This window comes from Panthera tigris, chromosome B4 (genome assembly GCF_018350195.1).
Source record: "Panthera tigris isolate Pti1 chromosome B4, P.tigris_Pti1_mat1.1, whole genome shotgun sequence".
Taxonomy (NCBI): Eukaryota; Metazoa; Chordata; class Mammalia; order Carnivora; family Felidae; genus Panthera; species Panthera tigris.
The window spans coordinates 15,090,971-15,235,149 of record NC_056666.1 but is presented as its reverse complement, the minus strand read 5'-3'; the positions used below and the strand labels follow the sequence as shown (position 1 = coordinate 15,235,149).

General features: G+C 42.0%; 2 protein-coding genes across 2 annotated transcripts; one reads left to right on the top strand and one right to left on the bottom strand.

Annotated features, from left to right (window-relative positions):
* The first annotated feature begins 25,258 nt into the window (after nucleotides 1-25,258).
* C1QL3 (complement C1q like 3) lies at nucleotides 25,259-33,050 on the top strand. Its single transcript, XM_007081332.3, has 2 exons — nucleotides 25,259-25,985; nucleotides 31,791-33,050. Exons 1-2 carry the CDS (start codon nucleotides 25,398-25,400, stop codon nucleotides 31,968-31,970), a joined length of 768 nt encoding a protein of 255 aa, XP_007081394.2. The 5' UTR covers nucleotides 25,259-25,397; the 3' UTR covers nucleotides 31,971-33,050.
* A 1,520-nt stretch (nucleotides 33,051-34,570) lies between these two features.
* Nucleotides 34,571-68,723, bottom strand: PTER (phosphotriesterase related). The gene is made up of 4 exons (XM_007081259.3): nucleotides 68,227-68,723; nucleotides 66,618-66,883; nucleotides 41,172-41,312; nucleotides 34,571-35,475 (listed from the first exon to the last, which is right to left on the bottom strand). Exons 1-4 carry the CDS (start codon nucleotides 68,716-68,718, stop codon nucleotides 35,265-35,267), a joined length of 1,110 nt encoding a protein of 369 aa, XP_007081321.2. The 5' UTR covers nucleotides 68,719-68,723; the 3' UTR covers nucleotides 34,571-35,264.
* Nucleotides 68,724-144,179: the final 75,456 nt, after the last annotated feature.

The following is a 144,179-nucleotide window of genomic DNA, read 5'->3' as shown; positions in this document are numbered from 1 at the left end:
GGAGCCACAAAGTGAGGGGGAGGGAAGGTGGGCAGAAAATTTCTTATTTGGGACTACAACAGCTGAGTTCATGCCTTCTGGGCCTGGCAGATGTTGAACACTTACTACCTTGTGGGTGCTTCTGGGGTTCTTTGGAGGCGTCTTCAGGGCTGTCCCACCCATACTCCCTTAGTGAGGGAGAATGAATCTTTCTTCACCCTGATCTCTGAGGCTCTTTTCTCACCCTCTGTGAATCTGGATTCACCTCAACCCTCTTTCCCCTCAAGTCCCTTCTCCTGCTATGTGGCCATCTTAGACTGGATTAAGACTATCAGCTGTCAGCTCTCTCCTACACAACCCATTTCCAGCCTTCTTCTTCTAGGAGACACTGGTGGATCTTCCTGACAGACTCAGAGGCATGGTGATTACCAGCTCAGCCCCTTCTTTCAGCAAAACAGCCTGTTTCCCATTTTTAGGAGTAGGAGCCAGATGCCAGTAAACTGGGCCCCATTGTATATCATTCTAGTGGTGATGAAGCCCCACTAGTCTTGAAGTGCAGGACACAACCCCTCCACCCTGCTCCCCTGGGTGGGTGTGGTGAACTGAGGCTTAAAGTACCCTAATAGGGCTCTTTTATACCCTTTTATTCCTTAGATTTTGGGTAAGGGCTTAAAAATCATGTAATACTTTGCGGGGTTTTTTTCTTTTGGAAAAACTTGCCTCTTGGCCTGGCCCCTGACTTAGGAATGTCATCTAATTAACTCAGTGCTTCAGTTGAAACTTTATTTCTTCCAGATGGGGAATCTTAAAATCAAGGGAATCCCCTGACTGCGTAGAGAGGACATACCCACATTTCAAGGGAAACCGATCTATCTCCCAGCCCCCACTTTTTCTCCCACAGAGAGTCTCAGCTGCTGGGAGAAGCTGTCCCAGATATACTCCCAGGAAGATCATTTGATTTTGGAGACTAGAATCCAACACCATGCTCAACAGTTTTCAGACCTATGCAGTAATTCTAATAAACTTAATAAGTTGGACAAGTGTCTGTGAACATTATAAATCATGTTTCATCAGCAAGCTGTCATAAGCAACTTTAGCTGACTTCCAGCTCAAGAAAAAGGATGGAATCAACTTTCTTTCCCTTGCAGCATTCTTGTTATGCCGTTGGTGTCTCAAAGATTTCTCATGTCTCGACACTGAAACATCCATCTTGACTAATGGCAAAATTATACCCATAAGGTTTGACAAAAGACAAAAATGCGTCCTCGTCTTCTATGTGAGTGTCTCCTAGAATGTTTCAGTCCTGCGTCTCTGGGACACCATGTTTCTTGGACCATGTGTTTAATCTTTGTGTAGCTGGGAGACCCTCTATGATTTTTCTTCCTCCTCTTTTGCTGATAAAATTGCACATGAAGACATTGTCCATGCTGCAAGTGAAAAGGAAAATATCCAGGTGGTATCAGGGAAAGGGAAACAAGTTGTTCACACAGTAAAACAAAAAAGCAGCCCACAAAAACTGTAAAATAAACCACACCTGGAAACCTGTTATTTGACAATAAACTGTTGGTTAACATAGGCTCAAATCCCGCTCTCCAAACTTGTTCTCTGTCGTTGTCTCATACGCCCCTTACCACTTACAATTTCCTGTCTTTCCCAGTTATCCATTTTCTTTAAAACCTCACAGTGTTTAACTGTGAATTATTTTTTTTTAGTGTTTATTTATTTATTTTGAGAGAGAGAGACAGAGAGGAAGAGAGAAAGGGAAAGACGGAGAGAGAGATGGTCCTGAGCAGATCCAAACTGTCAGTGCAGAGCCCGACGGAAGGCTTGATCTCATAAACTGTGAGATCATGACCTGAGCTGAAACCAAGAGTCAGACGCTTAACTGACTGAGCCACCCAGGTGCTCCCAAACTATCCATTTTCTATCCAATGTCCCCCATTCTCCAACATGTGTCTCTCTGTTGGGTGTGCCTTTCTCCTTTATTGCCTGACAGCCAAGACTTGATTCAAATGTCTCCCCGTCACCTGTAGGCAGCATTGGTACTTGATTCCTCAGAATCCCCTCACACAGAGCACAGAAGTTGGCAAACTACACTCTTGTGGGTCAAATCCAGCCTGTCCCTCTTTTGTTGTTGTTTTTGTTTTATGTTTTTTTTACTGTTGTTCATTTATTTTGAGAGAGCGAGTGAGTGTGAGCAGGGGAAGGGCACAGAGAGAGGAGAGAGAGAATCTCAAGCAGATTCCACTCCACGGAGAGCCCGACAGGGGACTCTGACTGACGAACCCGTGCGACCATGACCTGAGCCGAAATCAAGAGTCTGATGCTTAACCGACTGAGCCACGGAGGTGCCCCAGCCCGTCACTGTTTTCGTAAAGTTTTATCGGAACACGGCCACCTCATTCGTTTGCATATTGTCTACCGCTGCTTTCTTGCCGCTACGGTAGACTTGAGTTGTTGCAACAGGGACAGTATGGGTTGCAAAGCCTACATGTTCATTATCTAACCCGTGACAGGAAGTTTGCTGACCCTGCCCTAAAAACACTTGCATATGTAGAGTAGGGCTCTTGACATCTTGGGTGAAAATGGTCCTGCTCATTTACCAGTTTGCCCACTCATACCACTATGATGTGAGTCATTCAAGGTGTAGATCACGAAGAACAGGGGCTCTGCAGGTGGACAGCCTGGTTTCAAGCTGTAGCTCTGCCACTTTATGAGCTGTGTGACTTTGAGAAAACCGCTTCATCTCTCTGGGCCTTGGATTTTGCTCTGGCAAAACAGGGATGATAAGCATAACCTCACGGGGTTGCAACAAGGATTAAACAAGATATTGATAAAAGGTTCACATGACACATGGAACACAAAATCTTAGCTGCAGGTAACCCTTGTATCCCACAGGCTCATAACGTGGCCCGCACCGGTAGACTCCTGAAATCTAGTATATTCTCCATAAAGGTTTCTTGCATTTGCAAGGAATGAATGAATAATAATAAAAAAAAAATTAAAAAAAAAAAAGACACAGGTACTCCTGGAAGAAAAAAAAAATAACGGAAAATTCCTGAAGTTGTCGGCTAATTCCACGCACAAAGCAGAAGTTTGACTCAGCTTCCTTACAGAGGGGCAATAAAGCAAAGACATAAAAGTCTTTGTGGAAGAAATGGAAAAGAGGAAGCTGGAAGCTTTTACGAAATAATAGAAATTCTCCTGGAGTTACGTGGTGAGTTAAATAACAGGTGAAAAACACAGACGCGCTGTAGGAAATCTTGCCGTCCACTGCCCTCCCCTCTTGCGCTGAGTTTGAGGGAGGACGGCAGCCCCAGCGTAACCCTCTCTTTCAGTATTTTGCAAAGGCAGGAGTCTCTCCAAATCCTCACGTGCCACGACTGTGAAATTAACCACATACGTGCCTGCAGGAAGTACCAACCACCTGGCCCCACATGGCACGAGATCATTCTCTAGCTTGTGTATGTATATCCAGGGTCTCACCTGCCCATCTCTTTCCTGAGCCACTGGTTCCTATGCTCCGGTCAACCCCGCAGCCTCCGAGCAGAAACCAAACCGTGGCCCTCTAGCTCTTTCACTGCGAGGCGGAGCTGTGCTGAGTTGCCATGATTAGAAGACCTTTGAAGGTCTTTGCCAGTTTTCATCAAGGCATAAAAAGCAATCATTACAATTAATGCGATTTACCATGTGTTACTCTTCCGGAAAAGCTATTGCAGGGTGGCTCTGCCATCTGTCCCTTTCAGAGTTAAAAGCTAATCATTTAACTCGGTCCACCATCCCAGGTTTTCCATAGAGGACCTCGGAGAGAATCGTCAGAGGAACGTGCTCCGGCATTTTCCTGTTGCTCTCTCCAAGGCCCCTCATTCACTGACGGTCTTCACCTCCATTGTGAGAAAGGCTTTCATAGCCGGGCCAGAGGAAGGGTCCAGGCTCTTAATGGATATTCAGACATCTATTTCTGCAGAGGCAGCCCACAGCCGGCAGAGGGAGCTTACTATTTGCCATCAGCACCCCTTTCCCTTAGCAGCACATGGACGTTGGAAAACGCAGTGGACCAGCAGCGTGGCTTTGGACAACCAGGAAGCATGGAGGAAACACTGTGGCTGGCACATGTTGTCACTCAAGCCAGGGAAAATAGAAGAATGCTTACCAGGGTGAACAGGAAAGAAAGGAAAGAATGGAAAGAAAAGGAAGCACAGAAGGAAGGAAGGAAGGAAGGAAGGAAGGAAGGAAGGAAGGAAGGAAGGTGGGAAGGAGGGAAGGAAGGGGAGGGAAGGAAGGAAGAAAGAGGCAAAAACATGACTCCCGAGTCTATATGAACTATGTGCTAGAAAATTAAAACATGTCTAAGATCAAAGTTCAACCATCAAAGATCAAGTTAAAATGTAAAACAGCTACTTGGGATTGGTACCCTTTTGCGGGGGGAAAAGCCACGCTTGATTTCTGTCTTTGTCGCCGTTTCTTTTTAACTAGATGATTTGGGGTTCCGGGGAAATATGAAGTGATCTAACCCATTTTTTAAAAGCAGGGTGCCAACCAAATGGCTGGAAAACGCATACTTTGCTTCTCACCAGTCTCCCTCAATCGTCTGAAAGAAATCTGGCTGCAGTGCTGCTCAGTGTGTAGTGAAAGAAGAAACAGGACAGCCTTTTCCCAGTGAAAACAGGATCCACAAAGGCTGTGAGAAACACATCCGCTTTTCTCCCCGTTCACGCATTTGGGGGAAGCTGCCATTTTCAGGTTTGGCGCTTCTTTCCTTTCCAATAACCAAGAAGATTTCATGGAAGATATTTATGTATCTATAAAGTACTATCTAATGTTTTTTAATGACTAAGTGACTAAATGTCTTTATAATTTTACAAAGCTTTGGCTTGTACAGTAACTTTCTTTTTCACTGAGATCCATGTAGCCCCCCAGGGTTTACGAGAGGTTGCTGGAAAATAAATTAGGTTCTTTGAGATGGTGTTTGGAGGCTTTAGAATTTGATTTTCAGGAGACACTCTTTCATCCCTTACCTACCTTCAAATAAAGCCAAGGGACTGGGACGGGGCATTTGTCTGAGGTATAACGACAGCGTGTCCTTTTTCAGTCACAAGGGCCGTGGAGGGGCAGAGTTATGCTCACTGTTGCTGGAAACTGTGTCATGTCCTCGCTTATGTGGCAAGAGAAACAGACACGTCAGTTTTCATCGTCAGCTTCTTAAAACATTATTTACCTGGCAGTGTTTTAACCATGTATTCCCTGTCACATTTTATATTTGCTACCAAGCTTCTGTTTACAAGTTAAGATACATATTGAAAAATGACTCTCAAGATGTTACATCCATGTTAAGATGCGTTTGAAGTTTTTAAACAAGATTGGGTTTTGCATATACTAGCTATGCGCAAATGAAATACAATTTGCAAAGTAAATTAAAGTTCATAGATACGAAAGCAACCAGCGAAGAGACTATCATTGTGGTCTTAAGCTTCTATCCAACGCTTATAAACCATTTCAGATGGCGAGCCTTGAAATAGAGCTTCGGTGGCAACCAGGATTCAAGTGAATGGGTTACGAAAGTGAGGCATTGTGGACAAGTCCATCATGGTCACGGACATTCCAAGTGTAGCTCCTTCTGAAAAAGCAGACTCTGGCCCATGGGCAGCCCCAGAATCGCTGTTCATAACCTCCTGAGCCCTGAGAGATGGTCTTGGGCAGCCTGTCCATGAGTCCGTTTAATGACTTGAGGTGGTGTCCTACAAGGGACTCTGCCCAAAGTGACTGTAGTCAAGCAAAAAGACTCGGTCCCTCCAGAATCTGAGAACACATAATCTGGAAGGATCATCTAGGACACAGAGGAGAATGGAGCCCACTCACAGAAAAACATCAGGAAAACAAGAGTGGATGCTTAAGAGAGAACATAGACACTAGAAAATAAGCCAGTCTTTGAGGAGATCTTACTTTTCAGTGGTTTGTATATGTCTTTATGGTACACACCCTTTTACTTCAGCTGCTGAAATGAGCCTCTGTTCCTTCTTTCACAGTAATCCTAGGGGTGCCTGGGTGGCTCAGTTAGGTAAATATCCGACTTTGGCCCAAGTCATGATCTCACAGTTTCATGAGCTCAAGCCCCACCTTGGGCTCTGTGCTGACAGTGCAGAGTCTGCTTGAGATTCTCTCTCTCTCTCTCTCTCTCTCTCTCTCTCTCAAAAATAAACATTAAAAAAATAATAATCCTAGTACCACAGGACCGCTATAGTTGCGACTACCATAGACTACTATAAATAACCTCATTTAATCCCCAGAACAGCTATGGTTGTTATGCTTCAATATTTCATAGATCTACATCTTAAACAAAGATGACCAGCTTTAATTTTCATTTGATACTATGTAGACTTGATTTCTAGGAATAGAGTATTTCTGCTGGACCAGCATTCTGCAGACCTCCAGAGAATACAGTTAAGCTGGTTTGGGTTTTGGACACCTAGAAACCAGGTGTCCCTAGAGACTTCTCTGGTCAGAATGGTGAAGAAAAACTCCTGTTTGCTTATGGCTGTTCTTTTACTTAGAGGGGTGTGTGTGTGTGTGTGTGTGTGTGTGTGTGTGTGTGTGTATCGTGTGTGTTTAATGCTGTTTAGCATTAGAGAAAAAATCAAGATGATAAAGTTTTCGATGAAAAGGAAGCATCAGGGAGTGTGTGGCATTCTTCAGTCCTTTGGAAGATACAGGCACTAATATGGGACTGGGTTGATACGGTGTTCCCTGTAGGAACTTCAGAGGAAAGCTCTGAAGTCATGCTCAGCTTTAACCTGAGGGCACGTGCTGTCAAGCTTTGTCAAGAGTAGAACCTGGACAAGCGATATACACACATGGAACAGCAGAAAGTCACACGCTGCGTGCGTTTATTCCACAAGCATGTGCTGAATTCCAGACACGATTTCAGGCGCTGGGGACCCAGCAGGGTTGAGAACAAAGTCCTCTCCCTCGCGAAGTTTATATTCTGGTTCAGTGCGCCCCAAAGTGTGACCTCCAAAATGCCAGTGTGTGGAGCGTCAGTGGCCAGTGCTCTGGTTTAAAACGTTGGAAAATACGTGGTTGGATGAAACCCAGTAGGTTTTTCCACTGGGTGTCTTCGCAGCCATATTAGTTTGCTGGGGCTGCCTTAAGAAAGTGCCGCAGATCTGGGGGGCTTGCGCGGCGGAAGTTTACTGTCTCCCGGTTCTGGAGGCCGGAAGTCCAAGCACAAGGTGTGGACAGGGTTGTTTCTTTGGAGGCCTCTCTCGGCTTGCGGATGGCCGTCTTCTCCCCGTGTCCTCTCGTGGTCGTCCCCCTGTGTGTGCCCATGTCCTAAGCTCCTCTTCTTACAAGGACACTACGGTAGTTATATTGCATTAGCACCCAGCCCAGTGACCTCACTTTACTTTAATTGCCTCTTTCTTTTATTGTTTTTAATTTTTTTTTTAAAGCATTAGCAGGGGAGGGGCAGAGAAAAAGAGAGAGAGAGAGGGGCAGAGGATCCGAAGCATGCTTCCCTATGTCAGGCTGACAGCAGAGAGCCCGACGCGGGGCTCGAACTCACAAACCACGAGATCATGACCTGAGCTGAGGTCGGATGCTCAACCGACTGGTGGCCTACTTTAGTTGCCTCTTTAAAGACCCTTTCTCCCAATACAGTCACATTCTGAGGCACGAGGAGTGAGGACTTCATAGGAATTTGGGGCCAAGAAGAAATTCCACCAAAGCTGTGAGCCTGACTCTTCCAGAGTTGTGAATTCGACTCCACCCCCTGCCTAGGTTAAGACCCCTTGAATGAAAGACTGAACCCTAATGTAAACTGGGGACTTTAGTTAATAGTCAGCATTGGTTCATTGGTTGCAGCAAATGTTAATAATAGGAGAAACTGTATGTGGCAGGGAGGGGGCTACTTAGGAACTCTCTGTTTTATGTTTCGGTAAACCTAAAACTGCTCTTAAAATTTAAAAAAAAAAACACCTGGTGGTTTTTTAAGGACACATCCTACATAAACATTTTTAAAAAGACCCCTCAAGGGGCTCCTGGGTGGCTCCGTCAGATGAGCGTCCGACTTCGGCCTCCGGTCGTGCTCTCACGGTTCGTGAGTTCGACCCCCACGTCAGGCTCTGTGCTGACAGCTCGGAGCCTGGAGCCTGCTGCGGATTCTGTGTCTCCCTCTCTCTCTGCCCCTCCCCTGCTCACGCTGTCTCTGTCTCTCAAAAATAAACAAAAACATTTTAAAAATAAAAATAAATAAATAACAAACATAAAATAAAATAAAATAAAAATAAATAAATAAAACTTAAAAAGACCCCTCAACTGGCTGCACATTACCAGAGACCCCGAAGGCCTGCCCCCTTTCTGTGTCTCTGAACATCTCTGCCCCTAGCTTCACTGTCTTCCAGCCACACCGACCTTCCTTGTGGTTCTGGAGCCTGTCAGTCTTGTTCATAATTGAGGGTCTTTTGCTTATTGTTTCCTCAGTCTGGGTTCTTCTTTTTCCTTACCTGGTTTTGCAGCTCTCAGTTTACAGATCACCTCCTCAGGGAGGTCCTTCCTGACTACTCACCCAAGGTAACCCACAGGGCACTGTCCCATCCCCCTGCTTTTTATTTTCTTCACAGAATGTATCCTTGCGTGTTATGTTTTATTTCTCTGTGATCTGTTTGTTTCTTTTCTGCGCCCCCCCCCCCCAGGGTTCTTGTTCTCAGTGAGCCCTCACTGACCACTTACCACCATTTTCCTCTGAGGCCACCTGGTCCAAGCCACCTTCTGACCTGATCAACCGCAGCCGCCTCCTAGCTGGTTATCGATAAGATACAAACGAAGATGAGTGGGGGTCCTTGAAGATGATTCCAACAATTGGGTCCTTTCGGCCCCATGTGGATTTAATTTTCATACACAAGCGTTTACCCGCTCCCCCCCCACCCCACCCCCGCTAAGATTTTCTCTTGAACGGTGTGGCTGTAAACACAAGGACATGTAAACACAAGGACAAGAAAAAAGAACGCCTTCTTCCCGTGAAGAGCTTTGTTTAGCATTTAAGTTTTAACATCTTGGAACTGTTAGGGTGACCACCTGAGTTGATCTCAGCTGGCGTAGTGGAGAAAGGTGATCCTGAGAACAGTGCGGATTTATGAGGCAATTTAGAAAAAGATAGATTTAAAAACATTTGAGTGTTCCTGGTAGATTTTGGAGCACAGGTGTACTTTCTTCCATTTGGAAAGAATTGCAAAGAATGCTGTCCAACGCTGTACATTAGCTGATGCATGGCAAGGGCTCTTCTCTTTCCCCAAAGGAAATGGGTTTTAATGGGAGATTTGAGAGGTAGGGGAGGGGGCCAGGGAATTTTATGTCTCTTTTCCTGTAGGGAATGACGCCCTCCTTTTTTATTTTCCAAAAATCATCACAGGGGTGAATGAGTTAATGGGTTGGGGGTTTTATTTGTTTTGTTTTGTTTTCTCTTTGTTTTGTTTTGCAAACAAGAGAAACAAACTCAAACTATCTTAGGCAAACAAGAGGGAATTGATGTTGGGACGCAGGGGTGCCATGGAAGTGAAGGGCAGAAGTGGAAGGTGGCTTTAGGACGCTCCTGGAAAGCTCTCAGGGCTCCCTGTCACTGTTCCTCTCTGCCTGACTGCAGACTCCCATCGCTTCCTCCGTGAACTGCCTTTCCTCTTCTGTGCCACAAAGTGAACACCCATCAGCTTCCTTCCGTCACCCAAGTACACAAAACGCTTAAGTGTTACAGTCAGTAGAGGCTGTCATGAGTCTCCGTCTCAATCCGCATTCCTGGCTGAAGTCATTTTAGCGGCACAGTATCTGTGTCTGGTCCAGTATCTGTGGCCAAGGGGAAGAGGAGAGAGGCTCACAGTGCACACTCACAACTTTCATCTCTGTGTTCTGTCCGTCGTGGGAGCGAGATGAAGGGTGGGGAAGTGAGAAAAACCTCAGGGAAGGGGAGTCGTTGGGAGCCGCACTGATGTTCCCCCAGGGCTCCACAGAATGTGCATAACGGTCATCCGTTCACCATGACTTATGGACACTAAAGCAGAGGGACAGACTTGCAGGCACCACCGAAGACAACCTCTGCCCTCTAGAAGCTCGGAACGAAAATATGCATGGATGGCAACTGTCGGGCAACATGCAGATAGGGCATCTTTGGGTGAAATAGTTTGTCCAGTACCTGCCATTTGCAAGATACTTCAGGTCCTCAGGGAGTGAGGCTACAAGTAGCTAGCTCCCCCTCCTTGTCCAAGTTTGAAACCCACTGAGAAACAACAGAAAGCCTGCAGAGTGCTGCCTTTACTACCCGTGAAGGCTGGATGGAGGAATGTAGATGTTATCTGCAGTTAAATGGGTTTCCTTTGCTAAGCCACAAAATTAGGCAGAGATGGGGGAGCCATGCTTACAGACTGGTATTCCAGACTCCACGTATTGAACACCTACTATGCACCAGGCACTGCTCTACATATGGGGAGATAGCCATGAACAAAATTAAGTTTCTGCCCTTACAGACTTGACTTCCTAGTGGGGGAGAAATAGACAACAAAAACAAAAATGTTGTGATATACACACCTTTATTAGTCTGCTAGGCCTACTATTACAAAGTACCACACGCTGAGTGGCTTCAAAAACAGAAATGAATTTTCTGACAGTTCTGGAGGCTGGCAATCTGAGATCAAGGTGTTGGTAGAGTTGGTTTCATTTGAGAGTCATGAGGGGAGGACCGATCCCAGCCCTCTCCTCTTGTCTTGCAGATGGCCGACTTCTCCCTGTTTTTACTGCATCTTCCCTCTGTCTTAATCTCCTCTTACAAGGATATCAGTCACATTGGAGTAGAGCCCACCCCATCCTATGCTAAATACAGTAATGACCTGCCGTCTTGGGGGGGTTAAGACTTCAACGTATAAACTTGGGGCGGGAAGACACACAGTTCAGCCCCTAACAGCACCATAAGGAAAATCAAAGCAGGGTTGCAGACTTTTGGTGGATGGAGGGAACACTATTTTAGGCAGGGAAGACATTTCTGAAGAAGTAAAATTTGAATCAAAGTTCTAATTTAATGAATAGTAAGGCCTTTGAAGACATTCCAAATAAGGTAACAGAGGGCTTGGGCATGGAGTGTATATTAGCTATATCAGCGGGAAGTGAGGAAATCAAGGGGGACTCAGAGGAGTTTTGTTGTTGTCGTTGTTTTGTTTTTGTTTTTTTTCTCGGTAGCAGTAGAAATTAGAGTCATCTGTAAGGTTTAGTGAGGTAATAAATTACACTTAGCTTGAGGTTAGGAATTCGGGATTTTGCTTAAGACCACTAGGCTGAGAGTCCTTGGAAGATTCCAGGAAATGAGAAGAACAATGAACATGGTCTCTTGGGAAGAAGACTCTAAACTTAGTTAAGTAGAATGAATGAGGACTGGGACAGGCTGGATTGAGGCCAGGGGATCATGCAGAAAGCTATTTAGGAGGGTCCTGGCGTGTGGTCCTAAAGAGTTGGTCAGATAGCACTTGGAGGAAGAAAAACTCAAAATTAGAGATAATTGTAGAGGAAGAATCCAGTGACTCAAAATCAGCGTTCAAATCTCTTAGTTATGTGAAATAAGTCATACTCTGTAAACTCCCTGGAAATGGTTACCTGGAGTAGAGCTGTGCCCATATCTGTAGTTCATCTCGTGCTGCAACTAAAATGCAGAAAAGGCAGTCAAACTTGGACTGGAAATACTGAGCAGGCCTCCAGGCTCAAGGGATGGCTAGTTCTTGGCCATGCCAGAGGTTGGGATGTCCATCATGCCTTTGTCTCTCAGGTATGTCCACCCCTAGACCATTAGTTATGGGCAGGATTGTGTCCCCCCAAAACTCATACACTGAAGTCCTAACTCCCAACTACCTCAGAATATGCTGGTATTTGAAGACAGGGTGTTTAAAGAGGTAATTAAGGTAAAATGAGGTCATTGGGGTGGATCCTAAACCAATATGACTGGTGTCCTTATGAGGAAGAGATGAGGAAGCAGACACGTGTGGGAGGGAAGACCATGTGTGGACACAGCAAGAAGATGGCCATCCATAAGCCAAAAAGAGAGGCCTCAGAAGAAACAATCCTATAGACACTTTGATCTTGGAACTCAGCCTCCAGAACAGTAAGACAAAAAAGTTTCTGTTGTTTAAGACCCCCAGGCTGTGGTACTTTGTTACAGCAGCCTAGCACCCTAATGCCCCATTCCATTCTGCTGGCGGCTTCTGAGCATGCCAGAGAGTTCCAAAAACTCATCTTTTTCTCACGGTTTGCTCACAGCCAATGCTTAGCCTTCTTGCTTCAGCTGAAGTCCATTCCTCTTGTTCTCTCCGTAAACGAAGAAAAAGGATTCCAATCACCCTCATCGTGCTGCCCCATCCAACACCTAGCCACGCATCACCTGTGCTTATTTAAACTTAACTCAATTAAAATTAAATAAAATTAAAAAATTCAGTTTCTCTAGCACTAGCCACAGTTCAAGTGCTCAATAGCCACATGTGACGAGTGACCACCTAGTACCACATAGAACATCTCCATTATCACAGAACATCGTAGTGGACAGTGCTGGTATAGAAGAACGCTTAACCCTTCCTTAAAGGCCAACCTGTTGTGTTTAGTAAGGTTCTCTCCAGCATAAGCAACAGAAATCCACTGTTGGTAGAATAAGTTTTAAAAAAATGGGATGGGTTGGGGCGCCTGGGTGGCTTGGTCGGTTAAGCGTCCGACTTCGGCTCAGGTCATGATCTCACGGTCCATGAGTTTGAGCCCCACGTCGGGCTCTGTGCTGACAGCTCAGAGCCTGGAGCCTGTTTCAGATTCTGTGTCTCCCTCTCTCTCTGCTCCTCCCCTGTTCATGCTCTGTCTCTCTCTGTCTCAAAAATGAATAAATGTTAAAAAAAAAAAATTAAAAAAAAAATGGGATGGGAAGGTGGTGGTGGGTCTTCCTGGGAAATAGCAAATATCCTACAGGATCAGAAGGACAGTTGGAAGAACCAAAGGCCACTTCAAAGACTGGGGCAGTGACGCTTTTGCGGGCCTTTCCTCTACGGAGCTGTCAGTTTCCACCTCTTTCTACTCAAAAATCAGGAAAGAGAAACTGAGTGGCCCATTTTCAGACAAGAATCTACTCAGATAAGGCGCCTGGGTGGCTCGGTCGGTGAAGCATCCAGCTCTTGGTTTTGGCTCAGGTCATGATCTCAACGGTTTTGTGAATTTGAGCCCCGCGTCGGGCTCTGTGCTGACACTGCGGAGCCTGTTTGGGATTCTCTCTCTCCCTCTCTCCCTGCCCCTCCCCCACTTGTTCTGTCTCTGTCTTTCTCAAAATAAATAAGTAAATTAAAAAAAAAAAGTCCACTCAGCCAAATGAGGCTGACAAAGAGACAGCAACAGGGTGCTGAAGGACAAAAGAATGGACATGTGATGTCCACCCCAGTGTCTTTCCCACGACACCAAAGAGCAAGGAGTCGCTGTGAGTGGAGCTGCCCTCTCAATCAGGGCACCGTTAACTAAGATAAATATGGTAGCTCTTTAGTGGTTGATCTAGAACCTTCCATTGCGTAGTAAGTGTTGTGTATGCTCTGATCTTTATTTTTTGTACGGTGCACGCAGCAAACATGTTCGTTCTCTTTACCTATTTTGACAAACATTTATTGAGGGCTTCCTTGGTGCACAGGTGCTGGTATAGAGACTATGGGACATATAAAAGGGGATAAGATACATTCGGTTAAAAATATACCTAGTCCCCTAATAGAAACTCGTTTTATACAAAACTGAGTAATTTGGGAACTGAGAGTTTCGCTGGATTCTTTGCCGCATAGTTGCCCAACCTTTATAAATATTTTTATTCTTTTGCTGCTTCATCACTATGAAAAATTACACACAGTAAACAAGAAACTCTCAAACCCAAGGCCCTCCCTTCCAAAGCAACTACCTCGTTTACTTTAACCAGGTATGGTCACCAGGATCAGCTATAATGACATCTTGGTGAAACCAACAGTTTTGTTAGTGAGGGAAACCCTGTAATTTTCCACTTTCGTGAATAGTTCACCCTGAAAGAGTTTTCCAACTTGAATCTTGTACATTTTATGTAAGTCGGTGTACGTATGCACTAACCATCCCATAACACTGAGCTCTATGACTGCAGTTAAATTCCACGCAAAGACTTCAAATCCTTTTAAAATATGCTATCTTCCATAAAGAGGCCACTTCATTTCAGAGAACTCAGTTTAGATTAAACTCTCTCCTGCTTCCAATTAAAAAATGTTACTCAAATGAATCATTAAAATGATTGCATTTGTGGTTAAAAAATTAAATCACTAATGATTCCAAAATTAATGATCAGAAAACAAAAGGAGGCGTGTATTGAGGGGATGACAGCAAAAATGAATCTCCAGGCCAACAAAACAGTGAAGATTTTAATTTGGAGTTGCTCTGCTCCCAGCTCTCCATCCATAGTGCACATCCATCAAGTCCTGATGACTATGAAGGACCACGGTTTACCATGCCATCAGAGCACCGAGTAAGGATGTCAGTCGATTTTGAGTTGGTCAGAGGGAATGGCAGACACCTATATGGTGAATCTTCACTGTTCCTCTCCTTCCTCCCTATTGCTTATTTCCAATTGCACCGATAAATAGTGTAATTGTCATTTCAAAGGGATTCCAATTCTTTGGATACACTCACGGTGCTTCAAAATCTGTCCTTGACTGCGACGAAACGTAAACGCTGAACTAAAACGTGCTGCCATGTTTGAAACTTGAGTTATTCAGAGAAAGCTTGGATGTAACATCCTCAAAGAAAGAAAAGCAGCACGTCCTTTTTCTCTCTCATTCAGATTCTCCTTTACTAGTTTAAACCACCTATATTTATTCTTGCATTTTTATCTCCCTGGCTCCGTTCCCTTTTGTGTCATGAAAGAGTATTTATTTTTCCCCTTTGTATTATGTACTGTTTATCGCTTTGTAAGAGCAGTTTGCCTTTTATCTTTTGCTGATGGGAAACTGTTACCTGTTGAGTGGTTTCTGGTCCTGAGTATGAATGTGCCCATCATGGGGATGGCATTACCATCCACTGAACCCATTTCAAGTTCATTTGCATTTCACAATACATATTTCTATATTTGCATGTAGATCTAAGAGGAGCTGAAAACCATTAAAATTCCTACTATTCTGCATGCTCTACAATCTTCAGAAAATTCATCAGCTGCCTCAGGAGTATTGGGATGTTTTCACCTTATGTACACTCGTCTGTGACTAAATATCCAATGACTTAGTATAGACTTAATTAAGGTGTTACTAGGGTTGAAATAAAGAGTCTTAATTGTAAGTAACCAGTTGAATGTGAAGAGAGAAAAGTGATTTTTGTACCTGCTGTAAGTAGCTTGCTGTTACATCACAGGGGCACATGGGGTCAGTAATCTCTTATATGAATAATTCCTGGTGTTTATGAATATTGTCATCAGGCAGGATATGCATTCATTTTGGTTTCAAAACTGGAGAATTAGGTGTGATTTATTTCACTTCCTATCTGCCCAACATTGTGTTTTTATAATGTGAGTAGTAACGCTTTTCTATCTGTAGTAATGCACGGGTGCAAATATTGTAGGCATGACTTGGGAACAAATCTGCCAAATGGTTTAACTTTTCTTTTTTCTGTAGCTAGTCACATTTGACTGATCTTTTCAAATTACATACTAAAAAGAAACAGAAATGTGGAATTTATTTGCATTTGTTTCCGCCGAGCTTCGTCACTCCGATGATAGCATTTACCACACTTCTGATTTTTATTTGAAAATGAGCCGTGGCCCATTCGGATTTAAACCGCACCCTCTGCCCTTGATCCCATATCATTCTGTTCTTGCTAATTGTGTGTTTTCGGGGAGTCTTGTTTGCCTCTTGTTGAGCTTGTCAGCTTTCTTTGAATGAATCTCCAGATGTACTAGGGTTGGTAAGCTGCATTAGATCTGGGCTTCTTTAGTTTGCCACTGGGGAACATTTCTTCATTTTCTGTGAAGCTGCTTTTGACTGTTATTCATGATAGAGTTCCATACTTCTCGCTCACTAAATTCTTAGAATTTTATAATAAGAATAATCTCTTTCTCCTGAATGTTGGAATGTTTTTTTTCATAAATCACAAGATGAAGATAATCCGCAACGTTTTCCTTTTTGCCTTGGCTACTGGGGAACCCAGAAGTATTTTCTATACAGCAGCCACCACCCTTGATGTAACACTTCTGTGGCAAATCTTTCTCCCTTGTCCCCAGCCTTTCTTTCAGTCACCTAGCTATAGTTCTCTTATTTTGATTTTTGGGAGCTGTTTTACATGTCTTTGTGTTTTTCTCTTTAGAAACTTCAATACTTCTTTGGAACTAGGTGAAGTTTAGAAGAATTAATATGGTCATTCTGTATGTTACTTTATTTTATTTTTTTTTAAGTTTACTTTTTATTTATTTTGAGAGAGAGAGAGAGCAGGTCAGGGAAGGGCAGGGAGAGGAAAGCAGAATCCCAAGCAGGCTCTGCACTGTCAGCGCAGAGCCCAATGCAGGGCTCAAACTCGTGAACTGGGAGATCACGACCTGAACCAAAGTCAAGAGTCAGACGCTTAACCAACTGAGCCACCCAGGTGCCCCTATCATTCTGTATTTTAGAAGAAATATCTTGCCTCCAGTTCTTGACAGCAGATAGACTATAGGCAGAATACCTTGGCATGAATCTTAAAGAAATGGGCGGAGAAACCCATAGGAGACCCAGTGGGGCATGTAGTTTAGGTGCTTCGTATGGCCATCCTCTTGGGCCAAAATCCCTGAGAAATTCATATTCTCTTTCAGTAATCACAGTTGAATTTTTGCTCCCCACCATGCACACACTATGAGGCATTTGGAAAATACAGTCGTTAAACAAATGTAATCATCGTTTTCCACTATCGTAGCCAACCCTGCACACATCTCTCCTTGCGAGGTAAACACATACTAGGTCTGACATCTAAGGCCCTCATACATCTCTACCTCTGATCTTGTACAGGATATTTCTCAGCTCCTAATTTTGCTGATTTTATAAAGATCTGATACTAATCTGCTTCTTTAACACTTTTGGCAGGTGAAGGGTTTCCAGTTTTTTAGGGAAGTCTAGTCCTTGGAAATATCTAATTTCCAGTCCAGGCATGTTCACTACATCCAGATTTCTTTTTTTTTTTTTTTTTATGTTTATTTATTTTTGAGAGAGAGAGATAGAGTACAAGCGGGAGGGGGCAGAGAGAGAGAGAGAGAGAGGTACACAGAATTGGAAGCAGGATCCAGACTCTGAGCTGCCAGCACAGAGCTGGACGCGGGGCACAGGCCTCGAACCCATGAAACGTGAGATCATCACCTAAGCCGAAGTCAGATGCTTAACCGTCTGAGCCACCCAGGGGCCCGACCACATCCAGATTTCTTAAACCTTACCAATTTCTTTTGAAAACTATACTGTGCAGTCGTGATTTAACAATTGCAATCAACAAACAACGCATTTGGCCCCTAATCAACATGTCTTTGGTGCTTGGGGGTGGCGTAGGGCTGGAAGATGAAAACTGCTAGTATTTCTGACAGTAACAGAAGGGGGACAGAGGGCACAACCCCCCCCCCCTTCCGGCACCACCACCAACAAAGCAGTGGGAGGGAAGTGCTGTGAACCAGGACAAGCCACAGGCTCTGGAAGAACCAAGGAGGCAGGGAGTGGCAAGGGGGTGCAGGGAGGGAGCCAGTAGGAGAAGGGATGAAGGAGGTGGTTTTAGCAGATGGGTGGGGTGGGGCTGAAAGAGGGATAATAGCAGAAGGAGGAAAGAGAAGAGGGAGGAGATTGGTTGCCAGAGTAGAGGAGAAGGCAATGACAAGACCACTTCTGGCGTGATTAACTGAAAACCAGAAAATGGATAAAGAGGGAGCTGGGTATGAAAATCAAGGCTGGCCAGGTAAAGAGGCCTTGGGGCAATTTCTGAAGAGCCCAGCATTCCAAGCTTAAGCACCTGGACTTTCTGGCCATGCGGACACTAAGGGTGTTGCTATTTCTGGGCAGAATGGTGAACCACCCTGAGCAGGTGCTGGAGGCAGGTCTTTGCAAATGGGAGCGTGAGAGGGGTCCGGTCATGGGAGAGGCTTCAGGAGGAGCAGATGTGTAGCAAAGCCCAGTTCTTTTCTTGCAGGTTTTAACTCAGTTCAGTTGAATTAAATGGAACACGTTAATGAGAAGATAATAGAAGTGACTTATCTAACAAATTCATTCTAACTAGTAGAGTCAAAACTGGATAAAACATTAGATTAGGGCCTTCTGTGCTTGTTCTGAATTTCTGAAGGAAAAGTTAATTATGTAGTTTAGACCTGATGCGTGATTATATCTGAGAACCACACGTCTAAAATTCCTTTTAATTAAATCCTAATTTTTTTTTTCTTTTTTCTACTCAAGGCCTTTTGTAAAAAGGACCATGTCACCCTTAGCCCTCAGGGAAATGGGCAAAGAGGGCCAACCAGTGGTCTGTGTAATGCTAGAACAAATGTTCGTACTTTCCGGGGTGCCGAAATCACGTTATGGGGCTTTAACTAAGAGAAGCCATCATGGGTAGACCACATCTGGCTCTCATTATCCAACTAGTAAGGTTTAACAAACCCTTAAGAGTAAATGTATATGTATAAATGTATATGTATAAATATGTATATGTATAAATCATATGTATAAAACTATACATATGATTGCAAATACACACACACATATAAATGCATGATGGCAACTATTGGATAATAGACATGCTCGAGTAATCCTCAATTTAGCAAATAGTTTTGAACTTTCTTTTATGAAAGCAGCCATTGGTAATAAAATGAATCATTTTGCTTCTGTTTCCTGCCCCGGTGAATTTGCTAGCTTGCTAGAATGGTCCAAACAAGGCAGCAGCAGACAATAAAAGGCTAAAATACCCAGAATGATTACCATCTGTGGAGCAGCTCACACTCGGAATATTTTTATGTGCTGATGAGTCTTAGAAGGCCTGAGCGAAACCATAGACCTTTGTGGATATTGATGAGTGGAAAGATTACCTCTTGTATCTTGGACTGTCCAGGCAAAAGAAAAACATCAAACCCTCATCTAAGTAGCACCACCTTTTACTACATTTTCCACTTTCCAGAGCCAAATATAAAGTAATTAAATTATGAATTGTTGCAACTACTTTCAATGGGAAACACTGAAATATACAACTACTTATATTGAACATACAACTCCCTACGATAGTTAATTTTTTCCCCTCCAGCTTATTACAGATCTAAATTACAATTTATTCTTAGGATTATGGTTTTAAACTGTATCTATTTTTATATAGTTCAAGACTATTCCCAAGAGGTTGCCCGAATTAGGGAAAAGCTGATATGTCTATTCATCTACAAATACCCAAGGAATGCAGTATTTTTTTTCCACAGGACAGATTGTTCACATTTGAAAGTGAGTTTCTCTGGGGGTACTCTCATATAGCAGTGGGGCTGAATGTACCTTCATCTGATGTTTCTGTCGACCCCAGCCCAATTTCTCTTAGAGTCAGATTCTAGAATAGCAGCTGCTCTTGGCAGGGTCTGGCTCTATTGGTGGTTCTCTGTAACCTCTGCCAGGATTCATGATGCTTTTGATTTTTAAAACAGTAAGACTACCACAGTTCTTATCGCTACCTGCCTGATTAACCAATCTGACCTGACCAATTGACCTTGTCTGCTAGAAGGCTTCACAGCTGTGTTTCTAAGATATATCTTCTGCTTGAAATTCCCTATAGTCTAATGGCAGTAGTTTCTGGAACTCGCCCATCTTCCTCGTATGGCTGAGTTATCATGACCATCACTTGGGAGGACTTGCTGACCCCTGAGATTTCATTGTTGGTAACTTTCCCTTCAGTTCTACATCAAATAGGGTCTTAGGGCCTGAACATTCCACCCGTGGAAAGCAAGTATAAAATAGCATATCCATACTAGAGATTTCATCCTTGCATTGATTGATATGACAAGAATTTGAGACCAACTTGAAGCCATGCATTATACCAAGTCTTATGTAATGTGCTATTCAATAATTTTCCAGCTGGCTATTCAATAGTTTTCTGGCAGTAGACCTGTCAAGCCAGCTTTCCAACTCACTGTCCTCCATGGAGAGTTTTTTGTTGAAAATTCCCTACTGCATGTGGTTATGACTTATTTCCTTCAGAGTGATTACTCTTCTGGCTAACTATACAAAGCAGCCCTCTTTGATATATGTTAACTTTTTCAAGAATCGTCATCCACGGGAACAGTTCCTGAGTAACTATCTCAATGATTTTTATATACATTTGCAACCTGTTGATTTGGGGAACTTTCCAGGAACGGGGTGGGGGGCCACGTTTTAACGCTTCCTAGTAGGTTTTAAATCCAACATCTTGGTCTGTGAAACTGCAATGAATTCAAATTATCTTGCTATGAAAGTTTTTTTTTTTCTTATTTTGGAGAAAGGTGAAGGTGAGTGTTGTTTTGAGTTTCGTCTTACTTCATTTCATATTATATAACATGACACACAGGCACCTCTCCTGGAAAACTTGTGTGTTCTATCTAGTTTTGTCCAAGTCTGTGATACTTAGTATCCATTTGATGGCATTTGTCTTAAGTCTGACCCTTTAGCTTCCTTTACGAAACCTGTGCCCTACCGTCCAGCCCGTATGCACATGTTCTACTCAGCAGTCCTACAACAGATAAACATGAAAACTGACATTTACTGGGCCCTGGTCATGAGTTGGGTAGCACTGTAATTGATGCAGTAACTTGCGTCTTCACCACAACCCTACAATTTAGGTGTTAGTGTTATTCCCATTTTAGAGAAAAGGGAATTAAGCCTCAGGGAGATTAAGTAACTTTCATAGCTAGTAAATGAAGAAACTGGATCCAAATTAAGACTCATCTGATTCCAAAGCCATAAGGATATACTACTACTTCCTTCCATTACTCCAAGCAGACCCTTTCTAGAAATCTCGAATTCCTCAGCCAAAGGAGTATATGTCCTGAAATACAATTTGGAGCCCCAGAAATCAAAGGTAAATAGCTGATCCCAGTCTGATTTTTTTTCAGACTTTTAAAATCTCTATTTCTGTAGATAGTCCTTGGGTTTGCTAACTCCTTTTATTTTCTCCTTATAAATGCTATTTCTGTTTAAGTGTGGCTGCATTTGGAAATCATTCTCATGACTAAAGATTTGTTTGCCTTGTAAGAGCCCAGTGTAGGGCTGTGCTGCCAGTGGGCGCTCAATAAAGATTAATGATGTCCCTGCACATCTGTGTGGGAGTCGCGTGCTCAGGATCTGCTGGGTTCTCCGAAAGAGACAGAGATGATGTGGGGAAGATGAAAATCACAGCAGAAGATCCAGGTTGGATCTTGGGTTTCTGCATTTAACTTTCTAATCCGAACGGTCACAAAGTCCCAGGTGTAGAAGGAACGGGAATATGGAGCCTTGTGTTTCCTTGAGAAATGACTGGGAAAATTAGATTCCCAGGGCTCATCTCCAAGATTAACATCAACTCTGAGCGATAACTTGCTTCTCTGATGATGACTGAAGAGAACCAAATATTTTTTTTTAATTGACACATTTTCTATTATTATATACATATAGAGATGATGAGTAATATGCCATATCAGATGGCTTATTCAAACTGTCAGAATAAGGGCTGAAGCGTGAGTAACTTTCCAGAGAACCTTCTCAGAAATTCAAGTGGTGGAAAGTGGCTGCAAGCTGCCATTAGTTCACCTACTACCCAGTCATCCCTGAACAACAACAACTCTCATATAGCAGTGGGGCTGAATGTACCTCCCAAATGAAGCTCCTCCCAAAGCACATGGTGGGACGCTTCTAGAGAAAAGGAAGGAGACCAATAATTTAAACTTACTTCGCTGAAAAGCCAAATGTCCGTGGGCCACCCGGGTTTGTGCACTCAACAGGAAAGTGGCTCAGCCATGTGGCCTGGCCAACGTTGCCTTCTTCGTGAAGGAAGACTACAGAGCACCTTTCCAAACCTCAGCGGAACTTTAAGATGCCAGTGCCCTTGCTCACGAAGCCAAGCTGCGCTTTGGCATTAAAGGAAGGAGAAGGAGAAGAGCCTCCATGAACAGAACGGTACCACAGGTCCGTCAGTGCAATGTAGAGGAAAGGGTACCAGCACGCACACTGGACGGCCCCGATTCTGCTCCCAGCTGTGTCCCGCCCTTACAACATCTGCAAGAGTGAGCTGGTGTGGACTCGCTTGCCCGCATTCATTCCAACCCTACCATTTCATGGCATCCTCACTGGGTTCCTCTGTAAGGTGGGCAGTCTCCAGCGGAAAATGCCATGTATCTTGAGATTTTCAATGAGAATTTATTTATTCAACTCTACCTTTTAAAAACTCCCCCCTCTGTCCCCCACCTGGACTCTCTTTAGCAATAAAGAAGTCTTCTGAATGTTGATAACTTGGTGCATTGGAAAAGAGTTTGATTAATGCATTAACCTTCATCGCTGTTACCACCCTTTACTATCTCGTCCCCTAAAAGAAAGGTGACTTTTGAGAAGCAACCCAGATCGTGTGTTAGGAAAATAGGCATTGTGGTCAGTGGAGAATTTGCTGTGTGTCCGCTGCTCAAATGTATGAAAATAAGGTTCCTCGTGTGAATAAAAGTATTCTGGGGGCGCCTGGGTGGCTCAGTAGGTTAAGCGTCCGACTTCAGCTCAGGTCATGATCTCACGGTCCGTGAGTTCGAGCCCCGCGTTGGGCTCTGTGCTGACAGCTCAGAGCCTGGAGCCCGTTTCAGATTCTGTGCCTCCCTCTCTCTGACCCTCCCCCATTCATGCTCTGTCTGTCTCTCTCTGTCTCAAAAATAAATAAACGTTAAAAAAAATTAAAAAAAAAAAAAAAAAAAAAAAAAAAGTATTCTGAAATACATGTATAATTATGCCCCAGACATAGACACACGTTTCTAAAACCACTACCTGAAAATAAAAGTTAAAGGTTTGAGGAGTGGGAAGGACTCTTGTCCAGTAGCAAGAGCAAGCGGCCCCCTCAGCAGCCAGAGGGAGAGAAAACCTGGAGACCTAGGCTGGGCTGGGCCCGGCGGGCCTGTGCCTCGCTGTTGATTCTCCCAGGAAAGGCCTGAAGGAGCTCCTGACATTTCTCTTAAAAGAATCAATGAATCGGTGTTGTCTTCCGCCCGCTCATTTGACCTTACTTTGTTTTGAAACCGAGAAGAAGGAAAGAAAGAACTAAACCGGGGTGCTGTGGAAGGTAGGCGGAAGGAACAGAAAAGGAGACGCTCGGGGCTATGGTAGCCGCAGACACGATCCCAGGCCGCCGGGAGGTTACTGTTCGCTTGCTGTGGTGTTGTTTGTTCTTGCTCATTTCAGATTCTCACCCTGATGTAATAAGTCACCATCTTCCCAGCCATCATCCCCGTATTGACAAGCAAATGCCATCCACGTTTGATTGACATCCATGGGTCCTGAATGCAAAAGTATGATTTACAAATCAATTCTGCTTGTTTATTTAAGGCCGTTCTCGTGTGCCTTCTGTATTTGTTAGTGGGATAACTTGCCTAATACCTACTCTGGGGGTTTTACATTAATATTACAAATCCAGGCTTTTCCTTCTGCTCTCCCATGTTACCTCTTTTCCCCATGCCTCAGTGTACATGCAGGAACTGTGCCTGGAGCTTACAGGACACTTTCCATATCTCAGCAAAAGATCTCGCCCAGCACTTTTGTAAAGGCTGCTTGCTGTAAGACCTTTAAAGACATCCGACAAGTCATCATCTCTCGTGCATGTAGTGCAAGTACATGCAACTTCAGATCCAATGGCAGGATCTCCTGAAAGGTAGCTAGAACTGCAATCCTGTAAGCAGAGGACACGGGATCCGCGCATTTGTTAAAAGAACCCACCCCCACCCCCACCCCATTGTGTGGTGGGCCTATTCATTCATCATCATTCAAAACAGCCCTTGGGCTTTTCAACACACCTTCCTGTTCTCTGGGTGGCATCTTGTTTCATTTTAGAAGACTGGCGAGGGAAACCATAAGGTTACAAAAGAAAACCATCTGGAAAATTCTAAAGGGCCCTTCTTATGTTAAAAGTGGCATTTTGAAAAACACCTGAAGCGCCGGCTGATTGTGGGTGAGCCGGCAGAGAAATATTGTCAACGGAGCCATCCTCTTTTCAACCCTCACCTCCACCCTCCAAGTGGCGCAGCTCCCCGCGGGGACACAGGGGGCTTAGGTGTGACCTTCGAGTCCCCGAGGCCATTGCACATCTGTCTCCCTCCCCCTCCCCCCGCCAGGTGTGTCCAACGAGAGAGCTGCCATCACCTGGGCTCGGCAAGGGAGTGTTCACGATCTCACTGTTCATCCATGTGCAGAGGGGGAAAAGAGAGAGAGAGAGAGAGAGAGAGAGAGGCTGAGAAAAAAAAAATCCCACATTGTCAGAGTAATGCCAAACTCTCTCTGAGTGGGATGCGCGGAGCAGATGCTGCAGTGAGATGCCAGAGCGGCTCCCCTTCCTCTGTGCCTTGGGTGCCTATAAATTGCTCCGGCGCGCGTTTGTCAGCCTCCTCTTCTCCTGGCAGGTGGTACCCGGGCAGGATTCTGCGTTCAGTCTCTCTCGCGCTCCGCTCCCGGCCGCCAGGCGCTCGCCGCTGCTCACTGGCTCCTCCGCTCCAGCCCCGAGCCTCGCCGCGCTGACCGTGCCCGCCGCCGCCGCCGTCGCCGCTCCGCGCACCCGGGGGGCGGCCGGCCCGAGCTCGCGGGGGGCGGGGGGGGTGCGCCTCTCTTAGGGCTGCCGTGGCGGTGGCGAAGGAGGGGGAGACAGGCAGCGGAAGGGCGAACCGAGCCAGCGAGAGAAGCCGAGGAGGAGGCAGAAAAAGGCAACTTCAGACGGAAAGTTGGTGCGAACTGGCGCAGTCGGCAAAAACGGAAAAGTCGATCGCAGGCAGCGGCCGCATAAAAGTGTGAGCGGCCCCGGGCGGCGCGAGAGGCGGCGGCTGGCTCTGCCCTCCGGGTGGCCGCGCCGGCGCCCGAGGCGCAGCCACAGGTGCCAAGGGGCTCGCGGGAGGCGAGAGGGCGCCCTGCGCGCCCCTCCCCCAGCCCCCACCCCCCAGCCCGGGACTTCAGCTCAAGTCGCCTGGCGTCCGAGCTCCCTCCCCAGCCGCAGCCTCAGCAGGGGGAGCGGGAGCAGGAGCAGGAGCAGGCGGGGAGCGGCCGGCGCGCGCCCGCCCAGGGGAGTTGGGGTTCGCAGGGGGTTGTTTTCGGCTCTGAGGAGGTCCCCGCCCAACCTTCAAAATTTTGTCCAAAAGCAGACAAGAGGATCGCCCCGCGCTGAGCCGGCTGGTGGGCAGCAGGAGGCGCCTGATCGCCGCCGGGGCGCTGGGGGTGGTGATGGTGCTGCTGCTGGTTATCCTCATCCCGGTGCTGGTGAGCTCGGCCGGCACGTCGGCGCACTACGAGATGCTGGGCACCTGCCGCATGGTCTGCGACCCCTACGGGGGCACCAAGGCGCCCAGCACGGCCGCCACGCCCGACCGCGGCCTCATGCAGTCCCTGCCCACCTTCATCCAGGGCCCCAAAGGCGAGGCCGGCAGGCCGGGGAAGGCGGGCCCGCGCGGGCCCCCCGGTGAGCCCGGGCCGCCGGGTCCCGTGGGCCCTCCGGGCGAGAAGGGCGAGCCCGGCCGCCAAGGCCTGCCGGGCCCGCCCGGGGCGCCCGGCCTGAACGCGGCCGGGGCCATCAGCGCCGCCACCTACAGCACGGTGCCCAAGATCGCCTTCTACGCCGGCCTCAAGCGGCAGCACGAAGGCTACGAGGTGCTCAAGTTCGACGACGTGGTCACCAACCTCGGTAACCACTACGATCCCACCACGGGCAAGTTCACCTGCTCTATCCCGGGCATCTACTTCTTCACCTACCACGTCCTGATGCGCGGAGGGGACGGCACCAGCATGTGGGCTGATCTCTGCAAGAACAACCAGGTGAGTGCCGGCAGGCAGCGGGGTGGGCGGGGAGGGAGCGCGGGAAGGTGCAGGCAAGAGGGAGGAGACCCCGGAAATGGGGGTGGGAGCCCGCGGAGGAAGGGCGCGGCAGCCGGGCTCCCGGGAGTGGAGCCGAGGGGACGCTGTTACTCCCTGGAGAGGCGGGGGTCGCGGGCCTAAGAGGGCGCCCGGAGGCCTGGAGAGGGCGGTTCCCAAGCTAGGACCCGCGCTCTCTGTGCGCGCGAGTGCGAGAGCGACCCTCGAGGGCAGGGGAGCTGGGAGCTCGGTCCCCTGGGCAGCCTGTGCCCCGGGAGGCCGGGAGCGGGACGCTACCCTCGGCCGGGGGATCTTCTGCAGCTTAGGGTCGCTCTCGGGCTTTGCCTGGAATAGGACGGCTAGCGGGGAGCCCCGAAGTGGGCGTGCCAGGGTGGCAAACTCGGGGGAGAAAGGGGCCCGCTGGAGAAAGAAGGGACCCGAAAGAGCGAGTCCAAGTGTGGGGCGTCCCGAGCCGAAGAGGGACCGGGGACTTGCGGTCGCCAGGGCCCTCGCGGCGTCCCAGACCTCGGAAACAAGCATATAGTCAAATGCAAGACGCAAACTCCTGTTTAGATTGCAGCCCCAGCAGAAGAAGGGGGAGAAGTAAAGAGTGTTGATGACAAAAGAAAAAAGTTGAGACTCGTGAGTGTACTCCGTAAAACGCGCACCCAAACGCAGAGTCCTTAACTCCACCGGCTGGGGTAGGAGGCCGCACAGGCAGGGGGCAAGGAGGGCAGGAGGCCGAGCCGGCCCTGGGGCGATGGGCCTCACCGCCAGGGAGCCCCGGGCCGCCGGCTGGGTAGTCTTTCCAACCCCGCCTTCTCTCGAGAGGCAGTGGCCTTGGCCTTGACTGTGAACCAGCCTCAGAGCAGCGCGCGGGCCCCTGGGACTTAGTCTCCTGAGCTGGTCGGCTCTGCCACAAGGGCCACGGGTGGCACTTTTATGCCGGGGCCACTTTACCGTTTGCTTGAGAAATTCGCGGTCAGTGCAAAAACAAAGTGTGTCTAATTTCTCAGTCAGAAGAGGACAATAGTATTTGTAACTGCCTAAAAGTGTAATCAGACCTGAGGCTCGCGCGCTGAATCAGCAGCCGCACTCGGGCAAGGCCTTGAAACCTGCAGCCTGAAGTCTGGGCTGGGTTCTCTGGCTTTAATTTTGCTTATTGGGTGGCCCAGGGAACCCCGCTGTGGCCAACTTAGATTTAACAAGGGCTCATTGGGCTTCAGGTCACCCGCCCCCTCGAAATCAGACCTTTTCCGTTCTAACCCAGGTCTCTATTAAGCAGCATTAAGGCAGGATTTATTCCAAAGGCCTAATTCAGTATCAGAGTTTTTTCAAAAGTGGAAGACAAATACTCTAAATGTATAAGGAAGGGCACAAAATCCTGCCCTCCCCCTTCCTCCCACCCGTCACTTCTAAAGGAATTAAAAAAGCTCAAGGAACCCACAGGACAGGTAAAACAAAACAAAACAAAACAAAACAAACAAACAAACAAACAACAAAAGAAAAGGGAAAATGGCCACCAGGCGGCACTGACAGGGTTGTTTATTATAGTTATTATGCACAAAAATAATATTAAGATAAATAAAAATCATTTATAGAGCAGTGAGCCAGGTATAGGTAAATGGCTAAAAAGGGCATGACTCACTGTACCCAAATAGAGGTATTCTGTCGCCTTTACGAAATGGTTGATGACCAGCCCCTTGGCAGACAGTGATGAGGCACCCATTTCTTTTCAAATTGGCTCTCTTCTGACTCAAAGGTTAGGTCTGGAAATTACTGTCGGGCTGAAGGATTGTTTTTAGAGGTATTAATTAAAATGGAACAATACCAAGTTTTATCAGCCACTGAATAAAAACACTCACATCTTTAAGTATCCAGCAATGGCAATTGCATGACTAATCAGGGAACGATACATATTAATTAGTTTAAGTGTTCTTATCTCAACTGCTGAGCTCAGGTATATTGTACTGATTCCAAGAAAACCATTTCTTATACATGCGCTACCTGCATTTTGTTTTTAAAATTATTTCATTGTTTGGAGAGTCGAATGCTCCTTTGTATCGTCCTAGCAGGCACATTCTGTGAGGATCAGGAAAAAAAAAAAATAAGGCAAACCAGCTGACCTTATCATGTAGCAAGCTCTTCATTGGCATTATTAAGCTGTGACTTCTTCAAAAGGTGTGCAACAAGTAATTAAAAAATATATGTATATGTAGCACCACACAATGTATTTTCGACTTCGACATGGACTCTTTTGGAAAATGGCTATTAAAATATTACCATTAAGGAATTTTATCCCTAGAACAGGACTATTTTGTAAAGTCTGATTTGCAGAGAGTTGCAAATGAGAACTATTTTATGAAATTTATTTTATTACTATGAAACAAATAGTTTAGCCTTGGTTTTCAGTTACGTTCTTGTCCGATCACTTCTTAGCATGGCAGTCTCCCCCCTGAGCAGACCTAATTTGTTTTCATAAAACAGAAACTCAGAGATCTATGTCAGTGTAATGTGCCATGGATTAAGTGGATTTGAGAAGCACAAAAATTAAACTAAAAATGCAGTTCACTCTAGGATAGAGGAGTGCCTCTGGACCGTAACTATATGGGAAGCATTTTATTTATGCTTTGTGTTGAATGCAGGATCACAGATGGAAACATCAAAGGCCGGTAAATTAACCTGATGCACCACTTAACCTTTTGTTTATGATCCCACAGAAGTACAATGAAAATGAAATTATGGGAGCATCAGTAGCAATTAATTAAATTAGCAAATGTTACCATAAATATCGTCTCCGATGATAAACCCTCACTAATAAGATAATGCTAAAGCCACACAGGCTGCTACATTCTCACAAATATGCCACTAAAGGGATTACAGTTCTCATATTCCCCGTTGAAACCATCAACCTAAAATCTAATCATACCATTTGTTGACATGAAAGGTAAAAGTTGGACTCAAATGGCTTTATAAAGAGACAGGAAACATAATTGTAATGTGTTTGTACACTTTTAGCAGCCAAACCTGAATTTAAAAATTGCTGTGTGAGCACAGTCACTGTAATGTCCCTGTAACAAGCCACTGTATTAACCACTGAAGCTGGCCCCAGATTAGAACCATAAAATAACTCAGGACCAATTTTTATTCTAAGAATGTGTGAATTACAGCATCGAGGAACATGAGATATATTGGAAACAACAGTCTGTGAGTTGATATTCATTTATTAGCAAGATTAATGAAATGCCAAATTAATACCATCATTTTAAAAAGCTGTGAAACCCGCACTACAGATGAAGCGGAATCTAAATAGTTAACTTGTGATATGAAAAGATTTTAGAGGACCTTTAGGCAGAAATGGGTACATAGGGCTGAGGAAAGGATGCATCATATTCCCGGAGAAAATGCTGAAATCGGTGTACATTTGGGAACCTGAAAATAGCCTCCAAGGTGGATGCATTACCTTGCTCAGTAGTTTGATGGCTTAAAGGAAGAATTGTTCGAAGTCGCCGAGCTGGTTACTAGAGCTTGAAATTTCAAGTGCCATTGTACCTTCCGAGCGTGATCAGGTGAGCAGACATTCTGAAATTGTCCAAAGCGTGCTGGAGTATGGCAGTTATTTAATTGGGAAAGTCTTGCGGTCTACAGTATAGCTTAATACCTTAAGAGAATCACTTTTATTAAAAAGCAGTCACATGACAAAGGAAGTGAAAAACCATAAGGGTAACCTTCTAGTCTGTGGGATCACACTAATGCATTTGCAGGTCTCCGTGGTTGTACCTACAGAATAAAAATGGTCACATTTATATGGTTCTGTGCTTATACCCTATTGAATAAAAACTACATTTAAGACTATTGTCTCTAAATCAAGGGATTTTAATGAGTCCTGGTTCCCAGATGCCTTTCTATAGAGAACAGTGTTAAAGCACAACACCCATAGAGCATATATTAAATACCTAAAGCACTAAATATGTCTGGTTATCAATAATAGCTGAATAGTATATTTATGGATTGTGAATTCATTAATATATTACTGATATGGCCAATTACTAATTTGTCTTTTAATTTCTCTAACCCATTAAAAATTCACACGTTAAGAAAAACATCAGGTCATAACAGCACTATCCTCCTCCTAGATTCCCCCCCCCCCAGGGAATTTATAACTAGGTGAAATTAATGAATCAAAACATTCAACTCCTACAAACCTACAATTAATTCCTAGGAAATATTGTGACGTTACATTGTATTATTACTTAATGGTCAACACAGATCGTCTCGCTGAATCGGTGTATACATTTGAGTCAGTGTTTCTGAGCATAATTGTGTGGTACATCGCTTTCACTGTATTAGTGTCAGTTAGCCCAGGGTTAAGCAGTTCTAAATCCTTTAAGCCCCTTTCTCCTTTTGCTATACGATATCCAGAGAAAGAAATTTTTAAAATATTACTCAAATTACTTCACAAGTTCAGCAGTGTCAAAGAGCCTTCTCCTTTTTTAACATTTCAGCATTAATGTGAGAACATAGCCCATGAAAATTTAATTTGAAAACCTATCACTTAAATTTTGAAAGAAACACCTGGAAGTTCTTGACGTGTGCCTCGTTTCCCTCATTTTGCCAGCACACGGTACCCCAAGTCAGGTAGTATTACATAGCACAGGTTTACAAAACCACTAAATCGTTTGCTCTGTTATTAAGGGAAGCACCATTATAATGGAATAGAAACAAGGCACAGAGTAGAAGATGTCTTACTGAAATAAGTCAAATATAAGTCTGCCTATGGAAAATTTTTTTTCCAAGGCAGAATCAAAATATGGCTAAATGAATATGAAGCCTAATCGGAGTTGAGAATGTGATAGGATGTCTATGTCACAGGCTGAACATGAGAGGATTATAGGCAGCTTCTATCCTCAAAGCAAACCACACATTTTAGAATCACCTAAATATAAAAGGGTATTCAATCAGATCATTAAAAAGTTTTAGAAATTTTAGAGGCCTCAAATCTTATTTCCTTCTACAACTTTTAGATATGTGGCAATTAAATAATTTATTGAAGTGCACACAGCACAATGAAGTAATAAAAAGCCACAAATAGAAAAATGAACTCTGCAAACCTGGGTGACGTTTAAGTGAGTTAGATTTCTGGCAAAAAAAAAAAAGGCTTTACTTGAATTAGATTTCGAAAACCTCACATGAAAAGGCTTTCTTCATTTTTTTCCCCTATGTAGTAGAGCTGGAGTTGTTTTATTTCTCTGAATCTCAACTGCCTGTGGATCTTGATTTTCTGAAAATCCTGGGGACCCGCTGAAGTTTGGATTAAACCTCTGTACTCATAAACAGCTGGTTTAGATTATTGCTAATTGGTCTGAATTGAAATGCAAAAAAATTACCCTTATTTCCATTCCAAGAAGTGATTGGGCGTAGAGGTTCAAGGAATTAGAAAAAGTGCTGATTTAGGAAGAGAATAGGTTGGTGTGCATTGTTTACCATGTAAGGTAGGAAAAGACGGCTGCCGTGACCCTCAGGAAAGCACCATTTTCTTCTTTCTGTTCCTCCTTTCCAGTGATAGAGCTCGAACTGTTGCAAAGATCTCCTCAAAGAGCTCCAAGGCCCAGGTGGACTCTCTCATGCTAAATTCAGTGCTATGGCAGCAAGTCTGCTTACAGTACTGTGAATGGATGAAAAAAGAGAGAGACAGAGAGAGAGACAGAGAGAGAGAGAATACTGGAGAATTTTCTTCCACGCATTCTAATTCTTGTTTGTTTCACATAGGTGCGTGCCAGTGCCATTGCCCAAGACGCCGATCAGAATTATGATTATGCCAGTAACAGTGTGGTTCTCCATTTGGAGCCAGGAGATGAAGTCTACATCAAACTAGATGGCGGGAAAGCACACGGAGGAAATAACAACAAATACAGCACATTTTCTGGATTTATTATTTATGCGGACTGATAACGCAGAAACTAAGCTTATTATTCTGAGTTTGGACACTGGATTCGTATGGCTGACGTCACTGAATCAAGGATCCCAGGGGATGCCAGTTGTGGGGCACCTCAGTTGTGTATATGTGGGGAATTCAAATGCTACCTGACTCACATCTGTATACTCAGAAACATTCTGTAAAAAAAAAAAAAAAAAAAAAAAAATTAAAAGCAAGATAAGCAGATGTGTTATCCATTACCGCCAAAGCAAATTCTCCTCCTTATTGTTAGTGTCCATGTGAATGAAGTCCTATATAGATCACAAATTTTTATAGAAAAATCTAAGACACTGAATTATCTCTCCAATATCTATGATACTTTGGTGTTCTGTGACCCTGCTGCTTTGATCCATATATCAGCTTTGGTTCTTGTGAGTTTACCTGCTTCTGATGATACTTGGAGTCCATTCATAGTGTGGGGAGAATGATCTTACCCTGCAGGAGAAGGTCTAATTGAAATAATGCTGCTTGTCCCCAAAGAAATTGTTTGCCTTGTACTTTTGTTAACTTTAGAGCTAGTCCTGGGAATGATTCAACTTCAAGCCTTAACCTGGAATTTTCTGGATTTGAGGGAATTCCCAAGCCTATGATCATTTTCACATTTCCTTTTTCTTGTGAATTTTCTTTTCTCTCCTTTCTGGTGATTATCTTTTAAAAATGGAGATCGAAATTGTATCATAGGATTACCCTCTAAGTGTGCAAACGTGTAATTATGTGTGGTATTTAGAAAATCCCCTGTGTGTCCATTTTGTCAATAGAATGCATTTAGATTTACTTAGAAAGTCAGAGAAATTTATTCTTTGGTGTTAAATCAGACTGAGGCTTTTGCTTTCTTTGGAACAAAAGATTATTCATAAACCCAATGCACAAAGGTTTAATTTGAGCTACTGCATGGGTCACCAAGGGGACACTAAGTAAGGCCTTCAAATAGTTACTACAAGTCCTGGCCTGAGGTTATTTCAAAATGAATAATTTCACGTATAACCAATATGACAACAAAGTGTATATATTTTATACCAGTATCTGCTACAAATACATGTATTTGTGTGTACACGCACACACACACATATGTTAGAGGAAATATATATATGGCTTCAGACCATAGGCACAGTGGCTGTATAGCCTCAAAAACTTAATTAAAAAAAGTATGTGTATATATACACACAAACACGCAAAAATTATTTGACTTATTTTGGATCGAAATATATTTTGGATTACAAAAGTGTATGGAATAGCAAAACAATTGAAATGGCTTCTCTTTTACGAGCTACCCAGAAACGTAAAGTTTATTAGGTTAAAATGCCCTCTACGTCACATGTCTGTAAATTAAGCCTACGGCTTCTTTATTACCATATGCCAATCAATATTCCCACCGCATTCTGTGTCAGACTGTTAATATTAGGACTGCAGAAACGGGTGGCTCTTTTTTGCAATGTCTATGAATTATATGCATTTGAATGATCACTTTTTCTTTTTTCTCAGGTGGATTAAAGCTGACAGTAAAGTAGATTCTGAGAGTAGTGCAAATCATTTCTCTCTGGTTAAAATACACTGCCAAAAGCCATCTCTTTAATCTAAGAAAAAGATTAAAAATGCATGTTGATATATCCTCCCTATCGGACAACTTCCACTGTTACAATGAAAAATCTGTCCCCACCCCTCCCTCCCCCCCCCCCCACCTCCTCGGTTGCCTTTGAAGACTGACAAGTAGATTTCAAAAACAGGGATTTAAAAATCTGCTTGTTTTACTGGTGAAGGACATTTGCATTTTTTCATTTAAAGGAATTAGTTTGTTCCCCTGGCTCGTTCCTCTTGGGTACTTTATGTTCTAATACACAGAAAGCGTGATCGTCTTTGAGCCACAGAAATATCTTGTGTTTCGTAAACCTCAACTTTCCAAAAGAGTTATGCATGATGTTCCCATCTGAAGGTGCTGTTTGCTTCGTTTAAATGCCTTGGTTGGAGTCACTGTCATGATGTCTATGATCAAAAATGCTTAGCCCATTCATCAGGAATAATGACTAATTCTATTTGGCCTTTCTAATATGTTAGATAACCGATAATGGGGTTTCAACGAATTTACTTCTATTGAACGATATATATTTATCAAAGAGGAATTGGTAGCTGGGGTTTGGAGTTTTTGGGGTTTTTTTGTTTTTGTTTTTGTTTGTAACAAATAGCATAATGAGGAATCAACCAAAAGATTAATGTATAAACAGCAGTGCACATCAACTAAGAGTTTTAAAAAGGCTTTATTTACACAAAACACAAACCCCCGATGTAGGCTCGAGTCAGAATGCCATTTCTAATAGATCTGACCTTTTCTTCAGATAACTAAGCATCATTTTCTCTGTTTAGGCCCAAGGAAAAACAAATAAAAGGTAAGGGAAATAAAGGGAATATATATATATGGCAAACATTTCTCTTTTTTTGCATATATATTATCAATTAAACTGTGGCCTTTGTTATTATAAATGTAATGATTCATTAAACTATATTATGTAATATATTTTGACTTTACCATTGAATTTTTATAATTCAGTATTATGTTACGTGTTCATGCCCCCTTATACAAATGTTTAAACTAACAAAGCTTTACAGAAAAAATGGATACCAGGAAGCCACAGGCAACAAAACTGATTTATTACCAGTCAATATAGATAGGTAGACAACTTCTACAATATATAATGAATATAATCAAGCTTCGACAATATTTTTATCATTGTGAATTGGTGATTGTATTACAGTGTCCTTTGGGGGGGAAAAAGCCTCAAACTTTAACTTCCCTTGCTGCAGAAGCTATTTTCAAGTGCCATATTATTCATTAAGCATTAATTAAAGAACAGCAGGGTAATTAGTAGGATCATCAATATTACAAGAAACATTAGATTGCTCCAGAAGGGGGTAATTTAACTAGAAACACTTTAAATTTCCTCAAGTAGTGCAGCTGATAGATTAAGAAAACAAAACAAACCAAAACTTTGCTAGAGGGGATACAGAATGTAAATCACTGTTTGGAAATAGGTGCTTCTGTATTTATTTTGTTAAAGGCAGAACAAGAGGGCTCCGTTAGGTCAGTAACTTCCTAAAGGTACCGATGTACCAGCTGGTTTCTGAGAAGGCAAAATTTCTAATTCTCATAAATAGGAAATGATCCATCATTCATCCTACATAGCCCTGATTAATATCTCACTGTGGGTTTGAAATCACTGAAAAATGTTCTCTGCAAGCTTTCTACTCAAGGTGTGAGTCTGTAAACAACCATCCTACTTGAAAGTTAGCCATTGCTTAGGGTTCTCTATTAGTATCTTATCAAGTGCATTCTCAGTGATCCCTCTAAGCAACATTTTAGGAACAATGTTGGTAAGTATATGAGAGTAGCCGTGACCTCCATACTTCATCAGCCGATGCTTCGTATGTATGTCGTGTGCCATCAGAATTCGATCTTCGTAGCCTTCATCCACCAGAAGACGCACTCTGTGAAAAATGTCAACTCATTATATGGCATTTGTCTCACATTTAAAATGATCAGGGTGCTTTCAACTTTTTACTCATAAATCTATTGTGCTTGCTGTAGAGATACTGCCTTCTTCTATGGCATGTGTACTGGGAGACCCTTAATAAAGATTGCGTGGTGATGATAAAGGTAATATTGCATCGTAGTAGGAACATGATCCTTATTCCATGCACACAGAAACTTCCAGCCTGTGATATTTATGACAGTGCCTACAATACGGCATTAAAAATAGTTCTAATAGGATGTGCCAGTCTGAGTGAATGGCTGCTTGGGCATTTCACGAAATAACTTCGTTCTAGGTTTGTATCCAGCTCTCCACTCTACAATACCTCCCTCGGTGGTCGCGTTTTCCAGACCTCACTCTCCTCCCACCCCGTGTCTCTCTCTCTCTCTCTCTCTCTCTCTCTCTCTCTTATTTTCTAGCAAATAAAATCAATGGCAATTTCTGATTAAAACAGAGAAGCAAAAGGAACCTTCGCAAAGGTAAAACATTCTGAGAGTCAGATCAGTTGATTTGAAAGGAAGGGGCATATGATAAGCGAAATGGTCATTTTCAAAAGATCAGGAAGGGTACTTCTGTATTTTGAGCATCTGTTCCTTTGAAGTCTACGAGAATTCTGACTTAGTAGTAGTAGTCTTGGAGCACTGTATTAAATCAACCAGTACAAATTTACTCTGTCTTCCTTCTATCTCAACAAGATTGCTGTAAATACCAAGCCGTTCCTTTAAATTTATAGCCAGTTGACTGGAGAAGGGCTTTCCAACTACTGTCTAAACATCTAATCCTCTTTGCTTTGTTAAATGCTGTAATCTATAGTGTGAGTCACCTCCTGACAGCCACCATCTGTGTGTGTCTGGACTCTGGGCAGTGTCTGTCATGACTTCCACGGGATTCTACTGGCAGAAGGTGCAAAGTGGAGACAATGGCTCTTCCCTGGCATTCTCTTCATGGTCATGTCAGTCTCTGGATTCCCAAATGAATCTAGATGGCCAGACAGCACCTTCCTCCAAGGGCTAATTATTCAAAAGATATCCTTTTTGTGTCTGTGACATTTCTTGGCATTCTGGCGCGTGAGTCATATTTAGTAACTACTAAAAGTAAGCAAAATTGGGCCACTGCACAGAAACCTCAGACACAGAGCTCTGCCCTCTGAGAACATACATTTTAAAATAAAATAATAATTGAAGGTGAGACATTGTGTTCCTAGGTCGTGCCTAACAAGAGCCACGTCGAGCATTTTTGTCTAGAAATCTGTATTCGTGTCATTCATATGCATGTCCTGTAAGTACTTGGATGCTGTTTGAGCCACCATGGATATTTACCTCGTAAATCTGTACAATGTCCAAAAGCTCTGACCTGGAGTTACTTTTGGAACTCTCTTTGAGGCAATTCCCTAGAAAGTTTTAGGGTCATTTATGAGAAGAGAGAAAGACTTGACAGAATGCATGCCCACGCTGAAACTGAGTGCGGCAACCCTTAATCCACAACTGAGAAGGAGTGTCACGTTATGGGAAATTTTAGGGTATGCCTTCCTCCTTATCGTCTCTGAGCATTTCCCAGAAGTTTTTGTCTCTTTCCCTTGTCTGAGGAAAAAAAAGCGATATCGTATTACGTCAGAGGCATATCGTATGGAACAGCGGATTCTTGTTATTGTTCCTGCAACACTGCTACTCAATTGTGAAGGAGTAAGGAAAGAGTATAATGGCTAAGACACTCGCTTAAAACTGAGAATCCTTAGAACTGATTTAAGTCAAGAACGTAGAGACTAGTTACCTCACGACAAAGACGCTGCTATGACTCTACAAAACAGTTCTCTCCTGACTATCAAATCAAGATATGACTTGGCCAGTCTTAAAATAAAAGCTCCTCTCTCATGCTGTGCCATTGTGTGGAAGAACAGTAGTTCCGAGACGCTGCCAGAAGGAAGGAACCACTGTAGATGAGAAGACAAAAATGACAGTAATTATAGAAATACAAATGAGTTAGTGTTTTGCAAACAAATATTAGAGAGAGACTACAAAGTGTGAAAAGGCAGAGATATAATAAGATTTGAGAAATGGAGCGTAAGATTGAAAACAGGTGTCAGACACAGAATTTCTGGTGCTGAAAACCAGAGGTAGGCAGAAGCGTGCTTCTATGTTCTTGCAGTTCAGAGATGTAAGATGACTAAGGCTCAGAAAGGGACTGCCAATGGATGATGAAAATCAAGTGCCCAAGAGATGGCAGACCAGGGGGGTGCTGGAACACACCCCCTGCCTAAAGGTCATTCGGTAATTACCGTGAATTGTGCTTGAGCCAAGTGACCTTATGCATGATTTTAATTTAGGGAAGATAAAGCTTGCATACATATACATGAACACGCATATATCGCATATATATTTTGATGTATTTCCAGACATCTAGAATGTTTACATTTGGCTCAATGAAAGCTGGCCAAAATTAAATTCTTGTTCTTGAATTAATAGCCAGAAGTTATCAAGGAGGAATGTGAGGAGAGGTGCTGGTCATCCTCCCCCCATATATCCTTCAGACCCCCTCTGCCGATCCCCTCTCTCTTAGTCAAGGTCTGGGAGCCGCATGGGTGGCGTAGGGTTGCTTCAGAAGATATAAAAGATGCAGCTCACTGCCACAAAGGGGCTTAGGAAAAGGAAGTGGGTCTTAGAAGCAAACTTCCCATTTCCAAGATGAATCGTAAAACGCATGTTGAGGGCATTCATCCGGAAACAGGGTTTGGAGATCATGAAAGATGAGAAAGCCCTACCCTACTTCCCCACTTTAAATTCCAAAGAATATTCATCTCGCAGCCTGGCCCAGGCTCGTAGGGCCCTGGGGTAACTTGTCTGCCTGTACTGAATGGTGCTCCTAAGAAAGTTAGGTAAAATCCTGATGCAAAATTAACAACAACAAAAACAGAACAATAAATTGGTGTATTAAAGAACTGATTTCAGTGGTTTAAAAAAAATTTGTTTTAAGTCCTAGCTTCATTGGTCAGGTCAGTCTGCTCCTGTACAGCTGAGCATCTCCATATTTACATAGCAAGCGTTACATGGATCAGCTAGCTCTCCCTGATGATATTGAACTTGAAGCCTATTTTACTGTTAATGAGGTCATGCAGGAGGAGTACCCATATGCAGGGACGGGCAGAAGGCACACAGGTGTAAAGGTTGGCCACCCACGCTAAGAGCTGAGGGCTGTCCCCGACCGTGGCCACAGATCTTCCCCTCAATTCCAGTGTAGGGGTATGTCCTACCATTGCTGCTTTAGCCTCCGTTTCTGGACATCACTTCTGTAGGTCTGGTGTCTTTACTCGTAGCCCACACAGTTTTCTACACCCTTAACCACATTCTGGCCCGTCTCCGTCCCAGAAGACTACTTCCTCTCTGAAATCCCAATCTTCACTCTCCCACCCCGACCACGAGTCACATTTCTCTTTTTCCCTCACCGTCTTCTGGGTACATTCCCCCCTCACTCAAGCTTCTGATTGGTTGCCGCTGCTATGTTATTTCCACCTCTTCTTACTTTTCTGTATACCTTCTTCTGTTCGTCTTGGACCTCAGGACCCTCACTCAACCCCACCCCAGATCCCCTGTCGACCACATTTTTCAGACAGAATCCCAACCCTCAGTCTCTCTAACTGTTCACGTTTTCTGCTTCTCCTCAAAGCTTCTTTGGTCTTATTATCAAAATACAAAACTTTGGGGGGGGGGGGCGGAATAATCACCAAGTCATGTGCACTGGTGCCCATGTTCGGTCGTGCAGACATGATCTTGAGCCTCACCGGGGTCTCACACACACCGTGTCCTATCAGTATCTGTCTCATTCACTCAGTGTCCATTCCCAGCCTTCCTCCTCTTCTACAAGGTCCTGCCCTGAATCTGTTCCCTCCTTCGCAGAAGATAAGCATGTTGACTTCACAGGGACCCTACAGAACACAGGTGGTCATATGTCCTCGGTTTCCCATTCTCACCGCATCTATCTGCATTCACCCCATTACTCGCCTTACACCTTTCAACCAACTTTCTGTTTGCTTCCCAGCTGCCATCTGTTTGTCTCCTTGGAAAGCTTGCTCTATATCTCCTCTCTCCAGATTGTTTTAAGTTAGTGTCGATCGACTATTTTCATAGTCTGCACCAGACATTCAGGAAAAAACTCTTCATACTTTATTTCATATAAATTCCATAACCCTATAGAAGAGGTACTTCTTCCTGCGATTTGTTCTCTTTGTGTCTCTGCTTTTGCTCTCAGCCACATAAACATTGCTTAACCCTTCGTTAGTTTGAGAGAGAGAGAGAAAGAGTGAATGGGGAAAAAGGGCAGAGGGACAGAGAGAAAGTCTCTTAAGCAGGCTCCACACTCAGAGTAGAGCCCAGCCATGATCCTGGGATCATGACCTGAGCCGAAATCAAGAGTCGGATGTTCAACTGACTGAGCCACCCAGGTGCCCCAAACATTGCTGGACCCTTGACAAAACCTTCCCTTGATCCTATCTTGTCTTCTCACTTTGACCCTATGCCCCTGCTTCCCCTGACCACCAAGCTTCTTGAAAGAGTAACCCCACCTTCTCTCTCCTCTTCCTTACCCCCTACTCATTCTTCAAGGCTTTTCTACGGAGACTTCCCTGACTGCACAGTGAGAATCTCCAGCCTTTACCTCACTGATGCCTGCCACCTGTCAGTTGCCCAAGCCCTTCTGCTCCAAACAGTCTCCTGCACCTACTTGCACAACAGCATATTTCCCTGATACTCTTCTCACTTTGAAAACTTTTCGATCTGTCCTTGAGTGACTCTTCCTGAGTCCATTCCTTAAATATCAGTGTTCCCCAGAGTTCTGTCCTCATTCTCTCCTCTGAGTGATCTCATTCATTCCCACGCTGCCAACCATGACATACAAACCAAAGATGCCTAGATTTATGTCTGAGTCCAGATCTCTGCCCTGAGCCTCACAGCCTTATCCACAGCCCCGCTGGATAGCTACTCTTAGATTATTCCCAAACCAAAGTCATCCTTGTCAATCCCAAATCTGTTTCTCCTCCCAGATTCCCTAACTTGGTGCATCCAATGTTCACATCATCGTGTAACCAGGACAAACCAGGTAACCATCCATCCTTGACTCCAGAAACTTTCCACTTGGTTACAGAGAATGACTCGGACAGTTTGTTGCTTCGACAATTTTGAGGGGTCAAATTCTATATGATGTTTGGTCTTTAGACATTCTACTTACAGCATTTAAGTTTCAGTCATCTCCATAGTGAATATTTTTGATAAAGCATTTCACACACACTTTGTAGGAGGTTAGGACTTCAGTGTGGTCAACATGGGAAAGAAACCACTTACTTCATTAGGGATAGAAAGACGAAAGCATCTTTGTTCTCTTTTTGTCATGGCAGGGGTTAAGTATTATCTGTTTCTTGTCAGCTGCCCATCTGCACTGAACTCCTAAGGCTCTGCTAAGCTTTTGCCTACTTAGGATGACTCATTTGCTTCTTGAAATAATATATAGAGATTTCTCTCCCCAAAACAGCATTGATACATTTTTTTCTGCAAGTCTCTGGTTCTGCCTGCTCACTGTTTTCCGAATCTTTGCTAATACCTACCCAGATATGAATCAAAAAGGACTGGTAAAAGGGAACACTATCAGGGATTTCATCATATTTACCTCCTAATTCTTTTATTATCATTGGGCATGTCGATATCCGGGTTGAATTGGTAATGAAGGAGTTCAGTCCCAAAGAGATCATACTCCAAGTAACAGCCAAGTTGAGCAAACTCCAGGAGTTCCTTTTTATCAAGTATAGTCCTAGAGACAATAAGACGGACACAGTGTAATTATCAAGAGCATATTTTCCACATATACAGATTAACAGTTTTAAGTACACCATGTACTGGAACATAATTAAAATAACAGAAGTTTGAGTCCGCTCTTAGGATGTGACTGTAAAATAGTAAGTTCAACTTGTTACCAGACATAAGGGAATTTACCGTATCTGAAAGGGAGTTTCCCTTCTAAAGTGCTTGGGAACTATAGACATTTTAATTATGTTGCCATTACTCAAAAACAATCTTGCAATTCTCCTTCAGAACTGTCTTCAGGATATGTTCCGTATTCTTTTGGAAATCCTTCATAGCAGCGGAACAGCTGTGAGCTCTGGAAACAATCGAAGGGAACTTGGCATCAGCCTGGTGAACTAGGTGAGTAATACTAATCTGCGTAAAACATGAAGCTAAGGTAAGGAGATTTTCTTATGAAGATCATAAGGTGGTTCCAAAATTAATTCCAAGGCCTTTGTGAATTTCATTGCTTCTTTTTAAAAAGGGGGGCAAAATTCCTACAGATATTTGTGTTCTGGTGTACCTATTTTTAAATAGAATTTATTATTTTCTGATAATCTTTATGGATATCTTCTCATTTCTTTAGCGATCATAGTAAGAATAACACTATCTTATGATGTAAGACTGTGTAAATGAATGGGAAAGGAGAGGTATGTGAGATAAACACAGGCTACAGACAGGGGAGCAGAGTCCAGAGCAAGAGTAGATTATCTCGAGAAATTTAGATTATAATAAGTAAAAAGGGACGCATTAGGTCAACCCCCAAAATACCATGGTAGAGATTCAAACACATGGAAAAATAGGAAGGAAGGAAGGAAGGAAGGAAGGAAGGAAGGAAGGAAGGAAGGAAGGAAGGAAAGAAAGAAAGAAGGGAGGGAGGGAGGGAGGGAGGGAGGGAGGGAGGGAGGGAGGGAGGAGGGAAGGGAGGGAAGGGAGGAAGGATTGATTCTTCAGGAGACAATATAGAAAAAATGTGAGGGGAAAAGTGCACCCCATTAGACATTGTGTGAAGGGTGGTAAGGGTGTAGATTATGGAAGTGATTGAGATCCCAAATTGGCCTGGTGCAGAGTGGGATTTATCAGATGATCATTGTCTTACTAGGCTTTTCTCCACTGATATTCTATTACCTTGGCTATTCCAGGATGCAAGGATTAAAGCACTATCATATGTCTATAAATCTGCTTCTAAGAGGTCACAAGTATTTTTAAGGCCTTTCTTCCAAACCATGGGAGGACCAATTAAGCCTCTGTGTGTCATGAGTGCAAGAGTTTTCTGCTGTCTTGGGATGCTCCCTAGGAGCTGACTACTGACTTTCACTTTGAGCAGTCATATTGTAGCTGCTTCCTTTTTATTCTATTCAACAATTCAGCATAACTTAGAGTTCACGATGTTGTTTTAGGCAGGGAGGCTAAAATATCTTTCTTTTATACTATAAGATGTGCATTAGTTCTGTGCTGTCTTCTAATACTATTCCTTTTCCATCTTCTTACCCCGGGGACCATCTTTTGCTTCCAAAATTACTTGCCTAAAAGAATATGTGTTTTTCTATAGTAGACACATTCTGTTTTCCCCCAAAGAACCATGCTTAAAAACAAAATATGCACAATTAAAATAACATAAGAAGGAAAAGATAAGTTTAGTGTGTTTCTTTTGAGTCAGTTCCTTCAGTGTGTTAATTACTGGGTAGGTGGGCGGTGGGGGGAGACAAACCAGGGATATAGGGGCCAGTAACACGTTGGATCAGACTCTTTTCTGCTTCTAATGTCTTTATTCTTTCTGTGGCCTAATGTCTTTAGACTAAGTTTTCTAGACTTTGAATGACATACCAAGATAGATATTCAATGAGAAGCCTGTAGTAAATGAAAAGCCGTAGGAAACTTTTTCATCTTAGTTCCAACTGAAAATGAAAAAATAAAATTGCTTATCATCATAATAGCTAAAAATTATAAGAACTTACCATGTGTCTGGCATCGTGCTAAAGCACTTTGTATTTGTTACCCCATTTCATATTCTCCGTAATCCCACTGGTCTCAATTTTACAGATGAGGAAACTGGGATGTGAGAGATTAGAGGCTTATTCAAGGTGATGTGTTGAAATATAAATTCATTTCAGTGCTAGAATCACCTATCTTCATCCTCAATCTATATGACTTCTACTGCTAAACATTTTGTGCTCAAAGGACGTTTTCCAGAATTACACTGACTGTAGCACACAAAGGGTTTTTTAAATCTTTATTTTGAAATTTAATTCCCTCCCACAAAATGCACTCGAAAAATGGGGAATATGGGGCACCTGGGTGGCTCAGTCGGTTAAGCATGTGACTCTCAATTTCTGGCTCAGGTCATGAGCTCATGGTTTGTGATATGGGGCCCCATGTTGGGCTTGTGCTAACAGCACAGAACCTGCTTGGGATTCTCTGTCTCCCTCTCTCTCTCTGCCCCTCCCCTACTCTCACACACTCTCTCTGCCTCTCAAAAATAAATAAATAAACTTTAAAAAAAAAAGAAAAGAAAAAAATGTAGAATTTCCGTCAAAGGGTAGTGTGGGGGCTGGGCCATGATAAACCTGAAAAGTAAGAAAGGATTACTTTGAAGAGTTCTTTGTTTGCTAGCTCAAAGGGTAGATATATACAGTAGGCAGTATTTGACCATTATAGTTCTATTAGACAATTTCATTGACATGGTCAAAGAAGGAGAAGGAACTATATTAATTATGACCATTGCTTACTTTCTTACCAGGAGCCTGACATTGCCCTGAGCCTCTTACAAATATTAAGGGGCACATATTAAGAGTCTCCTATCCCAGGCTGGACTCCTGAAGTCCAGAACTGCATGTCTAATGGCCCATTTGCCATCCTCACTGAGATGTCTAATAGATAGCAGACTAAACCCCTCCTCGACCACCATAAACCAGCTGTCCCAACACCCTTCCCTCTCTCTTCTGACAGCAACTCTATCCATTCGTTTGCTCAGGCCAAGAACCTTGCTATCGTCCTTGACAGGCTTCATCTCACACTACACATCTAGCCTGCCGGGACAGCTTTTTGGTTCAACTTTCAAAATGTGCCCGGAATCTGGACATGTCACCAACTCTCCCTCTACCCTCCTGGTCCAAATCACCACCATCTCTTTTGCAGCTGCTCTCTTTGCTTTTCTGCCTTTGGTCTAGTACTTTCTATTCACATGTAGCAACCAAAGTGCTATCACCACAACTAAGTCAGACCAGGTCTCTCAAGTGCTCACAACTCACCAGTGGCTTCCCATGTCCCTCAGAGACAAAGCCAAGGCCTCGCAGTGGCCCATGAGGCCATGATTGATCTCTTTGATGTGGTCTTGTAACCGCCTCATCTAAGAGAGGAATGGGGAAGGTAGGAATCCGTTTCTCCAGATGTCAATTACATATAGGTGCTACCTACATTATAAATGTTATCTGAAGAACGTTGCTTTGGGTGAAGATATCTTTCCAGAGGAAGGCTAACAGGTTTAGTAAGATTCATCTACACATGTAAGTTTCAGAAGTAAATCCGTGGGAATTATTCTGTAGGACAGCACATAGAAAGGAGTATGATTAAGGGGCAAATGGTCCTCCTATAAGATACTCTTAAAAATCTCATAGTCACATGGAGAGAAGATTTCTTCAGAAGAGGAACAAAAGCTGATATTTTGGACATTAGGAAAATGCAGTTAAAAACGAAGCTGAAAAATGTGCTCTCATGAAAATGTCAGGAGATAGATAGATGAAATCATACATCATATATCACATATTATGTATTACATATTATTATTTTTACAGACATTTGGTAATATAACACCCTCTGGATAACTGAACATTAGGGTGAAGGTGACTAAGAAATGAATTCACCTTAATTCTCCTTACTGTTGCCCAAAATCTACGGGGAGAAAATAGTGTCAGTGATCATGCACAATGTTCAAGGAAAATCCTGAAAAAAATCCCAGAATTTGGTATAAGCTATTAATGGGGGATAGTAGGTAAAGCAAGACAGTCAACACATAATAATCATCAGGTATTTAAAACAGCCCTATCTCATTTAATCCTTACAAAAACTGTATGAAGAAGGTCTGATCATCCCCATTTCATAGACAGGGAAACTTGAGACTCAGAAAAGTTAAGGAACTCAACTTTCAGACTGAGGGACTGAGAATAAACCTAGACTGTGTTTGTCTCCAAATCCATGTTCTTAGGCCATGTAGCCCCTTCTGTGTTGGGAGAAGCACCCACATCCATCCACTCGCCGGCGCTGAGACTCAACTATGGCGAAGTGCACCCCATCACAAACTAGTAACCCTGCACCATGAATGTCTAACAAGGTGACTTAGCCACATTCAACTGACATTCCGTTGGATGACTTCCAGGGACTGTCAAGGTGCTACTGAAGTCACATTTATGCAAGTGACTTTTTTTTTTTTTTCACTTGGAGAAAGGATTGACCCCAAATGTCAGAATGGTACCTTGGGAAAATGTACTCTGCTTGACGTCTTTCAGATGAGGATTAAAGAGGTCCTGGTCCTCCCGGTCGTCAGGGATCTCGTAGGGCTTCTCATACAAGGTGTCAACTCTAATTCTGCTCATTCCATATTCTAGATCCATGAAAATGATATTCTTTCTTATTCCAATCTTCCCCAGCCTTTAAGGTAATTATTTTTCACCTCTTGCCCTAAGCAGTCAGTGGGGTGATTTTGAGATACAGAAGGGCTCCCGCATTTCACACTGGAGAAAGTTCCTTGTTCAAGGTGGATGAAGTGGTTACAATGTCGTTGTAAAATATCCTGGGATTTCCCAGGAAGAAGCTGAAATTTTTGTATCAAGTATTTGTTCCTGTCATTCATATTATATATACTCTGAATATATATATATTCTCCTGTTGCATGTTTTATGTTTATGCTCCCTAACTAATAAACAAATTCTCTCTATATCAGGAACAGGCACAAATTTACGACAGACATATTGCCATCAGCCACAAAGTGGTACCTGAAGCGATTTGGCTATCTTCAGTTTCAGAATATGGTTATCATTCACTAGTGTTTTAAGGCTGGTACTAAATCGGATGACAGTTGATTCTGTTTGTCAAACTTCTTTATACTCTAGATCTTATCCGAGTGCTGAGGGGTTTAGTTTAATGTCAAAATGCATTCTGAGTGGGAGCAAGGAAGTCTGTGTGAAGTGATAGTTTAGACAAGGGTCGAAAGAACCAAGCAGCAAAGAATATGATTCGTGGGTGTGATCAAGATGATAACAGTATCTAACATTTGTCTTGGGCTTTCCAGTTTCAAAGAACTCTCAAATGCCTTCTTTCATTTCATACATTCAAGCACACCTTCATGAATTAATTCAGCAAGCATCTACTATCTTGTACCATCACCTACCTTGTGCTAGCCTCTGCTGGGAATACAGATATGAGGGAGATATTTAAGCTGCTGTCTTAATGAATGTAAAGCCAAAGGGAAGGAGATAGGAATTTAGACTAATAATTACAATTAAATGTGTTGAAAGGTTTTTTTTAGTACAAATGAATACAAAGTGTTGTGAAAGAAAAATGAAAAGAATAACTCATTTGGGTGGAGTCTATTGAATAGAAGATGATTCAGATAAAGGTTGGTGGGGTTCAGGTGTTGCCTGATGGATGATAATGAAGTACACCTGTTGAGAGGCACGAGAAGAAAAAAGAAAAAGAATCTTGCTGTTCCTGATGATAAAGCTGTAATTATCAGAGCCAAAGTGCATGACGGGAGGGCTTGGGTGGTGCAGTTGGTTAAGAATCCAGCTCTTGATTTCAGCTCAGGTCATGAGCTCATAGTTCCTTAGTTTAAGCCCCACATAGGGCTCTGCACTGACAGCACGGAGCCTGCTTGGGATTCCCTCGCTCTCCTCCTGTCTCTGCTCCTCCCCTGCTCACACATGTGCTCTCGCTCTCTTTCTCTCGCTCTTTCTCTCGCTCTCAAAAATAAATAAATAAACTTAAAAAAAAATAATAAAGTCCATGAGGGAAGAGGCAACCATCCACCTATCCATGCAGCCACCCATCCATCCACCAATAAGAAATTATTACTTTTGGGGCATCTGGGTGGCTCAGTCGGTTAGGTGTCCGACTTTGGCTCAGGTCATGATCTCATGGTTCGTGGGTTCAAGCCCTGCATCAGGCTTTGTGCTGATGACTCAGAGCCTGGAGCCAGCTTCAGATACTGTCTCCCTCTTTCTCTGTCCTTCCCCCTCTCACACACACACACACACACACACACACACACACTCTTGCTCGCTCTCTCTCTCTCAAAAATAAATATTAAAAAAAAAAGAAATTATTACTTAAAAAATTTTAAGTTTATTTATTTATTTTGAGAGAGAGAGCCCAAGTGGGGGAGATGAGAGAGAAGGACAGACAGAATCCCAAGCAGGCTCTGCGCTGCCAGGGCAGAGCTCCACATGGGGCTCGGACTTAACAGACCTTGAGATCATGACCTGAGCCAAGGTCAACTCAGGCGCTTAACTGACTGCCCCACCCAGGCACCCCAAGAAACTACTGATCATCAACTTACAGGATGAGATATTAGTTGGCTAAACAAAGACAGCACACTGTCCCATCCTTCAAGAAGTTCAGTGTCTATTAGGAAAAAAGAGACATGCAAACGATTGTTTTCCAGACCTACCAAGTCATAATAAAAGTACTGCTAGGAACGGGGCTGGCACAGAGAAGGAGTTAACAAACCCTTCTTGGCTCCTTCAGGAAAAGCTTTCTTAAGAAGAAAACTTCTGTTGAACTTACTGTGTTTGCAAACAGACTCTGCCGAGTAGATAAGGGAGAATGGAGTGTTCATAGCAAAGGGACTAGCTTGTGTGAGAAGCATGTAAGAATGATCAGCACGGGGCACTCAGGGTCACAGTCGGGGTGGCCTTGGTCCAAATTTGGTGTGTGTACTGGAGTTCATGGGAGATGAAGTGAAAGGATGGGTAGAGGCCAGATGACCAAGATATCTGGATTTTGTACTGAAGGCGAAGGGGTCACTAAAGAGCTGTGACTCAGGGTGGAATGTAATCCAGTTTGCACTGGAAAGAACAAAATTGGTGGCCACGTGGGTGAGGCGAAGGGAATGATTCCTGTTTGAAGATGATTACAGTAGTTCAGAGGGCAGATGAGGGCCTGAATTAAGTCAACAAGGAAGGAATGCATAGGAGGGGTTGTATTCGGAGATCTTCGTAAAGTAGACAGGTTTCATCATGTGGGGGTGCAGGGAAGGGAGGAATTTAACACCTGGGTGAATAATGCTGTGTTCGACCAGAATAGGGCACACAGCAGGAAGAGGAAGCCACGAGTCACTGTCCCCATAGTGACAGCGGTGGAGAAGGAGAATCGAGGGCCTGTCTTGGGCAGTCGATTAGATATTGGTGTCGTTAAATGACACCAAGAGCATGGGAGGAGCAGGTTCTGAAACTCACAATCAACTGGTGAAATCATTTTACTACATATTATCATTATTATATAGAAGAGGAAACTAAAGCTTGGATCTTTTGAGTGATCAAGTATTCCTACTCCAATTGCAGTTCACTTTCCATTACACTGCATTGTTGACCGTGTTGTAATCCACCAGCCAGTCCCATCTGTGAATTCCTGGGCCTAGAGACTTAGTACCATGAGGGCAGAGCTAATTTGAGATCAGACCAGCTCACGGCCTGATTCCAAGAGAAACACAGAATACATTCAATGCTAAAACGAATGAACTTGACCAAGTAATTTTTTAGAATTGGCACAGAAATACAATAATAAGTGGGTGTGTATACACAACTTATTTATGAAAAACAATGTTGGGGTGCCTAGGTGGCTCAGTCAGTTGAGTGTCCGACTTGGGCTCAGGTCGTGATCTCATGGTTCTTGAGTTCAAGCCCCGCGTCAGGCTCTGTGCTGACAGCTCGGAGCCTGGAGCCTGCTTCCGATTCTGTGTCTTCCTCTCTCTCTGCCCCTCCTCATTTGAACTGTGTGTGTCTCTCTCTCTCAAAAATAAATAAAAAATGTTTTAAAAGTTTTAAAAAACAATGTTGAATTTTAGTGACTGATTATTATAAAAATTAGTTATAACCAAAGTAATTCCCAAAATAACCTTTTAATCTCTGTCCCCACTGAATTCCTCAATTTAAAAACCAGTGGATATTTGTACAGATAATGTTACATGGGATTCTTTATTATTTTATAAGAGTTTTTCAACAACTCCTTAAGAGAATTACTAAGCTCACTGAGAGCTATCCATGTAATAACTTATGTATGTTTAAATATAATGTAATGTGTTGAAGAAATTAATATATAAATTACTATAATCTAATAAGTTCAATATTAATACAATTCTAAGACACTATTCATATATGTTCATATATTGCTAATGGCACTTGCACCTAATAAATCTGAGAAATTCTTAATTGATAATTTTCGTTTCTTTTTAATGCCAAAATAGAAACTAAATAGAATAAGTTGGGGTTTTTTTTTAGTTCCAGTGTAGTTAACATACAGTGTTATACATACAATATACTATGTGCAATATAGTGTTTCAACAGTTCCATATGCTACTTAGTGCTCATCATGGTAAGTGTACTCTTAACCCCCTTCACCTGTTTCAACCCCTGCCCCTGGCAGCCATGTTTGTTACCTAGTTAAGAGTCTGGTTTTTTGGTTTGTTTGCTATTCTTTTTTCCCCCAATGTTTGTCTTGTGTCTTAAATCCCACATATGAATGAAATCATATGGTATTTGTCTTTTTCTGACTGGCTTATTTCACTTGGCATTTTACTCTCTAGATCCATCCATGTTGTTGCAAATGGGCAAGATTTCATCAATGGAAATTTATACACACACACACACACACACACACACACACACACACACACACACCACTTCTTCTTTACCCATTGGACACTTGGGTGGCTTCCGTAGCTTGGCTATTGTCCATACATAATGCTGCAATCAACATAGGGATGTCCCTATGAATTAGTGAATTAGTCCCTATGAATTGCTATCCCTTTGAATTAGTGTTTTCGTATTCTTCGGGTAAATGCCCAGTAGGGTGGTTCTATTTTTAATTTGTTGAGGAACCTCCATACTGTCTTTCACAGTGGCTGGACCAGTTTGCATTGCCACCAACAATGCATGAGAGTTCCTTTTTCTCCACATCCTTGCCAACACTTGTTTCTGACTTTGTGTATTTTAGCCGTTCTGACAGTTGTGAGGTAATACCTCATTGTGGTTTTGATTTGCATTTCCCTGATGATGAGTGATGTTGAGCATCTTTTCACGTGCCTGATAGCCATCTGGATGACTTCTTTGGAGAAATATCTTTTCAGATATTTCTGCCCATTTTTTAATTGCAGTGTTTTGTGTGTGTGTTAAGTTGTATAGGTTCTTTATATATTTTGCATGTGAACTCTTTTTTACTGGATATTTCATTTGCAAATATCTTTTCCCATTCAGTAGGTTGTCTTTTAGTTTTGCTGGTTGTTACCTTTGCTGTGTAGGAGCTTTTTATTTTTATGTAGTCTCAATGCTTTATTTTTGCTTTTGTTTCCCTTGCCTCAGGAGACATATCTAGAAAGATGTTGTTATGACCAGTGTCAGAGAAATCACTGTTGCTTGTGCCCTCTTCTGGGATTTTTATGGGTTTCACATCTCACATTTAAGTCCTTGACCCACTTTGAGATTTTTATGTGTGCTGTAATGAACCAGTTTCATTCTTTTTCATGTAGCTGTCCAGTTTTCCCAGCATCATTCGTTTTTTTCCCCCATGGCATACTCTTTTATCCTTTGTCAAAGATTAATTGACCACAAAATTTTAAGTTTATTTCTGGGCTTTCTGTTCTATTCCATTGATCTATGTGTGTATTTTTGTTCCAGTACCATGCTGTTTTGATTACTACAGCTTCGTAATATAACTTGAAGTCTGGAATTATGCTAGCTCCAGTTTTGTTTTTCTTTTTCAAGATTGCTTTGGCTATTTAGGGTTTTTTTGGTTTCATACAAATTTTAGAATTGTTTTTTCTAATTCTGTGTAAAATGCTGTTGTTATTTTTATAGGGGTTGCACTAAATCTGTAGATTGCTTTAGGTAGTATGAACATTTCAACAATATTTGTTCTTCTAGTCCGTGAGCATGGAATCTTCCATTTGTGTTGTCTCCAACTTCTTCTATCAGTTTTATAATTTTCAGAGTATAGGTCTTTCACCTCTTTGGTTGAGTTTATTCCTAGGTTTTTTATTATTTTTGGTACAACTATAAATGGAATTGTTTTCTTAGTTTGTCTTTCTGCTGCTTCATTATTAGTGTATAGAAATGCTATGGATTTCTGTGTATTATTTTGTAACCTGCAACCTTATTGAATTAATTTATCAGTAGTTTTACCAGCCTTGTGGTGGAGTCTTTAGGGGTTTCTAGAAATAGTATTTTGTCATTTGCAAACAATGATAGTTTTACTTCTTCCTTACTTATTTGGATGCCTTTTATTTTTTTGTTGTTGTCTGATTGCTGTGGCTAGGACTTCTAGTACCATGCAGAATAGAAGTGGGGAGAGTGGACATTTTTGTCTTGTTTCTTACCTTAAGGGAAAAGCTCTCAGTTTTTCCCCAGTGAGTATGATGTTAGTATGATGTGGGGTTTTCGTATAAGACCTTTACTATGTTGAGGTATGTTCTCTCTCACCCTACTTTGTTGAGGGTTTTTTATCATAAATGGAGGTTGTGCTTTGTCAAATGCTTTTTTCTGCATCTGTTGAAATGATCATATGGTTTTTAACCTTTTTCTTCTTGATGTGATATATCAAACTGATTCATTTGGAAATATTGAAATACCCTTGCCTCCCGAGAATAAATCCCACGCTGATCATGGTGAATGATTTTTTTAAAATATATTGCTGGACTTGGTTTTCTAATATTTTTCTGAGTATTTTTGCATCTATGTCATCAGAGATACTGACCTGTGGTTCTCTTTTTTTGTGGTATCTTTATTTGCCTTACGGTTAATGTAGGCCTCATAGAGTAGAATTTGGGAGTGTTCCTTCCTCTTCTATTTTTTTGGAATAGTTTGAGAAGAATAGGTTCTAACTTTGAATGTTTGGTTGAATTCACCTGTGAGGCCATCCAATCCTGAACTTTTGTTTGTTGGGAGTTTTTTGATTAATGATTCAGTTTCATTGCTGGTAATTGGTTGAAGTTTTCTGTTTCTTCCTGCTTGAGTTTTAGTAGGTTATATGTTTCTAGGAATTTACCCATTTCTTACAGGTTATCCAAAGTTTGGCATATGATTTTTCATAACATTCTCTTATAATCATTTATATTCTGTGGTGTTGGTTGTTATTTCTCTTCTGTCATTTCTGATTTTGCTTATTTGAGTTCTCTCTCTCTCTCTCTCTCTCTCTCTCTCTCTGATGAGTCTGGCTAGAGGTTAATCAATTTTGTTGACCTTTTCAAAGAACCAGCTCCTGGTTTCATTGATCTGTTCTATGGTTTTGTTTTGTTTTTTTAGTTTCTATCCCATTCATCTCTGCTCTTATCTGTATTATCCTTCCTTCTGCTGGTTTCAGGTTTTGTTTGTTCTTTTTCTAGATCCTTTAGCTTTAAGGTTAGGTTGTGTATTTGAGATTTTTCTTGCTTTTGGGGGTAGGTAGTAGTGCTATAAATGTCCCACTTAGAACAGCTTTTTCTGCATTTCAAAGATTTTGGCCCATTATGTCTTCATTTTCATTTTCCTTTTGTTTCCATGTGATTTTTTATTCCTTTGATTTCTTGGTTGACCCGTCCATTGTTTAGTAGCATGGAATTTAACATGCATATATTTGTGCGCTTTCCAGGTATTTTCTTGTGGTTGATCTAGTTTCACAGCATTGCAGTCCGAAAAGATGCATGGTATAACTTCAGTATTTTTTAATTTATTGAGACTTGTTTTGTGGCCCAATATGTGATCTCTTCTGGAGAATGTTCCATGTACACTTGAAAAGAATGTGCATTCTGCTGTTTTAGAATGGAATGCTATGTCCATATCTATTAGGCCCATCTGGTCCAGTGTGTCATTCAAAACCACTGTTTTCTTATTGATTTTCTGTTTGGATGATCTGTCCATTGATGTAAGTGGGAGGTTAACATCCCCTACTATTATTGTATTCCTATTGATTATTTCCTTTATTTTTGTCAATAGCGGCTAAATATATTTGGGTGCTCCCATGTGTAGTGCATGAGTACTTACATTTGATATATCTTCTTGTCGGGAAGGACAAAGATTGTCCTCTTTGCTATTACTCGGTGTTCTTCTTTGTCTCTTGTTGGAGTCTTTGTTTTAAAGTCCATTTTGTCCAATATAAGTATTGCTACCCCAAGTTTCTTTTGACATGCATTTGCAAGATGTTTCTCCATTCCCTCACTTTCAATCTGCAGATTTCCTTAGGTCTAAAATGAGTCTCTTGCAGGCAGCATATAGATGGGTCTTGTTTTTTTGTTGTTGTTGTTTCTGTTTTATTTAATCCCTTCTGCCACCCTATGTCTTTTGATTAGAGCATTTAGTTCATTAAATACAAAGTAATTATTGATACATATTTTTTATTGCCATTTTGTTACTTGTTTTGTGGTTGTTTCTGTAGATTTTCTCTGATCCTTTCTTCTCTTGCTCTCTCTCACGGTTTGCTGGCTTTCCTTAGTGATATACTTGGATTCCTTTATCTTTATCTTTGCGTATCTATTACTGGTTTTTGATTTGTGGTTACTCTTAGGTTTGTTTATAACATCTTCAGCATATAGCAGTCTACATTACGTTGATGGTTGCTTAAGTTTTAACCCATTTTTTTGTTCCTTTCCCTCTATCTCATGTTTTAGGGATATAGTATCATATTTTACATCCTTTTATTTTGTGAATCCCTTGACTGATTTTTACAGATGTACTTATTTTTACTGATTTTATGTTTCCCACTTTTCCTACTTTTGCTTATGGTCTTTCTTTTCTACTCAAAGAGTCCCCTTTAACATTTCTTGTAGGGCTGGATTAGTGGTCATAAACTCCTTACCTTTTGTTTGTCTGAGAAACTCTTTATCTCTCCTTCTATTCTGAATAATAGCTTTGCTAGATAGAGTATTCTTAGCTGCAGATTTTTCTCCTGTCAGCACTTTGAATATATCATGCCACTCCTTTCTGGATTGCAAAGTTTCTATTGAAAAAACTGCTGATAGCCTTATGAGGTTTCCCTTATATGTAACTGTCTTTTTTGTTGTTGCTTTTAAGATTTTTTTTATCAGTACTTTTTACCATTTCAATTACTATGTGTCTCAGTGTGGACCTCCTCGTGTTGATTTTGTGAGGCATTTTCTGTGCCTCCTAGACCAGGATATCTGTTTCCTTCCCTAGGTTGGGGAAGTTTTCAGCTATTATTTCTTCAAATACATGTTCTGCCTCCTTTCCTCTCTCCTTCTTTTGGGACCCCTATTATGTAAATATTATTACGCTTGATGGAGTCACTGGGTTCCCTAAGTCTATTCTCATTTTGCAAAATTTTTTTCTCTTATCTGTTCATCTTGATTACTTTCCATTACTCTGTCTTCTAGGTCACTAATTCATTCCTCTGATTCCTATAGCCCGCTGTTTATTCCAACTAGTATATATTTTTAAATTTTATTTATTGTGTTCTTCATCTCTGATTCATTCTCTTTTATCTCTTTGTTAAGGATCTCGCTGAGGTCCGCCACTCTTTTCTAAGTCCAGCGAGTATCTTTATGATCATTACTTTAAATTCTCTATCAGGTATATTATTTATCTCCGTTTTGCTCAGATCTCTTGCTGTAGTGTTGTCCTGTCTTTTTCATTTGGAACATATTCCTCCGTCTCTTCCTTTTGTTTCACTCTCTGTATCTGTTTCTGTGTCTTGGGAAAGTCAACTATATCCCCTGTCCTTGAAAGTAACGGCCTTTTGAAAGGGCTTGTAGTGTCCCGTGTTGCCCGGAGCCCGGCGTTTCAGGAGGTGTCTCCTATATGCGTTGCATGTGCCCTGCTGTTGTGCCCTGGCTGCTCTCTCTCTCAGGTCAGCTGTCTGCAGAGGCTCTCTTTGCCTCTTGTGGGCAGTGTTTGGCCCCTGGCTGGCGTGAGGCATGCAGTTTTAACAAGGTGCACACCGGGAACTGTGGCTGCATGGACAGGGCACACGGTTTTAACAAAGTATGGCTCGGGCTTCTGCAGGGCCTCCCTTCAGGCCGCTGCCCCTGCTGCCGCTGATGCCAGGACCAAGGCCCCACAACATGTGCCCGTCAGGAGACATGGTGTTGGCAAGGCTTGCAATGCTCTTCTGGGGGAGGAGACCCCAGCACTGGGACTAAAGCAAGCAGGACTGGGAAGAGCAGATCCACTGAAGCACAGGTGGGCATGGCTTGGTGTAAGCGAGTGAGGTGGCCAATGGCAGTGTCACGCTTGTTCCCACAGGTGGTTGTGTGTTTATTCTGGGCGGTGGGGTGGGAAATGGAACCTGACAGCCCCTTTGTTCCTGAAGGGGTCTTCCTGGTGATCCCTGCCCCTCTGACGTGCTCTGAGATGGGTAAATAGCGCTCCCTTCCCATTTGCTCCAGGCATTTTTCAAACTGCCACTTCCAGGCTCTATCTCCGTGGGCTGCTTGTTGTGCTGTCTCTTTAAGGACAAGGAGTCAGCTTCCTATCTCCCTTTGGTTGTCCCAGAACTGAGTCCTCTGATTTTTAAAATTCCAGGCTTTAATTCATGGTTGTAAGAACTTACAAAAGTTGGCCCCTCTTGATTTCAAAGTCAAGTGTTGCAGAGATTTTTGTCTTCCCTGTACAGGCTCTCCCCACCATCCCCGACATCGTCGTAGTCTGTTTCTCTCCCCTCTCCACGCTGATGCCTCCCCCATCCCCTCAGGACAGCGAGTCCCTTTTGTTCCACACCATGCCTCCATCCTTCATACCCTCTCTGATGTGGTCTCTTCTCTACCTTTAAGGGTAGAGTTCGTTCTGGTAGTCTTTGGGTCATTTTCTGGGTTATTTATGCTGCTGTATTATCGAGTTGTATTTGTGGGACCAGGCAAGCCTCCTACTGACTAAGGCAGATTCTTAATGTGTAATCTAAACATTGCCTGTGGTTAGCAAGTATAATTTGTTATTTCAATTAAATATTTCCCAGAAACTTTGGTTTCACACAAACTCAAAACCGTCAATTATTAGGGTACATTCACATGAACACACTTGTTTATTCCGTATATGAATTTTAAAGATCACTTATCTTTTTGTGTTTTAAGGCATTACTTTTATAGCACAGTCTTTTCAATGTTAGAAAACCACTGGGAATGGAAAGCAATAGAAAAACAGTTCAGATTGTTATGTATTAATTGTATTCCCCATCACCTACATCTGAACGAGCATCTTCCTCCTGCCTGGTTCCACACCATGCAGAGATATTAAATGACATCATAGAAGGAATGACGTCACACTTTCAATATTATGACTTAAGGGTAGGCTTACGCAAAAGGAACAGATGGCTGCAAGAGAGAAAAACCCTTGTTTAAATTAGACTAACACCAGAAGTTGGCTCCGAATTGCGAAATGTAATTAAAACTTTATTTTAAAATACATTTCACAGTTTATATACCCTAGGAAGAGCTTTTTACCATATGAACTTTCCAGCTGCCACCTAGCACAAAAGAGGTTGCATTTTTCATGTAAGGCGGTCCACAGTTCAGGGAATGATGGTATTGAGAAAAGTAAAGATAAATCTCATAGACATGGCAATCCTATTTGTTAAAATGTCACATTTCATGGGAATGGTGTCAGAGTCATGAGAAATTACTTTAGAAAAAAAAATTACTGGTAGAAGCTTTGGGTGGCTATAATGTACTGGAGAGAATATCTGACCAATGCCTTCTTTGGCCCTGACGTGGGCTGATCTGCCCAAATGTCTGTAAAGAGTACAATTTGGGATACTCCACAAATACCAATTACCAGCATTACTTAATTGCATTTTATTTGGCATTACTCGTGTATATTAAGAAGTTCTACCATGGGGGAGGGGAAGGCAAAAAGAAAAAGTTAGAGAGGGAGAGAGCCAAACCATAAGAGACTCTCAGAAACTGAGAATAAACTGAGGGTTGACAGGGGGTGGGAGGGCGGGGAGGGTGGGTGATGGGCACTGAGGAGGGCACCTGTTGGGATGAGCCCTGGGTGTTGTATGGGGACTGATTTGACAATAAATTCCGTATTAAAAAAAAAAAAGAAGTTCTGCTACATTTCAATCTGTCAAACATTTGTCTGCACTTTGTTTTTTTCTTATTGAATAAGTCCTGCAATGAAAAGAAATCCATGGTAAACAATAACAGGGGGGGAATGCACATAATGCATTAAGGGTTAGAAGTAGTTTTTCTTAACCCCCTTTGACAGATGAGAAGGACTTGAAGGCTTCAGTGACTTTCTCAAGACCAAGCAAATAAGTGCTGTTGTCAGAACTAGAAATTAAGCCACATGACGCCCGTACCCCATTTCTCCATTGTCCCATGCATAGAATCTAGAAGAAAATAGATACACACACACTGATGATGTAGTTACTTGCCGATATCCTCACACAATGGTAACCTGATATGTGTTCGGTGTTTGTGTTTCTGTGTCAGTGAGTGCTCCCTACAAACCAGTGTAGACTTTTATATAAAATTCAGCCCCAACCATACAAGTTATGTACATGTGGCCATAATGACATGCTTTCAAAGCATCTATTTTTTTTTCTTTTTTCTAGCTTTTCTTTCCTGTCATCTGCCACAGAGATAGCAGAAGAAATATCAGAGGACATTAGCAAATTTTAAAAAGGGGTGTGTTATTAGTAAATATTTCCTTTTTAAAAAAACTGTCACTTGCTTGTCAGGCCTCTACTTTGTGGCCTGAACTGTTTCCTTTGATTTTTCACTCCATGGTAGGATCTGAGCCAATATGACTAAATAAGTTCTCTTTACTATAAATAATGTGCACAATGTATATACTATCCAATGTGTGTACTCATTCCTCTCAGGCATGCTCTACTTATGCACATAATGCATGCATATGCATAATGCTAATAATAAACTGTTAAGAAATACAGCATTGTACACGCAGGATTCTAAATGTTATAAACCATTTCATGTGCATAGCATTCCAATTGTTCTTTCTTTAAAATGCCGTACTATTTAAGTATATAAGGATGTTTTGCTCAATTTAAGTTTGCAAAACATTTGCCTGGAATTGTTTTTGAATGGTTTCACGTTAATTCACTAGGATTCCTAGGAATTAAAAGTGTACAGTTCCAAGAATCCCAGATAATTTTTTTGTGGCTTTTCAAAGGCAACCTTAAGGTTAAAAGTCACCATAATTATAATTCAGTAATCATTTTTTTTAATGTTTATTTGTTATTATTGAGAGACAGAGACAGACAGAGCATGACCATGGGAGGGGCAGAGAGAGAGGGAGACACAGAATCCGAAGCAGGCTCCAGGCTCTGAGCTGTCAGCACAGAGCCCAATGTGGGGCTCGAACTCACAAACCACGAGATCGTGACCTGAGCCGAAGTCGGACGCTTAACCGACTGAGCCACCCAGGTGCCCCATAATTCAGTAATCGTTTTGAAGGCAGAGAATATGTTGTTCCCTGCTACTTTCCACTGTCTGGTACATGGTAATGAGGCGCTCAATAAGTATTTGTTGAACGAGTGAATAAATGAATGAATGCAGTAATATTCTACCCTCTTCATCTAATTAAGTGCATGAAAAAATATATCAAAATTGTAACCTATAAAGAGGTGAATCTGGCATGAATAATCAGAGGTACGAAGAATAAAATGTGTTATTAGCCCATTCCCTGAGCTCTCCCTTTTCTTTCAGAACCCTGGGGTCAAATTCTTCTACCTTCCACAGGGAGCAATTTTCAAAGAGAGAGGTGGGCTATTTTCCTACACTTGATTATTATTGTGCCCCTAATCAAACTCTGGGCCCTGGATTTCCATCAAAGTTCTGTGGTTTGTTAGATAGATAACCAAGTAGAAAAATGATGGAGGCATAGCACCTGTCTTTTGCCCTCCCTGGGACTCAAACTTTAATCAGTAAATAGTTAGTACCCAAATGCCTTCCAGCCATATTGCTTTACCCAACTTTCACTGGTAATGAAAGAATGGTGTTGTCACAAAAATACCTACAGCTACTCTATAGTACATTAAGGATAAAATTTCCTTGGAGATGAATTGCAAAGACACTATCCATGGGGTATCCTCTTTAATCACATACACCAAATATTAGACCAGGGGCAGACACAGGGCTGTGATTACATGCCAACTGGAAATGTAGATAGAGTTTCAACAGGGAGTAAAATTATACTAAATGATTAAAAGGCATAAAGCCTTTGTGGATTAACAACCCAAACAGGAACACTTAGGTGCTGGTGTTATTTTCCAATAACTGTTGACTTTGGGTGACTATAACTGTCAAGGACAGCCCCCTGCAGTGTTCCCTAGGGCTAAATTCACAGCAGTCCATAGGCGCATCCACAGACCCATATTTCTTAAAGAGAACAGATGGTTAGGGGAGGGCCTAGACACCGAAGCAGATTTATCTTGTCAGGTTGTTATCTCCAGGTAAATGACCGTAAGCAGGTCACAAATGGTCACATGACAACAATGTGGTTCAGAGGTGTCCTGAGGTGTCTGCCATTCATTAACTCTTCCCTCTCAGGGTCCCAACTGTTCCTTTTGGATAGGTAGATAACAGTTTTGCTATTGTTGTTGTGTTGTGTTGTATTGTGTGTGTGTGTGTGTGTGTGTGTGTGTGTGTGTAAACATACATTTTAAGATAAAATGCCTTATGCATGAATGCTAGTGAAGATTTATATCCCTTCCAAATATTTCACTGCTTTAACGTGATTGTGTCCATGCTGGAATATTTTATTTTGTATTCTGAAATGATAGAAGTCTTACCTCTAAGGGGATAAATGCACCAATTTTACGCGTGGTCAAGGCTGAGCGCCAGTCCTGGGGGAGACCCCCGTGTTCTAAAAGCAGCCACAGGGCAGAGCTAGCGCCTTTACTGGTTACCTGGCAATCAGAACAGCCGGTGGGTTCAGAACCGTCTCTTTTATGCCTAAAACGGCATGGTGGGAGAAAGGAATGATTCTGTGTTTTGTTCCGTTTTGTTTTCCTGGGAGGCCTTGTTTTCAGAATGCTCTTCTTTTTTTGTATGTTGTCCGTGCATTTTGTTGCAGGAAATACATGCTCTTTTGTGATTTGTCCCCATTATGAAAGCTGCCCTTTCAGTACAGATCAGATTGCGTGCACAGCCCAGCAGACCTCAGAGAGTCTGTGAAAGGCTGACCTAGTCAAACGTCAGCCTGGCAACTGTCTTGCTGTGAACACCCACATCAGAAAGCTAAAGTTGCCGGCATCTGCCTCCCTGATTATTTTTTTTTCTGTTACTTTATTCCGTTTGTTTTTCTAAATGCACTACTTTTTCTGAAGCCATTTTGCCCAGTTGACTCTCACTGAAATGTTCCTACTTGTATGTATTTCAGGCACTGGAACCCTGCATAGTCCCTAATATAGGTACAGAATGGGTGGCTGTTTGAGAAATGGTCTCAGGATTTTCTAGGATGCTCTGAATCTGTCTGATGCCAGGCCAACCTCTCAGTTCCATCCTGAGCTATTCTAGAGGGAGGCACTGGGATGGCAACCCCTGAAAATCAGATAATGTACCTTTGTTAGTTAAAAAAATACATATATATGTACATATACATATATATACATATATACATATACATATATGTACATATATATGTTGTTTGATTTTATGAGCAAAATTATCCTACTGTCCTAGGAGTTAAGATTTATTTCACAATTTCCAACAAAAGCTAACTTTCTACTAGGGCCAAGCGTAATTTTCTAACTTACCTACATATCTAACTATAGAGAGAATTAGAAAGATTCTTCTTTACGAATCACCATGAGGCGGTTCAAATAGTATGGCGGACTAAAGGTTCAGAGAAAGCCTCTCCAGCATAGTGCATGTAAAATACTGAATATAATGAAAGGGAAAAAATAATCATATTTTTAAATGCTTGATTAGGCTGGTGGGGAAGTAAAGGACTTTCTCATGGTGCAGAAACAACAAGGGAGCAAAGAAACTGAGAGGTAAGGGGAGACCTAGAGTGTTCATTTGCCTGGCAGGTGGGGGAGAGGGGTAGGTTAATGGACCAAAGGGAGACAGAGCCCAGCCTGGATAAGGCAGGAAGTAAATTGGAGAACACAGTTCCCATCAGTACATAAAGGGAGGGCTCCCTCACCCCAGACACTACCCATGTGGGCAGAATAGGTAAAAACCTGGTTCACAGAGGGAGTCTTTGGTGATATGCCTTTCTCAGTATTGTCTTCTGGTGAAAGGGAAGCAGAGTGAGAAAAAATGTCTCCAGTGAGAATCCATAACCACAAGCCCACACTCACTGAGTTTAGGGGACAGAATTCATAGAACCTGTGTGGTTCGAAACTCTTCAAGTCAAAAGTTTAAACAGTCACACACATACAAAAAATACTGTATGACTTGAATGAGGTACCTGGAGTCATCAGATTCATAGAATGGTAGGTGCCATGGCCAGTGGGGAGGAGAAGTGGGGAGTTGTTGTTCAGTGGGTACAGAGTTTCAGTTTTGCAAGATGAAAAGAGTTCTGGAGATTGGTTGCACAACACCGTTGAACTTTATACCTCAAAATGGGTACAATGGTAGATTTTATACTATGAGCATGTTGCCATAAATAAACATTTTTTTTATTTACAAAAATTGAGTCTAAAGTAGAACCAGATTGGCAATGCCCCCTAACTGCCTGTAAGAAATAAACAAAACAAACAAACAAATGGGAAAAAAATCTTCTAACCTAGGATTCATGATAATTTCCAAGGAATCCAAGATCACAATAACATTTTTTTAATATGAGAAAATAACCTCACATGAATAAAAGCCAGAAGAACCAACAAACTATAAAATCAGGCCTTAGAAATTAGATTTATTGATTACAAGGTAAATATGGTATGTTTAATATTTTTTAAATTTTTTTAATGTTTATTTTTATTTTTGAGAGAGACAGAGAAAGAATGTGAGTGGGTTAGGGGCAGAGAGAGAGGGAGACACAGAATCCGAAGCAGGCTCCAGTCTCTGAACTGTCAGCACAGAGCCCGACGCGGAGCTCGAACTCACGAGCTGTGAGATCATGACCTGAGCTGAAGTCGGACAGTCAACTGACTGAGCCACCCAGGCGCCCCTATATGTTTAATATTTTTTAAAGATTTAATTGTAAACATATTGAAGGAAAAAGAAATTATCAGAATTAACCAAGCAGATGTAAAAAGTAAACAAACAGAACTTACAGAATTTTTTTTTTGAAAAGACTGCGGTTTTAAGTTTTATGTTCTTATTTTTTTTCAGTTTATTTATTTATTTTGAGAGAGAGAGAGAGAGAACAAGCTGGGAAGGGGCAGAGAGAGGGAGAGACAGAATCCCAAGCGGGCTCTGCACTGTCAGTGCAGAGCCTGATGTGGGGCTCGAACTCATGAATCGTGAGATCATGATCCGAGCCAAGATCAAGGGTGAGACCCTTAACCGAGTGAGCCACCCAGGTACCCCTATTCTTAATACTGTAAACCAAATTGATAGGCTAGGCAACAGATTGATTTTGCTGGAGAGGGAAGTAGTAAATAGGAAGATAGAACTTTAAGAAAAATAGTTCAAATATGCAAATGGATGGAAATATGAAGGAGATGTTAAGAGACCTGCAGAACAGGTAATAAGATCCTACATATATCAAATTGGAGTTTATGATGCAAATAACCAAGAAGATACAGATAGAGTGATATTCAAAGAGACAATGGCTAAAGTTTTCCAGAAACAATGAAAACTACATTTTCATATCCAGGAATCCCAAGGATACGCCATAAAAAGAATTTCACACTGAGATAGATCATAGTGCAAATACAGACTACCAGAGACAGGTTAAAAACAGAAAGAAAAAGGCACGTTACTTCAAAGGAAGCATAATTAGATTCAGCCGACTTATGAACGGCAGTACCATATTTCAGTTGAAAATGGAATATCTTTAAAGGGCTTAGAAAAACTAACTTTTAATTAGAATTGTATATTTTAATTAATTATGATAAATTGCCTTTTCTATTTGATTACCTCTTATGAATGAAGGAATGAAGGCATTCTCAGATACCTATATGCTAAGTTTTTATTACCAAAACAGATACACATCAAAGGATCTTCAAATGATTTACCTTAGGAAATTCAAGGATAAAGACCTGAGATGTAAGAGCAAATGGTGAGCAAAGAAAATTGCCAGCAGAAAGGCAAATCTAAATATACAGTGACCATCAATATGTCTTATGATAGTAAAATCATGTCTAATCACTGGGATTAGAAAAAGAAAATAGACACACATTCTGGAAAAAAAAAAAAAGGTATAAAACTTAGATGGTAGATGATTGAAACTGAAGGGTTCTAGGGTCTTTGTCTTACCAGGAAGGTTGGTAAGAAATTTATTATATTTAAAATTTGATATGTTACATTTGATACATGTTACATTTTCTATCATAACCACTAATAGGATAGAAATAGTATATATACCTTCCAAAGTGTTAAAGGGGAAAGATAAAATAAGGAGGTGAAAAAAATCAGTAAAAGAAATCAAGAAAGAATGACATTAACTATGACAAAAAGAAAAGGTGGGGTAAACATTTTAGTAAACATGGTCAATGTATGTAAACTGAATTTTTCATATAAAAGAAGAGACTGGGTAAATCCCAAACCCAGCCACATGCCCCTTATGTAAAACACATCTAAATTATAAAACTAATACAGAAAGATCAGTATAGTCGCACTAGCATCAGATAAAACAGCCTTTCAAACAAAAAGCGTTACTCAAATTACTAGAGATAAAGCAATTCAATATACATTGAAATAAATTTCAATTCACCAGGAAGGTAAAAAAACTTGTGACAGCATAGCTTCAAAATACACACACATACACGCGCGCACACACACACACACACATACACACACACACACGTGCGCGCGCAGACACGCAATCAGAAGCTAAAAATCCACTGTAATAGATTTTAACATACTGCTTTTTGTAATCAATCAGTTGGGCGGTCACAAAATCAGTAGGAATATACAATATTTGAACATAGTTAATTTAATAACTGTAGTCTAATGGACCTATAGAGAGCATAATCGTAGCATGATACAAATGTTTTCAAGAACCTAAGAAATATTTATGAAATTTAAAATATATCTTGCTCATTTGCATGACATACTTCACATTGTTTAATGAGTATTAAAGAATCATCTTTCTTGATTAGAGACACTACATATGTTCTGTATCATCCAAGGTAACATGATCAAATACATTATTTTAAATTCGCATGAACCTACCCTAGATCTCATGGCACATGGTAGAGTGAAGATTCAAAAGCAGGTGTCTCTGGGTCCAAAGAGTCTCTTCTTCATACTATGGTGCACTATGTCTACGACGGGGATCTAGAAGCATCCCTGTATTTTATCAGTATGACCAGAAGAGTTTGAAAATAGCCACGTATAGGGGTGCCTGGGTGGCTCAGTCGGTTAAGCGTCCGACTTCAGCTCAGGTCACGATCTCGCGGTCCCTAAGTTCGAGCCCCGCGTTGGGCTCTGGGCTGACGGCTCAGAGCCTGGAGCCTGCTTCCGATTCTGTGTCTCCCTCTCTCTCTGCCCCTCCCCCGTTCATGCTCTGTCTCTGTCTCAAAAATAAATAAACGTTAAAAAAATTTTTTTTTAAATTAAAAAAAAGAGAAAATAGCCATGTATGTACTGTTCTTGATACTAACCCAGTTGCCAGGAAAATTGCCTTTACCTTGACGTTCTCAGTCATTAATATTGGCTTCTCTATTCGGCCACAGCTATAACTTACTTTTCTCAGCACAGGCTTTTATAATATTTCTATTAAGTAGAAGCATTGTTTCAGTACATTCTGTAGGACTGCGAGTTTATTAAATAGCTGAATGCCAGGTGTGATTATGAGAATTTACCAGTCTGTTGATATGGCTTTATTCCACTATACAAGATAGAAGTAATTGTAATGTATTATTAGTCTCATTTGTACTGTGTTACTTCCTTAATCAATTTAATTCGTTAATCAAAGGCTAATGTCTAGCCTTTGCAACACTGTCAGGCCTTTTCATAAAACAAACTGTAGTCAACACCTGTTCAGATAGTCATTTATTCTGCTTGCTCCTACACATCTAATATAATGTGTTGGGAGTTGAGGGGTGGACTCCAAAAAGATCTGTCCATGTTTTAACCCCTGCACCTCTGAAAATGATCCTCTTTGGGAAAAGAGTCTTTGCCGTTGTGATGAAGCAAAGGGTCTCGGGATGAGATCATTCCGGATTATCTGGGTAGACACTAAATCTAACGATGTGTCCTTCTAAGAAATGAAGAGAAGACACAGACAGATAGGAGGAAGCCATGTGAAGAAAGAGGCAGAAACTGAAGTTATACGGCCGCAAGCCAAGAATGTCTGGAACAACCCGACAATGGAAGGAAGAAGGAAGGTAGATTTTTCCCCTGGAGGCTTTGAACAAGTACAGTCCCACCAGCACCTTCATCTCAGAGTCTGGCCCCCAGAACTGTGAGAAAGAAATTTCTGTATTTTAAGTCACCCAGTGTCTTCTAATTTGTGATAGCAGCTGTAGGAAACTAAGAATACTGCCAGACAAATCATTATACCTATTACTATCATGTTTTCTAATTGCATTTGCAAAATTCAGAGGATTCAAACCACCAGTCACAACAGCAAACTTGAATGTTTACATTTATGGTTTTCTTCTCAGGGTGAAACCATTCACTTTCCCTTCCTTCTATATTTGCAGAGAAATTTATCCCCCAACTGACAAATACTGAGCGTGTACAATTGGCACCTACTGTAATATCAGAGACAACGTGCATAGAGACAGTTATTATGAAGAGTTGGGGAGGACTCAGTAAATTAAAAGGAATTATTTACACAAAATACCTAGGACACTAACACACCCAGAGTCGGGACACAAAAATGGCAGCAACGACTTTTATTGGTGTCTGTTGTAAAACATTATAAATACTATCATCCAGGTAGTTAGTGGTTTTCTCTAGGTGATTAGTATTTCATTAATCTGACGATACTATTTATTTGATCATCCATAATCATCTGGTGCCTTGGGACTTATTTGGAGATAGTCTGCTTACCTATCAATGTGGGACATAACCGTTTTGGAGACGTCTACACCTGCTTCTTGCAACACTCGGATAATCTGAAATGGTGCGCTTGGATTCCTTCCAGGATGAATAATAACAGGACAGCCGAGCTGAGCCTGAGCATGAGCTGTTGCCTGAAGAACCTTCTTCTCACTCTCTGCCAGAGGCCAGGAGCAACCAATTTCTCCAATGACCCCACACTTGATGCTAGTTCCATCAGCTCCATGGAGAATTTCATTAATGAGGACATCAGTAAGCTAAGGAAGAGTGGGAAAGAAGATACTTTACAGATTGTGGAATTTATCAGCCCATAGTCACCACAGCGTGGGAATGAAATTTAATCATTTCGTCATTCGTGCTTTAAAAAATCTGCTTGACATCCATTCAGCGAATACTGGCCAATGAGAAAGGCCAAGTCTCAAATTCCACAAGTTATTCTAAATCAAAGACTCAATAATATCTTACTGTGATTATTTCACAAGAAATTTGGGGCTTTAGAAAGCTATAGGGAAAAAGATGTGACTTCATGCAAGTACATTCAGATGAGAAAAAAACAAACAAACTGTGATTTAACCTGAGGAACATCTAGAGCGTAAAAAGACTGCCCTTGAACATACGTCCACTGTATTAACTGATTCTTTAGTCCTCCCTTATTTATGCAGCCCTTGGTCCCATACAGCATAGGAAATTCACAGCACATGATATTAATATCATATTTTTTGGTTCATATGTATATTTACTACTAAGAGTGGTTGGAAGAATGTATGATAGCTGACTTCAGGATAGTCTTCAAATAATAGACATATAAAAAGGTAAAGGGCTGATTGGAAAATAATGCAAATAAAGCTTTGAAATATGAAGATTTTAATAATTGACTGATTCTTTGCAAACACTATGGGTGACATTTCTTGCCTATCAAGCAGATAATGGAAGACACGTACAAATGAATACAGTATGTATAAACACATTAAGTTACTATCACAGAAAGAGAGCACATGTGTATGCAAAAAAGACTTGTGGTTAATTCTTTCTTTTTATCTCTGAAAGATTTACTTCCTTCTGCCCATTCTTGCCTCAGATCATATGATAACAAAAACAGGAATGGATTTTCTTCCACCACCCCTCCTGTTTTGTAAAAGAAGGAAACATATTCGCAAATGCGCCAAGTCTTTGCCTGCCAAGTTTCACCCTGCAGTGAATTTTTATTGCTGGTTATTATAAAATCCAACAAGAAAATCGAGGTTACATAACTGAAGTTTATGATGGAAAAATGAGGTTTACAAACAGACTGTGGCACCACCACTGAGCACAGACACAATACATACAAATCTAAGCATTCACACTTTGGGTTTTCCAGTGACCAGTGGGTTAAGAGCTCCTTCCTTCACACTTTTTTTCTTCACGAAATGAAATGTTCCTAATTTGGGTCCCAACTGGCAGATGCCTTTGCTAGCTAGCAACCTTCTGTAGCATGCCCAGCTACCTCTGAGTCAGTGACATTCTCCAAATGTAGGTGACACACAGGGGTAATCCGACGTCTGGAGTTCTGGCTTTTCTGAGTTTACGTGCAAACATTGCTGAACAACTTGGGGCTTCTTACCTGTTCCACTGACATGGCTCTGGTGTCTGGAGAGTGAGTTGCGTCCACATAAAATCCAGCTCCAGATATGATATGGACGCCGGTCTCTTCGGCAAGCCACTTCAAAGTCTTCACGTCTCGGCTGATGCCAACAGTAGTGTTCTCGACCAAAGCCCCTCCACCATTGGCTTTAAAATACAACAGTTCTTCCCTGATGGCTTCCGTCTCCTGATTCAGCTGAAGATTCTCCTTATGGGAATAAGGGTTCTTTTGAATCCAAAATAAATTTTTCATCATAATAGGTTCTTCGGAGGTAGCTTTGTAACGTGGAGGAGGTGGGTAGTAACAGCAGTCAAAGGTCATTGTCAAATGTTCGTGGGTCAGAGTGCGGCCCAGTTTGCCTGGCTCTACCAGGCCCAAAACAGTTTGGACTTGCCCACTTAAGGAGGACATTTCTGATGATACCAGGAGATGCTCTGAAAAGAGTGTTTTCTGGAAAAAAAAGAAAACCATAATCAGAAAATTTAACACACACATAAATTCTGTCCATAGGGGATGGGAGGCTGTGAATGTATACCCGTGTAAGAAAAAGAATCAATGAGACTAGAGATATGGTCCCATTTATCACCCTGCCAAAGCCAGAGTCAGTCTCTAGTAAATTGTGTAAGTTCACTGCAGCCTTAAGTGACATGCATGGTGTTAAATGTCCCCCGGCCACTTCCACTGGGACTCCTCTGCCTGATTTAATCCCATCCTCATCTATTGAAAATATTTCTTGGTGTTCAGCTCACATATTCCTTTTGCTTAATTTCATCTCATTAGTCACAGGTACACACTCTTGGTCAATTCAACAGTAATCTCCATCTAAAAAAACTCATAACCAGTAAGTTTTATCCAAACCAGCCTTGTCTCCGAACTTTTTGTCATTTTTTTCAGATAAATTAAATATATACTGAGGCTACTGATCATCACTAGCCATTACTACTCATTCACTATCCACATGAATCTACTATCAGACTCCTGTTGGAGTCCATCATGTGCCAGAAATTGGATATACAAATATGCATAAGACAAAACTCTCTGACCTTGATGATTTCACAGACTCCCCCCCACCACCGCCGCCAAAAAAAAAAAACCAAAAAACAAAAACTGGGGGGAAAACACCTAGGTTCAATAATAAAAAAAAAAACAAGAATAAAAACCTCTTCACTCTAGAAGTTTTATTGTGTCTAGGGCACATAGAAACATTTCAAAAATCATTAAAAGCAAAAATCCTTTGTTATAATGAAAGCAACTATAATTTATTGAAGCTGAAATTTGCCATCCCCCAAAAGAGTAAATACCTCTCCACTTATCCTATTTACTTTCATTTGTAACACATACTAAGGATTCACCAAGTTTCCATCACTGACAGCAAAAACCACAGTTCCGTATGTTCCCTAAATGAAGGGATTCTCTTGGAAAGAAGAAGGCACGACTGAAAGTGTGAAGACAAACACCTCCATGGCCAAGAGCGAAACCCCTGCCAGAAACAGTGGTCTACACAGACCGCCAGCCACACACATTTGGAGGATGGTGACAAATGGACTGGGAACCAGGTAAAAGAAAATGCCTTTGAAGCTCTCAAGCTGTTTCTTTAAAAGACATTCTGAAATCATTTCCCCCCACCCTCCACATCCCTGCCCCTTTATCACTTTTCTTATCTATAAATTAGAATTATCTATAAATTTATCACTTTTCTTATCTATAAATTAGGAAATCAATGCACATTTCCTAGGCTATCCTAAGGATTCGATGAAATGAGATACCACAGGTTAAAAAAGACCTGTAGACATGGTTGGCACAGCACGTGGCCAACAAGCAGTGGCTTTGCGATGCTGGTTCTAGGAACTATTAGGTAGTCCCTAGGTTCTTTTTTTCCAAGTCTTTGGTTAGAGAGGAGATCATTTGGGGGAACAATGGGTAGAGGACAATTCGCAGTGGGTGTAGTACGTTCAAGAGACACGGTGAAAAGAGACCAGCGTGGGAGAAGAGGGAGCAGTGAGCTAAAGGCAGCTTTATATCAAGCCATTGGAGCTGAGGGGTTTGATATATATTGGCCTATAATGTGTAAATAATTGATTTCGAGTGTTTGGCAGAGAACTATAGGATGTGTGGCTAGCATGGCCATTCGTTTTCGTTAGGTAGCACTCTTCTGCAAGCCAAACTTCTAACCTCTAAATAATTCACACGGTGACAGAAGCTAGCTGCCAGTCACTGCACAGGGCAATCATTTTCATCGATGATGTCTAGGACCCCACTGTTCAATGCCTTATTCCCTGTTACTGAATGCAAGGAATACATAGCTAGTTCTTTCTGTTGACAAAATCACAGTTCCACTAATGATCGATTTCATTTTCCATAAGGCTTAATTTGTTCTTTCCTTTCTTCTGACGGTCGGAGGCCAGAAACTTGGATAAACTGATAAAACACCATCACTGTCTTTGTGTGTCAACTATACTTCGGTTTTTTTAAAAACATGGGGAGGGGGAGAAACCACTATCACTTCTACTAGAAAAGTACCACACAGCATGGTTAATTGATAACGGATTTGAAAGAGCAATGTTAGTAAGTTTCAAGCTCGCAACCTGTGAATCTGTGAAAAAAAAAAATCACTTAAGAAATGTCATCTCTCGTGGGAAATTCCTTAGGCAGAACTAGTTGGTGCTTCCTATGATCACAATGTAACCCATGCTTAAAGGATAAGAAATGACTAAAGAACAAACCAGAGCTGCCACTGCTCTAGGCTGGAATGTGTCTTTTAGTGGGATAAAATACGTATGTGGCAGTCATGATTCCCATGAGGCTAGAAAGCCCTCTCCTACGAACATTCAGCCTGAAAGTCGTTCTCTTCTCAAGGTAGAGACAAGGGGCTACCACTGGCCTTCCGCCATAGAGAGGAGTTCACAGTTTAAGGAGGAAGGTTCTGGGCAATGAGAACTGCCAGCTCCCAACTGTACAGACCGGAGGGACCCCCACCAAAAAAAAGCAGGCTTCAGGCATTTTGCAGGGCATCCATGGGAAGCTTCGGCATTGCACACACCTGCAACAGACGGTGGTGGGAAAAGAGACAGAGGAGCTGTAACATTTGCCAAAAGCTTTGTTGTGCTTCGGAAGTGAAATCTGAGCAGAGACACTGACGCGACTCCTCTGCAAATCCTGTCACAGCCGGGTCAAAGGAAATGAGCCTTCTCATTCCAACGGGTACAGAATCGGATAAGAACGCAAGCTTTAAAGGAAAAAAAGAGAAAGAAAAAGACAAGAGCAGGGGATCCGTGCTATAGTGCTGAACTGGAAATCAGAGACAGTGTGTAGGATGTGTCATTTTTGAAAACATATACATGAATTAACTTTTATAAAATACAGAGCAGATTTGCCAAATTGTTGGAGATTTGGTGGTGGGTGGGTAGTTTGAGGGCGATTTTAGTTTGTTTTCCCCAAGATTTTGCTACACCTATTTCACCCTGATCGTTATACTTCATTTTGATTTTTCTGTCTCCTGGAGTTGAATGCTCATTTCAGTTACATTCCACATTTCAGAGGGTAGGGCTTCCTGAGAATTTCACATATGAATGAGCTTCCTGTAGATCTCAGAGACTCATGCCCTTTCGGGGCCCCTGTCCCTGCTGTCACTGGTCCTAGACCCAGCTGAAGGTTCCTGCCCTGCAAGTTTAGACACATTGGTTAAATTGGCAAGTGACGTTTGCTGCACTGATTCTCAGCTCACTTCCCCAACAACTGTGCAACTTCCGATCTCTATAATAAATCTTTGTTCCCTGATCAAACCCCCCCTGATTAAAAAAAAAAAAAAATGGGAAAGCATTTCCGAGCTTTATGCAGGAGAAGATATGAACTGAATACAGGCAGCCCTGTGGAGAATGGACGAAGGGGAGCCAGTGTGCCTGCCGAGACCCACGGGACGTTGCTAGAACCTGGAAAAAAAAAAATCAGGTAGTGGCTGTCTGAGAGGACAGCAGTGGAGATGGTGGGAAAGCAGAAGCAGCAGGAGGTGCTGGAAATTTCTAACCGGACTTGCTGATGCTGTAAGAGTATCCTCCAAATAATGGGCTCCTCAGAAAAAAGTGCCGTCTGGTGCAAATATGCAGGTGCTTCTATTTTTTTATGGTTTGTGTCGCACAGACCCGCAGCACCCTACAAACATTGCACTTAGGGCTGACATTTGATTTGTCATCGAAATATGTATGTTTTAAACCACATAATATTTCTTAAAGCTCGTTTGAATACTTCATCAAGTGCAGTTTCAAGCCTGTGACCTGTCTTCTCGCAAACAATATCGGTCTGGTGGCTGAGCTGTGGTGACACAGGATTTCCTCCCCATGCACAGTACCTGTCTGCTTGCCCACATATATATGACTGTGTGGCCCTATTGCATGGAGGCTTATAACTTTTCATATTAAGCATTGTCAAAACATCAATAACTCTACCTGTGTAAAGGGAAAGAAATCCAACCACTTCAGTACACAGAGGAAAAATGGGACCCAGCGAGTTCTTCAGACTGTGACATAAATAAAACAGAACCACTCACAGATACAAATGAACAGCCTTGAATTTTGCATTCAGAGGAAAATGGTGGGTTTCATTCCCAAGCTTTTTTTTTTCTTTTCCTTTTTTGCCCTATTTAAGGAAGTTGGGGAGATGATCTGAGGATATCTCCAAATCCCAAATCCCACATATGAAGATGGTGATGGAGATATACCCAAGAGGTGACACTCCTGGAAAAAGCCACTCACAGATGGGTGTGCCTGGGAAAGATTCCCTCCCCTGGATCAGCACAGGCCTTCCTGGGCCTGAGCAACAGTTCATCTAAAATGAGACGTCAGTTCAGGGGCACCTGGGTGGCTCAGCTGATTAAATGTCTGACTCTTAGATTCGGCTCAGGTCATGATCTCACAGTTCGTGAGATCGAGCCCCTTGTCTGGCTCTGCACTGACAGTGCAGAGCCTGCTTGGGATTCTCTCTCTCCCTCTCACTCTGCCCCTCTCTCCCCTGCTGTCTTTCAAAAATAAATAAATGAAACATTAAAAAAATGATAGTTCAGTCCAGTAATTATTAAAGCCAGAAATCACTTTGGGCTGCTCAACTGACAGGATGCGGCCTGTGGCTTAATTGACTCCCTTTTTAAAAATTTTTATTAAAGAACTTTTTTTAAACTGTATTTATTTTTGAGAGAGAGCATGAGTGGGGAGGGGCAGAGAAAGAGGGAGACACAGAATCGGAAGCAGGCTCCAGGCTCTGAGCTGTCAGCACAGAGCCCGATGGGGGCTCGAACCCATGAACTGTGAGATAGATCATGACGTGAGCCAAAGTCTGACACTTCACCAACTGAGCCGCCCAGGTGCCCCTAAAATTTTTATTTTTAACTGAATTATAGTTGACCTACAATATTATATTAGTTTTAGGTGTGCAATCTAGTGATTCAACAATTATATACATTATGAAATGCTTGCCATAAGTATAGTTACCTTCTGTTACCATACAGTTATTACAATATCACTATGTCCCTTATGCTGTATTTTTCATCCCTGTGACTTATAACTGGAAGCTTGTACCTCTTAATCTCTTTCATCCATTTTACTCATCCCCACCCCCCCCCCCCACCACCTTGCCTCTGGCAACCACCAATTTGTTCTCTGTATTATGAGTCTGTTTCTGGTTTTGTTGGTTTGTTTTTTAGATTCTGGATAGAAGTGAAATATGGTATTTGTCTTTGTCCAACTTATTTACTTAGCATAATGCCCTCTGGGTCCATCTATTTGCAAATGGAAAGATCTCACTCTTTTTCATGGCCCAGTAATATTCCAATGGATACCACATCTTCTTTATCCATTCATCTATCAATGGACACTTAGGGCAGCTTCTCTAACTTGGCTGTTGTAAATAATGCTGTGGTAAACATAGGGGTGCATGTGTCTTTTTGAATTAGTGTTTTTGTTTTCTTCAGCAAACACCCAGAAGTGTAATAGCTGGATCATATGCTATATCTATTTTCCATTGTCTGAGGAACCTCCAGAACTTTTTCACAGTAGCTGCATCAACTTATATTCCCACCCACAGTGAACAAGGGTTCCCTTTGTCCCACATCCTCACCCGCACTTGTCATTTCTTGCCATTTTCATACTAGCCATTGTGGCTGGTATAAGGGGATCTCATTATAGTTTCAGTTTGTTCTTTCTTGATGATTAGTGACACTGATCATCTCTTCATGTGTCTTTTGGTCACCTGTATGTCTTCTTTGGAAACATTTCTATTCAGGTCCTCTGCCCATTTTTTTTCCAAAGTTTATTTATTTATTTTGAGAGAGAGATGGAGAAAGCATGAGCAGGAAAGGGGCACAGAGAGAGAGGGAGAGAGAGAGAATCCCAAGCAGGCTCTGCACTGTCAGCACAGAGCCAGAGGAGGGGCTCAATCTCATGAACTGTGAGATCATGACCTGAGCTGAAATCAAGAGTCAGAGGCTTGACCACTGGAGCCACCCAGGCTCCCTTCTCTGCCCATTTTTTAACGGGCTCTTTACTCAAACAGGTGCCAGCTGGTCACATACACTATGACTTTGGCAAATTACTATTGGCTTCTTGACTTTACCTGTTTAGTCAACAAATTGAAAACATTTCCTCCTTGATAAAAAGAGGGGATGTGGAAGAAGGAAAGGAGGACGGCAGAAAGCCTTGTATTCAGGTCAAAATGCAACATTACTCACTACTTGTCATAGTAACATCAGAGCTGGGACAAGTGTGATATTGTCAGAATGCTATCTACAGAACTGACCTTTATGTTTTCCTTCATTTGGAAAAAAAATGAGATTTAGCTCATCTCAACCCCTCATTCTCAGAGAAAGTTTCTACACTCACTTCTGTGAGAATGTTTGATGTAAATTCCTTGATTTTGCTACGAGCATAATCCTAGGAGTAAAACACGTAACAAGTTACTGGATACAACGATGATAACTTCTTTTTCTTCATAAAGAACTCAACCCTGAAGTTAGTTCTCAGCTTTTCCCAGAGCAAATTTCCTCTTCCATGGGTTCTTAGCACTAGGTTTTCTCGCAGAAACAATATTTTCAGCAAATTGCACAGCTGGTCCCTAACTGTATTTAGTCACTTAAAGAGTTTACAATTTGCATTACTTTTATTTATTTATTTAATTATTTTTTAAAAATCTTTATTTATTTTTGAGAGAGAGACAGCGTGTGAGCAGGCGAGGAACAGAGAGAGAGGGAGACACAGAATTGGAAGCAGGCTCCAGGCTCCGAGCTGTCAGCACAGAGCCCGACCCGGGGCTCAAACTCACGAACTGTGAGATCATGACCTGAGCCGAAGCCAGACGCTCGACTGACTGAGCCACCCAGGCGCCCCCAATTTGCATTACTTTTAATTCCAGGAGAATCACATGTTAATGTTTTATTTTTTTATTTTTTTATGTTTATTTATTTTTGAGAGAGAGAGACACAGAGCACAAGCAGCGGAGGGGCAAGGAGAGAGGGAGTCATAGAATCTGAGGCAGGCTCCAGGCTCCAAGCTGTCAGCACAGAGCCCCACGCGGGGCTGAAACTCAAGAACCACAAGATCACGACCTGAGCCGAAGCTGTCTTCAGTGGCTTGATTTAGTTGGAAGAACAATAGGTTCAGAGTCAACAGGTCTTGGCTCTTTCACTAAATAGTTGTGTGATTTGGGGCAACTAACTGAACCACTCGGAGCCTGTTGTCCCATCTATGAAATAAATGGGTTGGACCAGATGACTTTGAGATGACATTCATGCTTCTGTAATATCCTTTAGCTTGAAATGGATATTAATGACCTTCCATAGATCATTCAGTGAAGAATCTTCATCTATTAATGAAGGTGTATTTTAAGAATGGTTTTTAAAATGTATATTTTATATACATGTGCACATATATATATATATATATACATCTCTATATATGTAATGAGAATGAATTTCATTCATTACCTTTCAATTTTATTCATTCCCTATCAGTAAGGCTGTACTTACTGATTTTTAAAATGTCCAGTTTATAAACATGTGTGCGTGTGTGTGTGCATGTGTGTACACACACATATATGTATATAATAACAGAATGGGCGAATTGCATTCACTACCTATCAATTTCATTCATTAACTATCAATGGAGGATGTGCCTATTGAGTGTTTTTAATGTATAATTTATATATGTGTGAATACATACACACATGTACATGGAGAGAGAAAGAATCGGTTTTAGTTTGAGATCCTTCTAAGTTTAAAAGAACCCTAGGAGGGATGGCTGGTTTGAAAGAATCCTAAACTTGGAGTTCTGGCTCCAATGTTTCCTATCTGTGTAACTGTGAAATACTGAACAGCTTACCATGAGTTAGTTTCCTCCCTTGAAAACTGGAATACCTGCCTTATTGCAAGATTTGAAATGAAAAGCAAATAAGGTAACACCTAAAAGCACTACCTAATTTATGAGGCACACACAAATGCTCCAAATTCTTATTATATACATCAAACTGTGAATTATTTTCCAAACATTTGCTGAGTATCCTTAGGCAAATAAACCCAAACCTGTTCTTTCAAAAAACGAACAGTAAGGGTCTGAAGTTTACGAATCAATCAGAGGCTGTAATCTGTTTATTAGCTCCTTCACTTGAGGCCTGTGATTCTTAAAAGCAGATTGTCTGTTGCGATTGACATCACAGCTCATGAGGCTTTTGGAAATGACCCACCAAAGCGATTACAGCTATAGGAGGTCCTCATTATCCATGGGTAGCTAGTACTGGAAATGCCTTTTTAAATGAATGCGCTTAATACAGTGTGTGAGCTGGTGTCCACAGATGGCTTCCGGTGAACCAGGCCTTCTCGTATTCACATCTGTGTGCAGCTCCCTTCCACGTGGAACCTGAGCTTCCCTGTGACTCGCTTTAACCAATAGCATGTGGCAGGAATGATGCGATGTGTTTGGGACCCAAATCTTCGGAAGTAGTTTCTGCTTTTGTGCTTTGGGGAAACCTGCACTGCCATTAAGTCTAGCTACCCCTAATGTGGAGAAGGAGAGGTCCTCAGACTACATGGGGAGGCAGGCACCCCAGAATCCAGGCTGTCCCTGAGAAGGCACCAGATGAATGAATGAGTCATCTTGAACATTTTAACCCAGCCATGATTCCGCATGACTGCGAGCCCAGCTATGGCCAATCGAGAAGAATATAGCCGACCCACAGAATTATGAGAGATAATAAAATGGTCGTTGAAACCTGTGGTTTGGGGTTGTCACACAGCAGTAGGTAACCAGAAAATACAGAGACCAACACTGAATAATAAGTTATATTAAGACTTGATCGGGGCGCCTGGGTGGCTCAGTCGGTTAAGCGTCCGACTTCGGCTCAGGTCATGATCTCGCGGTCCGTGAGTTCGAGCCCCGCGTCGGGATCTGTGCTGACTGCTCAGAGTCTGGAGCCTGTTTCACATTCTGTGTCTCCCTCTCTCTGACCCTCCCCCGTTCATGCTCTGTCTCTCTCTGCCTCAAAAATAAATAAACGTTAAAAAAATTTTTTTTAATTAAAAAAAAGACTTGATCAATATTTCAAATGGGAAAATAAAATAAATATGATAAAAATAAGTCATAATTATAAACATGTCCTAATTATAGAACAAGGAAGTAATTGAATGTTAGATTTGGGGGTGACAAAATGATGTGAAATGACATCATTACTTGACTTTTGCACCCAGTGACGAAAAAGGCTATCTTTGCTGAAGTATCTCTGAAGGCTTTATTTTTTACCAAGGCCCTCTATTTTTTTTTAAGTTTACTTATTTATTGCAAGAGAGAGAGAGAGAGAGAGAGAGAGAAGGCTAGGAAGGGGCAGAGAGAGAGAAAGAGAGGGAGAGAGGGAATCCCAAGCAGGCTCTGAACTGCTAACACAGAGCCTGACTTGGGGCTCAAACCCACGAAATGTGAGATCATGACCTGAGCCTGAGTCAGACCCTTACCCAACTGAGCCACCCAGGAGCCCCTACCAAGGTCTTTTATTATGCAGTTGTGATGCAACTTATTCCACATTGGGCTTTGTATGTAATACAGTTCTCTTCCAATATCACTGTCATTGACCTCACCACAACTGCATCTTCTTTTCTTTAAGGCTTTCAGTTTAGGTTTGCAATCTACTTGCATCATATTTCTTGAAATTTATCAATATTTACAACAATCGGCCAGAGATGAAAAAAAAAAAAAGATGCTGGGGTGCTAGGCAGGCACAGAAATCTACACAGGGGAAAATAGGAATGCTTGAACGGAACCTGGTTGTTGAATGGTCAGTTGGGTAGACCATAGAATTGGCTTATCTGAGCAACCTGTTAACTGGGGGAAGGGGCACTTGTAAGTGAGTACATCATATAAGGGGACCAACAGTGTGCTCCAGCACGTGTCACATTGTACTGAATCGATCTGGTAAGGGATTTGTCTCTGACGATGTGCTCTGTGTGTCTTTACGTACGTGTGTGTCCCTTGTCTTTACATAGTATCTAGCATTTGGTTTGCATCTGTGAACCTGAACTGAACAGAATAGACAGAAAGTAATGAGCTTATGCCTTATGTAAGAACGAGGTTGAAAGAGTCAAAAATTTCATTCTAAAATGAATAAAGTAGCGGCGCCTGGGTGACTCAGTCAGGTAAGTGTCCCACTCTTGATCTCAGCTCAGGGCTTGATCTCGGGGTCGTGAGATCAAGCCCCACACTGGGCTCCACGCTGGGTGTGAAGCTTACTTAAAAATAAATAAATAAATAAATACATAAATAAATAAATAAATAAAGTAAATTTGCTATAGCTCTAAAATGCGAATAAGAATTAAAAAAAAATTTTTTTGGTTGAAGTTTGCAAGTGGAAAGGGCATGTCAAATGTAGAACCCGAAATCCCACTGGATTAGAATACCCTACGATAGTTACATCTTCTTTTATATACAAACAAATGTGACAATCTAGTTTAAAATAGGCATTTTTAGGGACAAATGAAGAAAGCAGTGGCTACATACATAAAATTCTCATGCCTACAAACTAAAACTAAATAAAGCATGATGTATTTTTCAAAAATAATTTCCAGAGGATTCAGCATAATGGAAAACCGCCCAAATTTCAAATAGCTGTCCAAATGTCCAAATCTCAACTAACTAGGATATTTATTTGGAATTACTGCTGCTAGATAAGCCCCTAACCATGACAAGGGGAAGAGGGATGCTTGCTTGATTTTAGTTTTGGGTGAACGGTGCTAAATGACAAAAACATTTAAAATGGATGCCCCATTTAAGGAACTTAACTTGCCACACTGGAAACATTAAATAACCATTTGAAATTTTTCATGAATAGAAATCTAGCTTCACACTTCAGGAAAAAAGCTTTCCCCTTTAAATGGCAAGCTAGTCCTAAAAGTGTACAGAAATCGCATTATGGGGTTAGGACAGAAAGCACCATTGGGAGGCAGTTAAAACAAATCTGACCCACAGGTTCACTGTGTGGTTTGTGAAAGATAAGACAGATCACAGTGAGTGGTGATACGGTGGCCCTCCCACACACACAGCCTTGGCCACAGTGCAAATTTGCCCAACTTTTCTGAAAAGCAGTTTAGCAACATGTATCTAGAGTCTCAAAATGTTACTCTGCTGCTGGGGAATCTGTCTTCAGGAAATATTTAGAGACACGTAAAAAATATTTACGCACAAAGATTTCATTATGGCATTATTTAGAATAGCGACCAAAATATCTCACAGTATGGGAATGTTTACACGTATGATAGAACATTATGCAAACGTTCAAGTTATACTTTCAAAGACTATTTAATGACACAGGAAAATGCTCTTATTATAACTTGTGAAAAAGCAAAATACAAAACTGTATTTTAAGTGCTATAAATTTATGGAGAGTATATGTATCTACATACATGTAGAGCTTAATTAGAAACACAAAAATGTCATGTGTATGTTTGGGTGGCATTTTGTTCTTCATTACAGTTTAATGTATTTCCCAGGTTAATGTATTTCCAAGTTTCTGTTTTTTATTTTTTATATTTATCTATTTCATTTATAACCAGGAAAAGGGAGTAAAATGGGAAAAGACCAATGATACCAGTATAAACCTACCCGATGCTTATACCAGTGCCACATGTAAAATAACCGAATATATGTTTTGAATTCCCCAACGAAAACACACAGACAGGCAAAGATTCGTGAGCTCAAGAGCTATCTCAAATTCTTCTTTATTATCACAGAGTCGCTAATTGCCAGCCATGCCTGAGACTTGGTATGTTTGTGTGCAAATATTTCTGATCAAATTACATGTCTCTGCAGTGAGTATGGTTCACTGTGATTAAATTCAAGCTGTTTTACCAAGTCCTTAATGGACTGATCTTGGCTCTAGTGGAAATCCTGGAGCCCAGTAAGAATTTTAGGAAAGGTTTAGCACTCTAAGTAATTATCACAGTCAAGTCACATAAGAACCAAGATCCCACTATCAAACACCGTCCTGTGAGAGGGCAGGAATGCAGATGGCTGGGGGGGGGGGGGGGGGGGGGGGCGGGGGGGGGCGGTCAGGGGGTTGGTGACTGGGTGGCTCAGCCAAAGTGTCCAACTTCGGCTCAGGTCATGATCTCGCAGTTTGTGGGTTTGAGCCCCGCGTCGGGTTCTGTGCTGACAGCTCAGAGCCTGGAGCCTGCTTCGGATTCTGTGTCCCCTTCTCTCTGCCCCTCCCCCATTCACGTGTGCACTCTGGCTCGGCCCGCCCGTGGCCTCTCTCTGTCTCTGTCTCTCTCTCTCAAAAATAAATAAACATTGAAAAATTTTTAATAAAAAAAAAAGGAGTTCAGATGGGGGATTGTCAAGGAGACATTTTATAGGAGAACGTCAGAAATTATGAAATGTGGGTCATCATTTAGAAGGAAAAAAGAGGGCCCAAATGAAATAAAGTTTAAGTAAAGATAAACCATGCGAAGACAAAACCATAAAAAGAATCTTTTTAAAAGAGGGTTAACCACCTTTGGCAGAAAGACAAGAAAAGATGAAGTAGCAGTTATTCTAGTTTCAATAAATATTTACTGGCCAGCATTAAATGTAAGGCCCTGTGCTGGGTAGGCAGGGCCTGTGAGAGTTACAAAGATCCATGAGAGAGAATGCCCCCCAGCCCCTGGAGGCTGAGAACCAACAATGACGCCTTCCATTCGTGTATGAAGCTGTCATTTACTGAGCTTCCATTATGCATACGGTGCCACACAAAGGACTTTATATCTCTTATCTCAAGTTCTTACTGAAACGTTGGTTGCCTGGTTGATATTATAAGAGGAAACAGGCCAAGAAAATGGAAGAAGCTTAAGAGTCTCGAAAGTTGCCATCTGATCCAGAGTCTGCTCAGAGAACGCACATGTCGATCATGAGCAGCACTTTCTAGAGAGTTCCGTTAGAACTAACCAGATGAGGTTAGCCTACGGTTACAACGATAGCAACCTTATTGGATGATTACTACCTGCCAAGCACATTTAGTCCTCAGACAGAATTTAGAGATGTGCATTGTCTGAATTCTCTCCGACGCTCCATTCAATCAGCCGCCTAGGTTAAAAAAAAAAAATAACCCAGTGTCACCCCAGACTCCCACCTCACCCACAGGGAGTTTCTAAATGCCACAAACACCACCATTTTAATCTCTCCTTCACTCTTTCCCTCTGTATTGTCACAGCCACGGCTACAGTGCAGCCACCATCCCCCTCTCTCAGGTGGATTACTGCCAGGAGCTTCTAACCCGGTTTCCCTGCCATTGTGGTCCGCTTTCAGCGAGCCTACAGAGTGCTCTCCCTAAAACACAGACTCAGATAGGTCTCCCCCGGGTGTCGTCCTGCTAACCTTAAGAGACAAATCTATACCTAGAGCCTGGTGGTGCCCCCTGAACCCACTCTGCTCCTGCCACTCTGTTCAACTGCCTGCCCTTCTCTGGGTTCAGACTGTTCACGCTTCTCTGCCTCTTTCTTCCTCAGCTTACACAAACCCAGCCCCCTCCACCCTTTTTCTCTACTAGCTCACTTCTGCTAGGCATCGAGGACAGGGCTTTTGGCATCATCAGAAGCTTTTCCTGATGTTCCGCCTTGTGGCTCAGGCAGTCCGGGAAACATGCGGATTCTAAGTTCTCTCCTAGCCCTTGGACCTTTACCTTGAAACTCACTTCTTAAGTTAATGGTTAATGTCTCTCCCTCCAGACTCTGACCTCCTTGAGGGCAGAGTCCAAGTCTCGGTCAGTCGCGAGTCGTCAGCCACCCGCAGTGCCTGAGCTGTCAGCAGAGAGCCCAGTGCAGGGCTCAAACCCACAAACCGTGAGATCGTGACCTGAGCTGAAATTGGTTACTTAACCAACTGAGCCACCCAGGTGCCCCAGATTTTTTTTTTAATTTTTAAGTAATCTGTGCATGCAATATGGGACTCAAATTTACAACCCTGAGATCGAGTCATACACTTCCCTGACTGAGCCAGCCAAGCACCCCAGGGCAAGATTCTTGAGCACAGAAATAACCAACAGCAAGTGACTTCATCTTCAAGCACATTTTCTATCTAAATTAGTGCAGGTGGTTCATGACAGTAGCTCATCCTTTACAAGGAGTAAAACTGGATAACGACTCGTAAGGCTAATTTTTAAAATGTATAGACCATCCACATTAATTTCTTTTTAAGGTAGTTTAATTTTAAAGCACTCTTCCTCGAATTACAGAGAGCCCTTCAGTTGCATGAACAAATGTGTATCTAAAAGCTATTTCCCTGGGGCGCCTGGGTGTCTCAGTCGGTTAAGCGTCCGACTTTGGCTCAGGTCATGATCTCGCGGTCCACGAGTTCGAGCCCCGTGTCGGGCTCTGTGCTGACAGCTCAGAGCCTGGAGCCTGTTTCAGATTCTGTGTCTCCCTCTCTCTGACCCTCCCCCGTTCATGCTCTCTCTCTGTCTCAAAAATAAATAAATATTTAAAAAAAAAATCTATTTCCTACAAAATCATCTCAGGTCCTTTATTCTGAAGACCATACAGTAGATTTTCTTAGAAAAGTCTTGACTTCCGCTACCCTGCTTAGCTAATTCCAAGTTACGAAGAATCAGTCCATGAATGGGCTTTCACATTGTCAGGCTTCTCCTGTTTGGTGTTAAAAAGGATAGTCATGCAGAAAAAAAGGTCTGAGAGCCACTGCAAGGAGAGCGAGAAGCTCTCCCAGCCTGGTTCTGGCCCATCTTGTCTTGTTCTAGTGGCTTCCAAAACATGGTCTGCTGTATGAGAAATGCCATGCCATGCCTGATGCAAAGGAGAGTCATCTCTAGAACTAGCTTCTGTTCTGATAATCTCTCTAGTTCCATCCCCACACATGGAGAAGGAGGTACCAGCCCTGGGCTACAAGAGCCACTGGCAAGAAGTAAATGCTCAGCGGGTGTCTGTTCAACCAATGAACACTTTTCGTTCTATCCACCTTCAATTTCACACTGATGGGAGGCAAGGTTAGCCAAAAGCAATTGGATATTTTCATGAACATCACAGCCTCTTCGCAGGCTTGGGACCAGCTATTGTTACTCTCCTTGAAATAGTAAGAGAAGTTGCTTTGGTTTACAGAGTTGAGGGATAGCTTGGACTTTAAATTCACAGAACACAGGAAGGTAACATAAAGACGTTTGCTTTCTGGGCACCTGAAAATTTCACCCGGGTACATTTCAATTCAATGTGGCAAATGTTTGCTAAGGATCTAGTGCGTCCAAAGGAGGATACTAAGAGAGACAAAGATGAAAAAGGAATAATCTTACTGTAAGAGGCTCAAGAGCCCCCAGCATGGTACCTGGCACATGGTGAGCATTCAATGGGGGATTGATATTTTTTATATATTAGCGGGACACCTGCGATGGTCAAGTGAATGCAGTTAACGTTGGAAAAGAGGTCCCAAGCAGATGTTCTGGGAAGATGTGTCTGGCTAAGATTCATCAGTGCTGGAGGGTTTGGGAGGGCTCTCTGGAGGAGGGTGGCATTTAGGCAAGGCTGCACAAAGAGTTTTTACAAGGAGGCATCCTGGGGGCATGAGCAACGAAAGGCATGTTTTGGGATTTGTAAGCAGCCCGCTGAGGCTCATACACATGATGCATGGCAGGTCCACAGTCAAGACACTGACACAGGCACCGGATCCAGAGGAAGCGACCTGTGTTAGGATGGTAATTAAATGGGCAGCGTGCGTATAGACTGAATGCTGGAGACAGGGGATGAGTTAGGAAACTAAAGCAATTTTCATTGTTCCTGGGGGATTTTAAGAGCAGGAGAACTAGAGGCGCCTGGGTGGCTCAGTCGGTTAAGCGTCCGACTTCAGCTCAGGTCACGATCTCACGGTCCGTGAGTTCGAGCCCCCCGTCGGGCTCTGGGCTGATGGCCCAGAGCCTGGAGCCTGCTTCCTATTCTGTGTCTCCCTCTCTTTCTGCCCCTCCCCCGTTCATGCTCTGTCTCTCTCTGTCTCAAAAAATAAATAAACGTTAAAAAAAATTAAAAAAAAAAAAAAGAGCAGGAGAACTACATGTCAGGGCAGAAGAAGCCCCGAAGAGCACTCTCTTTTTCACCCTTCTCTAACTTACAAAATATCATGCTGGGAGTAGTGTAAAGTACTCCTTTTAATCATACTTCAAACCAAGAAGTAAAAAAAGTAAAAAAAAAAAAAATTTGTAAAGCCTTAAAAGTGGGCCAGGAACATCATGACTTGAATACTTATTGACCTCTCAAATGTGTTAGTTATTGATGGGAAAACATTAAATCAAAATATTTACAATTAAAAAGTTCACAGTCATTGAAGTCTGCATTCTCAAAGCCACACGATGGCCACTATTTTTTTTTTTAATTTTTTTAACGTTTATTTATTTTTGAGACAGAGAGAGACACAGCATGAACAGGGGAGGGGCAGAGAGAGAGGGAGACACAGAATCAGAAGCAAGCTCCAGGCTCTGAGCCATCAGCCCAGAGCCCGACGCGGGGCTCGAACTCGCGGACCGCGAGATCGTGACCAGAGCTGAAGTCGGACGCTTAACCGACTGAGCCACCCAGGTGCCCCACGATGGCCACTATTAACATGACGTCGTAGGAAGTTCTTCATAAAACTGCATTGAAGCCCCCACTTTCTGTATTGTTGGTTTCATTACCTTCACGAGATTATGGAATTTCAAAAGTATTATCTACAATAATAATGCTGTGTGTTTCTTTGAAGAGCTTAAGGCACTGTACACACTTTAATTAAATCTCCTAATGTCCTTGCAAAGTTGGCAAGGGATCAGCAGAAGGTGAGTCATCAGAAAGTATCCAGCTAGAAGACTGGACCATAGGACATACTTTTAGATGAAACCCACTTTTGATTATTATTGTTCCCATTTCACCAATGAGGAAATGGGGTTATTATTCAGAGGAGGATGATGAGCTATCTTCTATTTTCACTGAAGGCAAAATACAATGCCATAGGCTCTGTAAGCATTTCCTGGGAGACCTTTAAAAATTGTACAAACACCATGACCCCTGAGGTTACTCCTTTGAGAGCCGACCAACATTTATGAATAAACACCTAAAATGTGCACCAAGAGAATATACATTATCCGTCTTTTGCAAAAACAAAAACAAAAACAAAACAAAACAAAAAAACCACGGGACAAGAATCCCAATTTATCATGATGTACAGTGTTTTAGCCTTGATCGACTGGTTGGCCAGAAGTTCGGCTAGTTCTTTCCATAGACTCTTATCTCCAAGCTTCCCCCCCACAACACCAGAGAGAAGAGCGGGCACCGGTCTGTTGGAGATCAGGGAATAGAACTGGTTAGGTTGAAGACAGTACAAATTGCAGGGCTAGAAAAAATGTTGAGGAGTAGAAAACTGGATAAGTCTTGACTCACGGTTCTACCCTTCGGATAGCGGTACAGATTCCAAAGTCAGATGGTGAAAAACAAACATGCATGCAGTAATCTTAGAGGCTCCTGTTTATAAAACAACTCCACTTCTAATAAAGGAAATGAAAGGGCCCAAACCACTTTGCCAGACCTCGACGCCACTGTGTCAATCTAACCACCTCCTGATGTCCCAGAAAATGCAGTCATGTCGCCCAGGAAAACATCCGAGTTTGGAAAAAAAATCGTGAAAAAAGATAAATGTTATTGTTTTAGGCAATAATTTCATATCACCGAAGTGTTAAAAACAAACAAAGATATGAATAATGAAATCCTATGGCACTATTTGGTTGAAAGATGGTTATGTTGATCCAGACTATGCTTAAAATTGTTTGGTTTATCATAAAAATGAGAATGTAAATTCAAAAATTTTGATGACAACTTGTGGAGCCTCAAGTTTGAGGAAAATTGTCTCCAAAAGACAGTCTTTATTAGTGGAACTAGGGAAGAAGGCAAGATGACAAATTTTGCCTAGTTCTAAAACAGTGTGGCACCTGACACAGAAACCTCTTTTTTGGGAAAGACTAGTATTTGATGCACTAAAAATAACAAACAGCTTATCTCTACTCCTGAAAGCCGATTTACTACAATGGGATCAAGGGCAAATCTAATAGCTTCATGGGTCATACAGCAATAATTTCTCTTTTCCAATCTTTGAGATGGCAGGGGAAAAAATGCTCTAATGGAATTCTCTAGATAAAAAAGATTCACTAAATTAGGAAAATTTTCTATAGGCAAACAACAAATTTTTAAATAACCAATCCTTAGTCACATATATGTATTGAAATATAAAGGGAATGTAATTGCTTATGTATTTTTCCCCATAAAAATAAGGTACCCTAAAAGATTTAGGAAGGTTTGTCTAGCCAATAATGTATTTTATTTTTATTTTACTTTATTTTTTAATGTTTATTTATTTTTGAGAGAGAGAGAGAGAGAGAGAGGGAGTGGGAGAGGGGCAGAAAGAGAAGGAGACAGAGAATCTGAAGCAGGCCCTAGGCTCTAAGCTGTCAGCACAGAGCCTGATGTGGGGCTTGAACCCACAAACTGTGAGTTCATGACCTGAGCCGAGGTCAGACGCTCAAGTGACTGAGCCACCCAGGCGCCCCAGCACTATATTTTAATTTGGAATCTTACTCATCACTATTACCTGCTTCCTAAGAATTCCCACAAAGCATTTATATATTTATATACTTATACATTTCATTTCACTGTAGTTCTGACATATTTTACCAATATTGCCAGTGTACCAAAGGACTATAATTTTAATCTTCTCCTTGGATAGACTTACATCTGTAGCTTTACTAATTATAATAAATTCCCTAAATAAAAAAGGCAGTTTTAAATCAAATTATAGATCTGCTAAAACACATTGAATTATGAAATGCATCTAAATAAGGTATGGTTTTGAATTTAGGTTAATAGTTTTAAAATAAGTAAAATCAATATTTTATTAAATATTATTTTAAAATAATATTTAAAAATAATTAACATATATAAATTTCAGTGACTGTTCAATGCTATTTGATCTCAGAATTTTTGAGCAGAAAGGGACCATGCAGATCATTTAATTCAATGACTTCATTTTTAGGTGCAGACACTGACTGCTCCATCTCCTGAAGGCCAGACAGCCCCAGATAGAACCCAGTTCCCCAATTTGACAGGCAAGTGTTTCTTTCCTTTAACCATGGAGATATTTGCTATAAACATCACATTAAGTTATCCTGGTATCCATTACAGTGGGAGTACTATTCAGAGGTGACATCACTCAATGGCCCAAGGAAGAAGCTACAATTATCTGGGACCAGAAAATCCTATCCCAACCCCACTGCTGACTGGATGCCATCAAGCGGGCCATTTAATTGCACTGCACTTTCCTCTTCCTAATTATAAAAATAAGGACTCGAGTAATTTAGACTTCCCTGCTTAAATTGGCTGTTGCAATAAGTAGTAATAAAAATAACTCTAAAGCATACAGCATATCTAAGTGCAAAAGAAATGCTTATTAACAAAAAATCATCTTCACTATATTTAAACCAAGGAGTAATAACCACTTTTAGTCATAATTAGGAGGGAGTATATATTAGCTGTTGTGCGTCCTTATAACATCTGAACACGCTAATGCAGGTGTATATCTAACAAGTGCAGTAGCTCTTACTTTTTATAATCTATCTTTATGTTGACCTAAGCCAGATAGTGATTATCAGTGGAGAATAAACGAGAAATGTTTGGCTTCTGAAATGCACCAGTCTTCCCTAACAGAGAGAAGTGTTAACAGACTACCTAGTGTTTCTAACAGAATCAGAAAATTTTACTACCGAATCACCCTGTACCTGATAGATGGCATGGCATAAACCCCACCAAATACTATTCCCTAATAGTCAAATATAAGTTTCCTGACATGTAAAATCATCCATCTTGAGCTGACCTTTAAAAGACAGACAAAAATTTGGCAACTGGATTCTCCTGGACTCTGAGAGGGATAGGAAGAATTAAGAAGTAGGTTTTAAAAGCCTTGCATAATACAGTTTTTTTTCTAGAAGAAAATGTATATACTTTGCATAGAGAATAACCTGAAAGAAATTACCCAGAGAGGCTAAGTCCTCTTAGGGTAATGATTAGGGGCTTCTAATCATTTTCGGTTTCGGGTAATGGGAGCCAGCACAGACAGAAGAAGTCTGGGGAGGCCACTTTGTTGTGAGTTTCCATACCACTAAGTAAAGGGCAGAATTGGGAAGGGTTTCTCACCATCGTCAGCTCGTGCCTGGCGTGCGTCCTTTACCCACAGTTTCCTTTTCTGGATTGGAGGTCTCCGTCTTAAATTTAAACAAGCATGGCTTTCGGTGTTTAATTACAATTTAATGGAAATACTACTCGCATTCAAATTAGCTTTTAGTTTTCACATCACGAGTGTGCATCCGAGTTATTGTGTCATTATAATCTCATGTTATAATGGCTTCATAATGCAAGTCCCTGCAGGGTTGAATTAGTAGTTTCCTATGGTAATCGCCCATCGCTATAATATCATAATCACATAAGCACGGTCCCCACGTGCCTTCCACTGCAATCATTTTGACATGGTAAGAGCATTTTAATAGTATTAGCATAGATTCTCCGGAGAAATCATCTCATTGTCACTGCATTACCATATAAGATTAATTGTGGTAGGAAAGCTTAAAAAAAAAAAAAAAAGGCAATGCTCAGCAATAAAGTGCGTGCATTTTGCACTGAGGTTTGCAACACAACCCTGAATTGAACAGACGCCCTCGCACACCATGGACGGGTTTTGTTTGGGTTTTCTTTGTGTTTGTTTGTTCAGGACTCAAACAGTGGTAATCAGTTGGGTCAGTCCCTCTCTGTGATACAGAAAGAAACAGCCCTAGTCCCTGTCTTCAAGGAGTTTACTGTTTAATCAGGTTCGCAACAAGTTCTATAGAGCATAGAGCTCAATGCAATTCATAGGCTCCAAATAAACAAAGTACTCTGGTAACCGGCATTTAAGTAGACGGTGAGAACAAACCACACAAGGTGTTCCTCAAGGGAAACGGTTGATAATTATAAAGGGTTAAACAGACTGAACATGAGGGCTGCGTGACAGAAATGGAGTGCACGTTATCAGGGCTCCTAAGAGTCAGGCTGGCATCTTCATTCTGCATTCACTAAGCCTGCGGAGAAAGCAGGCCACTGAAGACACCAGTAGCGGCCATGGCCAGAGCCACGGCTTCCTGGCCAGAGGAAGCGGGAACAGGTTTCGGACAGGAAGCGTCTCCTCTGCACACATCTCCCCCACTGGGTGGACAGAATGGAAGCTGGACCTTGTTCTTTACTGCTAAGAGAATAAGCAGAGACGGTCTCCGAAGCATCAGACCAAGGGCCAGCAAAAGGAAACTCCTACTCGGAAAAGCACTGCCCAGCCCCTACTACTCTCCTTGGGTTGAAGCCACAGGGCTAAATGACTAGGTTGTGTCAGTGACGAATGGCACACGCTGCAAGACTGGCAGCCTATTGTGTTCACTTGAGGGGCTTCTAATCATCTGGTACTGTCTGGGGACACCACAGGAGAATTGCAAACAGATGATCGTAAGTCTCAAGGAATCCTCTCCGCTCGGTGTGTGAGTGAGAACAACGTCACAGCCAGCATTCGGCACCCTGACTGGCCCAGAGCAGGCATCCGATAAGCGCTGAGGATGGACGGATGCGTAAATTAACACGGCTGGAAGGAACACACTGTGCTGTGGGTCTGAGCACATGGGCAGCAGATTGGGAATACGTGCGCTCCCATGGCATTAACAGCGGAGGAATTAACAACTGGCAACGTCTCTTGTATTATTAAAGACCTGCTTTGCCTTCTTGTTCTGGTAGATCACAGCATTCTGAGGGGGAAGGGTTGCTAATTTCCCTTTTCTTAAATTGTGTGGGCCTGGGAGATCTTGGAGCTACTCACTGGCTCAGTATCCGAAAAGAAGTAATACTGCTTTTTTAATTGGAAGACGACGAGGGGAAAGATTGCTCTCTGAGTGCTCAAAACTACTTTTACCAACAAGCTGTAGAGCAATATAAACATATTACATAAACAAAATTAGCTGTCCTTCCTTCAGAAGTTATTTTTAATTTTCATAGGTAAAGTCTACGGGCACCTGCTACCCGATTCTTCCTTGGGCTCTTGGTTAGGCATCCTACGTAATTAAACTCTTCTGGCTCATTCTTCCCAGGAACATCTGCCATTATGAATTCATATCAGAATTTACTTTTATTACCCGATTACCAGTTTTTCTTATTATTTGCTTGGTTATTAGACATACAGAGTAAAAATCAAGAATCAAGAATGGGATGTTTGAATCCGAAGGTACTCCCCTTAAGAACACAAATCTTACTTATTTTGTAAAAGATATCTTGACACTGTTTAGGAAAATGTCATTTTCCTTTCTCACTCAAATGTATTAAAGGCAACAGAAAACATTCCTGATAATGTTCAATAGAGTTCATCTTTTATTTGACACAAGCAATAGTCAGTAGCTATTAAATATCTAGAGTACCACCAAATATTAATGCTCCGCTGCTATATTTCAGAAATGTAAGAATGCAACAGAATGCTCTTATGAACGTATCACTATCTCCTCAATAGGAAGAAATGCTAGAGCTTGACGAAGCACACAGATGTTTCAAAAAGTTGATAGGATCAACGTGTGTCTTTGGGCGAATGTAGCACGTGAGCCTCAGTTTTCTTCCAGATAAAACAAAGGAGTTAAACAAGATGATCTCCAAAGTTCCTTCCAGACACAAATTCCACGATTCTAGGCAAAAAGGCAGTAAATGACCTGTAAAGAACTTGTGCAGTGGCTCCCCATGACTTCACCTTGTTTAGACATTAGATAAATGGGGATATTTATATAGTCGAAAATCAGGCAGAACATTTCTATACGACAAATGAGGAACCTATTGATATCTTTCTAATTCTTTTTCTGAACCACCCTCTAACCACATTACAGCATTTACTTTACTATAAACTTCAGATTATTATGGACAGAAGAATGAAATAAACATACCTCACAAGTCAGATTATTACTTTTTAAATTATCACTCTTTATAATGCTTATGACTAACAGTACAATAGAGATGCCAGGATCAAATAATGCTGGCTCTGTTAGCCTCAAATAAATGATGCTCAGTATCTAAGCACTTGAAAACTCTTGGCTATTTCCCAAATAACAGCTAAAATGATCCATTATCTACCTATGTACATGTGTATATATGTGCATTTATATATATATATACACACACACACACACACACACACACACACACACACATATATACACACATACATATACAGTGTGCACATTTTCTAATTATCACAATACAAGTACGGAGACTATTCTGAAAATTGTTTTGTGCCAACTTCACAGCCAATGATTATTTTATTTCCTCATGGACAGCGAGATAAGTAAAAAAGTCAATAATCTGCTTGGTTTTGTCAATGTTTTCAGAAGGTGTGATATATATCCCACTGGTGGTTCAAACCAATTTTAGGTGATATATGGGCATTTAAGGTCTTTTAAACACATATTTGTTTATTTTTTTTAATTTTTTTTTTAACGTTTATTTATTTTTGAGACAGAGAGAGACAGAGCATGAATGGGGGAGGGTCAGAGAGAGGGAGACACAGAATCCGAAACAGGCTCCAGGCTCTGAGCTGTCAGCACAGAGCCCAACGCGGGGCTCGAACCCACTGATCGCGAGATCATGACCTGAGCCGAAGTCGGCCACTTAACCGACTGAGCCACCCAGGCGCCCCCATATTTGTTTATTTTGATGTGTTTTAGAAGGGTGCCTGGTGGCTCAGTTGGTTAAGTGTCTGACTTCGGCTCAGGTCTTGATCTCATGGTTCATGGGTTTGAGCCCCGCATCGGGCTCTGTGCTGACAGCTCGGAGCCTGGATCCTGCTTTAGATTCTGTACCTCCCTGTCTTTCTGGCCATCCCCTGCTTGCACTCTGTCTCTCTTTCTCAAAAATAAATAAGACATTAAAAAAAATTAAAACAATGTTTTAAACACATATTTGTTTATTTTAATGTGTTTTAGAAAAAAGAATTAATGTTGCAAGCCTCTGACTTTATGGAGATTATTGTTTCGGATAAGGGTAAAGCAAAAAAGTGGGTTACTTTAAAAAAATATATTAAGTAATTAGAAAACGTAGTACCTGGGCATAGCAAACATGCTTTAAAAATGATAGGAGAATGAATCAAATTTGACAAACTTGATAAATATTAATGAATGATGAATTCATTCATTCTGATGAATATTATGCTGAGTTTGTGAAAATTAAAAGGCATATATCTCTACAGTGTCTTGTAACACATTTCTTTTCTTGGGCCTATCAAAGAACTAACTTCTGGGGGTAACATCCTCCTAATTCATCAGAAATATCATCGTGACTTTTTTCTCTGTTCATTTATTTAATTTTGAGAGAAAGAGTGAGAGAGAACATGCACAGGTGAGCTGGGGAGGGGCAGAGAGAGAGAGAGGGTGACAAACAATCCCAAGCAGGCTCTGATCTGTCAGTGCAGAGCCTGATGTGGGGCTTGATCCCATGAATCATGAGATCATGACCTGAACTGAAATCGAGAGTGAGAAGCCCAACCCACTGAGCTATTCTGGTGCCCCAATCATGACTTCTAATTAGGCAGGGAAAGCTATCATCCACTTTCACTCTTAGACCTTTTTCTTGGTCCTATAATTGTTGACATTATTTTAAATGAGGTTGATTTAAAAATATAAATATGATACATGGTGTCAAGAATATAAATTGGGGCATTATGGCTCAGACATGGTGTAGCTACTGAGTAAGCTTTCCAATTTTAGTAGAGAAAACTCTGAAATTTAATACATTGTTCTTTATATAGAAACAACATATAAAGAAACGTTCCTTTCTGCTAATGGTATAAAATCATTACATTAAATAAGAATAGTTAATGAATATTTATTTTAGCCAAGGTATTACTAATGCAGAGATAAACATAAAGAAGTGAAGACAGGTTCACAAGAAACTAAACCATCCCTACATAATGCATTGTGAAAATTCTATATAAAAAAACCTTTTACAATTCTGATTTGGTCTATCAAAAAGCAACGGAATTTAGAAACTAATCCTTTTGACTTTACTGTGGCAGGAATAAGGAGTAGCAAAGGTCCATGAAGTATCTCTAATGCTAGAAGCTGTATATGTTCTTTTATATATTTTAAATCTAACAATTAAATGAAATTCAATAGACAATATAGAGAACTATGTAAAATCTTCACAGGGATCATTTTCAACGTGGCTCTCTTAGCTTGAAATATTTTGAGCTTTCTACTGAAATCCACTCATAAACAGAAAGCAAAAGTAACAATAATAATAATAATAAGGCCTGGGAGGAATGAATTATGTCCAAAGGGAGCACTGGTTTGCAGGACCCCTCCTCTCCCCGCACACCCACCAGATCAAATATGTCTGTAAGGTCAAAGGCTCAGTAATGCAAGTGCTCAAAACAGCAGGTTCTTTACTTCTTATACACTAAGCTGCTTCAAAATATTTACACAAGACAAAGAGGAACACCTTGAAGATGAACTTCTCTGAATGAGAATGGGGCAAATTCAAAGCAATGTTGGGCCTTCGAGTTATGCAGGAATGTGAGACTCACAAGAGAGGTCCGGGACAGTCCCTAATCCTCCCTGTGGAAGCTGGGGGGACTTGGATGGGCAGTGGCAGCAACTGGCTGGAGACGGGGCTTTGGAGTAACTTTCCTCAAAGTACATTCAGCAGAGATCTTTTCTTGCCTAGCGGCAATCTGTGAACACCCATCTTGCAGGAGTAGAGGACATTTTTATAGAAAGTATTGGGCAAAAGGTATTCGCCAGGCATGGGACATTGGAAGCTAGCACTCTCTTCTTGAATTCCCATGTTAAATGGATTTGTATAGCTACAGGTGGAAAGTGTCTGAAGCTAAAAGACTCAACTGGGAGAAAATGCGGCCGGGGCAGCTCCATGACTGGTAGAAAGGCATTGACTCATGAAATGACAGATATGCCATACTCCAGGGAGTGATAAATAAAAACATGTGTCAAATAATCTAGGTCACAACTAAGAAAGACACTCTCACAGCCTTTCCTAGATAAGGGTCTCAACAATACTTTTCTATGGAAAGATCGGTAGTAAAAAAAACCCCTTCTACTCACACATGTAGTGCCTTACATATGCACTCATACTTCATTATTCAAATGTAATTTGTCCCTGAGCCCATGATGGGTGCATTGCAGGAGGCTATATATTTCATTCATGTCTTTTTTTAAGAAAAAAATCATTTCAGTTCAACTTTTTAATACGAGCATTTTCAAAAGCTTGCAAATGTGGAGAGAACAGTATAATGGACCTCTAGGTATCCATCACCCAGCTTCAACAATAAATTCTAATGAAAACAGTTTTTAAGGGGAAAATTAATGTTCCGCAGCTCATTCAAAACTACCAACCAATTATCCCAAATATTACTAACATACTCTTAGAGCTCTATATAACAATCCTCTAAGGATTTCTGGCTATTAATTAACTACAAAAGACATTTTTTGGGATTACAAAAACACTATTATTCTATTCTGAAGGAACATTGTAAAGCTTTCCAGAAACAACTATAGTACCCATACTAGAGGCAGGCAGGTAACAGATTGAGGTATTTGATACTTTCATGTTCCCAATATTTTTTTTCAAATGTAAGAGCTTTTCTAGCTTCTTAGGCTCATCATCTCTCCTTAGAAACTCTCCTGCTTTCTTAGATGTTTTCAGCCGATAACATGAAGGCAAAAATGCTCGACACGTTTAACAACATGAGGGCAAGATGTTCCCCTCTAGGGGGGAGATCTGAGCTGGGACCACCGTGTTCTCTACATCCTGTTGCCCTTTTTGATGATACAAGAATGTGGACTAATCATAGCCAAGTTTTTGGTTCAGAGAGGAAATTCTGGGTAAAAATATTGGCGAGTTGTTATAACAAATATTTGGCCGGTGGTAGTTCAGATGGCAAGGTATACTTAATTATGTACACTTTAAGGTTAGCATCTTAATAAAGTATACAGAACTCACTTAATGTTGCTACAATGTTTATCAAATTACTTCATTGTTTTAGTCACAAGCATAAAGCCCTCCTCCAAGTAACGTGAAGAAGCTCCTATACCGAGTAGACCTCCAAACGCTTGTAGTCGTCAGCTGTCTGCTCAGATTTGATAAGCAACAAAAATAACTCCAAAACTGGTAGTTTCCACAGATCATTATTATAGTTCAGGAGTATGGGCTGAATAGTGCCGCCCCGCCCCCCCCCCCCTCTGCCCACCTTTATATGTTGGAGTCTTAACCTCAGAATGTAACTGGATTTGGACATAGGGCCTTTATGGAGGTAATTACATTAAAATGGGGTTTTGGGGGTGGGTCCTAATTCAACATGACCATTTTATATACTTACGAGCAGAAATTAGGACACAGACAACATAGACAAAGAGAAGACCAAGGGAGGACATAGGGACAGGTGGCCATCTAGAAGCCAAGAGATGCCTCATAAGAGACCAAATCTACCAACACCTTGATCTTGGGCTTGTAGCTTCCGGAATTGCCGGCAAGTAAATATCTGTTGTCTAGGTCACCCAGCTGGTGCTACTTAGCTATCGCAACCCTAGCAAAGTAATACCGTCAGTATTGAGGTTGCCTAATCCAAGCTACAGAGTGGCCTTTAGCTACACCCGGGGAATCTGGGGCTAGAGTGAGCAGAAAATTTGTTCAAAGGGCTGGCCGGGCACGTGTGATTCAATCTAACCCTTTTCGACAAAGTTTAATGACAATCAGGTGATAGCTCAGTATATGGACTCAGCGTTATTTACCTCAGTTATTTGTCAGGGTATAATAGGTCAGCTTGCTGAAAAGTTAATCAGATACTACACACAGATTATGTAGAAGATAGCACGTGACATACCTCTGCACTGGGGGTTGGGCTTTCTATTTCCTCCAAACTTTAGACAGCACGACTCATAACATTTCACTTTTCAGATGTGTAATGAATATAGTAGATGACACACGTAGAAATGGGACAGTGTAAACATGATAACTTTAGGAATTTATGACAATATTTAAAATTTTTCAAAAATCAGTAGATATATAATGTTGAAAACAGTAAGCAGTACTAAGAAATCCTTGTTGGTACATAGTAATACCGAGGACTTTTCGGGTGCAGTGGACTTTCACCCGAATTTACAAGGAAACATTAATTTACAAGGAAACATTAAATTAACAACAGTATTTACCAATATTCTCCTCAAAGTGCTTTTCAAACACTAAATAATGACCCAATTAAGCCACTGCAAGATAAGCTGTTATTACTCTAGATTTAGTGAAAAGGACTAATAATTACTATTTTAACAGTTTCTGTGAACAAAGACTCGATGTTTACTGAACACAACTCTGAGAACGCCCCATCGGTTTAGCGAGTAGAGAACAGAAAAACAAAAGGTTGGTTAGTTAAGTGAATTCAGGGAAAGACAGAGTTGATTAAGAACGAAGAACCATGACCTGTGAAAACAGCAAATTTAATATGCAAAGCGGTGACCAAAATTGGCAGGAGGCTATTTATGAATACTGCCAATATTCAATGTGGCATACTGACAATGGAGAATCTGTGGTCATGCCCTCAACAACATAATTCATCACACTAGTGCTTGGGGCAGTCATGTCCAAGCAATTTATCATCATCATATCACTCGTCTGAGTAAGAGAGGGGGAGAACTTTGATTGTTAACCTCTAGGGAGAATGGATTTATAGCCAACATCCCTGGGAGCACCGCATGGCTCTGCCCAAAGCAAAACGCTCCCTGATTCACTTCTGCTTAACTCAGAGTAAAAGTGCGAACACACTGCCTCCAGGACAGTGAGAGCAAAACCCAGGTCTGATGCTTTTAGCGCAAAAGTAAGATACCCAGGAAACCATACTTAAATATTCATCGAAGCTGCCTTAAAAAACGCTTATGGATGAGGCATTTCCAATGTCCTGTGGTGACAAAATCATTTTTGAAATGCATCCGCGGATACCGACACTTGGGAAGAATTATCTCTTAACATTGAACCCATGAACATTTCTCTGTGTTGGAAAACTTGGAAGTGAGCTGACAATTAAAAAAAATAATATGTATATGTGTGTGTGTGTGTGTGTGTGTGTGTAGTGTTTTTCAAAATAAAAATGAGAGCCTTAATTCCTCTGGACATTGAGCCTTTATGTACTTTATACTTTAACAATAGCTGCCCTTACAGGGTATGATTGAACACCTAAATGCCATTTTGCCCCCTTTGATTAAAATCTCGAAGCTGAGTTGAGCGTTATGGAAACAAGCGTTTCCACATGGAAACAAGCTGAGTTGAGCGTTATGGTAAACTGCTGTTTACCAACAGTAAGGGGAACATGAGTCACAACAGCAAGGCTTCCAGGGTGCCTTCTCTCTTAGGCTCCCACTGTATCTGGTAAACTGGAAATCAGTAATTCCTGGAGGCACATGGATCAGACCTTACCCGAGGACATTAGTCAGGATAGGCAAGGTTACGCTGTGGTAACAAACACACCTCCAAATCTTGAGGCCTAAACACAACAAAAGCTTATTTCTAGCTCTCTCTATGGCTAACAGAGGTTGACGGGGGGCTCTGCTCACTGCCCTCATTTCATGAGCCAAGCTGACAGAACAGCCACTATCTAGAAAATTGGTGGTCACTCCGGCAGAGGGAAAGAAAGGGTGACAGACTTCTCGCTGGCTCTTAAAGCATCTACCTGGAAGTGACATTTCCCTCCACTCACATTGCATTGGCCAAAGCAAGTCACATGGCCATACCTCACTGGAAGGGGACAGAGAAATGGATAACACTCAACGACTGCCATGAGGCAGAGGCATCTGTATTCAGGCAGATACTGCCTTCGTGAACAGACAGAACCACAGAGCCAGCTTATGCCAGGTGGCCAGGTGGGAGCAGGTATTTTATTTTTCTCCATCTTCTTTATTTTATTTATTTATTTATTTATTTGTTTGTTTGTTTATTATTTTGAAGTGAGAGAGGATGTCTATGAATGAGAGGCTTTTTTTTTTTAATGAAAGTGTTTTTAGAAAAACATGGATTACTGAAAATACACCCTAAAGAGCAGCTAAAGAAAAGAGAAGCACGAGGCCACATTTGGTGTGTGAAAAACATGTACAACAACCATCTTCGGTCCTTCTATTAACAGTGAAGTTCGTAGGGCTATGAGCAGGACACCACTGAATCAGGAATTAATTTTCCCATTGTCACTGTATGGCTCACTGGGGTATTTAAGACATTTGAGGAGAAAGACTCCTGATACAGTAATGCTATAGAACATATGGAAGTAAGGGTAGGCCTTTTCCAAGGCCAGTAGCTCCACCTATGTTACAGCCCTCATTCTTTTCTCTTCAACCTCTAAAATCTTTACACAGGGGCTCTCTACCAACTATAATCCCAGCCAGGGCACTGAGGATGCAACCATAGATTTCTCAAAACTCTAAATATTCCATCCCAGGGCGCTTGGGTGGTTTGATCGGTTAAACAGCCGACTTGATTTCAGCACAGGTCACGATCTCACGGTTCATGGGTTCAAGCCCCTCGTCAAGCTCTGTGCTGAGTGCAGAGTCTGCTTGAGATTCTCTCTCGGTGTGCCCCTCACCCACAAAGTTACATAAATAAACTTGAAAATAAACAAATGTTCTTTTCTCTGTTTCTATCTGGGTCAACGTTTAACTACTCACATTTCAACTGTATTAAGTTGCACTGTTTCAGAAATTCTTTTCATTTCCGCCATATTCAAACTATTTTCTGCCCTTCACAGGGAAGGGGAAACTTGTCCAGTGAAACCTATCTTTCCCTTAAGTCACCCCCAGAATACACGCTGTGCTGGCCATTCTCCTTTGCTGGCTGCTACTCCACTAACCATTAAGCATTGGGCTCTTCGATACTGGGTCTAAGATCCTCTTCCCTTCTCTACCTTTATTCTCTCCCTGGATCCTGTGACACATTTCCAATGATTCCCCAATAATTATCTGTGGCCCAGATCTCCCCTGTGAGCTACAGCATAATATACCCACAGCCTATATGACATTTCCCCTTAGACAGCTGATAGACCCTGTAGGAGGCAGATACTACAATGACACCCAACAACCCCACCCCTCTTAGTATTCGCACCCCTGTGTTGTCCCCGCCACCCCCACCCCTGACACTGCACCAGAGTTGATCTGTGTGATCAACAGCACACAGCAGAAGTGATGGTATGCTACTTCTGAGATCAGGTTCTAAAAGAAGACTGGCTTCCATCTTGGGTTCTCTTTCCCTCTTGGAACGTTTGCCCTGGGGGAAGCCACATCATGAGTAGCCCTATGGAGAGGTCCATGTGGCAAGGAACTGAACTCTCTGGCCAACAGCCAACTGAAATCTGTCAACAGCCATGGAAGAAGCTAAGAAGCATATCTCACAGCTCCAGTCAAACCTTGACATGACCACAGCCCTGGCTGAAAGATTGACTGGAACGTTATGAAAGACCCTGAGCCGGAACCTCCCCAACTATGCTGTGTGCAAATTTCCGACCCACAGAACCTGAGGCAATGAATGTCTGTTGTTTTGCTCTGCTAAATTTTAGGGTAATTTTTTAGATGTAGTAATAGGTAACTAATCCACACACCACAGATTTAATATGTACCAAATGGAACTTTCCATCTCCCCTCCCCCAATTCCCAATTTGTTCTTTCTCTAGCCTTCTCCTTATTAATTAACATCCACGTCTGCCCGGTTTCTGAGCCAGCATCTTGAGACTCATCCTTCGTTTCTCCTTATCTTTCGCTATCATATTCCATTCATCAGCAAGCTCTACAGAATCAAAATCCAAAGCATTTATCACATCCATTCTTACAACAAATGGATCAAGGGCCCACTTTGCACAAGGCACAGCATCAGGTGCTAGAGAAACAGCCATAAATAAAACATGCACACCCTGCCCTCAAGTGGTTGACATTCTTATAGGAAGGAGTAAATAATTTATAAACAAAATGTGTAATATGTCATATGGGAATAAGTTGTATGCGGGAAAACTAAAGGGAACAGGAGGATGGGAATGCCAGGGTGTCCGAGGGGTGTTAGCATGTGATTTTAAATATGCTTGTCAGGGGGCAGCTGGGTGGCTCAGTTGGTTAAGCGTCCAACTCTTGATTTCGGTTCAGGTCATGATCTCGAAATTCATGAGATCAAGCCCCGTGTGGGGCTCTGCACTGACAGCATGAAGACTGCTTGGGATTCTCTCTCTCCCTCTGTTTCTTCTCCTCCTCCTCCTCCTCCTCCTCCTCCTCCTCCCTCTCTCTCTCAAAATCAATAAATACTCTTACTGCCACCCCAGCCTGAGCTACCTCTGCCTTTCACTTGGGCTGCATCATAGCCACCTTCACATCACTCCCCTGCCCACAACCCTTCAGTGGCTTCCCGTTGCTGTGAGATGAACATCTAGAGACCTTACCAGGCTGCACAAAGCCCTGCATGACCTGGTCCCACCCTGTCTCTCCGACTTCATCTTGAACCAATCACCATCACAAAGACGTTCTGGTCATTTCCAGAACATGCCAAGTCCTTTCATGGCTCCTTTGCCCAAGCAGGTCCCACTGCAAGGAAGGAACTTCACTAGGTCCTTCGCATCCTTCCAAACCAGCAGGCCTTGGTGAGGACTCCTTTTCACCACCACATCTAAAGTGCCCCACCCACCTCTCTGCTCCATTTTCCTTTATCACAGCCCTCTGTTCACAACTTGTAGCTGTTGGTTAATTGTTTGTTAGTTCCTTCTTTGTTTGCTCAGGTCTCCCTGCCTCTAACCAGAATATATACCCCTGGAGGCTAGAATCCTCATCTGTCCTGTTCTGTATTGCAGCAGCCCCAGTACGTGTCCAGCTACACAACGCACATTTATTGAATGAATAAACCAACCCTTCCTGACCGCCCTGTAATTCCAACACCCAGTGTGACCAAAAATATCATTAAGTGGCAAAGGCAGAATATTATTTTCACAAATCTATAGGTTTTTCGATCTAGCAGAGACCTAGAGATCAATTACTTTCATGTGCCTAGAAAAGATAAGTAACTTGTGCAAAGTCACAGAGCTGGAATCGGAAATAGAATGAGATTCCACTCACGGGTCCTGAGTACGTTAAACCAGCAACTTGTCTTATAGCCCCCTCTACCCGCGTATCTTTAATTCCTGTTGGACAGGGGGCATACTTGTGAAAAACAAAGTACACGGGGGCTCAGTGGTAGGAGCACAGGTTTTGAGTTAGAAAGACATGGGTTTTTCCCCCCTAAACTTTCCAGCAGTGTGGCCTCACCCCTATGCCTTAACTTCCTCTTCAGTATCACGAGAACACCTCAAGGAGCAGTGCAAAGTGTGAACTTCTAGGGCACAGAGCTCGAAGAAGACCCCTGGTGATTAGCTTTCACTAATGTTGAAAAACATAGGCGTGGGCATTCCTCTTCCGATTCTAAGATCCAGGAATGGGAATAAAATGCATTTTGCATGCATTTGCATTTTGCAATAAAAATGCATGCCCCAATCTATACTACATACATTTTTGTAACTTCCATAAGAATAAAGCAACATCCAGCCTCCACACATGGAAAACCTAATTTCATAGAGCAGCGCGCTGTGAATTTTGTGTTCCAATTCTCCTGTTTTCTGAAATTAAGTTGCTGCCTTGCTCTCCACGGCAAGTTGTCCGATCCCTTTTTCTTTGCAGCGTGCTGAGATTTCTTTTTAAAAAGGGGTTCATTATTTCCGGAATTACATCAGGCCTTTAGGATAACTGCTGAACACCCCTGCTGTCTATGCAAAACAAGACGCAACTGGCCAAGTCGGTGTCAGAAGTGTTAGCTCGCTTCTCTCACTGACGCTCATTCTATTTGACAATGACTGCGAAGGTCCTTTAGGATAGGAGCAAACGCTTGTCGTTTTCCTCCAGTGTGGCAGTGATTTGAGGGCGAATGGACACGTTTTTACACAAGGCGGAAGCTCTCCTCTGTAAATGTGTCCCCCTCGGAGGTTCGGAGGTGTCCCTGCAACCCGAGGCGCCTCCACAAATATCACAACGTTGCGCCTGTAAACACCGCGCTCTTATCTGTAGAGGAGGCGCACCCATGTGTGTTTGGAATATCTTTACAACAGAAGAACCATGAGACGGTAAAATAAAGGGCAAGGCTGAGGCTCAAGGCTTAGAGGTATGATTTCAAAGCTCAGGAAAGGAGAACCAGCATGTTAGAGAAGCCCCCACCCCTCCCCACCCCCACCCCCCCAGCCCAACGGCCCGACGACAACTCCTGCAGCATTTCTGTCCAGCAACACTGGGCTGGAGCCACGCGGGGCCCCCCGGGCCTCGCTCCTCGTGGGACTCTCGGCTTCGGGTTTCAAGCCAGGCTTCGCTGCACTTTAGACTTTGGGGTAACCAACCACCCACTTCCAACACAAGCCAGCCTCCTAGGCCTCGCGCAGCCTCACGATCCGCGCGTCTTTGCAGCGCATCTGGAGAAAGGCAGCAGCTCGCCAAAGCGCGGATTGCTTTCAACCTCTCTCCCCCAGGGGGACCATCGCCGGGACTCCCCGCAGGGACGAACACGAAAGGCTCCCCTGCTCACCCCACCCTTCCTACCCGGCTCACAGCCCCCACGCCCCCGCCCCGGCTCCCGCGCACCTTCCCTCCGCTCGCTGCGCGCCGCCTTCGCCCCCGGGACCCTCGGCGGGGCCAGCGTACAGGGCCTTTAAGGTCTCCCCACTCCCCTCCCGCTTCACGCTCGGGGCTAGTCTTCTCCCCGCCCCCAGGTCCCGGGGCAGGGTTCCGCGGGTCCCGGCCACGCCCCACTCGGCCCTAGGGCACGCCCTGTGGCTCTTGCCACGCCCTACCCGGCCCTAGGTCACGCCCCGCGGGCCCAGGACCCGCCCCGCCCGCCGCCCGTCCAAGTCCGGGTTCACTCCTGTCGGCTGCCTGTCCTAACCTTGAAGCGGGCAGTAGGCTGGTAGCTGCAGGATCCGTTCAGCTGCCGCACTGGAAGCCTACTTTCTCTGCGTGAGAGTCTATTGTAGATACCCTCCCCTCCCCCCCCCCCCAAATATCCTGGAAGGAGAGGTTTCTTGTCTCCCTCGAGTTCAGCTGAGTCGAAAGAATTAGGGGCTAGATCCCCCAAGGGGAAAGGAAGCAGCTGCATTTTCCCCAGACCCCAGGTCTCTGTAGAAAAGCCTGGAACATGGAGGCTTTAGTAGCTATTGTAGCTTCCTCCAAGGATAACGGATCAGAGGGGCTGCACTGGCAGTTTGGTATCTTGAACAGGATTTGGATAATCATTCCGAACGCAAAGCGACTTTGGGTTGATTTGTCCATTGTTTCATGTCCCTGGACCTGAGGTTTCTCATCCTTACCAGCAGAGTCTGGACGCTTGAAGTGGCCCTACGCTTCAGCGTCAACTGGCTTAGGGAAAGTGAGTGCACCTGTGGACCAAACCTAGTGCTGGGAACAGTCGCGGCGATACAGGACGATACCCTTAGGTATTACACTGTATTCAATTAATTTTGTCCTGAATTCTGGGGAAAAGAGGATGAGTACTCAGATGGCAAGAATCTCCAGGTGTCGTTTGGAAGGAAGGTAAACATTTAATAATTAACGATAATAATGATGATGATGATACTTCCTGAAGCCAATTCTCCTCCTCTAGGTACTGTGTGTAGGTTATCTTGCTTAATTTTTTAGAACAGCCTACATGTGGTGGAATCGTTTTCTCTTCCAATTACGGATAAGAAAACAGATCCCGAAAGAGAAGTCCCTTGTCCCAGGCCAGGGCTAGAACGTGCTTTGGTCGATGTCACTACACCACACCTTCCTGGTAGAGAACAGGGCACTTTGGCAAGACGCTAGGTACTAAACTGATATATTTCAGTCAGAAAAAGAAGAGAAAAGGAAATGAAGGTGTGTGTGTGTGTGTGTGTGTGAGTGTGTGTGTGTGTGTGTGTGTGTTTTAAGGAGGGTAAAACTATAAGTTGGTTGGTAAAGGACAGGCAGGGGGACAAGAGTGAAGGAGAGCAATGTTCCTTAAGGAGGTGGCTGCTTAAATCCTAGGAACAGGGAAGGGAATAAAAATAGGGCCCAAGAGTGAGAGAGATAAGAATAAATGTAGAGGTTAAGAACTCCAGAGGAAAGAGTATTGAGAGAGTTCAATATCACTAGGGATGACTGGGGCTCACACGGAGATTGTATAGTGAATAGATGGATGGAGGGAAGCTTCTAGAGAGATTTCAGTGCTGGCTACCCCTTTGATTGCCCGTGCTGCAACCATGAAGCCATATAAATGTGTACCTGACAATGGCTGTTAAAGAGAGGACTAAAAGTCCATCATTTATAATGCTTTGCATCTTACTAGTCTATGCTGCCAGAAGTGAAATTATACACAAGATTCATGTTAAAAAATGACGTCAGCTTTTCTTTATGGAAGTTGCTAAATCCTCCACCGCCCACATTGCACCCATTGTACAAGGTTTGTGACGGATTTCACATGCAGGCTCTCACTTGTATGGCTTTACTCCCTAAAGACGGTGTTAAAGAGAAAGTAGTGTAGATTTTATTTCTCTTTGAAAGAAATCGCTTCAAGGAAACTTCCAATTAATACGTAGAAGTCTTATATTGGGAATTTTATCCAACTATTGTGAACACATCTGTTCGAACAAAGGGAGAGAAATCCACAGCAATCCAGTGTGCAACAGTGAAAAACGTTGATGTCATCCACTATTTGAGTATATACTGTACGATTCCATTTCACATCACAGGTGATTTAAGCAGTACTGTTGGTGAAGCAGCAAATGCTGTCTTACTGAAAAATAATTAAAATTGTCCCGTGCTGGCCCCCCAAATCCGCTAGCCCTGAGGACAGGCAGGCAAGAATGGATGAAAGGGGTCCTGTATGGTGTTATGCTGTCCAAAATGATAATGTTATCAAGCCGTGTGCCCAACTTCATTTTTCAGCCTTTCCTCCTGGAAAAGCTTAACTTGGAGATAGTTTTTGAAACCTAGAACATCAATGTACTGCCATAGCTTGTGATGAAATAGCTGAGTTAAAAATCATATTATTAAGGAACCAAAGGTTTCCAAATCAATCTGTCAGAGAAGGGTTTAGTTCAAACGTGCTCTCATATCCACAGTACCTGCTTTTCATTTTCATGGTATCTTTGAAGTTTGGTAGTACTTGTACTCAGAAACCCTAAATTGGCAGAGAGAATGAAATCAAAACCAAACATCCAAACCCCTCGCTGGTTGGATTAAACTTCTGGAAAGCACTCAGGTTTTCGTCACCTTAGTTAGTTGTTTTAAATATTTACACAAAAATTGTCCAAAGGGAAAAAGAAAAAAAAAAACCCCAAAGAGGTAAATATAAAGTAAGCCAGATAATTATCGGATGAGCAGCAGAAAAAAAAAGCACAGCCAATGATATCAGTTTGTAAATGGTGTGGCTGTCGGGTTTTAACTGTTAATTGGAAGTTCAAGTTGACAGTGCTACAGAGATTTTCTTGGTTTAATTTTTAGTCATGGTGTGATAAACTAGTCCCATCATTTCCAGGAGATCTATTAGATACCAATGTCACAAGAGGGCTAGGACAGAACTTTCATCACACATTTTTCTATCAAATTCCTATTCTTTATACCTCCCAGAGAACACAAGTAATTACTCAGTATATTTTGGTACTTCATTTAGAGGCAAAGAAAGAATGAAATCAAAACTTTTCTAGTTCTTAAAGAGCTAAATTGAAAACACATAATCCCCCAATTCCAGAGACTTTTTAATGGAGACTCTCCCTTTACAAATCAGCCTTTACAACCTTTTGTAGAAGCCAATGATAAGTTGGTCTTTGGAACTGTTACGACTTTACAGCCACTGTGAAACACAGTAGAACAGTTCCTCAAAAAATTAAGCATGGAATTAACAAACGATCCAGCAACTCCGCGTCTGGGTGTATATCCAAAAAAGGTGAAAGCAAGGACGTGAACAGGTATTTGCACACCCATGCTGGTAACACTATTATTCACAATAGTCAAAAGGTGGCGATTCGACCCAAGTGTCCATTGGTGGATGAATGCATAAACAAAATGTGCTCTGTGCATCCAGTGGAACGTTGAAGACGTTATGCTAAGTGAAATAAGTCAGACGCTAAAGGACAAATATTGGTTGCTTTCACTTCCAGCGGTCAAATTCATGAAGACAGAATGTAGAATGGTGGTTCTCCGAGGCTGGAGGGAGGGGCAAGGAGGAGTTCGTGTTTAATGGGTACAGAGTTTCGGTTTGGGAAGCTGAAAAAAATGGAGGTGGAGCGTGGTGACAGGAGACCAACAGTGTGAGCCTACTTAATGCTGTTGAACCGCACACTTAAAGATGTTAAATTTCACGTTGTGAGTATTTTCCCATAATAAAAAATTTTGACCCTGAGACAGCTGTTTGTAAGTAACTTGTAAAAAGATGACGTGAATTTAGAACACCTGTTACTCTCACTAGATTTGCTACTATAAATAAAAGGTCATAAGGTTCAATTTTATCGTCATTAATTTCAAAAAAAATATTTATTTATTTATTTATTTATTTATTTAGAGACACACAGAGCGTCAGTAGGGGAGGGGCAGGGAGAGAGGGAGACACAGAATCCGAAGCAGGCTCCAGGATCTGAGCTGTCCGCACAGAGCCCAACACAGGCCTCGAACTTACAAACCATGAGACCATGACCTAAGCCCAAGTCGACGCTTAACTGACTGGGCCACCCAGGTACCACCCACCCCCCGCCCCACAAAAAAAAAAAAAAAAAAAAAAAAAAAACCTTTTAAATTGAATTTCCTTTTGTTTTTTTTCCCTCTTGCCTAACAATTTCTTTTGGTGTTTATGACAGACTCAATTTTATTCAGTGGCTAGGTGCTCACTAAAGTCATGTCCTCCTTCTCCTGGGCAGGTAGCTATACTACATTTCCCAGCCTCCTTTGCGGTTAGGGGAGGTCTTGCCACTGGGTGCCAGCCAATGGGATGTAGTGGAAGTGGCAACCAGAAGCAGCCCCTGGAAAAAACCCCCACCCACCCGGCATCCTCCATTCTTTCTCCAGTGAAAAGTGTACTAAGCCATGGAGATGTGGGGATCATTTGTTACAGAAGATAGTCGACCCTGATTAATATAGTGTTTGTCCCGGTAAGAGAATTGGGCGGTTCTGTATGCAAATTAAAAAACCACTATCCCTTAGCCAGCTAGTATTAATGACTAATATTAGATGGCTTCCATTATGGCTTCCCAAATCCTTGAGAGAATTATTTAAGTGTTAGAGGCATCTGTTAGCACACAATAATGTGATTATTGATCTCTAATAAATACGGTGTTGAGAGCTAAGTTGAACAGAATGAAATTAAATCCAAAAAACCCAGCAGGAAGCTATTCATTAACTGTAAGTCCAGGCATGCGTGTCTGTGAAGAATACCAAATAGTAGTTGTCTCAGTCTTGAAAAACAAAACAATGTGGACTTGAAGCAAATGTTAAAGGATGGCTTGAATTTATGATTCAAATAATTCTACTTCTTTTCCTTTACATAAGATGAAGAATTTCTTTGTTTTCATTTCAGGATCTTTTTTGATTGTGCGATTTTTTTTTTTTTTTTTTTTGCTATGGAATTAGTTTAAATTGCTATTCAGAAGCTTTGTTGAAATCATGGTTTGATATATTTTGTACTATGGGAAGACAACCTTTGCAACTTTAGTCCTTGAATTCTTCTGTGTGAGTTGTTGGCCAGATTGTGTCACTTAGTAAATATTGACAGAAGTGACAATATACTGGGATGTCTGAAAACACAGTAGGGCATATAACTACCCTAAAATAACTGAAGAGAAGAGTTTGCTTCAATCTTCAGGTAGAATATGGCGGGAAATCGGGGACAAATCGCCTGTCAGAGAGTGCTGGAAGCAGCTATGCTCTCAGTGAACAGTGTGGTGGGGAGGCACCAGTGACAAGTACCTTCAGACGTAGCTCCAGAGTCTGAAAGGCCTGACTTCAGTTCCTGGCTCCTTGTCTTTCTTACTGTGCAACCTCTTAATTTCCCTTAGTCGTAGTGCCCTCTATAAAACGAAAATCCTAATACCTCTCTCTGGCAGCTTGCTGGCTGTCCTGAAGATCCGTTCTGACTTTCTTTCACCCTAATAATTCAGCAGCGTTCGTGGCCACCCTGTTTTCGTTTTTGTTTAACTTTATTTCTTTATTTTGAGAGAGACAGAGACAGTGCAAGTGGGGGAGAGGGAGAGAGAGAAAATCCCAAGCAGGCTCCACACTGCCGGTGCGTGAACCGTGAGATCGTGACCTGAGCCGAAACCCCGAAGTCACCCAGCGCCCCCATGGCCACCCTGTTAGAGGTACGCTTTGCAGCCTGTCTTGTGGCTGGCCACGGCCAGGTGACTTTGCGGGTTTGATATGCGCCTTATCTGGCTGGGAGATGATGGGAGCTGTAGGGGCAATCTTGGGACCAGAGATGGAATCTGCGTGTTGAGGATGGCAGAGATCCTGTACCTCCATAGGTTTGTATGAAGTCCCCATAAGCATTAGGGCTATGAGAGTGTCTTATCTGGAGTCTCGAGAACAATATTGGGGGGCTTTGCTAGGCAGGTGGCATAAGGAGGCTTTAAGTACAGAGAAGTCAGACACAGCAAATGGAACAAAGGAAACAGTGTGAAAGTGTAGATGGGCCTCAGGGTACAGCCCTCTGGGGAATCACCCATGTGAGAAGCCCAGGGTCCAACAGGTCAGAAGGGATCTGACACCCAGGCTGGACGTAAGAAAATCAAGCGTCAGAGTCACCAGTGAGGAGCCTAGGAGCAAGGGTTCAGGAGTAGTGGTCTGGCAGTATTTTTCACTGGCAATAATGTTAATAGTAACAAAAATAACACTAACAATAACAAAAATAGCAAAAACAACGTCGACATTTATGGCGGTCCGTGTGCCAGCCTCTCTATTCTCGTAGCCCTTTGTAAACACTTTTAAGATTTTATATTTACGTAATCCCCATTTTACAGATGTGGAAACTGAGGCTAACACATCTGAATTCTTTTTGCTCAAGGTCTCATAGCTGATAAAGGGCTGACCTGAGATGTCAATCTAGGACTAGCTGACCCCAAAACCCAAATGCTAAGAACTAACGACCCAGTAATCCAAGTTAAGTGCTTAGCACAGGACATAGCAAAGGGATCAAGAAATGTTAGCTGTTGTTACCTGGACAAGGGAAGGAGTCTGTGGCACACATCAGCAAAAGCAACATTAGACTGGAGCTGAAGACTGTGAGGCCAGGCTCCCCATACATATTCTGTGTGTGTGTGTGTGTGTGTGTGTGTGTGTGTGTGTGTGTGTGTGTGAAGTGAAGTCAGGGAGCAAAATAATTCCTAATTCCATGCTTCTTTTTCTTTAATTGTCCTAAGAAGGAACCAGATGCTCTGAGAACAGGGAAGCTGGAAAGGCAACCTAACACGTTCCTGGATTGTCACAGGATCAGATTTTTAGAGCCAGAAGAAGATCTTAAAAACAATCTAGTATCCAACTCTCTTCTCTCGGAAAGAGGCAAAGGACATTCACTGGGATTTTAAAAAGTCACCGACTGCAGAGAAATAAGCAAACTCGAAAGGGCTTTTAACTCAAACAATCTAAAGTCCCAGAGAAAGGTTTTAACTTCAGAGAAACAGAGTGAGTGAGTCAGAAAGCACTCTACAATCATGGCATATGTGTGAGATTAAGGTTAGAATGTGTTAATAGTAACAGATGTAATAGGAAAACATCTATATTTGATCTTGGCATTCTTTTTCTTAAATTCCCTTAAAATAGAGCATTTCATTATTCTGATGTTTACATGGTAATAGGATGTGAGGATGATGTGGTCGTTTTAATACAGAACTATCTTTTTTAACCTAAGGTGCATAAATGTGTGGAAGCTTTAAGAGTCCTGTTAGAATATCAGGCACATGGCATTTTTAATTGATAGAGAAGAACATATTCAATAAACCTTGTGGAAGTTATAAAGCCTTGTAACAAACATCTATGTACCCACCATTCAACATTACCAATACCATAGACGACCAGTGCATACTCCTCTCTGGTCTCAATTACCCTCTGCTTTCACCCCCACTCCCCCCGCCCCAGGGGCAGCCACTCTTCTATACCTAGGCATCCAATATTTCAATATTTCAGGTACCTTCACCACACCGTAGCCTGGATGCAGGATTCCAAAGAGTAGGGAAAGTATTACTGTTATAAATCAGGGTTGCAAGCTGACAGCAAACGCCATATTTCTTAACACAGGTTTGCCAAATTTAGCTTGTCTTGAAAATTAACTAATGACACTCCTTCTCCGAGACATAGCAGATAAGGTAGAAGTGACTTATAAAAGTTCTTTCACAATAGAATTAAGCACACAGGATGCTAGTTAAATTCCACAACACATGAGTAAACTTGACTTGGCCTCAGCCTTGTAATAAAGGATTATAATTCCCCAAGGAGTAATGTCCACACTAGGTATATATTGAGAAGGCTATTTTAACATTAATACTCAAAATCCTATAATGTTCAAAACATGCAAATTCTGTATTTGTGAGAAAGACGGTTCTGTACTCGGCAGATTTGGGGTGAAGAGGCTCACTCCTCTTCTTAAATCAAAGATCCGAAGCTTTTCCTGGTGACACACTGTGACGCTTCTCACAAAGACCCCCTTTTTATCGGTGTGGTGCGGGGTGAGGTCATTATGTGGGGAGGATGCTAAGTTGATGGCGGCTGTTCTGGCCTCACTGGCTTCCCTGCTAGAAGTAGGACGGGCAGATCCGGAGAGCCCGAGCTTGGACAGGCACCCAGAAGGACTCAGTTCCAAGGCAGGTCATAGGTCATGCTGGACCTTGGTCAACTCCATGGTGTCCCACGATGGAATGGGTTCCATCTCCCTTCTGCTCAGCCTCTCCCTACTAGACCCAGTCATTAAACAGAAAGAAACTTGATAACTAACTAAGAGCCCTGGGGCCAATGAAAAAAAGGGGGTTCAGTCTGTTAAGCGTCCGACTTTAGCTCAGGTCATGATCTCATCGTTCGTGGGTTCGAGCTCTGCGTCGGGCTCTGTGCTGACAGCTCGGAGCCTGGAGCCTGCTTCGGATTCTGTGTCTCCTTCTCTCTCTGCCCCTCCCCAGCTTGAGCTCTGTCTCTCTGTGTCTCTCAAAAAAATAAATAAATGTAAAAAAAAATTATGTAAAAAAGCAGCTGTGTGCTATTGAGAATGTGCCGTACAGTTCCTCCATCTGATCAGCAGAATGGATAGAAGTCCCTTTGCCTCATCCGGGATTTGTTTCTTGCCTGCGAATTGCATGAAAACCTATTCTGGGTCTTCATTGCTTACACCTGACTTTGCAGATGTACCCGCCCTGAGTCATTCCTGTGGCTCAGATTCATGATTCTAAACCAGCCTTACATGAAGGTGACTTTGTAATAGGTTGGGGATAGACAGAAAAGTAAAGAGGAGAAAAGGTGGAAAATACAGGTTTTGAAATTAATCAGGGATTTATTTAAAAGGACAAGCTACTGTTACGTCACTGATTATGGCAATAGAAAACAACATCATATTTTTTAACATGGGGCAAATTCAGTATTTTAAAATAAATCCTGTAGGAATAAAATATCACTTAGACTCCTCAGAGGTGGGATTATTACTTTCCTTCTGGCATGGGTGAAAGTCATGGGAATGTTTATTTCCCTAAATTTTTTTTGCTTGCCTTCTTTCCTCTTTCAGATAACAGGACAGTCTGACTTATCAGCACAGAAAATATTTCTGTCAGCATTCGGGGGACGTGGGGTAAGTGTAAAAGGAGAGTGGTTATGTCAGGCTGCACTTTTAACCTAAGCCTAGACACCAAGAGCTGTGCTACATTTAAAAAAAGAAAAAGCTTGCTAGGCTGTCACTCTAATTAACAGTTGATAAAGTACAAACATCTTAGCACATCACATAATAGGCAGATTGTGCCCTTTGACGGGCAGCAGAAACCTCACAAGAAAATATTACATTGAGGGGGCGTGTGAGTGGCTCAGTCGGTTAAGTGTCTGACTCTTGATTTTGACTCAGGTCACCGTCTTACAGTTCGTGGGATCAAGCCCCTCGTCGCGTTCTGTGCTGACAGCTTGGATTCTCTCTCTCCCTCTCTCCCTGCCCCTCCCCCTCACAGACACACACACACACACACACACTCTCTCTCTCTCTCTCTCTCTCTCTCAAAATAAATAAAATCACTTAAAAAATATTTCATTGAATGTGAGGATTAAGGTGGAAAACATGACTTTAAGTGGGAAGGAGGAGATAAAACCCTCTTGCTATGGCAAGACACCTTTTTCCTTCAGCTGGAAAAGGATACCGTTCAAAGTAACAGTCCACCCATGTATCATGTCTTCCTTGAATTATGGTCCTGACATGATATGCTCATCTCCCAAAATAGAGCGCCTGTCACCACCTTCGAACTATATTCAGCTCTAATGAGAGGCAACGCACAAAAGTTGCTCTTAGGTTCAGTCGAATCCCCAATCATTTGAAATGTTTGAGCACTTTAATTTTAAAATAAGAATGGTGTTTATGTATGAATTCAAAAGCCTTGACTGAAACTTCACTTTTCAGTAGAAATCAATATCTCCTGTAGTAGAAAGTAACATCCCTAGGAGCTGAATCTAAAACTCTCAGCACAAGAATACATACAAAATACAGAATTAAAAATTGGGGTTTTTTTTTCCTAACTATTCCAGATACACACTTTTAACCAATGCCCTTGTTTTGTTTTTTTTTTCTATATCTCTTTTTAAAAAATTTAATTCCAGTGTAGTTAGGATACAGTGTTGTATTTGTCTCAGGTGTACAATATAGTGATTCAACACTTCCATATACCATCAGGTTGCTGGTCGCGGATGTACTCCTTAGGTACTTAGGTACCTCACCTACTTCACCCATCCCCCCACCCACCTCCCCTCTGGTAACCATCAGTGTGTTCTCTCTAGTTAAGCGTCTGTTTCCTAATTTGTCTCCTTTTCTCCCCGCTTTGTTCCTTTATTTTGTTTCTTAAATTCTACATATGAGTGAAACCGTACAAACAGTGTGTGATTTTGAGCAATGATTTTTCAAAACGTGAAATGGGGGGATGCCCGGGAGGCTCCGTCAGTTGAGGGTCAGACTCTTGATTTCCGCTCAGGTCGTGCATGACCTCATGATTCCTCAGATCGAGCCCTGCTCAGAGCCTGCTTGGGATTCTCTCTCTCTCTCTCTCTCTCTCTCTCTCTCTCTCCCTCTCCCTCTGCCCCTTCCCCTCTCACGCACTCTCTCTCCCAAAATAAATAAATAAATAAACTTAACAAGAGAGTGACATGAACCCATTTTCCGTAAAAGAAAGGAGGCGTTCAAATGCGTCTGGCGTTCGCAGTGTTGGAGGGTCACGGTATATTATTGCATGTTGGGCATTAACTTTGTGTTGCTGGAGGCCTCCGCCGTTTTGCACAGTGCCACTGTGCCCCTTATGTTTGAGTGCAGAAAGAATTCCATTTGGAAGACTTTGAAACAGGGGTGGCTATCATGGCTGGCTGCCACTGGAAATTGAAATCGTGACCTTTTTCTCTTGGTAAAGGTAGTCCGAACCAAAGGATTTCCACGAACAAAATGTCGCTGTAATGTCTCTCTCCATTTTCCCTGTTCACTTCCATTCTGGTCTGTTTGGAGATTCTCCCACCTTGTCTGGACTCCACATCGTGCACCCTGGCCTCACTGGGAGAGGGGTAGTAGTAACTCTTAGTGTGCTGCACCTAAGTCCACCTGCCAGACACTAGCCCTCACCCCTGCCAGCCCCCTCTAGGTAACACTCATTCTCTTTCCTTCACGCCCAAACATAAATCCCTTGTTGCTGCAAGTTTCTGTTCTCTGGAGCTCCTGAGTTGGATGTGGTTGGGGGCGGGGAGGTAGGGAGCCATGCTCAAGTATTCATGAATGATAATGAGTTCATGAGTTGTCCATCTTGCTGGGACATTTGCATACTCTTATGGATCATCTGGGAAAGATGCATTTTCTCGTCTTAGAAAAACCTGAAAGTTTAATAAGGTACATTGTTTTTGTTTTTGTTTTTTTTTTAAAAGGGTGTCCTATGGCCAATCACATTTGGAAAAACTACCCATTTATGCCCGTTATTGGAGATTCATAAGACTTTGTAGTTTTTCCAAGCCCGGGTAAGTTCTACAGTAAAGACAGCTGTTCGTTTAAACCTGGGATTTCCCCACATTTATGAACATTAGTGAAAATATCTGTCTGTGTGCATTTTTTTTCGTAGTATAACGACTATTAATGCTCCCTGGAGAACACACTTAGAGATATACTTCATTATTACAAAGTTGTGATTTGTCTGCTGGTGTGAATTTCAGATACCGCGGTGGCACCTTGAGTAAGCATTTTGGAATTAGATTTTCTTTCAATTTCTCTCTCTTTTTAAAAAGTTTTTATTGATTTATTTGAGAGAGAGAGAAAGAGACAAAATGAGCAGGGTTGGGGCAGAGAGGGGGACAGAGGATCCAAAGTGGGCTCTGTGTTGATAGCAGGGCTCAAACTCAGGAACGGTCAGATCATGACCTGAGCCGGATGCTTAACAGACTGGATCACCCAGTCAGTTCAGTCTTTCACTTCTTCTAACATCACGCTATCCACACAGCTCTGCCTCTGAGTATTTGGCTTTCTTATCCAGTTTACTATGTGATCAGTTCCGGTTTTACGTTTATGTAGACAAATCATTCACCTGTTATTGACATCATCACTGTACTTAAAGTTCTCTTCAGCAGCCCATTTAGGAAGAGGAGTGTGTATTTAGACAAAGAAAGCGTCTATTTTCTGCCTACAGACAAAGGCCTTACCTTGTTTCCTCTTGCCAAGTTTCACCCATTTCTCTTCACGTGGAAAAGGGGGTCTGTGATGTCCAGGGTTGTTGCCTCGAGCATGTAAACACCCCCAGATCGAATCCTGCAGGACCAGTGATGGTGGCTGTACTGTAGAAAGATGAGGCAGACCACATTTTCCTGGCTGAGAGTCCCCACTGTTGGAAAGCTGGGTGGAGGGTGCCATGGTTGTTTCTGATGGGATCAAGTTGCCATTTCAAAGCTGAGCTGGTCAAACCTGCTGGCCTCCGAAACCACTTGCTTTGATTGGGGGCAGTTTCTCTGCATTGTTTGGGGACAGAACAGAAGGGCCCCATGCAGGACATCACATCTTTCTCAGTGTTTCTGACCTAGCAGTGGCAGTGCCACTTTTCACTTAGGATCTTTTTGACCAGTCCATCAGCGACCCAGTCTGGACTGTGCACCTCCTCTTGACCTTGGGGGTTAGTGTCACCTGGTGAATCTGAGCCTTCTTGGAGAGGTCATCAGGAATTTTATTCCTCTGTAAATTAGGCTGGAAAGAGGTTGGAAAGAAGAACATGAATAGAAGCATAAATGTGGGGCGCCTGGGTGGCTCAGTCAGTTAAGTGTCTGACTCTTGATTTCGGCTCAGGTCGTGATCTCACAGTTGTAAGTTCGAGCCCCACATGGGGCTCTGAGCTGAGTGTGGAGCTTGCTAGGGATTCTCTCTCCTTCTCTGTCTGGCCCTGCCCCACTCACATGCTCTCTCACTCTCTCTCTCTCTCTCAAAATAAATAACCATTAAAAAAATAAAAGCGTAAATGCTATCAGTTGAAACTAGGATGTATAATTTCTTGTCTAAAAGTAAGTAAGTAGTGTGTCCTGCTTCATAAAGAAAATAATGCTCTAATAATTTACTGAAAAAAGGTAGTTTTGTCCATCAAACCATCATTTGAGAATATACAGGGGAAGGTATTATTTTCCAAAACTAAACCAAAGCTAAAACAAATTAAAAACGCAGGAATTAGAGAAAAAAAAACACACATTAGAATCTTAATGTTTGTCCTAAAACAATGAAAAAGGTAGATCTGTGTACATTTTTTTTTTAGCTTTAACACAATTTTTAAAAAATATTGCATAGGGGCACCTGGGCGGCTCAGTCAGTTAAGCATCTGACTCTTGGTTTCGGCTCAGGTCATGATCTCACATTTTGTGACTTCGAACCCCACGTCCAGGTCTGTGCTGACAGCACTAAACCTGCTTGGGATTTCTCTCTCCTTCTCTCTCTCTGCCCCTCCCTGGCTAGCTCTCTCTCTCTCTCTCTCAAAAAAATAAATAAACGTAAAAAAGTTTTTAAAAAGTATTGCTCAGAGATTTCAAACATTACTCGTAAAAGCGGATTAGAGACAATGCTTAATTTCTAAAAGTGTAGCTTAAAAAATTTTTAATTTTAAATATAAATTTAAAAATGTATAGTATTTAACTAACTGAAAGCTCTGATGAACTCCACTGAGTCTCAATTTGCTCCTCTGTAAAAGAGAATGTAGACTGGGCATAGAGTAAGTTTCATAGTTTGTAATAATGTGAAAGCATTTTATAACAGAAAAAAATAAGCAGATAAATTTACTATTATTATAATTCAATTTGTTTTTAAGGGTAAGTTCTAAGAAAGCAAGCTATTCTACTTAGAAAAACATGACAAAACAAAACACATCCCCATATCAGTACATCATCAATCCATCCAATGCCTTCTACATATAGTCTAGGTGCTTTTCCACCTGCTGTTTTTTCACTGGGTCTCAAGGTAAGTGAGATGTCACTTGAGCCCTTTAAAGGGTGAATCTTAGGGATGCCTGGGTGGCTCAGTTGGTTAAGCATTAACTCTTGATTTCAGCTCAGGTCATGATCTCACTGTTGTAAGTCCCAGGCCCAAATCGGGCTCCATATTGACAGTGAGGAGCCTAGCTGGGATTCTCTCTCCCTCTCTTTCTGCCCACCCGCCCCTCCTGCCTCTCTCTCTCTCTCAAAATAAATAAAGAAACTTAAAAAAAAATTAAAAAGTGAAAGGGGAATCTTCATTTTCTACTACATTTTGGGTCCTTTGGACATTAGTCCCATTGGTTCTCCAAGCCAGACATTATGGGCGCTCATGTCTCCAATGTAGATCCCAGGGGTGGGGGTGCCTGATGAGATCCTTCGCTGTTGTGGGTTGCCACTCTGGGGCCGGGGTGTTGATGAGACCATGTCTCTCTGCCTCTCCTACCCATCTGGACATGGTCTTTTTATCCTTTGTTGTGGAGAAGCAATTCATCTAGTTTTCAGATCCTTTTCAGAGCTGTAGCTATAGATTTGGTGAGTCCGTAGAAGGCCGTGAGTTCAGGATCTTCCTGCGCTGCTGACTTGCAGGAGTTTCCCCCCACCCCCCACTCCCACCCTGGAGCATTCTTTATAAGAACCAAGACACGGAAATAGCCTAAGTGTCCACCACCAACAGATAAATGGATAAAGAAAATGTGGTATGTATAAAATGAAATGTTACTCAGCTGCACAAAAGAAGGAAATCTGGCCATTTGCAATGACATGGCTGGAATTTGAGGTCATTAAGCTCAGTGAAACAAGATAGACAAATACCACATGATCTCCCTTATATGTGGAACCAAAAAAATAAAATGAGCTCGTAAGTATAGATTGGTGGTTGCTAGAGGCAGTGGTGTTGGGGGGTGGGCAAGATGGGTGAAGGTGGTCAAAAAAGCCAGATTTCCACTTCTAAAATAAATAAGTTGTGGGGATGTCATGTACAGCATGTGTACTATAATTAATAATACTCTATTGCATAACTTGAAAGTTGCTAAGAGAGTAGATCTCAAAATTTCTTATCACAGGAAAAAATTTCCTAACCGTGTGTGGTTATGAGTGTTCACTCGAATTATTGTGGTGATTATTTCATACTGTCTACAAATATCGAATCGTTACATAGTATGCACGAAACTAATGTGATGTTTATGTCAATTATACCTCAATTCAAGAAAAGAAAATAATAGATTTTACACTCTTGCTCTTCTCCATCTTCCCTGCATAAATTTGCTGAAATCCAGCTTCTAAGTGCTCCTATTATTTCCACTTTTCCTCCTCTGTATTTTTTTTTTAATTCTGTTCATGCGAACCAAGAGTATTCTTGGTAAACTCATCCAATACAGCGCACAAGCTCACTTTCTTTGTATATTTTCTCAAGGTTACTAGATGACTGTGTTGATCATCTGGGTGCTTGTTAAAGCAAAGATTCCTGGACCCTTCTGTAGTCCTTCTGTATCAGTGTTTCTGAGTGTGGCCTCAGAATTTAAATTTCTAGAAGATTCTTGCACATACTAAAGTTTGAGAGCTACTACAAAGTTTTTTTTTAACTTACTTTTCTCAATAGTTTCTTTTGCTAAAATGGGAAAAGAAAATTTTGCAATCCACCAAGAGCTTGTTTTCTAGATGACAGAAAACAGAACAAGTACTTAAGAGTATCCACATACATTATAAAATCAAGTCCTTGTATTTTTTTTCTAAAAATCAAGACCTGTGGTCACTTTGAAGTGAGTCTGGACACAGTCTCTTTTTTAGTATCTTGATGAATTATTCCTGAAGAAAAGAGAAGGTACAAGAGAAGGGCAAGAGGGTGAACCCTTCTTTCTTTTGAGGAGGTGAGAGCTAGATGCCCAAAGACCTGACTGTTCTGTAACCTTAGATGGATCCCTTTGTTTACCAGGAGTGGGGTCGGGGGGCAGTTTCAGGTACCTTATGTACGGTTGAGCAAAAGAATCTCTAGTTTCCTTTGAGCGCTAAAACAATGTATCATTCTGGGGCACCTGGGTGGCTCAGTTGGTTAAGTGTCTGACTCGATTTCCACTCAGGTTATGGTCTCACAGTTGGTGAGATCAAGCCCTGCCTTGGGCTCTGTGCTGAGAGCATGGAGCCTACTTGGTATTCTCTCTCCTTCTCTCTGCCCCTCCCTGCCCCTCAAAATAAATGAAAAACATTAGGAAAAAATTTAAAACCCAGTATATCATTCTTCTTCTCTAGGGGAAGTATAAAGCTGAACCAAACACTAAAATGGAAATGAAGATAGAAGTTCTCTTAAACAACAAATACTGAAGATGTATGCTTATAGCCAACTTTCCTCCTTACATTTTCTTTAAAAATAAATGATGTAAAATTACCATACAGCAGTGAAAAAGAATAAAATACACATCACGTTGGATACATCTCGGGAAATAATACTGAGTGAAAAAAAAATCAAGTTTCAGAAGAATTCAGCAATTCCATTTATATCAACTCAACACATTCAAGACTAAACTATGCATTGTTTGAAGATATCAACATATATGCCAGACTACAAAGCAAAACAAGGGGATGATAAACCAAAATTCAGAGTAGTGGTTTTCTCCAGGGAGAAGCCCCACAACATTATGGAGCGGCACATAGGCCCCCTCAAAGGGGTGGGCATGGGGGGGGCACTCTATTCCTTATCCTGGGTGGTGGTTTCATGGTCCTCAATTTTAGTGTAATTCATCATGCCTTATACACACGTCACAATTATTCCCTTGTATCCAATCAGTTTTTCATGAAAACAATTAAAAACCAGTCAGGAACATATAATATTTTGATACATGGCAAATTTTGCTCCTCTATTGTGTGTGTTTCCATGCCGTTTCTTTCTTTCTTCACAGACTTTCATATTTAAGTAAATAGGCATTTCATGAGAAACATGAAACAGAACCCTGTACCTCGGGAGTTCTTAATGTAAAAACAAAACAGCATCAACAACACAAGGTAAGAGAACATCAACAAATATGTAACAGGTACCTTTGCTAAAGTAAACTAGAACTGTATAAACAGGGATTGTGTAAGGCATGCATTTCTGCAAACAGAGAAATTTGGTGCCAGGTTTCCAAGTCATCATCCTGTACCACTATTATTAGCTCCTTCCATTTGAATAGCAAAAGTTCTTTTATTCACAAATATTAAAAATTATGCCTTATTCTTCCCCATCCCCTTGGTCACAAATGCAATGATTCATTTTTTAAATATCATTATCCAGGCACTGCTCTGCAGGAACTATTCTCCAAAAGAACACCAGGTTACGTGGATGTTGAGGCTGGATTTCTTGGCCACACTGTTGAGCCCAGGAGTCTCCCACTGGTAGATCAGTGATTTTGCAGCTTTGGAAAATGTTAAATTAGTCATCAGGCACCTTTACTGCAGTTGGCCAGGCTTCCCGGCTCATAGGAGATAAAATGCCTAGTGAGGTAGGGAAAACAAAACAGTGAGGTCCAAGATTTTAGAACTTGTGAACTTTCTCCCAAGGCTAAACACCACCAACAGTGACCACCCTGTTCCCCAACAGACAAACACACTCTACCTCGCTCCCTCCTTCACTAAATCCCAGCCATGATTCAGATCCTGGAGATCACACAGCTGTGTGTGTTGGGGGGTAGACAGAAGGAGAGGGCAAGGGCAAGGGAGAGAGATCGCCTTCCTTAAGCATGTCTAACTTCTCCATTCCCCGGATTATACGTGAAGTAAATCATTTCGTATGTCATGTAAGTGCACAGTGCAAGAATTTTGCTTCCCTGAAATTCGGCATCTAGCAGAGGTCACAATTAAAGTTGTAGTTACAAAATAGAATTTACTCAGTTCATTTTGAGAGACGTGCAATAAATTTTGGGATTTGTTCTCTCTGCGAATGCAATGGAAATGCATTTAAAAGGCAAAAATCAAAGTAGCTCATAGGCGTTTATCCTAGAAAATGCAAAAGAAAGCCACATCCTTTCTTGTATCTTGTTGCTATGGAAAGCTTCACAGTCTGGATATGCACCCTAAACTGTCTTCAAAAATGGAATAGACAATGCAATAAAAGTGAAACTCATTGTTGGCCGAAGCATTTAAAACAGAGGCGGCATCTGATGATAAAATTCAAAAGTTTGCCCTTCTATTAAGATGGAAAATAAGTTTTTCCATTCATAATTTTTATAAAGGCAAGGTCTCTTTTGTGGTTGTTCGAAAATAGAGTGACAAAACTGGATACAACAGGGCTAACATACATGATGCCTAAAAATGGATGTGGAGACATTCAGAGCAACTGAAGACGCATGGCTGAAAAGATGTGCACGGAATAGCGACTTGAGGAATCTCATCATTCGGTGGCTTGTTACCAGATGCACATTTGTTGACACTGAAATGAAAGCAGGGAAACAGTTAAGTGCGTAAAGAAGGAAGACAATATCTTGTAGGAGCCCAGCCTTATATACAAGTCCAATTAGAGGACCCCATCATTAACATGATCAAAAGCAGTTGACATTTCTAACACAAGTTAAGATCTGAAAATCTGGGTGGAATTGCTTATGCTTCTATTCAGACTCCCAAAGAAAGACCCTATTAAGCCCAACTAAATTGCACCAAGTGGCTTAAAGAGGTGCCTGTCCGTTTTAATTTTCCTGACACTCCTCTCTGAGGCTTGGTCTAATAGTGATTGTATAGCACTATTAGGGATGCCTCTGCTAGGAAAACACAGTTGTCAGCGACCTGCTTTATTATTTTGATGGTTTGCAATAATTTCTCTCAGGGCTGGTGCTCCAGAAAAGGATATATGGGCCTGCTCTCTCAGCTCCTAATTAAGCAACGGTGAAATTTTATACTAATACCGGACTTAAAGGGAAGATTGGAAAAGCATTTATCTTCCAAACTGACCTAATTATCATTAGTGTACTATTCTAAACATAAAGAAATCAATCCATTTTAGAAATGGATTTAATAATGCAATGCACTTTGTATTATGTTTCTGAAATCGCATTCTTGTTGGGTATTTAATACTTGCTTTCCCTTTTAATATCTACACTGGAGTGACTTTACGTGGGACTGTGACATTTTCAGGCACTTTTTTTTTTTGCATGAATTGCAAAAGTAGGTGCTATACAAATGTCATATTTCATCAGTAGCATGTTTTGATTTTGAGGTGAAGAACCACTTGGAGAAACACTGAGCGGGTATAAATTAATCTCAAGGAAATCGGGAGTTCTTTTAGAAACAGGGGACCATTTCAAAATTAGCAAGACAACCAATGTGAGAGAAGTAGCTGGGGAGTGAAATACAATGAAACAAACGCACAAACAAAATGGATTGATCACCGATCTGCCCTTTGGGGTATTTGTGTCAAATGTAGGCACAGGTCAGTGTTCTCTCTCAACACCAGCTATTTTTATTCCCGTCTTTGTTTGCCGAAATTTGGTGTTTTCCTGGCCCTGACCACTAACCTGTTGCAAATGCCCAGGGTAATCTGATTCCTCCCTATTTCTCCTGACCGCCCCGTCCTTCCCAGTACTGCTGACTTTGATTCTTATCCTAGTTGATCAACTACCATTTCAGTTCCCACTGACCTCCTGTCGTTACCCTCAGATCGTTTCTTCCGTGCCTAAGCAATGTGTTTCTAACTTTCCAAGCTACTCTGAAACAAGAACCTCCAGACGCTGACAGGGGCTCTCCATACAATAGTTAATCAGCACCTTTGCTGTAGAGTGGACCTCACAGCTGCCAAGTGGCAGAGGCAGGATTTGAACCCAGGGCCAGCAAACTGCAAGGAGTCCTCTTTCTCCCTTTTGAGGCCACAGTCTCTAGGGAAAGACCTCAAATCGGTTTGGTGGAGTTATCCGCCCAGTCCCTAAGAAAGCGAAGTGGTCTGCGTAGGGACCATCTACGGGAAATAAAGGGTCAGTCGCTAAGGATGGAATGAATTAACACATTTAGAGGTGAGGCCTGAGATACGTGAGAAGTTGGTGATGATGTCACAAGAGTCTTTTTTTTTTCTTTTAATTTTTCATGTTTATTTGTTTTCGAGAGAGTGCGCGTGGGGCAGGGGCAGAGAGAGAGAGAGAGAGAGAGAGAGAGAGAGAGACAGACAGAATCTGAAGCAGGCTCCAGGCTCCACCCAAGGTGTCAGCACAGAGTCCGACGAGAGGCTCTAACTCGTCCAACTGTGAGATCACGACCTGAGCCAAAGTCAGACGCTTAACTGACTGAGCCACCCAGTTGCCCCGGTGTCAGATGAGCCTTATCCGGTATCTGAGTGGACAGCAGACTCTGGATCAATGAAAAGCCGAGCAGGGTTTAGGGCAGCGCTTCTCTACTGGGGGTGATTTTCATTCAGCCCTCCCCCACCTGGGACCATTTGACAATGTCTTAGAGACGTTTTTGGTTGTCACGACGCGGAGGTGGTGATACCAGCATCTAGGGGTTAGAGGCCAGGGTGCAGGCAAACCTGCTACAATGCACAGGACAGCACCCTCTGCCGCCGACAAAAAATGATCCGGCTCCAAATGTCAATAGCTAGAAAGCCCAGGCCAGGGTGAGCTGAAGGTATCAGAGGGGGAGAATATTGCCTCCATATGGTGCATTGCACTACACTGATCTTTCTTTGCGGGGCCACGTGTTTTCACTTCATTACGTTCAGGGGGGTTGCATTTCAATGATCTCAAAATGAATGAAGTGATTTTCAGCTTGTTCACTTCTGACGGGATGACAGCCGATTCGCTGTTCCGCTACAGACGGAAAGTCTTGGGTAATCTATCTTCGCTCGATGTCCTTTGACCCCGATGACTTTGAAGTAACGCCTCACTTACAAAGAGCACTCAGCTTTGTCTGTGATGGACGGAACACCTCCACCCTCTCCGTTGTTTTTAAAGCAGAAGTAAAACAGTGCTTCTTGGCATCCCCTCTTCTGTTTGGGTCGAATCCTATAGAACCTGGGATGCTGTTTTGGCTGGTGACAGGAGACAACTTCTCAGAACCTGGTATCACGCTCGCCAGACTTATCCTTTTCATCCTCTGTGGGTTTCCTTTCAAAACACCACAATGAAATCATTCCTTTTCCCTCCAAGATGGAATCTCAGATATAGAAGAGTATTAGCGGCTCATATATTCATCAGGCTTCTTTTTTTTTTTTTTTTTGAAGATAAGGCTTCTTCTGTGTCGAATATGAAAAGGCATTTTAATGCTATCTCTCTGACTTATTCTCCCGTGCTTTTCCCTTCACACGTTCACATTATTCATAGCAACACCCGCTCTTATTTCTTTTTAAATAGTGTGGCTTTTAAGCCGGGCAGACCCTGGTGGAAATGATCAGGGAGGATTTCGCAGAAATATTGCTTCTTCGGGAGAGCATTAGCTCCCCATCCTAACAGATTGAAGGAAAGCAGTGTTTGTCCTCACTCAGCTCCACGGCGCGGAGCATGTTTGCCCCTCTTCCTTATCAAAATCCCCTCCTCTGGAGTTCTTGACAGATGAAACAGAAATAAAGTTGCGTTTTGTTTTCCTTTTCAGCCACTGATAGCCATTCAGTGCTAAAGGATATCGGTTCTGATCTGGGGTAGAGAATGCAGCAGGGTGGAGAGGGCCGTTCTGGGCTGCCCTGCTCGTCTTCCCTCTGACACGCTGGTGCCTTCACGGAGCAAAGTCACCCGGTGGCATCTCACCGGGGGCCTCCGGGTCCTCATCCACCAGATGAGGCCCCTCTGGCCTCCTCCATCGCTCTGGCAGGTGCTTGACACGCCACAGATGAGGGCGCGGATTAGCTACAGGATTGTCAGGAAGATGAGCTAGCCCTTCAGTAAACGTTGATCAAGCCCTCACTAATAAGCAGAGTAACGAAGGTGGTGCCCAACTGTTCACGTGCGAAGGATGTGGTTTGCTCCAGGTCTACACCCGCCATCGCTGCCGTTGTAATTAAGCTCAAAAGGCCAGACGGGGTGAGAAATATTGTAAGGCTCCGAGATCAAGAGGAGGTACATCGCGCTGAAGTGAGAAAACTTTTCATTTCCGGGTGACCCCGTGAACCAAAGCTGATAGGAGGGAGCCAGACCTGTTAGCGAGGTTTTCTCCATTGTTCTTCTGCTACCAACTCCCTCCTACCCACCTCTTCCCCAAAGATTGGCTCCAGTCCAAACAGGCGAGCTCTCTCCGTAGAACATTCTCCCTTGGCTTGAGTTTTCGCTAGCAATGTCTTACCTTTCTTCCTCTATTTAGTAAGCGCCAGTTGCATACGAGGCTTCAACATTATGACATGTTGACAAAGGAAATACTTTTATTAGCTTTCATTTCATGGGTAAGAGACTTTGATTTGGATGGTCAACCATGTGCCCAGGATCACACAGGGAGGAAGTGGACGCACCAAACTCGGAAGCCCTGTGGGTTAACTTCAGACTCGGTTGTGTCTACTCGGACAGACTGGCTTTCTTCTTCCACCACCACCAGAGCAATGAACCGGTACTTGGTGGACATCTTGCTCTCAGCACCATCCTGGTCCTTATCACTATGGGGACCTGGAAATGGTATGAGCCACATCCCTACCCTCCCTGAGTGTTGAAGGTCATGCTACTTAAACAATACTGAACAGGTAATCATTTTCTTAGTAAAAAGAGCTGAGCCCTGACTCACAGTAAGGAGTCATGGAACTGGAATCAAAATTAAAATTTTAGGAAAATGTTGAGCTCTTTTCAAAAACAAAGTGCACCAGGAAGAAATTAGGGATGATTCCATTCATTTACGGACTCATACTTAACATTAAGTAAAAGCAGAACACAGGGGCTCCTCACTGGAGCCTGGCTTCCTTGCCAGTCCCGTCTCTTGAGAGAATGAGGTAGCTTTCTTCTCCACTTCCCGACATGCCTTGCAGTGGCTTCCACATTTTACTTTCTGGGATTTTGCGGTGGAGGGTGGGAGTGGCCCCGGGTTTCTGTCTCTTGCGTCTTACATATGCTTGTTTTCCTACGCGCTTAAGTGGAGTGACTTTTTTTTCCCCCCGTCTTTGGTCCCTGGTTAAACCTTCATTTTGCTTAGAGAAAATTAAAGGCTCCTGTTGCTAAAAATAAGAGAGATGAATTGATAGTTAAACGTATTAAATAAAAACATTATACTTGGCTGAATGTGAGAATAGCAAAACATAAAAAGTACCATTATAATATATTCTACTTCTCTTAATTTGACACTAAGCTGCTTGCTTGCCTTTATACATAGTCAACATCGGTTCACCAGAAGGATGGTAGTTAAGAAACAAGCTGTTAAATATTAAAGCTGAATCTATGTAATTGAATGTTTTGGGTATGGCTGTGTTCTAAATATATGCTATTAAGATACCGTTCCAAAAAGATATTTAATTACTGACATCTAATCATGTTATTGCTGTTTCTTTAACCAAGCAAAAATATGAAGTGCTGGAAAGAAAACAGTTTCATTTTAAACAGAAACATTTTATTAATTTCAGCAATAAAACCGAACTCCAATCTCCAAATGAAATCATCCCATTTTTAAAGATAGCACTTCTCTGTTTGGTAAGCCTTGTGTAATGCTGAGATAGATGGTCCTACTTAACGTGTTCAAACATTCCCACAAATAATGCACGCAATAAAAGTTAATTATGCTCGTTTATTACATCAAAATAAAATCCAAACCATGGAATTCACAAAGGAGAATTTCATAGTCAACTGTGGAGCATTATTATGGATGTTTATGACCGTAACATTTTTAATACCAGAGACAATTTGGGAAGATGTTAAGGCGACAATCAGAAAATCATAATATCTTTCACTGGTATAGTGCCTGCACAAATTCACAAACATCGCCACATTTTATCATAACAGCAGCACTATGAATTAGGCAAGGAAGATATTGTAATAATAATTTCACATATGGGGAAATCGAGGCCACAGAAATGTATGTGACTTGTAGCTCACCTAGCAAGTTCAGTGGCAAAACTGGAATTGAGACCTGAGGCTCTTAATTGCCATTCCTGGGAATTAGAAGACAAGTTAAATGTAAGTGGTTTCATAATAGTAGTTTCCATTTTTTTTTTAATTAAAAGGACATTGTTTAAAATGACGTGGCTAAACTGATTTGACCAAGAATTATTTTCTCCTGGACCAAACATACTAAACGTTCTGAGTTTATGCAAATACCAAAATAGTGGCGCTTTTTTTCCTGTTTTTTTTTTTTTTTATTTTTGATTTTTTTTAACTTAAAGCTATCTTTGTTAAAAGGCAATATTTCAGATTTTTTTTTTTTTTTTACTTCCTGACTCTTCTTCTCTTCCTCATTTTATTTCCTCTTACAAATAGGTCAGTTTCTATTAGGAGAATCGAAAGGCTATTTCTCTCTAGTGTCTGTGAACGCATTCAGAGAGGCAAGCCAAAAGTAAAAATGAGGCATCTTAGCCGCCAACATAATTTTCTAGGGATGCTACCTATGTTAAGCAGTGACAAGACGACTCAGTCCATGTTCATAAGGAAGGAGTCAGGAAATTTTAAATTTAATTTTTTTCAATTTTTTTTTTTTTGTTTGTTTTTTTTTGAGAGAGAGACAGCACGTGCAAGCGGGAGAGGGGCAGAGGGAGAGGAAAGGAGAGAACCTTAAGCAGGCTTCACATTGTCAGCACAGAGCCCGACTCAGGGCTCTTATCTCACGACCCTGGGATCACGACCTGAGCCAAAATCAAGGGTCGGACACTTCCCTGCCTGAGCCACCCAGTCGCCCCGGGAAATTTGAAATTTGATAATTGCATAAAAGATTGGGTACACCACTGTCATATCTCAGTTCTCAGACATTCAAAATAAGTCAGCTGACCAGCTTTATTGTTTCATAACTGGATTCGAATATCAGCCTACTCATCTAATAAGTAAGAGGGAGCCCAGCTAGACAGTTGGGCGTTCAACTGCCATGATGGGTGAATGTGTGAATTCCTCTTTCAGAATGGTTGGTCCAACCTGTCTGGAGCAAAATTCTGATTTAATCATTTTCATTTTCTAGACCAGGAGTCAGCAAACGTTTTATGTAAAGAGCCAAATAGGAAATATTTTAGGCTTGCGGGGCATATAGTCTCTGTTCCGACTATTCAACTGTGCCACTGAAACACAAAGACAGATACAACCAATATGTAAACACACGGATACGACTGTGTGCTGATGAAGTTTTATTTACAAAAACTGGGGGCCACAGGCTGTAGTTTGCTAACCCCTGATCTAGACCAGTTGGATGTCATTGTTCTGCGATTATCTATGAAACGTTATGTCAAAATGCTGATTTTGATTGTTTTCCCAACCATTTGTTTTGGCATCCATGTAGATGCAAAACTTCATTTACTATATTTTATTGTCAAATAATAACCTTAAAGTTAAATCATCTTTGCTGGTTTTTTGTTTTTTTTTTTCCTGAGTTTCTTTCCCACAAACATTCCATCCGATTTCTTGAACAGCTGCAGAGTAATAAGCAAAATTCTTGGCACTGGAGAAATAACTTAAAGACCCAAAAGTATCTTCTTCTGGGAGACAATAGCCTGTTAAGGTGACTGTCATATACAAAATACACCTGAGTGTGATGCAGCTAGCGTGGACATTTGACAAAGGAGGGTGGGACTTCAAAAGGAGGTGTGGTTGACAGAATAACACATCCCTGACCAAAGCAGTCTAAGTCCTGATCCCCAGAACTGGGAATATGTTACCTTACATGCAAAAGGGACTTTGCAGATACGATTAATTTAAGGCTCTTGGGATAGGGAGCTTACTTGGGATTACCAGGTGGAGCCAATGTCATCAGAAAGGCCCTGAAGAGGGAAAGAGGGAGGCGGGGGTGGGGGGGGTGGGTCTGTGAAGAAGAGGGAAGCAGAGGTCACAGTGATTTGAGGGAGAGGTCATGAGCCAGGAAATGCAGGCAGCCTCCAGATAAATGGAAAAAGCAAGGAAACCAAGTGTCCCCTGTGGCCTCCAGAAGGAACACAGTCCTACTGGTACCTTGATTTTAGGACTTCTGACCTCAGAATGGTAAGATGGTGTTTGGGTTTGTTATGCCCAGAATTCGCGATCCCCAAAGACCACCAGGGAGCCGAGTCCGATGCAAAAGCAAAAGAGCCTTTATTCGAGCTAGCTCGAGCTCAATCCCCTACCTGCACCGACGCAGCAGTGAGATACCGGGGAGAGAGAGAGAGATTCCAAAGGACAAAGGTTTTATTGGGGCCTAGGGGCAGTTGGTGAGGTAATGGCTGTGGCCTCAGCCGATTGGCTGGGGAAGGGTCGGAGTCCTGTTACGCAGGTCGCCGGGCGTGTTTTGATTGGGAAGTTACTCAAGGTGGAGGACACAGAACAAGACGGAGTCGGCCGGCCTAGGTCCGCCCTTCCAGGTTGTCATAAGTCACTAAATGTATGGTAATTTGTTACAGCTGCAATGGGAAGTTAACTGGGGCAAGGGTTCATTCCTCTGACGTGGGGGCGGACACAGAAAGGATCCTGGGGCGGTGGTTCCTGCCCTGGCTTTTGAAAGATCACTTTAGTGTTCTGGAGGCAGGAGAGGGTTGGGGAAGGAAAGGCCATTCCAGGTCGAGTGAGCAGTGCAAACACAGGCCTGAGGAACAAAGAGCTTGGCATGTCTGGGCTGTTGGGGGAGATTTGCCAACTGACTGGCTAATTCACCATCAAGGTTCTATGCAAGCAGCGCTATGGAGAAAGAATGAGGTAGGATGTGTGTGGCGGAGCAGGGGATACATTTACAGACTATTGTGGTGATAAAGCAAGAATGCCTTCTCTCACATGCCCGGAAGCCCTCAATGTCACAACTGCAAAAGGGGACCAACCCAGCACCTCTGCTCATTGTTGCTGAAATTCAGTAGCTGGAGGCTATACTGTGACCCTTCATCTTCCCAACTTGGTCCTCTCTCAAGGGCAGCTTGTAGCAGCAGGGATGGAGAGAAATGTTACAGAAAGTGTATTCTAGGCCCAAGTTACCGAGTAAACTCTTTCGGACCAAACTACACTCTTGGAGCCCTACTTGAAAACAAAAGATAGCCAGGTGTCAGGAGAGTGTTCACACGCTGAACTATTACTTTGCTTAGAGCAGATCTCGGACACTTAAGCAGAAAAGGTGAAAAAGGGGTTAATGTTATTAATTGAGGACATTATCAGGTATTTACTAAAAAATAACTGTATACCTGACACTGTGCTCATGTGAGATACATCCTGCCATAAAAAGGCAATCTAAAGTTTTGGTCATGTGTGTGGAGATAATTTTGTTTTCAGAAATGTATGCCTCTCTGCTCATTGGGTATTTCTGCATCCATGATAAAAAGTGAGTTAAAGTCTAATTGATCATTTGGGAAATGACTTTTTGCTGATGATGCTATTTAAGAAATGAAAGTGGATTTGAATTTTTGCATTTCCAACCAGGGACCTGGTCCCAGGAAAACATTTTCAAGTGGGCACAGCTCTGATTTAGGCATATACCATGAAAATAGACGAAGCAAAATATAATTTATTAGTGTTTAGTTTGGACATATGCTCACTTTTCCTTTTATAAAGATGGAGTTATGGTCCCCAGAGTTTAACAAAGTTCCAGGATACTGTATTTGAGTGTATACTACTTGAAGGTGAGAATCCTATTCTTCATGGTTTATCTTTCACAGTTCCTAGTACAGTATCTTATACACTGAAGATATTTGACAGTAAATGAATGAATGAAGAAATAAATTAAGAATAAATGAAGGAGGGGGAGACTGGCTGACTCAGTCGGTGGAGCATGCAACTCTTGATCCCGGGGTGGTGAGTTGGAGCCCCACGTTGGGTGTAGAGATTACTTAAAAATAAAATCTTTTTTTAAAAAAGGAGTGAGTGAATGGTATATACTAGTAGAGTTGAAATGGAGAAAAGAACATCAATGATGGTAGCATTTTAGCCCTACTGCTTATTGCCATATTATCTTTTCCAAATTGTCTTGTTGGATTGGATTTCTTTTTTCCTTTTGCTTACTCCCTTCTTAGGAGACTAGCATGGTCTTTTCCAGGGATAGGTGAAAACAATATCATGAGGTTCACACCAGGTTTATAGGACTTTAAACAGGAATTCAAACCAACTCTAGCAAACCATTGAAATTCTGATCTCTTTCCCCATGCATGTCTGTGCTGTATGAGAAGATCTCATATTGCTGCACTTTTAATAAGATTCAGTCATTCTGATAAATATAAATTATTTATCACTTACTTCCCATTTTATGGCCTTGATGGTATTTAGAATTATATTACCCGGCATCATAATGCTCCCTTTTCCACTTCTTACAGTGCTGAGCCCCTCCGCTAAAGGGACAAGTTGGCAAATGCAGCATTAGAGTGACAGCCTTTCGAACAGATAGATGACGTGATTGTATAATTTAATCCTGGCCACTTACTGCATAGAAGCCTTTATGAAGGAGAGAATCACATTAGCCATTTCTCTGCTTCAAGGATATAAGCAAAGGGACATTAATCTCGTATGACTGAGGCACTGGTTTGATTACTTGGCAAGAATGCAGCACCCTTCACCAAAAGTGGAGTACACAGCATGAGCTATGTGGGTTGTTAGTCTCCCATAACAGCTTGATGGGGAGCCCTTAGATAGTTCAAATCAGAGACTGTCTGGGAAGAGGTCCCCTGGCAGATAGCTGAGCATCTAATTGCAGGGAGAGAAATATGAGTGCACGAGGAGACTAGAGATCAATGCATAGTGGCTTGCCGAGGTTATTAACTCAAACACCCTCCCAGTTGACCTCCGGAGCCCAACTCTGTTCCTGTAGGTGAACAGAAACGAACAGAAACCAGAAATAAAAGCAGAGAGAAAGTAGGGAGTTGATCTGATGATGTATGACTCTCAGAGCTAAAGCCAGATGCCTGTGGGCAATGAAGAGATAGTCTACCTTAGAAGATACAAATGTAAACTGGAATTGAGATTTGGCAAGTTCTTTGAAGTTTTTCTAAAGCGAGGTAAACAGAGCCAGTGTTCAAGAAGAACATTTTGTCAGAGATAGGAAATAGCACCTGTATGACTTAAGCAGCTGAATGTGTGGTTCAGGTGGACAGTATGGTCTCAGGAACATCAAAGAAGTACGTGCTGATAGCACCAACCATAAATTAATTGGAAAGGAGATTCTGGCCAAAAGACAAGAAAAAAGAAATAATCAATATGTCAAGGGGAACTTGTTTGCGGTGATGGATGTAACATCTGGTAGGTGGTGACCTCTGTGAAGAAGTCAATATTGATAGACTTAGATGGTCACTTGGGGATGTTTAAAAGGAGGATGGGGCCAGAAAACGTGCCGTCTAAATGGACAGATTGCGATGCTTTGGAGAAGTCGGTGAAATCTTAATATGAAATAGACTCCATTGATAAGCAATCTTCGGGTTTGTTTCGACTGAAAAGTGTTCATTCAAATAAGTCCTTCTTGGCACAATTAGGCTTCCTTTTCACTCCTCATGGTTTCTTTCACTTTTTCCTCTGTTCTCATAGCAAGAGAAAATTGCCAAAACTCCTCTCGTGTCTTCTAATAGTACACTTCTATTAGTATAAGCTCTGTGAGGACAGAGGTTGGGGTTGGTTTTCTTCCCCTGCCACATCTCCAGCACCTAGAAGAGTTTGGCACTGAGTATGTGCTTCATATGCTTTCAATGAGTGTCTGTAAATCCTTTTTGTTTTTCCCTTCTGCTCCTAGTTGCTCTCTGCACATTCTTCTGCTTCGGTTTGCTGCTAGAACCCTGAGCTAGCTGAGATAGAACAAATCACAGAAACTTTTCTTTGGAGTTGAAAGCATTTCAGATTTATCACTCTGCTCTCCAAACAATTTCAGTAGAAAGAACCTATTTTGTAGCAATTGGGACTGAGTCGTTACTTAGTGTTTGATTACCTTTACAATGGGGAGCTCACTTTCATTCTCAATTCTCCATTGCATTTTTGGAGCTATTTAACTGTTCCTTGTCTTATAGTTAACTAATTATGCCTTCTTACAACTTTCACATACTCAGCGTTTTGCCCAGTTCCAACAGTGTAAGTCTACAGACAACCCGTTATGTAAAGAAAGGTCCTTTCCCCACCGCCCTCCAAACTATCATAGGAAGTATATGTTAGTTTGTAGACACCTCACCATAATAGCTATATATCCCTTTTTTGGCTGCATGGTAGTTTGAGGATTTCTTCTCTTAAAATGTCATGCTCAGAATATATATGGTTTGACCAGCACAGAATAGAGTAGAACTATTGTCCTCCAAGAATTGAAAAAAAAATGTACACATGAGTAGCAGTAACAGTATTAAACAGAATTTTATTGTTGGTTCAAACAAAACTTGTACCAATGATATCTTGTGGAAACAGTTCTGATGTTTTTCTTTTCATGCATGCTTCCATAGACTCCATGATCCTTTTTGTCCTTGATTCTCATTCCAACCTGTTGGCATTACTTTGTTGCTTGACTGTTATCCTTTTCTGGGCATTTATTCCTTCCATGTTTTGTATAATCTGCATATTTGTAAGCATGCTTCCTAGGTTTCCATCCAAGTTAACAATGACAAGGTTGACCAGGACAGAGCCAGAGAGCAAGCATTTTGTCACTGGAAGCTTTGTTTTAAGTTTTCAGGAGCTAAGCCACCTTCTCTGGGAGGATTGTATCCCTCTGTACAGTAGATCCACATTTTAGCTAGTGTTAAACTACCTTATCCCCAGGTGTGTAAAGAGATACCTTATCTTGATGAAATCGCAATAAAAGTGATATCTGTGTCTGAATAGCATGCTCTTTATCTATAATTATAGTAGACCTATCAAGTACAAAAATGCACAAATCAGATACTCACCTCTAACTGTGGAAGGGAAGGATTATAGAGAATTGGTCCTCTTCTGAGCCAGGCAGGAACATAGGTGGAATCCTGAGAAATACCCCATCACTTCCTCCCTGTTCAGTTGTAAGCAGGGGTTCCTAAACTAAACGGAATTCAGAATCACCTGGATGGGGTAGCTTATTTATAAAACAGAATCCTGGGTGCTACCTCCAGATGCCCTGATTTAGTGGGCTGGCATAAGGTGGAGGAAATTGTGCTTTCACTGAGGCTCCTGAGGTGGTTCTACTGTAGATGGATGGCAAGCCAAATTTGGACAGTGTCCTACTGAGTCCCTGGAGCGTGGCATTCTTGAATCTTGTTCTTTATCTCCCCCAAACCCTCCAGGAGCCCTCCCCTTGGGATGCTTGCAGATGGCATCCTTTGCTCTTGACTTTCACACTCGTTCTTTGACATTGAAGTTGACCCATCCTGCGATGCATTTGCTTAGGGCCTAACTTTCTAATATACCAAATCTGGTTACACGTTTAATATTAAGGTTGTAGCCAAATGTGTTGCTAGAGGTTGGTGCACGCATCTCACCAGGCTTCAGCATGGCATATTGTAAGAAGGGTTGACCTCTGTATAACCTGCCAGCAACACCATTACGTAGGAGCCTTCTCTGCATTTACTTAATGCTAGATCCAAGCATATGGCCCGTGAGTCTGACGAAAATGATACCATTTATTGGACCATTGCTATGGGCTATTTATTTATTTTTTTTATTCTCCTGTTTAATCATTGTACAAGGATAGATCCAAGATTTGTGGGGCCTGAGGTTGAGAAGCTCTGTTTAAGGAAAGGAATAACACGTGCAAATACAGTAAGAGGTACAGGGCCTGGGAGACATGCATGCCAGGGAGCAGCTCTGAAGATGAAGCTTCCCCGGCTCCACTGCACAGCCACCTGGGTCTCTGACAATGCTAAAGGACAGATGTGTATAATCGATGGCACCGTTATGGACACTGAGACTCCGCTAGTTTGAACACCTCGCCAGAGACCACACAGCCAAATACAGGAGAACGGGGATTTGAACCCAGATCTGCCTCACTCCGGAGGTCGTGGCCCCCACGTAACAACAGGCCTCTTCACACGAAAGGTGCCCATGGGTCTCAGTTGCTGTTAGTTTTGGTAGCAACTTGTTTTAGGATGTCCCTGTACACCCTCAATTGAAGATAAAGAAGGATGAAAGAAATTTGGAGGGAGAAAGGACATGTGGTCATTCTGGAAGAAAGCTTTGTCTGTGATGAGGTTTAGAGATGGGTATGTTCTGCTTCCGTCCCAAAGTGAATTTGGTGAATTCCCAAAGATTCACCACATTATGGGTCCAAGGATTTAAAAACGATTTCTTTTGTACTTTGTATTCGTGAAATAACAGAAAGAACTAAAATGGAATTGTATTATTTAAGGACACTTAATATCAAGTTGGGACAAAAAGATTGTTAGTGACTAGGAAAGAGCGGTAACTCATATTTTTTGAGAAACCATTACGCGCTGAGCATGGAACCCTTACTGTGAACCCATGGGATAAACACACAAATCTCAGTTTCTTCGATGATTGGGAAAACAGAATCAGAGATTAATAGGTTAAAATCCATACTACTATCCCAGGAAAGAAGAGGCTGCTCTTTATTTTAAATGGCAGCAGTTTAAAATAAAGATAATTTCTATAAAACGCCATATCAAACCCACACTTGTTTTAATGCAAATTAATTTAACATAAGATAGTGGTTTTCTGAAAAGGAAAAAAAATGATGAATTTTATTTTCACAGAAAAGGGATATGATTTATCCTATATGGTACAGCATGGTTGAAATTCTTTAATTGCAGTCTATTTAAGGGGTTGCCTAAAAAGAGTTTGAAGGACCTATTAACACCCGGTACAAAAAATGTGACAGAAAAGTAAGAGAACAGACCATTCTAATTGTGAAATCATTTGGTGTTCGGGTTCAGTGTGATTTGCAGTAAGCTCATTAAAGTCCTGTGAGGGACCATCTCTCTGCCCAGAACTGATTGCACGCAGCTCCCCCCGGCCCCCCAAGAAACAGTCTGGCTGCTTGTCCACGTCTTTCTGTCATATGGGGCTACACGTCAAGCCTCTGACCTTAGAAGGGTGGGACCTGTCCACGAGGGCTTAGAAAATATATTTCCCCCATGATTGTCTATAGAGAACTGTCCCTAGATTATTCTCAACACTAAAAGTCACGCTTGTGAGTACTTGCTTTGGAGGCCTTTGAATGTGCAGAGTAATAAAGAGAAGTATGTATGTGCCTTACAACGCATACATTAACTTCTGCCGAGAACAATTTTATCCCAGCTTTGTACAGCGTGAGCGCACCAACTTCACACATGAGTGGAAAACTAGATTTTTGGTCTTGTTGGGCACGTTGGGCATTTATCATGCGACAGAGATTATGCAATGCAGAAATATATGTTCTTTTTTTTATTAAAAGATTTTTGATGTTTAATTTATTTTTGAGAGAGACACGGAGACAGTGAGAGCAGGGGAGGGGCAGAGAGAGAGAGGGAGACACAAAATCTGAAGCAGGTTCTAGGCTTTGAGCTGTCAGCACAGAGCCCGATGCGGGGCTCGAGCTCACAAACCGGGAGATCACGACCAGAGCCGAAGTCGGACACTTAACCAACTGAGCCACCCAGGCGCCCCCAGAAATATATTTTCTTGTGTGTTTCCTCTCCTCATCTATTATTTCTATAATTCTAATTCTTTTCAGAGGATGTCCTAGAGAAAAGTCCCAAACCTATTTTGGGGCAACGTAGAAGAAAAAGTACTTAGAGTTCCCCCGTTAGTAGTTAGAGTCTCGACAAAAGGATTATAAAATCTAACAGTTTACCATTACAGGTAGGCTCGCATTAGTTTCTCTACCAGTTTCATGGGCTCATGTTTCCTGGATTGTCCCCCTCTTGTATTGCTAGAGAAGTGGTTTACTGATTTCAGTCCCGTGGTGTTTCTGCAGGTACCCATCGGTCCCCTTTCCTGGGACTGAGTAGGTCTTACTCACAGAATCCTGACCCAGACCACCTGAGCAGAGGCATGCTCAGAAGCTGGCATGTTTTCCCTACTGGGTCTCCAACCATATGCCTCGTTCCACACTCTGGCACGGGCCCCGCATGTGTGTGTAGAGCAGCCTAATGGGCAACAGCAGCCCCTCTAAAGAGACAGCCCTTCTGAGATAATCAGATAAGCTTCCTCTACGGCCATGTGGATTTTACCTTGCCCCCGGATAGGGTGAGAGCCTCTGATTATTGCCATGGTGATCAATTTGTCGCCCGGGAACCAGCCGGAGGCCATCAAACTGACTCTATGCAGCCCATTAGGTAATGCCGAGAATCTTGGAGAGAATTGCATTTTTGTATGAAAGGAATCCCTGTGGACAACCAGCACTAGGTTTAATTGGACTGTGTAGTTAATACTGACTGAGAGGGGACAAAGGGTCTGCAGAAATAGTCTCAGAAGTGACCTGACTGATGGGTTAGTCATATTCTGCTCCATTGTCCTTTTCCTCCCTTTTTAGATATTTAGCAGGAAGGAGGTGAATCTCCATGTTTTAGGGCCAAAAGCTATAGGCTATTTTCAACTAATGGATTTGCAGATAACAAATAGTTGGGAAATTTTTCGAGTACAGAATGTATGCCGGTCTTCATTGACAGGACACCTGAAAAGTAATTGTTGCTTCTTAGAGACCAATTACCAGACATCAGCCCAGCTGGAGACCACATTCCCTCCCTCCTCAGTTCTGGCTGAGATTCTGCCAGAGAGAACTAGCCATTCCTGAGGACCATTCTGGACTTGAGGAACCTCACCCCCATCTTTGCAGATAGTACTTAGTCAGCCCTGTTCTGCCAGAAAGTCCATTGTGGATTTGACTACCATGGCCCTCTGGGAGCTCCTACTCAGTCTTTGGTGATTTCTGGATGGATCCTTAGGCTGCTAACGAGAGCTTCGGTGGATACACAGACTTGATGCTCGGTTAGCTTCTCTGCCGTTCCATGTATGCTGTTCCAGGCTGTGTTTTGTTCGAGGCCCTGAGGAAAAAGTCAGTGACTTGCCCTGACTGGTCATACAGCCAATTGGAGAAGGACTTGAAGATTACTATTAAAGTCTTTGGGCTTAAGCCAGATGTCCTTGAGGGTCATAGGTTGCATGTGCCTTGGTTGCTATTCTTTTCTGTTTAGATATTCCAACTTCATTGTGGGCCAGGCTAGCCTAAAATAGTCCCAATTATGCTGACCCCTAAATTCAAATGCTTTTTGTCAAATGCGGGGATTTCCATGCCACAAGAAAATAAGATTGTCAGCAGAGAAGAAGAGCATCACATTCGGGAAGATTCTAAGCCGCAGTGCCAAAGCCCGTCCTCCCATGTGGATATTGCAGTTGAGGTAGTGTTACCTCCATCTTCTCATGCCCCAGCAATGGCCGCCACTTACCTCAGGCAGCTGCATGGAGGGTCAGGTCTGTCATTAACACACCTACTTCAGTTGGCTGAAGCCCTGTCTTGAGCTCTCCACTCCCCCGGGAAACGATGTTGTTTCTCTTTCACCCAATCACTAAAATGCCCTTGCATTTCTTCCTTTCATCAGGCCTCCCAGAGATAAACATAGAGCTCACCATTTCCCCTCACAGCGAGCGTGTTAAACTTAGTGGCTACCTTGCCTGATGCTGTCCTGATTACTTATGCCTTCATTTATGTTTCCAAGATGCGTCATTTGAGTAACTATTCAGTGATATATTTTGGGCCATTTCTGGTTATTTTTTTTTCTTATTCTATATTCCTACCCATGATAATCTTTGTCAGTCTAACAAAACAGCTAGCAAACTATTGTGCATTTAATGTGTACCAAAGTGACATGCTAGGTAAAAACTAAGAATATGAAATTTTCTTGGAAAAAACCCAATACCTCGCCAGCCATGCTAAACTGACATTTACTAGATGCTTCCGGAAGATGATGGTGATGGTTTATGACATTCGGTTAGCAAATCACACCTGTTCAAATATGATTGAAAAAATACCTAATTTTAGTTGATGGCCTCAAAACTCTTTAAATTGTGGATGTCATTCCTATGACTTGTTCTGTGTTATCCAGAAATTTCTCTCATTTTGTTTAATGTCCGTAAAGTTTTATTCTTTCTCCTGAAGGCCCAGCTTTCTTGAGTTCTTTTCTCTCCTTGGATTTTACCTTTATTGTTGCCTTCCTAAGACTTAAATTCTATGTGGTACTCATTTTCCCATAGCCTCAGTACTTCCTGCAAAATGCTTTTGTAATCACTCAGCCACATCCTGCCACATCTCTGTATTCTGGTTGCTATAGCATTCTCCCTTGGTGCTGACAGTATAAGTCGCAGAGGAAGAAAAAATTCTTGACTCGTTAATCATTTGCTCAGTCTCCAAGTCCACTGAACCCATAGCAGAGGTTAATCATGAAGCAGATGTCCATCCATTCGGGACAGTGCTCATGGACAGCAGTCACCAGTGAGTCACTTCTGAACCGGGAACTTCTGTAAATTATTATTTACTTTTCATGTAAAGGTCAACCGTTTGGTCTGGGTTACATCACTGGTGGAGTCTAGTTACAGAAAGTAGTGTACAGGTCAAAAAATGGATGAGCCGTGTAGTAAAAATGGCTTTAAAGCGGTCCTTGACTGTTGCACCCCTCAGTAAATATTTTCTTTGAATGTACCTTCCTACTTCTTTGCCGAAGGATTCTTTGGACTAAGGGTAGTTTCAAATAACCCCGAAGTTTTGCTTCTAATAATTCATCGAATCATACTTCAGTTTGTTTTATACCTTATGAGAATCTCCACTTAATGAAAATTTCATCACTTTTTAAAGTTAATTCCATTAATTTCCAAGTCATTCCTTGATCTTAGGAGATATTAACTATTGTTATGAGTTCTTCTCTGTGGAGAAATATGTTTATATCTCTTTAAATTCCTTGTTAATTTCTATTGAAATATGCTTCAAATGTGAGGATACAGAAAAAAAGTTTCTCTCTCTCTCTTTTTTAAAGGCACTCTATATCAGATGAAGCTAGATTGGTTTTGATAAATAGGTTGGCACACTGTACTCACGTTAAAAATTACAAAAATAATAATTTGAATGGGTAAACAATTGAAATAGAAATGGAGTTAATGGAGGGAAGCTCTTCGAGTGCGACATCAAAGACACAGGTATGTCCTGCAAGCCAAAAGTGACAGATCAGAATGAGCTCTGAAATCTCGCATAGTCAGGCATCTCAGTTAAGTCCCTTACTAGCTATGTGACTTTGGGCAAGAAAAGCAGCTACTCTGTCCTTCTTGCCTGTGAAATGAAGGTGATAATAACACTTTATAAGATGGTTCTGAGAATAAATGAATAGAGCTTGACACACAGCATTACTAAATATTTTCTTTGAGGGAGGGTTATTATTCATGCTCTGCTTTTGTTTATGTTTAAAATCTAGATAAAAGTCTCTTGATTGTTTACAATGCTTATTAGGAGTCAAAAGATATGACTCAAGATCTTCCCACCTTCAGGGGAAGACAGTAATAGATAAAATTCAGTCCTGACTACCCAGGAATTAGCAGTTTTCTTTGACCCTAAGTTAAGCTTAACCTAAGCTAAATACCGATTAGCCTTGAATAAAGAAGTTTTGGAGTAAATGAAGGAATGGTTTCCTAAGTCTGGAAATATAAGCAGGGTCAATATAAGCAGAAATTGATAATAATCCGAAAGGATATTTTTAAATTTATTTAAATCTTAGCTGAATCATAAATCATATCAGATAGTGCCTTCCACATAAGCTTCATTGTAGGAGAGTTGATATTCAAAAAGATCTTATATTAGCTTTGTTGAGCTGTTTGGAACATGGTGTCACAAGCTGGGCATTATCACCCACCTGAGAGTAACATTACTGAATTTCAGGGGTAATGACAATGAAAAGTAATGGCTTCTGGGTAATATCCTTGAAAACTCAAATATATGGAGTGATTAAAAACATTCACTGTTTTTTTCTGGAAATGTATATATTGGTTGAGTTGTGTTGTTTCAGTTGAGACGGGAACCTGGGGAGTTATTTCCTGAGTTCCACCTATAAGCATTACATCATACATTAAACATGCAACATACACCATTGTTATTGTAAAGAAAATTATTTTGTATGATCCAATAACAATCTCACAGGATGGGTCACAGTTGTTTCAGCCAACAGCCCAATTTGGCCAGGTAATTTGTTTTTTCAGCTTTATCGAGGTATGATTGACAAAAATTGTATATATTTAGGTCGTACCAAGTAGTTTTTTAAAATGTTTATTTGTTTATTTATTATTTATTTTTGAGAGAGAGAAAGAGACAGAGTGTGTGTGTATGCAAGCAAGTGAGGGGTAAAGAGAGAGGGAGACTGAGACTCCCAGGTAGGCTCTAAGCGTGCCATCAGAGCAGCCATGAGATCATGTCCTGAGCCGAAATCAAGAGTCAGGTGCTCAACCAACTAAGCCACCCAGGGGCTCCTCAAGTGTCTTTTTAAATGTATATGATTTGATGATTTCATAAATGTGTACATTGTGAAACGCTTACCACAGTCAAGTTAATTACATATCCATCCCCTCACATAGTTACCATTTGTGTGTGTGTGTGTGCTGAGAACACATAGAATTTACACTAAAATGTTTGCAGTTGAATGCCTTTAGATAGGAATGATCTTCCTGGTTGGTTACAGGCTCCACCATTGCTACTGTGTTACCCTTCTCCTTCTTCCCATATTTCTCCAATCCTTTCTCCTTAATACAAAAACAGGTTTGTGTATTTAGTGAACCCAATTAGTTTAAACTTTTTTGGTGTGTACATGGGTAGGGTTGTAGTGAGGCTGTAGTTAAATTCTAGCCCTGAACTTTAGGGGACCCCGTGTAATCCCAAATACCTACCACAAATAAATGCTGGTGCTCAGCACCCAGTACAGCTACCTCCATAATCCTGAACATCTGCTGCGGTGACTACCACCCTTCAGGTTCCAGAGAAAGTTTATCCATTTTTCATATTCTTGGACCTTAAAACAAAAGGTGATTGCACTTGAGTGCCCTCGGGGTTTTGTGGGTTTGCTGACTTTGGAATGCTGGGTTGCAGAAAGGGCTGGCAGCTGGGCTGGGTTTTGAATAGAAAGGTTACATTAAGGGAAAGACAAATTAATTGTTACCAAATTTTTCTTCTACGATGGCATGAATTTAATAGATTCTCGCATAAATGTAATTTCCCTGTAGAACCTTCAGTGCAGTTTTCAGCTTTCCTTCCTAATCCACAGTTTTGGATATACTCACAAAGTTTTATAATATTCGCAGTAGTTACAGGTGTTGGCAGAGGAATATTTTGTGATGTTAAATAGTTCCTGCCACTCTTAAATTTGTATCTATGTAAGTCTATGTGTGCAAAGCATGATAGCAGTTCTTTACAATGGCAATTAGATGAACAGTGAGCCCTAGATTATAAGTAGTTTTGTTTTTTATAAATATATTTAATGAGATTTACATTTTTCAAAAAATAAATAAATATTGAATTTTGCTTAAACATTTCAGTTAAATTGATCTAATTAAAAATGTTGCTGTGCATTAAATGTATTTTATATTTTCCCTCTATTTTAATTAATCTGTTAGAGAAAAATATATTTTAAAATATACAAACAATGCTTTTGGATATTTTACATTTACATTAATTTGCATTTCAGATGAAAATGTATTCAAATTGTGTCACTGAAAATCACTACAGTAAACAATTCTTAAGGTGATTAGACAAACAAAAATTAGATCAATATCTTCATTATAGCCACATAATTATTGATTTTTTTAATGTTTATTTATTTTTGATAGAGAGAGAGAGACAGAGAGAGACAGCATGAACAGGGGAAGGGCAGGGAGAGAGGGAGACACAGCATCTGAAGCAGGCTCCAGGCTCTGAGCTGTCAGCACAGAGCCCCACACAGGGCTTGAACTCACAGATCGTGAGATCATGACCTGAGCCGAAGTTGGATGCTCAACCGACTGAGCCACCCAGGCAACCCACATAATTATTGATTTTGTAGAAAGGAATATAAGAAAAATTTTATGCAATTATTTATAATTTATATGTAATTTGTTTTCGTCTTATTACCAACTGGTGCATCAACAAAATATCCTGACATATACAGAAATAAATTTAGTCATTTGCTATTTTACTGATTTTCAGTGTCATCAAAGCCAGTGCTTTATATGCATTTTTCCATTTTATTACTATGCACGTGTATTTCTTAAGGTGGGAGAACCTATTTTATTTCCTCGTTATTAACCTGATTTTTAATATGTAAACATGTAGACAAATAGATGTCTCCATGTGTTACCTTCTTCCCCATCCTGCAAATGTTAGGGTAGGTCTCGCCTGAAACGGAGCAGAGCATCCACAGGGAAATGGTAAATTTCACTCCCTTTCTGAGCTCTAGAGATGACTTCTAGACTTGACCCTTACGGACACATGACAGAAATCGCTTCCTCTGCACTGCCGTAGAAGCTGACTCATGCGCCCCTCTACGTCACTTAATTGTGCTTCCATAGTCAAGCTCCTTGATCTTAGAAATTTCTATAGCTACCCCTCCTTATTTCCCAGCCTTTGTCCATGGAAACAGGTCCTTTCCTAGTAGAAGTGTGTCAAACCCAGATCTAGAGAAATTAGAGCATGGAATTAATAATACCCCTCTTCTAAAAGAATTGATGTCTTATTGTGGGGAAAATTAGAAACATTTAAAAAATGTCATTTTACCTAAAATCGTGCTT

Bases quoted from the DNA above. Each gene is read 5' to 3' on its own strand.
- PTER (XM_007081259.3), bottom strand. From the start codon at position 68,718: ATGGTTTTCTTTTTTTTCCAGAAAACACTCTTTTCAGAGCATCTCCTG. The intron at 66,884-68,226 runs GTAAGAAGCCCC...ACTCTTCCTTAG, and splicing joins GAGCCATGTCAGTGGAACAG to CTTACTGATGTCCTCATTAA. The intron at 41,313-66,617 runs GTAAGCAGACTA...TATTGTCTCTAG, and splicing joins GTTATGTCCCACATTGATAG to GACTATACTTGATAAAAAGG.
- C1QL3 (XM_007081332.3), top strand. From the start codon at position 25,398: ATGGTGCTGCTGCTGGTTATCCTCATCCCGGTGCTGGTGAGCTCGGCC. The intron at 25,986-31,790 runs GTGAGTGCCGGC...TGTTTCACATAG, and splicing joins ATCTCTGCAAGAACAACCAG to GTGCGTGCCAGTGCCATTGC.